General features: G+C 40.8%; 2 protein-coding genes and 1 long non-coding RNA gene across 5 annotated transcripts; 1 reads left to right on the forward strand and 2 right to left on the reverse strand.

Annotated features, from left to right (window-relative positions):
- Positions 1 to 2597: 2597 nt before the first annotated feature.
- Positions 2598 to 47834, reverse strand: GRHL1 (grainyhead like transcription factor 1). 2 transcript variants are annotated; one of them, XM_064508470.1, is made up of 16 exons: positions 47728 to 47834; positions 44229 to 44415; positions 40477 to 40547; positions 38586 to 38976; positions 37739 to 37815; positions 36772 to 36928; positions 36180 to 36291; positions 35081 to 35175; positions 21598 to 21756; positions 15054 to 15141; positions 12530 to 12669; positions 11064 to 11101; positions 10873 to 10961; positions 9037 to 9122; positions 7246 to 7310; positions 2598 to 6041 (listed from the first exon to the last, which is right to left on the reverse strand). In XM_064508470.1, exons 1-16 carry the CDS (start codon positions 47745 to 47747, stop codon positions 5927 to 5929), a joined length of 1890 nt encoding a protein of 629 aa, XP_064364540.1. In that variant the 5' UTR covers positions 47748 to 47834; the 3' UTR covers positions 2598 to 5926. The 2 variants fall into 2 exon arrangements, with proteins under 2 accessions (XP_064364540.1, XP_025952997.2); XM_026097212.2 differs by lacking the exon at positions 47728 to 47834 and adding an exon at positions 47236 to 47327.
- A 7958-nt stretch (positions 47835 to 55792) lies between these two features.
- On the reverse strand, positions 55793 to 104924 carry TAF1B (TATA-box binding protein associated factor, RNA polymerase I subunit B). Its single transcript, XM_064508471.1, has 15 exons — positions 104804 to 104924; positions 103917 to 104015; positions 103302 to 103389; positions 101298 to 101395; positions 100909 to 101004; positions 100148 to 100280; positions 97416 to 97572; positions 91179 to 91278; positions 69675 to 69822; positions 66975 to 67152; positions 66611 to 66657; positions 63769 to 63859; positions 63255 to 63325; positions 60619 to 60844; positions 55793 to 56465 (listed from the first exon to the last, which is right to left on the reverse strand). The coding sequence occupies exons 1-15, from the start codon at positions 104816 to 104818 to the stop codon at positions 56273 to 56275; spliced, it is 1740 nt and encodes a 579-aa protein (XP_064364541.1). The 5' UTR covers positions 104819 to 104924; the 3' UTR covers positions 55793 to 56272.
- A 29696-nt stretch (positions 104925 to 134620) lies between these two features.
- Positions 134621 to 140521, forward strand: LOC135328006 (uncharacterized). 2 transcript variants are annotated; one of them, XR_010388724.1, is made up of 3 exons: positions 134621 to 135021; positions 136940 to 137093; positions 137613 to 140521. It is a non-coding gene; the product is annotated as an uncharacterized LOC135328006 (long non-coding RNA). The 2 variants fall into 2 exon arrangements; XR_010388725.1 differs by having other exon boundaries at positions 137616 to 140521.
- Positions 140522 to 144179: the final 3658 nt, after the last annotated feature.

The raw sequence follows: 144179 nt of genomic DNA on the forward strand, positions 1-144179 counted from the left end.
TGGCCGAGGTGAGCCGCGAGGCTGTCAGGCTCAGGAGCCAAACTCTCCTTCCACCCTTGGGGAGGGCCTCTGCCCTGCGCGGGCTTCTGACCAGCAAATAAAAGGCCGAGTTTGCCACTCTGCAGGCCAATGCCAGGCACGTCTATTTACTCGGGATGCTGTCCAAGATGACCACGATACAGCAGGAGCACTGCAGCTCGATGCAGTTGACACTGGTTACCAGCTTGTTTTCTCGGGTATGTTTGTGCATGTATCTGAAGCCTGCAGGATGGACACATTTGAGAGACTGCAAAATAAATAACACTTAATCCACCAGGCATGCCATCGATTCAGAGACTGTGTGGACAGGAGAGTGGGTCGATGGAATAATGGAATATAGCCCTGCGCAAACAAGAGACCACGAACTGTGAAAGCAGCCCCACCTGCCACAGCAGCTACTGACACCATCCAAAAAGGAAAAAGCCAAAAAGCCTTCCGCGGTATGACTAACTACGCAAAGCTATCCAACCAAGGAACGAGCAGCACTGGGGGTAGTAAGTAAGGCAGTCCAAGAACAAAAAGCTTTGTTTTTGGGGGAGACCTCACGCTTTATTACACCAATTCATTTAGCTGAAGAAAAAACAAACACAAACCACACAGAGGGGCACACAAGCTCTCAAAGTCTTGAGGCAAAGCTCCTGCAATTCATTTTAATAGACAAAAGATCCATGAAGAAACTGAAGATGGCTGCAGGATTCAGATTTCCCATATGAAAAGAGATGAAATCTTAAAAGCCTGCCTGACTGTTATATTAGAGCCTCAAATCATGCCTAAGCCATCCAAGATCTTCCTGTGAGGCTGACTGGTTTGGGAATTCAAAGTTGCATCTTTAGGAATTTACCTTTGATCCACTGTGATTCTCCTCTGCAGATAAGAGCTACTTCAAACATACATTTTCCTTCAATTTACTTGATGAATAAAAAAAGGAATGAGGGGGTGGCAGGGGGAGGAAGGCAAGATCGTGTAAGCGCACATGCATGCACGCCACGCAACGGCTTTGGAGGAGGACGCTCTCAAGTGCCAAGGGAAGAGGCGGTAGCGCTGGCTGCTATTTCACAGCTGACAAGAAAGCACCTGCAATGGGTCCACAGTCACGCTGAAGTTTTCTGCAAGGCATGACCCTGCTACAGCGATCTGCCTGTATGTAGGCTGAACACTGCTCAACCATGGTACCTGTCAGAGGAGGAGATGAGCCACACTGCATCACTCAGCACTTTAGCACATTGCCCTGCGCCTCACCCAGGGCATCCAGGATTCACCCCTCAGAGCAGGGGAGATGACTAGAAGAGCTTGCGCCTGGCTGACAACACATGTGGGGCTGGGTGAGGTCCTGCAGCATCTTGCTACACCTGGGAGACAAGCTCTGTGAGTGCAGCCCATCACATGAAGAACTAAAATAAAAAATACATGCATTTTTCTAGCCTCAAGACAATTCTGCCACCCATGCTGTTTCACACCAAGCCCTGGGCATGCCCACACAAGCCCAGCTATTTGGAGGATATCCGAGGAACAGAAGTTAGCCCAGTGGCAGTATCTTAAAATAGCTGAAAGAGTGACGGTACAGCTGGAGAATATATGGAGTTCAAAGGCTGTCACAGCTGCACTAAAACAAAAGGCTTGTTAAGACTTTTTCTGAACAGCAAACAGCAGAGAAGTCAAATGCCTCTTCAGACACTAGAGCAATGGTAGTAATAGGATTATTCTCAAGAACTAGTTTGGACCTCATTCAAGTGTTGTCACCACCGTAGAGTCAATGTCTGCAACTTCATAGGCAATGCCAAGCACTGCCCCAGCAGAAGAAGGGGTGTCATTTACCCACAGCTCCTCCCAGAAGGCACCAACCCTTCCTGCTGCATGAGCTGGTGATTATGGGAAATAGTATCAAACTGGTGGCAGGAGAAGGAGGCTGTAATCACTACAGGTGTCTCAAGGAGAGACCCATAAAGGCTGCTGGCATGTTACATGGCCTCTCAGTGCTGTCTGCTGCCCACATGCAGGCCACAACCGCAGGGACCCAGCACCGGCATCCAGCGATGCATCCCGTTTGGCATTGCTGCTCTCCCGGCCCATGCACAAGCTCTACCACCCGCAGCTCACCCTCCCCACGCAGCCGTCAGATACCTCATCCACTGCTGCACAAAACGGCAGCGCCCCTGATGCTTTTATTTAGCCTTTAACTCTGATGCTTTTATTTAGCCTTTAACTGTCTGGCACTACAAACTCACTATACATTTGAGCTTACTCATGGGTTTCTTCTTTGGCTGGTTTTCCTTTCTCCCCCCCCCCCCCCGCTTTCTTATTTCAACACCAAAGGGAAGAATCCTACTGAAACAAAACGCTACACAGCTTCCATACACACAGAAAAAAAAAAAAAGGAGATAGCTTGAAATCAAGCAGGGAACAAGAACAGTCTGGCAGTAACTGTTTCTTATAAGGGAACAGCAGCCAGCCTGATATTAGGGATGTTTCTGTACTTTGCATAAGAAAATTAGTGAGCAAGATCACTGTGTTTTTGTTTTATAGATCCCCTGTCAGTCAAAGGAAAAAAAACAAAAGGGTGAAGGGAAAAATGTGTTTACTGTATAAAAGACTCATCATTAGAAATGAACATATAAAATTTAATAGCTTGGTTTAAAATACATTTTCAATTAAAAAACAGCAGGCAAAACCAAAAAAAAATCAGTTTCATAAAACATACATGACATTGCTGCTACTGTTATAAGACCCGTGTCCCAGAATATCCTATAGTGGAAAACAATCGTCAAATTTAGTTCACATACTTCATTGAACAGTAAGAAGAAATAACATTTATGTCAATTCTACCTCTATGGAGACTCTAAATCTACTTCCCTGACCCTAGACTGAGTTTCTGTAATAAAACTCCCATTTTCAATAAAAATGTGTAAATATATATACGTATTTCTGTGTATCACGTTTAAAAAATTCCCTTGCCATAGTAACATTATTCCCTGTAATTCATGAATGGAAGCCCAAATGGCAGGTTCATATCAGCTTGGTATACATCCAATTGCTGCTCTGCAGACCATGGATTCCTACATGGGATTGCATCTGCCTGCACAGTCTCTCCAGTGCTGTGCTACAGGCTCACTTCTCTTCTTAGGTTTCAAACCTACAGGCTCCTTCCATGCGCTCGCAGTCCTCTCTGTAACCACACAGCATTTGCTCAATGCCAGCCCAGGGAGTTCATCACACAGCGAATAGAAGAACACATGGTGCCCAGAACATCAGCAAGCCTCGGAGCCAGCAATGAACGGAGGAGAGGGAAGGAGGGGGAATGAACTGGTGTATGAACTAGCTCAGGATTGGTCCGAACACAAATCCCAGAATACTATATTTCACAGAAAAATCATTTTTAAAAAACAGGGAGGGATTTCAAGTGGACATCTAGTCTCAGCACCAAGGCAGAATCAACTATAGCTGTGACAGTCCAGAGATAAGTTCATCCAGCCTGACACTAAGGACCTCCACTGTCAAATTCCACAGCCTCTCTAGATAACCTGTTCTTGTTGCTAGGAAAACAAAACAAAACAAAAAGAAACCTTTTCAATATATAACCTGAATTTCTGCAATTAAAGCCCACTACTTCTATTTGCAATGGACTTGGAGAACACTTTCACACATTTGAAGGCTTTGCTCTCCTCAACCTTCCCTTCTGAAGATGACCCCTCACCACACAATTCAGCCAATCCTTCCTCATGGGCCATGTTCTCTAGAGTATCAAGCAGTCTGGTGGCTCTCCTGGGATATCAGATAGGCCTGTACTCTGCTTGAAGGGCAGGGCTCAAAACTGGGTACAATACTCCAGCTGAGGAATGCCAAGCAGAGCGAAAGGCTGGTCTCATATTTCTTGCAGGCTATATTCCTGTTTATACAACTCAGCATGGCATGTGCCTCCCCCGCCCAAACAGCATCACACAGATGACTGACGTTTGGTTACAATCCATTAACCTCCAGATCCTTTCCTACAGAACTGCAACCAAGGCAGTTGGTTTTCAGCCTGTATTTGTGCTGACTGCTCCTTCCTGGAAGCAGAATTCCACACTTGCCCTTTTTGAATTGCATCCTACTTATCTGGACCATTTCTCCAGCCTATCCAGATCAACATTCACATCCTAGGCAATGTGCATGCAGCTCTTCCCAGCTCTACATTGTTTGAAAATTTTATAAACCTCTTTCACTACCCAGATCACTAATGAAAACATGAGTGATACCAGACCCAGCACTCATCCTTATCTGTGCACGTGATGGTCACATTCCACCCTGTGATCCAGGTTTTGCCTTAGAGATGAGTTGCCATTTACTTCTTTCTCTCTCCCTTGCTACTAATCAGAGGGTGCCTCTCCTTCATAAGCACAAACATATGATGAGTATACTGTACAATCTACTGCACAGTGGCAGTTTTTGAGGTTTTCAGCAATGCCTGCTGCCAACTGGAACTATGCTCAGGACTTCTGCTCCCAGCTGCCCTTTTTTGGTCTCTCCCCCTCAGCTTGATGCCTTGTGATATACACCAGGAACAGTGCACTTGTCTGCTTGCAGCCCCCATTTCCCTGCTACCGCTTGGCCTGCTGCACTGGGATGCAGCCTTCCTTTCTCAAAGTCTTGCCTGTGCATGTCAAGTTGTTGACATCCTAGGACCTTGCACATGGGAACAAACCCATGGGTTCACCTAGCTTGAGCTGCTGTGGCTGGCTGCATTCAGTGCCAGACTCCAGGGAAGGTATGCGGGAGCCTGAAATATGCTGCTACACAATAATTCACCCTCCAGGAAGTTTTCTTTATGACCCCCAGAGTCTGAACCCAAGTCAGACTAAGTTTTCAAGTAACCTTGAGTACTGCGATTTCAAGGAAACTGGACATGCTCTTCTTGGGACCAACCTCTCAGACACCCAGACCACCTCTAAGAGTAGCAGTAACACAACCATTTCAGAGCTCAAACTGGCAGTTCATCGCAGAAGCCAGAACTGCCACCACCTTGCTGTACAGAAGGGTTTAGAAGAAAATCCGTACCTTTCCTTCCACGTAGGAAAAGGCATGCTGAACAAGTAGGTCTCTGTGCGTTCTATGAACATACAAGCATGTGCTCACCTTTGGTGCACGTTAAGGGTTTGTCCGTTTTTAAATAACTACATTAAATATTGTTTTTCTCTGTATATGGCATCCTTTTAGATGGGCTTCATTGTATATATTCACGGTATATACATGAACACCGTATTTTATATATATTATATATCACTTGTATGTACACATTTACAAACCTTCAAAAATATATTGCACTTATATACAATATAGCTTCATCTGATGAGTTCACACAGTTACTAAGGTGAGTTCTTCATAAGCAAGGCAGTTTTACATTTCCCCCCCCCCAATTTAACCAAGTGATTTCAACAATCTGCCCTGTTCAAGAGTAAACATTATAAAGTCTTTCTCCAGCCTGCATGCAATTCCTACTAGTATCAATTAGTAGTTTTGCAGCTGTATCTAGCAGAAAATAGTCCAATACAATATTATTAGCTGACGACAGGCTCAAACACGGATACTGAACAGATAAATAAGATATCACCACTCTAAAAGGCCACCATCCAGGGGTTTTCCCCTCCTGTATTTACTAGTGTTTTATACATGCTCTATTTAATTCCTGATCTTTGCTCGCTCATTTCAAGTGCAAATAATGGTCATGAGCATTACAGTGTTCCTTGGAAAGAACAGAAACAAAAGTATTAAGCAAAAACACTGCTCTGATCCCCAGAAGAAGTCAACATCTGCCTTTCTTCTGGAAAAGGCGATTAGTGTTTTACTCAACATACTAAATTATGGTAAAATGTTCACTTGAGACCTTCGTTTAAAATCCAGAGGATCAATGATCTTAAATCTCAGTGAGAGTGAGCTTGTAAGATCCTCCAGCTTCTTCAATCTGCAACTGGAACGTATCTTCATTAGAATAGTGCTTCACAATGTTATCATCCATGTTGACCAGAATTCTAGAATATGAAATAAACCGGGAAAATATTAAAATTCCAAACGCAAAAGTTCACAGATCAAATCCCAGAGAACAGCAACTGTCCAGAGGTAACTCAGGATCCCTGCTCACCCATCTCTCTGACCCATCAGTTCCTAGCAGATCTAGATGATCTTATCTAAAGTAGCTATCAAGGCTTGCAGCTACTTTTATAATCTGAATCTAGCTCCTGGACCAGGAAGGAGACTGAGCTCAGAACTGGCAGAAATCCTTCTGAAGCTGGAGGCACTCAGACAACCCTTGGAGCTCTGAAGTAGTTTGTTATAAATAATCAGCACAAAACCCTACAGAGTTTGCAGTGAAGCTGCTGATGCCTGGTCACTGCTTTTGCCAGAACAGTCGACACTCGTGTGTTTGTGTGCATGTGCAACATTCACATGGGTTTGCACCCCGCACCATCCCAAGATAAGCTCTCCTTAGTGGTGGTTTAGTTACCACCAGTTCAAAGCCTTTGCAGCTATTTGGCCATTCTGGCTTGCTAATTCTTCTCTGAATGCACAGCTCTGCAAACGGTACTCAAAAGCTGATCAAAGGACTTATTCCTCTGGCCAGAGGAGCTTCAGGGAAAGGGCTAAAAACCTGAAGTGAGTTCAGAGAACCACCATGAAAATTAGTATGAGATTAAAAGAAAAAACAAGAACAGACATGTTCAGGAACTCGATCCATTTTTGTTACTACAGAAAAGGAAACCAGTGGAGGATGGCCTCTGTGGGGAACAGGTATTTCCTAAGTAGAGTTCTCTTCAATTTATCAGACAAAAAGATAACCAGATTAATAACTGTAGCCAAATGCAGACATAGTTAGTACAGTTAACCACTGGAAAAATTTAACAGGGGTTTTTAAACAGGGTCGAGGTAGGTGCCTGTAAACAAAGCTAACTCTTCCCCTCTCACAAGATCAACTCTGGTTCAAATAGCAATTAACTCAGAGAAGTCCTATGACCTGTATTTATACAGGAAGTCAGACTACTTATTTCTTTAGGACCCTTCCTGTCTTCTGCTCTATGAGTTACACTGGAACAGGATTAGCATATTTGCATATGTGTACACACACGCAATGGCATTTGCTCATGTGGAGCGTGCGGAGAGATCACAAAGCAGATTTGTCTAGAGGCTTGAAAGAGGGAGTTACACTCTCAGACAGTTGTTGTATAGGTACATACTCACCCTTTTTTACATTTTTTGAAGATTTTTCCTATTTTATCAAAAGGAACATCATACTTTTCAGATATCTAAAACAAAAGAAAGCATTTGTGAAACATGGAGACTGCTTGCACCGTCTTTCACTTTGTAAAGGAACAGTCAAAGGTCTGCAAATCAAAACAACTGCTCCACCCTAAGGGCAATACTAAACCCTGAACTACAACATGAGCAGAGATGATAACCCATCCTCTGTGGGGAGTTTACCAACTTCAAGGCCAAAAAAAGTGTTCTAAACCTGGCTACTCACTTTTCATATTGCAAAATGGTCCTAAAAGAAAAGAAAGCAAAAAATCCTACACTGGTTCTCATTTTCTGTTGGCTCCTCCACGCTCTCAGCTCACTGAAAACCATTTTTAAATTCAGTGTCAAAGGGATCAGGTGCAAGTCAGTCATTACACTGGCCACTGTAGGAAAAAAAAACCCAAAAAAACAGCAAAGGAAAAAACTCTGCTGGTAAACAGAAGAAGATCAGAAAGGCCTGCCTTGCCCAGCAGAGTCACCTCGGTGTGAAACCACAGCCACTACCCGTGGCCCTTGATTGTACAAACCTCCATAATGTTATAAGGTCAGTGTCCTAGGTCTGATTTGCTTTGGCAAACTGCTCTGTCACACTGGCAGCAAGCACCAAACCAACAGGCTGGTTCAGGATACAAAGGTGCAGGGGGTTTCTCCGAACTACATTTGTGAGCTCTTGATTGCCTGCTTTAAGAAGTCCAGGTAAAACAATAAGCTGCAGCTTCTCTTAAGGACCACAGGGAAAGGGAGGACTTCATGGCCTTCATTCCCTCCGCCCGGTAGCCCCCACTGCAAGCCTTCCCATATTGACAAAGCCTTGTGTCCCAGCACACTGACAGAAACAGCTCACAGCTGCTGGAACTGCTCTCAGCAATTACACATGAATAAATTCCTCTTCTGCCTCTTATTCCTCACCCAGGTTTTTAGGAGACAGCGAACTAAAAGCTTTATAATCCAAACTCCCACACCTACAGAGCCATCTCTGGGTCCTAAAGCTACCAACAATACCCAGCTGTACGGCCCTAAAGCCTCGGTCCTCCAAGCCAACAAGGCATTAGTCACAGAAAGAGACAGCCAGAAACATCACTTTTGAACTTGTGCCAAACATTACACCATTCCTCAGAGTTAAGCTCTGTATTTCCTTTGCAGTCTTGTAGCAGCAGGGGTAGTGGAAGGATATTTTCGAAGTCAAGTAGCAGAGAATACTTTCACGCATGTGTGCGCAGATACATAAAACCCTTCAAGTACACTGAGAAACTGGGACTTAGGAGCAGCTCTTCATAGAAGAGCTCTGCAAGTTAAGGGAGAGGGGTGGGTACCCAAACAAGGCCTGGAAAGACCAAAATAAACCCAAGTCACTGAAGCCATTCTGGAAATCATTCCATCTTCTAATAAAAATCTTATCTCTGACATGAGGGACATTCAAAGTAGGAGTCTGCCAACTGTTTTTGACATAAATAGGAAAAAAATCTAAGCTGCTTCTGTAATTTGGCCAAAACAAAACTTGCATGACAAGCGAGCCTAGAAGTCTATCTTTCCAGTATGGAAAGACATTCATTTTGGAGTAATTCAGATATCCAGTACTTAAGCTTGATCCAAGCCTGGATCTCCAGGAAGCCTGAGAAACACCTTCCTATAGCTCCTATGACTGCTTGGTGTATAACGACTGAATAACCAGGAATTACATAGTCATTGTTCCCAAACCAGAGTCAAAGAATATAAAACAACTTTATTACTTACAGCTTCCATTAAACCTTTCAGAGATGGTGTCTTCAACATAAGTGCATCAAAGACTTCCTCTGACTCTTTTCGGACATATAGCAACACTGAAAAACAGATCAGAGAGAGGAATTTACTGCATAATGGCTCCTCAAAGATCTGTATACAATAGTGGCTAAGTACAGAGTAATATCCATGAAAGATGTCACAGGGAAAATATGCATAGTTAAGCTAGCTCAAAACGTACGTTTTACACATAGAAATACTACATGTTCATGCACTGAACATCTTTATTTGCAAAACACTTTTGCATTTTTCTCTATTTTTTATTTTCTCTATTATTTCATAAAAGGCTGTATCTGAAACACAGAAAGGAAGAAAGCAAAACACAGTTCTTTGAGCCTCTGGGGTCCTCCATATGTTACAGGTCATCTGCCGTAAGACTTTGCACAATAAAACAATCTGACAGATGCTATCACAGCAAGCAAAGCCAACCTGGCCACCTTCTCATTTCTAATCCTTTATTGGTACGCTCCCCCACTCCTCTTATGCTGTCTCATCTCTCTTCTTCCCCTTGCCGTGTTTCAGTAATACTCATACCACCCCGCCCCAGTTGACACACAACGCAGATTTAGTTTCCTGCTAGGAAGGAAACAAAAGAATAAGAAACCCAATCAGGTAAGCATCCCTAGCATTCTCAAGGTAGGCAGAGAGTCACTGTATGTAACCATCCGCCTTACTAACAACTGCATTAAGACTAAGGAATAAGCCAGAAGAGCAAGGAATTTTGAACAGCTTTGCTGTCCTTAATCCATTTTCTAATGACTAGGTATTGCAACCTGGATTGTTTATGAGGGCTGATCAGCCACAGCTTTGACACACCTGTGACATGAAACAATTATTGGGGTATCTAAGTTGAACAAGGTGAACTCAGGACAGTACAGCAGCAAGATGCATCTCAGCTACTAGAGAAGGATTTAAGAGAGAGGACAGCACAAAGCCTCTCAGTTACAGCACAGGTATGATGATACAGCAGCCAAAAGAGGGATAATCCTATAGGTCTCATTTTATGGCTTGCTGCAGCAAGAGAAACCAAAAGGTCTCATTTCCTTCTACAAAAGCACACAAAAAACTCACCAATCCACAGCCCCTCTATCCTTCCTTATTGGTTTCTCTAGATGCAGCCCATTAAGACTGGGCTTGCTAGTTTTAATTTTAGTCACAGGCACAAGTTTAATTCTTGGTTTGGCATGGTCCTTCTGCGTGACTGTCGCCAGGCAGGTAATCCTCTATATAATCTCCAAAGGGACCTCATCTCCTTCCGTGTAACCATGGCAACATCCAGTTTCATATCAAATTGCAGATGTTGACAACACATTTGAAATAAACAAACAAACCATTCAGTTTGGCTCTCAACTGGGAACAGCTCCTTTTCCAGCACCATGATAGATCAATAGTTTTATACCTAGAACCAATTCTGGCATTAATCACTCTGAGTCTACAGACTGCTTCCAAAGTACTTTGTACTGGATTAGGTGATTAATTCCTTCCCCCAATCTGCCAAGGAGACGGTGTAAAGAAAGAGACACAGAACGGGTAAGCAGTTTACCAAAGTTTAGAGGCAATCAGTGTCCGAGCTGGAAGAGAAACCCAAGAATTCTCACAAGGCAAAAGATTTGTAGAATTTAACCACATCCCAATGTACATGATCACTATTATTACTTGAAGCCAGAACAAATATCAGGCTACATTATACTCCAAAATAAATGTAAGTGACCCTTTTAAATCTCACATCCGTATCTCCATCATGATGGACAAAACATTCCAACAATTCAGTCTTTGAAAGAAAAAAAATACCTCTTTTTGGTTCTTCTATTCTGGCCATCTTATTTGGAGTAGCAATAAAATCCTCTTCACCAATGTAAGCCCCTCTCTTCAGGTTGGAGCTGTCATTAATAGGGCAAAAAGTTAGCAGCAGTATAGTTACGCGGACTTAGTCCTCTGCCTGGAAGCAAGACTTCAGCAGTCTGAAGTAGCACAGCTCTTACCTTTCACCCTCCAGTTCTTCTGAAGCAACAGGAAGGACCTTTCAAAACAAAGGGGAAATTTTCTTGAAATAGGCAGGAAAATGAATGCTGATGACCTAGGCAGAACCTCACATGGTATTCAGTCCTCTAAAAACATTATAGAGGGCTCTAAATTCTACAGAACAAAGTCACATAAGGTGACCGGGGTAGTGCAGTCCTGTCAGCAATACTCTTCCATCCCTCTAGGCCCTACCTGTTAATGGCAGCTTAGCAACAGCTTTGTTTGCATTAAAGATTCACTGGCATAGAACAGCAGAGGTCTAACAGCATCATGCTGTTGTTAAGGGAGAGGGAACCGCTGAACCCATGGCAGGAGCTGCAAGGGACAGCTGGATGGCTCACCCACCTGACTAAACCATAAGCTCATTAATACTGAAGATGGTGGGGAAAAAGAAGCTGTGAGGTAGAGAGCCAGCCGGGACTATAATGCTAGAAGTTAAGATGTTTCTATCCAAACAATATCACCATCTTCATTTTAACAAGCAGATGATACTTTTACTTAGGATTGTGAAAATTTTATCCAGAGTTGGAATTCATTTCCTCTTACTGTCTTTCAGCCCTATATCAAATGCTGCTGGCTCAACCTTCCAAAAGCCAGTAAGCAGCATCGTTACCTCTTTCCAAGAACAGAATCTAAAGGGATCCAAAATGCCAAAGATAGAAAGCCAATTAGCTCCTGTATGTTCCTATACAGACTGGTACAGTGTCCTCTGACGGAGTCAGTAGTAAAGCCTCCATAGGCTCTACTATGGAACATACTGTGGATTTCCTCCACTATGAAACATGTGGAAAAGTTTGCCTTGAGGATACAAAGTTTATTCTCAATCCCCATTAGGGAATTAGGCAATGCCCTTAAAAAAAGTAAGATTTATATTATATTAGATCATGCCAGAACTCTAGACACAGGAAAGTTCAAGATTTTGAAATTTGTTTGCACTCTGATTTTTTTTTCCCCCCCTTTCAGTTTCCTGTCAGCTGGGACTTTCCAGGAACGCTGAGGCAGGGCGCTCTGGCAGCCGGTCACACAACTGACGCACTTGCCAGTTCCATAGTATGGCTTTTCACTGCAGCAGCAGGTTGGAGAGCCCGAGGTCTACAGCAGTTCACCAGAAACCTAACGGATTTTACAAGAGAAAACCAGCCTGCAGCTAATTTGACAAACTGAACTGGACTGGAGATGCTTTGGAAAATCATTTCAGGTTGAGGGAAATGGGATTTTATGGAAAAACAGTTTCTTCAGAAAATGTCCCCCAGCTAACACCAGCCAGTGCCTCTAGGATAAACGTCTGTTGCTCATTTGAGACTTAGCTTGTAACTGTTTAGAGCATCACTGCAGGCAGTCTGGCATTTCATATTTATACATGCACACAGCATCCTAAACTTCTCTCCCTAGCCCTCCTCATCCCCACACCCACAGGTTTACATACATGGGCACCACGCTGAAGATTTGCAAAGTGAACATCAGGAATGAAAAGCACTGGCTGAGTGTCTAGATCCATGAAGGGCTTGAAGACGGTGATGTCCGTACGCTTGTGTGAGGGAAGCACTGGCACTTTGACATCGGAAACTGGCGGGGGGAGACCAAAGATTGGAATACAGAATAGCAAAAACATTGACAGAGCTGGGGCTTTCCTATATAATTTAAAAAGTGCACGACACTGTTGAACAAGGATGCACCATGGTCCAGGCCAGAGAAAGAAGCCACTGTGGTAGAGGAGGAGTTTGAACCTGGGTCTTCCACCAGGTGAGGGCCTGGACCCTGAGGAAACAGCTTGTGTTGGAAATAAGCGGGAGTTTGCTCCCTCTCTCTAACTGGGCTGCTTGACTTATTTAAATATTAAATTCAGCTGGAGAATTTTCTGACCACTCACTCCAATACAGAATCCCAGGTCTTCCATGTACCAAATGAATTTTCCAGACAGAGGGTAAAAACAAATTCCCACCCCCCTTCTCCCCATCCACTCTCTCAAAAGGTCTCCAAATTTCAGAAACAAGGAATGCAGAAAGGCAACAAATAAGGAGAAAAACAGCATTCCGCCTAGTTCCAGTTGGGAGTCTCCCAAATGGATAGTATCACAAAAGCATCGTCACATTAAAGAAATGGTAACAAATACCACATTTCTTGTAAGATGCAGCACTTAGAGTTACATTTCAATTCCACCTTTTCAGGTTTTAGGTTTTCATTCATCTCATCATTCATCCAAGTCACCCTGAGCTGCTAGACCCCAGTTCATCCCCATGAGGATAAGCGCCAGCTCCCACAGAGCACCACGGCTCCCACAGTGTGCTGACTGAAGTGACAGGATGCACAAAGCTGATGGACTTCACCACAAATCCCCATCTGAGAGGGATGGAGGGAGGCAGGAGTGGCCAGATTACAGCTCCTACAGACCACTGTCACACTCCAAACATGCTCATGTCAAACTGACCCCAATTAAAGACTTTCATTCATTTCCACCAAGTGGAAACATTTAGATTTTGGGTTAAACCAACTGCAAACAAAGCACTTCACTTCTAACATCCCCAGTGCACCAACTTTTCCTTGCAAAATTCTGATTTCACGAAGACCGATCAATCCCCCTAAAAATAATTTTGACCCTCCCCACACACACATACACACACAAAAAAGCACACCAACTATTTTCACTACTCATCCATGTGCGCACAGTATTTTTGTTCCTGGAAGTGGGTTTAACAGCTTACAGCTTAAAACAATAAAAAATTCGCCATGCAAGAGATAAGCAGCAATGGACTGTACTTTCCAGGAAAACAAAGGTCACATCAAGCTAAGCCCAGGCCTAGGAAATTCACACTGGAAAGCAGCTTTTGTAAAACTGTAAGACTCTGTGTAATGCCTGAAAAGGGCAAACGGTTTCAATAGTGATTTCCAAAGTGCTGCATGCAATAATCTTTTGGGAGTCATTTGGGGCTACTACATTTGTGAAATGCTAACAGTGTGCCAAACCTACCTTTTATGATGTACTCGGGCGGGGGGGGGGGGGGGGCACGGCAGGAGAAACAAACCAAAAACCCAGCCCTTTCTGCAACTGCCTTTGAGCAAATCACTTCCCTTGTAGCATGATCCTCTTCTGAAGCTGCTCCAGCACCCGCTACCTGCTGTGTCAGGAAAATCCTGCCCAGCAAGCTGTGAGGTGAATGCTTGCTGAACCAGTTGGACTGTTAACAGCGCAGTGCTGACAAGCACTGAGCAGAGCATGGGAGAGCACGCACCTGCCCCATGCTGAGGAAGAACAGCGAGATACGTTTTCCTCTAAGCAACTCTGTTAACAAGTAACTAGTCATCAAAACACAGTATCTGTTGGAGTCAAAATACAAAAACCTCATCTGCAGCAGCTACAGGAAAGATGTTTGAAAGAAAGTAGCTCAACAGCCTTTCTGACCTAGGAGTGCTGCAGCCTCCACATCACCTTCACACATCTAGAAACTATTTCTATTGAAATTATTTAATAAGAACCATTTTTCTCTAGAAGATTGAGCATAGGGCTGGGAGACTAGGGGCTCAGTCCCAAGTCTGTTGCAATCTTGCTTCACAGCTGTAAGCACATTTTTAACAAAAGTTAAAACTAAAGTTTAGGATCAACCTGGAAGCATTTGGAACAGGTCTAGTTCTTGCTGCCACCCAGAGCTACAGGGGCTTCAGCAGTTCCCAAAAACTTTCACCATGCCACTTCAGCTGTTATAAAACATACCCTAATTAAATAGGCAGCAGGACCCTGTTTTGCGCAAGGAGAACTACGCAGAAGTGAAGTCCTAAGTGACCCAGTATGTTGCAAAACACAATTTATGGCTCCATAAATAATATCTTAAAGCAAAAACTATTCCACAGGGGATAAAAATTGACTTAATAATAGGAGAGAGCTACTGCATGGACTATTTATAACCAAAATGAGATATAATATTTAAAATACTCATAGAATAATTTCTACTTACAGGCATTCAGTTGAGAGCTGGGGTCACTGCACTTGCCTTTTCTTTTGCTTTGTTTTCGCTCTTCATCCCTGATCTTCCTCTCTGCTCCCTGCCAGATGAGATTAAGGGAAGGGAAGAGAGAGAAGGTCTTTTCAGTTTGTTTTTTTGGCTGCACAGACAGGAACAGTGATCCTTCCAGAGCCATGTTCATGAGGTCAGCTCCACAGCACCTGAGCTTCACATTAGTCAGAAAAGTGATTATTGAGATGTGCCCGGTCCTGTCATGTAACAAAATCCAGCAACTGTTCCCAAGATGCAACCGCTGCTTTTCTTTCAAGCCAGGCAGGGATATGATGACAAAAGATACCCACAGCTAAAACAACTGTCTACATTTGTGAAAAAAATATATCTGAAGTGTTTAAAACAATAAAAACCTGCAAGTTCTCCCTAATTAGAAAGTTCATTAAACAATCACTAAATCCTGATTAAAAAAAAAAAAAAAAAAAATGCAAGCCATACGTGGACCACCTCTCCTTGTAAAGCGGCAAGATACTTACCTGCATGTTGTCGCTGGAGCCAGCAGAAGCTGTACCAGCCTTCACAGATCTAAAGCTGTAGACATCCCTCAGTTTAAAGGAAGCATTACTTTTTCTCCTTTTAACAGTGCCAGGCTACCGTGGAATCCACAAATACCTAACTGAGTTCTTGCCTACGTAGTTCCCGACCCTCCAAACCAAACAGTGATGGGGAGAGAGACATATTTTCTGCAAGGCACAGGCAGGTAGCTACAATGCAGGGAAAGAGGGAAGAATGGTTTGTGTCTGAGGCGACGGATCGTAATTCCACATGCTGGAATCACGTTCGTTCCTCCAGTTCTGCATGGGACTCCTGTGCGACTATGGGTCACGTTGCCAGCTGCATGAGGTGATAGTAGATCCCTAATACTCAATTCTTGTGTTACTATCAGGTCACTGCCCAAACTGGAGCACACAAGCTGTCTGTCTCTGCATGCCCTCCTGTAAAGCAGGACAGTAGTTACCTGGCCACAGGGGAATTACAGGAAGCCATTATTTCTTGCTCCCATCCCTGCAAAGCTGCCAGTAACACATCCACATCCTTGCACAATGCTGGAGGAAGAACAGATTAGCCACGGCTGATGAGATGTCAAAAAACACATGGAAAGGGGGTGGGAAACAGTGCCTGATGCACAGTGTATTGGAGAGAAGAGTAATAGATTTACCTCACAGTAAATCAATACACTCTGGACAACAGGATGCTATTGCCTGCTGGGTAGCACAGGGGATGTGGCACTAGCAAATAAAAGGAGAATTAGCCTAAATGTTTGATGCACATTAACATATATCACCTTTCCCCCCAGCCCACAGCAGGGATACAAGGAGCTTCAGTCAGCTGCTGGAGGAAAAAAAGAATAATAATAAAAAGTAACTAGCGTAGACACAGTCATTGCTGGCTTAAGACTTGGCTTGGCCCCCTAAAGCCCAGGAATCCAAAGATGGAGGTTTAAAGTTGATCCAAGCTCCCGGGCTACTGAAGATGACTCACCCAGACTTCAGCATAGGTGGACCTGCACCCCTCTGCACCTCCCCTACCAGAAAGGTGGCAGAAAGGTCAGATTTATCTGCAGCCCTATGTTTTCTATTTATCACATGGAATCAAGAAAACTCTGCTACTCAAACGCCATGCTACAGAACACCATCTTGGTACTGGGGAATATGCAGAACATCAACACTTCACATTTTGGGAAAACCTCCTCGATCTTACCATGCCACAGTCAGAGTCTTGTTTTAAAGTCAACTTATTTCAGGTTACAGGGGCCTAGCGAAGAACATCTCAAATCCCACAGGAAAACAAAAGCTATGTTTTGATAACAGGCCTTTCTGCTACATCTAGCACAGTCAGCAGAGCCTAGCTTGTCACCGACAGAGCCAGAATCAGATACTTCACATTTACAGAAAAAATAGGCTAATAAGAAAGCTTTCCGACCTTCATCACCTAGGGGATGGCCTACAGCTGGAACGCAAGATTTCACATTCTTGTCAGTATGTCAAATGCCACAGGTGATTTTGTTGTTTTTCTCTCCCCCCCCCCCCCATCCCCCTTAAATCTCTGGTTCCGTAACAGATTCTTAGGCTGCAAAAGGGAAGCTACAATCTGGAGAGCACTGTCATTCCTCCCTCCCCCAGAGAAACCCAGCTTGATAAGCAGCAAGTACACATGGAGATGGTACAAAGCAGAGTCATGACAGCCAAAATGCACAGTCAAACCCACGGTCTTCAGGGCACCATGGGTTACCTGGCTTTGTTACACATGCTGCCTAAGACAGACTTGCTCCAAAGATGGGAGAGCTGGTCTCAGGCCCTGCTATATGTTCACTGTGGCTACAGCTCTGGCACACAGCCTGCAAACAACTGGGTGAACAGCTGTGGTAGTCCTCCAGGAGCCCTGACTTGGAGGGCTTTTCTCGGCAAGCAGCTCGCAACATACCTACAAAGTGCCTGCTCCTGCCCTAAGGCTCCAGAAGCTGAGCTGCCAGACAGACTGCCAGCAGGGCAGAATAGCAGGGCAGAAGCTTTTTTTCCTCCAGTGAAATAGCCGCACTGCCTGCCCTTGCATTTGATGTCTACATTGGAGAAAACAGCCAGAGCATTTAGCTGAAAGGGAACGTCACTGCAAGCAACTTCTACTCCTAATACTCTCCCATTCATGGAAACTAGGGCAAAGGGGCTTGAAGACGTGAGGGTGTCAGGGGACACCAAACCAAACAAGTCTAATTACAGCACGACACTCTTGGAAGCAGGCTGAGCTCACGGCCCACAGCGTGCAGGCTGCCCCAGCGCTGGTGGAGGCAGACGCTGGAAAAGCAATGCTTTTCACAGATCTGCAGGATTGCAGCCTTGAAGTCTTGTTTCTTCACTGTTGGGTTCACTAAGTAGGTCAGACAGGAAAAGGACTGCTGTAAGGGAAGCCGCTCTTTACAGAAGCTTTAGCAACTTCTAAGATGCATTTACTGGGCTGGGGAAAGTGGGAGAGGGGATTTCCCTCCTCTCTTCCCCTCATCCCACAAGGGCAGTGTAGCATGCCTTCTGCATCACGCAACAGAAGAGTCTCTACATTATTACACATCAATTGCTGTCTCCACTCACCTCACAAAACTTCTCCCCTCCCCATAACGCCTCACTCTCCTGTTCTGACCATTTCCGAATACTTCCCAACGGCACCGCCCATTGCCGTAAAAATAAAGGCAGGTCCTAGAGAAGAGGCACTAGCAGTGGCCCACGAAACCATGAAACTCGGTCCTCTCCTCCCTGCGTGGTACTTAGCTGAAACACCGTTTATAGCAGAGAGGAAGGTCTTTCCCCAGGACGGGTCAGCCCCTTCTCTGCATCGCCCGAGTACTGCCAGGCCAAACTTGAACCAAGCTTATGCTGCAACTTGCCAGACAACACCACTATTACACTCACATCTCTACTCATGCCTCAAAAACACCTGCGATTAGAGGAGAGAGGATCCTCCTGGGCTCCTGTAGACCCAAGTCTACACAGAGAGCGAGGGGAAGCAAGAAACACACAGACACTTCGGCTCAGGGGCAGCAGCCAACAACCAGAAACAAGCAGTAGCAGTTCCCCTTCCCCAACTTAACCCAAGCATGGGAGCACTCCTCCTTCACTCCATTCCTATGTAAAGATCACCACATAACATTAACCAAACTGTCTGACCTTCCGTTAGATACTTATTAATTTGTGCATAAAAGTATAGCCTGTAGATGATTGTCTTCCAGTGTCTGGGTTCAAAGGCAGTTCAAGCATGCAACGTAGACCCATCCTTAATAGACGAAAGACGAGAGCAGGTCTACACAGAGCTGTTGGGAGTCAGGTGGCCACAGTATGAGCATTTTGTGCTGTTTTTTTTTTTTTTTTTTTCCCAAAACATACCTCCATAACATATAGACTTGGCTCCCTGTTAATAAAACAGGGATAAGCAGTAGCTCTTCAGAGAAAAGCAACAACATGAGGACAAACACATTAAGAATTGCAATATGTGTGGATACCATAGTAACGATGGTCCTATGAACATTCAGACTAAGCTGATTGATTACTTCAGATTCAAAGCAGGGCTGTTGCTGGAAAATGTCTGCTCTTTCTGAAATACTAATACTCTTACATAAGTCTAGAGAGGAAAGCCACCATTAGGCTTTGTGGGTCAGTATCTGCAGCTGTAGGAACACAGCACTGCTCACTGGAGCACTCCCCCCGTGCCAGACTGGGCCTAGGGCATGTGCAAACAGAGCTTGATCCAATGTGGTGACAAACAGCATTCAGCTTGTCAGCCTCTGTCCCTGGCCCCCACTGTCTGGTCCAGGCCAGATCTGACAGGCCGCAAACTTCCACGCCACTGCTATAAAAACAATGGCGCAGAATCATCAGGCATCAACCTCACGTTGACAGCATGCTCACAGCATGCACAATAGGCAGATTAAATACACAAAAGTAATCTTCCCTTGCCTGCCCCCTCCAATTCAGGTCAAATCGGCAAAGTACCCAGAGGAATAAAGCAGGAAGAAAGGTAGAAATCTAAAAGGAAAATACAGGATACCATGGCATTACTGTTTCACTGGATTTGTTGAAACTTACCATATAGATTCAAATAGTTTCCTTTAAGCTAGGTACCAACTGCATATCTGCCCTTCTATTAACCAGCTTGCCTTATTAGAAGTGGCACAAGCATGTCAGTAATTTTAGCACCATGTCACTAATTGACTGGATAACTTATGACTAGAAGACCCCTCCTTCCCTGAAGCAGGTCCACACTCACTAGTATTCTAAAGAATAAAGTTTGATAATACGTGCAAGACTCCAAGATAATCAAAGAGCTTTAGATGACAAACTCCGATCTTCAGGCTCATTTTAAAAGGCGGGATGGGGGGGGGGGGGGGGGGGGGGGCAAGAGGCCTACAAGACTTGGACCTGAAGAACATCTGCGAGACCCAAGCCTTGTAAGCCTCTTTGTATTACAAAGAAAAAAAAAAAAAAAAAAAAAAAAAAACTTACCAAACAACAGAAAGACTGGCAAGTCTTTAAGACTGAGCCTATCTACATACAAAATGAGGGAGACACTGTGACAGAAGAGCAACAGAGAAAGGGCAGCAACTCTGGAGAGCAACATTCGTAACTCTCCAGTAAACTCTTGGTAGAATTCATCACAAGAACAGACTTCTCAGAAGACAAATGAAGGAAAATGACCAAGCAGCTTTATACTGAAGACTACAGGCAGCTTCTCCCAGCCATGAAGGAAAGCAAAGAGACCTCTTTAAAAACAAAGATGGGCAATAAAACTTGGCAGGATGGGTCAATGGGACACTAGAGCAGAGGCAGATTGGAGAGGGCTCCATTTTGGGATGTAAACAGGGGGCAGAGCAATGGCTTTGGGAGACTGACCTTTGCAGCAGTGTCCTGGGGGATGACAAGGCAAGACTGCATAGGAGGCAACCAGTGCAAAGCTAGCACAGGAATCGAGAGGGAAGGTGATAAGTCTGGCTGAGAGCTGTAGCTGCACAGAGGGGTTTTAGAGACCTCATTTGCAAGGAGTCCTTGTTAATGAAGGCCGAGTCTGGATGCAAAGACTGAGAAGCCCTAATCAAATATGATGCCAGCAAAACAGGAAGCCCATGTGGTTCCTGGAGATCAAAAGGACTGAGAAAGTTGGGGGCAGTGGTCACCCCAGCCTAGAAAGATATTGGTTGTTCTAGAAGTTTACAACACTGCACATTAATTACTCTGGGCCTTCAGAAGTCTATTCAGTTGGGAACAGGTTACAAAGGCTGGAAAAATAAGCATCCTTTCTTTGGAAACCTAGTTAGCCTTCTACAACTGCTTCCAGCTCAGCTCCTGCTGTGCTTCTTTCACAGCCTCAGGTGATCAGTAACTCTGGGAAAGGCATCTGTTCTCCGGGTGCTAAACAGAGCAGAATAGCCTAGGTGGGTGCTATAATTTGACTGTAAATGGGCTTCATTATACTACTACTGTGTCTCACAGGGGCACAATGAAAACAGTAATATATTCCTGTTTGCAAGATGTGCAAAGCATTTTTTTTTTTTATGTGACCACTGTAAGAACACACACAGAAATTTGAGAGGAGCCACACAATGAAGCTGGGGCAAAAATGAAAGCCTCCATTTGTTCAAATCAATTGCACTGATTTATCCTTCTGCTGGAGACCAACTCTGTAGGGCCTTCTGGTGGTTGGAGCACCAACGTTCAGTGTCTTCCTCCACTGACTGACCTTTTTCCAAAGTCAATGCTGACACAGTGCTCAGGAACGTTTTTCAGTGCTCCAACATTTTGAGAGAAGCAAATTTATCTGAGGTCATCTTAACATCTCTGAGCCAAACAGAAGGGGTTGAATTTTTTTCCTTGCAAAGGCTGAACGCACATGGAGTTTTCAATGAGCCAAAATAGTAAGCGGCAGAATAAGAAAGGGAGAAAAGTCCTTTAAACTGGGGAACAGCCTTTCCCAAAGTGTCATTGCAGACTGACCCCAACCTTACCTTGTCACAGAAGACTTTAATTTGGCAGTAGGCTCTGTGGACAGGTTTGTTACTCCTGTTATTGTAGCTGTAGGTGTCTATCTGAAGATTCAGGGGCAGGCCTTTAACTCCCTTCTGAGAGGAAAAATCTGTGCTGAGGCAGTTCACAGAAATGAAGACCTGCAGAAGAGGAAACAGGTACCCATCAGCAGTGAAACACAAACTCCTGGCAGGCCACTGAGCAACAGACTACTCAGCACTGGGATCTAAATGCTAGTTTGCATCACTACAAGTAGGACCTGAGGTATAAGATAAAATCCACAAAAAGCAGTATTACATGCTTAATTCTTTATATAAACCAGTCATTACAGGGAACAAAAAACACTTTGCCAGAGTGAATTTAAAAAACCATCACACTTCATGAAGACCTCCACCCACTTTCCCTAGATACTTCTGCCCAAGAGATCTCATTTGTCATGATCAAACATTTAGCAACAGAAGTCCTCTTACACCCAGTCTTCACTAGCCAGTGTTTTACTGCTGTCTTGCTACAAACACAACCACGCTTAGAACAATTTACATTAATTTGGACAGAGGAAAACAAACTTAGCTCTGTGAGTGCAGCTTAAGCTTGAAACTACTTGTTTGGTCTTTTAAAAATAATATTAACAACTATTATATAATATTAGACAAGTATTAACTTTAAACACAGGAACAAGTCCATTATGTCAGTGGAAGAGCTCCTGGGCTTTCAAGTTGATGTTCATGTTTTTAACTGTAATAACCCCCAGTAAGACCTACAATATCCTGTTGATGTTCAGAACAAAAGGGAGAGAGTAATATTTTCATTATTCTAATAAAAAAATGAATTATGGGAACAATGAATTAAGAGTGATTTTCAGCATGTATAATTTCATTTTCATAATTACCTAAAAACCCAGAAAATAAGTTCTGCACTGCTTAAGAGGGAAGAAATTTTCTGATGTGGGTATGAACAGCTAGACCAGAGTACTTTCTGTCCAGAACATGCACTTGCTTTGCGCCAAGCTTTCTCCAGACACAACGCACACTATAGGCATGTCTCAGAAGAAGCTGCAATAATTAGTTACCAGGAATTCATGAACTAAGCTCATCCCAAGACCCGCAATGGCTCCTCTCGTCTATGCCTCAAGAACTGAGGCTGGGAACGCATACCTCAAAAAAAGCGAAGCCTTGGAAGCAGATGCATCTTTGAGATTTTGCAGGAATACTGTCCCATCACCTAATTGCTCACTTATTTTGCATTAAGCACCAGTTTGACAATCACTGCAGTAAATTAGTGCCACCTTCTGGAACCCTTCTAGTATTACAAAGTCTCAAAGTAGATTTTGAAAGGCTTACAGGTTTCATTTCCATTTGTAGTTTTGCCAAGTGCTTATCATGGGCTTCTTTGCACAGTTTCTACAGTGTCCTTTGCACATTTTAACAAAAGGGGGGAAATGGAAATTTAATAACCTTCATCAGGTGAGTAATATAAGCTTTTCTTTTTTTTCTTTCCATACAATATTTTTAAAAAAGTGTTGTAAGGTGTTGTAGAGATAGGCACCTTCCCTCATAACTTTAGTCTGAATGTTCAACATTCACATGCAACTTGCAAACCCTGTGAGCACCATGTACACCAAGCTTGCATTCCCAGCGCAGCTACCCAAGCCAGGAGTTGGTATAGGCAAACAACTTCTCGCAGACCTGAAAACACCCCCACTGTCCCACTCGAATGAGGATAAATTGAAATGTGTGAAACAATATCTAAAAAATGTCAGTACATCGCACGGGCAGAAGCCTCCCCCCACCCGGCAACCATGACTATCTGCATTTCAAGTCCTATGGCCCAAGACGTGAAATTGCATGAAAAGCAACCGGTGCTGAAGCAGTACCTAAGGTGAGCGATCGCTCAACACCGATTCTGCCCACTCACCTTCTCGCTTGTGTGTCAACATCCTAAAAACCTTGTTGTTTTAAGGCAACGCCTCAACTTTTTTGAAACAAGTAAACACATCCCAGTCGCAGCCAGGAGAATTTTTTAAAATAAACTCAATCTTCAACAGACTAACCCAGATGAGTGCTTTGCCAACTTCTATCCACCCCCTCCCCTTTTTATTGCTTTCAATTTTAAAAGGGCATTTTGCTTGCAGTACTGGCACACCCTAGGGGAAAGCTTCAAGGAGCCTGGAGTTGCTTTCACCCTTTTCAGAACTATGTAATCGGATATATGCACAGCCTGAATAATAGTGTTTTTTGAGTAGGGGGTTGGGTTTTTTTAAGACAGCCTCAAAACTCTGGTGTTTGCATATTTTTACACTTTAAATTTTAATTTTAAATGTATTTACCCATAACAAATATTCACACATGGCCCTTATATCTGTATGAAGAAACCCTCTGTTTGTTAAAACCTGCATGAGCAGCCATTCCAAGAGGCTTAACACAGCCTCAGAGTTTCTGAAAAATCTCTTCACTGGAGTTTCACGCCACTGTACTCCAGCATACTCAAAACAACACAGCAGTTATCAGTTCCCTAGGACACAGCATCACTTCTCTTTTGGAGAACGGAGGTCTAAGTTTTCAGCCTTTTCTACGTCCCGGTGATAGCGAGGTTCCCTGCAGCCTAGGCGTACCAGCTACGCAAAGCGCGTAGAGCACTCTAGGCTAAAGGTAGGTGCTTTGGTCTCAACATGAGAGATGCATGCTATTACAGCAGAGCTGCATGGGTATCCCATGGGAATTTGGGATAGTCTGTCAGATGACAGAGATTATCCTCCTACTTGAAATTCTCCACATTTGATTAGTTCTGGCTTTAAACAGTTGACTTCATTTTAATTCTATTTTAAGTCTTCTGGACCCTAGGCAGGAGATAAGCACTAAAACCTGATCACCTCCTGGGTACCTCTCTGAAGCAACAGAGACCTAGCCCATCTTTACCTGTACATACAAAAGCATTTCAGTTCAACAGGATCATCTACTTCTCCCCATCCACCTTGTAACTCCCTGTCCTTTTCTTGAGTGTGAAGTTGCCTCCAATTCCACAAAAACAGAGTTTTAGAAAACAGCTTTTCCAGTTTGGGCTAAAACAGTTTCAGCCAAGAGCTTTTCTTCAGGAAGATCTGATTTTCATTCTTAAAGAAACATAAGCCTAAGTTACTAAGCCAGCCACATCCCCACCCCAAAATTGCCAGAAGAAAGAGAAACGTAACCGCAGAAGTTGTTCTGCGTCTTCAGCCTGCTGAGCAAGATTCCTTTTCATGTGTCTAACCTATTTTTCTAAGGGCAGTTCCGCATTCTCAGCTATATTAAGATTTGTTGTTATTAAAAAAAAAAAAAAATTTCATCTTGCCTCCCAAGATTCAACATAAAGACAGCATTTAAAAATAGTTTTATCAAGTCTAAGCACTTAAACATGAGTCAAACTCTCAAAAGTTAGGGAGATTTTCTTTAAAACAGAGATTTCTAAAAGGATTAGAAACCTATTCTTGAGTCATTCTGCTTGCTTGGCAGTTAAGCCTTTAGTCTGTATTTGAATCATATTTCCAGGCTTTTCTCTCTGACCAACAAAGCCAGGCTTTGGAATTTTTTTTTCTCTCTCTCTCTCTCTCTTTTTTTTTTTTTTTAAATATATATATATAAAATGAAAGCTGAGATTCTCATCAAGACAAATGGCTCCACAACAGTGGCATTTGAGTTAAAACACCAAACAACATAAAACCTAAGCTGGCAAGAACTTGGGCACCTTGCTAAAACTCCACAGCTAGCAACATTCACCCCAACATGCTATGGACGCTCCTCCACCTAATAGTCTCCCAACACTACGTTCTGTTTCCTGCAGCCTTTGGGGTAGATAAAGCAGCAACCCAGCTTTACACAAAAGGAAGAAGTAAAGCAGAAGAATTGCCGTAACTCTTCTGAGATCATCATGGAAGTCAGTGCGGGAAGAACCCGGACCTCACGACTTCCTGCTCCGAGTTTTAACTACACGACCACTCACACCCCTCTGCTCCTAACTCAAAAGGAAGGCACTGTGCCTACGTTCAAATCTACAATCTTCAATTTTAATAATGCTGAAAAAAATTAATCCGGCAGCTCTGCCGTATGCCCTCAAGGAAGGGCAGCAGAGACAGCCAAGTTCTTTCCACACAGCACCTTTTTCTAACAAGATGTGCCTTTCAAACCAACCAGGAAAAAAGAGGCATAATTAAAGGGCAATCAAAGTGCTGCAGGAACCTTGCTGTCAGCAAGATGAAAGATGCCTTTTTTAAATGAAGGCTTGCATACCCAGATCTCTCCTCCTCGTTTATCTTGGACGCCATGCTCTTTTGTCACGCAAAGACTGCCAGCGATTTTGATTTAGTCCAAAGGCTACGTATGCAGAAGCTTTAGATGAAATGTCACCTTGTACAGCCTCTTCTTTAACACTGAAAAGCAGTGTTAAAAAGGAACTATGTGTAGGGACACATCAGCAATATCTGCGGTTGCCACAGGAAATGGCAAGGAACTCGGATGGGTATTAGCACACCGTATTTCAAAGCTTTAGCCACTCCCTGTCAAACAGAGACGCAAGTAAGACCTGAAGTAAAGGCCACTTAATAGATTGCCCTGTTATGCAGTTCTTGAACATCCTTCTGCACCACTCCAATAAGTAAGACCCTACACAGATGGCCTTTGGGAGTATTTGAGTCCAACCGCCTTCTCCTCATGGCTTTATTTTCAACAGAATACAGATAAATTGAATTCACCTCCTTCCATATATGCTCCATTGTATTTTTATACTCAGAGGACAAAGACACTACTCCATAATCTAAGTACATTTCCTATTTAGATAAAATTTCAGCTCTTTCCTAGCACTCCCAAGTAGGCAAAAAGCCCCTCATTTTAATGTTATAGTTAGCTTAAAATTGTCAGGATGCTTTTGATTTTCAATTGTTGTATCTGGACAGAACACGACATTTGGAGTCCACAACACACCAGCCAGGAACAGATTAAACTGATGAGCTTCTTTTTAAGGAATGCAGTTGGATGCTGTTTTTCTTGACCTTGCCTAAGTAATTTCAACATTCTGCCCAAGACAAAATAGGCAAGGGGATTCTTGTGCATCCTGGGACCATTTCTGTAACACACGGACACAATCTCAGCCTGTGGACAGATTACCACATGCATATCCTATGCGGAGAATGCCTGGGACCTCATGTGGACCTCAGCGAGATCCATTGGATCTATGCTGCACCTCCTTTTGCTCTCTCTAGGAGCAGCAAGCTCATGTCTGTGGTCTCTGGCTGGGAAAGGCTGCAGTCCCTGTACAGCTGAATTTGTCTGTGTGTTATTCTCACTTTTTACAGGACATAATGCCACAGAGACCCTAAACCAAGCCGAACTAAAGCAGAGCCTTTAACGCTTATCCACCAGATTAAAAACCAAGGGAACGAATCAGGGAAAGAATCCAGACCTAAGTAAAAGAGTTTGGGTATGAACTAGAGGACTTGAACCAACTTCCCCTCTGCCTGCACCGATTCCCTTGGAGAATGGAGACGTGCACTGTCAAACACGACAGAGATGGAAGCTAGACAGCTATCACCACCACAGCACAACCGCCACCCATCATCACGCAACTGAGCTGCCAAGAGGAATTCTGGGAATGTTAATGTAAAGCCCGACAGTTGCTGGTCTCTTGCAGATGCATACAATTCAGGGGTATGCCACCATTTGGTTACAGCCCTACTTTCTGGCTAGGTGAAGGAGCAGCCCCAGGCCCAAATTCCACGCACAACTCATTTATCAGCCATGCACTAAAGAAAAATTACCCAGAAGCTCAAGGGTTGTTATTTGAATGCTGATGGCCCAAAGCACGTGGTTTGCTCTAAAGGCTTTGACAAATACAAACATGAAAGGGAAAAATAAAGGGTCCTCTCTAAAGATATGTCCACATTGATGTATACAAGATAGGCCTTAACATGCTTTGTCTGTGCTGCGAGCTGGCTGGATGCAAATCATCTCTCACCCAAAAGCCTTATAAAATTATATCAGTGCCACTCCAAGCCCTCCTGAGAGGCAGAGCTGTCAGCTTGGGCACTGCATTGCACTAACATCGCTACGTGGCTTCCAGGATCAGAGCTGGGTCACAGCCAGGCAGCTTGGAGTGCAGGCAGGGCCTGCACACATCCACAAATGCATGTCCTAAGAAAGCCGTGCTGGGAACACGGTTCTGTCTTGAAAAATCGCTTGGTACAGATCACCTGAGAGGTCGCTAATCTTACTGCTCTCACATTCATTTTTTCACCTCCCACATGCACCACAGGTTTTGCATCAGCAGGAGGCAAGTCTGGAAACAGAGATAAAAATTGGGCAACCTATGCACCTGTGGGCTCCCCAGCCACCTCCTGCCTTTGAGATCGGACACTCCAAATAAGGCTTGTCTGGCAGATCTGTGACAAGGCTGCATCCGTTCCAGCTCCACTCTGGGGGAGCCAAGCGCCATCCTGCTCAGAGTCTGTGGAATTAGTTTGCGTTTAAACCTCCAAAGCTCAATTCGGGTGACTGACACAAAACACATCACAGGTTCTACACCATGCCAAGGAACACGGAGTGGGAAATATTACCCATTCCCAGATAAAAGAACATCCTTGTAGCAAGTTCACTCCATCAATGAAACAAAAGTGAATGGTAATGAAAGGAAAATGCATATTCCTTCTCCAAAGAGCAATGCAGATTGTTATTCCAACATGTTCTGAGGCAAGGGAATACAAGCATGTCTCTGTTCACAACACATGGGAAACACAGGGACAGAGGTTCCCATTCCTAACAATGCTTTCTCCCACCCCACACTCTGATAAGATAAAGATGCAAGCCAGGTGTCAACTTCTGTTGGTTTGGTTTGAAAGACAGTAAAAGCAACAGGTTGGCAAAAAGCAGCAACATGAAAAAAGAGTATTGAAAGACTTCAGGCTACAAGGGCACAAGAAGTGTCTGAAATGGAAGTTTTGCCATCAGGCTTGAGAGGAATTGAGGGGAAAAAAAACCATCCAGTTTTCCCCATAGAAAAGATAACTTTAGGAAGTTACCTTTTCTGTTTCTGTTTTAAAAAATACGCTACAAGTTCTGCAGTTGGCTGGAAGACCAAAAGGATGGCAAAATTTGGGACACCAAGTTCCCTGCCCTCTCCCTCCCCCCCCAAAAAATTGTGTTAATTGAAAAAACTGCTTCTAATTTGCAACACTCAAAAGCAAGGACAACATATGCTTGTTCGTGGAAAACCCGAGAGAGACAATGAAATAGTCTGTATTAGAGGCAGGTAAACAATACTTGCTTTGACTTTCCTATGTCACTACTCCAAATGTTATATGTACTTGTGCCTCAAAGTACTTGTGGTCTGTAGCCTTGGCTTCAAACCAGTATCTTTCCCTTAAGTATGTTTGACTCATCACATTTCATAGTTTCATTTCCAACTAACCAAACCTGTACCTCCTTAATGCTGCTGAAGGTGGCAACACCTTATTTAATGAGACACATGACTGCTGTTTCATTACAATGGCATCCATATAAATACATGCAATATTCATCAATCAAAAGTTAAAATTTTTCCTACAGTGAACACCAAATACAGTTTATGCTAGAATGATCTCTTAAAATAAATCAGTGTTGTACAGCCCAGTTTCACTTCAAGTTATAGCAAGAGATACACCCTCTCTAAAAATTGAGCTCACCTGAATGACAAAATCCTGCCCAAGAACTGCAGTCAGTATGCATGAGAATCTGCCAAAAGACCACTCTCATTGGGCAATCTGCTATTTCAAAAGACCAACCCAAATTAACATCAAATTACCTTAATACAGGATTCTTCCACCTTTCTTGAACAAAAAGAGCAGTATTTAATTGCTCTTTCATTCAGGGTGTCAATTAGAGATGTCACAGCACATTCTCTTCAGTAGAAAGAGCAGAAAGTTCTACCACAAGGTTCTCCATCTCTACACCCTCACTACATGTACCTTTTGAGCAGAAAGGGTCTTTTCACACACAGCATCTGGCTTCCAACACCTTTTTTTTTTGGGGGGGGGGGGGGGAGGGAAGGAGTGGGAGGACAATAGAGCCCTTAATGTGCAGTGATATCACCTTTGGCTACAGTCCCACCAGCCAGCCTAAAGCAAGCAAGATAGACCTCGACCTCCACGAGGCACTCCTCTGGGAGCTGCAGGAGGCAACGTCATGTCTCAGAGGTGACCCAGGAGGAAGCATGGAAGCAGTGCTCCAGAACAATAGAGGGTCCTTGCATTCTCAAAATTGCAAAACCTGGAAAAGAGGCACCTGTGATTGCTGTAAAGATGTTTTTTTTTAAATTGTGTTCTGCCAAGTTATGCCTCTCCTAGATCTTCAGCTGAACAGATAAGGAGCAGAGCTGCTGCCTAATACCAGCAACCAACACCTTCCAGCCACCCCTAAGAAGGGGACACGAGCACTAGAAAAGTCATCCTGCATCTATCCAGCTTGATGTAGAACTGCTCCTAGGTGAACATATAAGCCTTCCTGCCCTCTCACCTGGCATAAAAACATGCTGACTTGCCTTGTTAAGATACGAGGCCCTAGCTGAATCAGGGTCCCACAAGGCAGGAGCTCGGACAGGATTTGAGCAAAGCTGGATCCAGCGAAGCCAGTTATTCCTGGGGAAACTGATCTGTCCAGATTGTTCAACTGTCACTGATCTGAGAACAGGTCATGTCCCCAGGCCAAAGTTAAGGAATAGAGAATTTGCTTTACAACCTAACCGGTAACACAACAGAGGTAACAGGACAATGGCCAATGTTATGAATAAAGTAGCACGCAACACTTAGGTGGAAATGCACGTTTACCATGCACATAGTGGTAATATTCATTAAATAACCTTTACGGGTACTAACTAAGAGCAGGAAAACCAGGCATGCTGTACAGAACCGGTAAAAGATGGTTCTCCATCTCAAAAACTCATGACCTGAACCTACAAATGCTTCCCCCAATTGACATACGGAGATCAAAGGCACAAACAGGGCCAGCAAGGAGAAGATTCCTGTTCCCTGACTTAGGCAACTGTCTTTAAAGATGGTCGAGCCTACTACAGTTGATGAGGAGAGGCAGGCACCTCCAGAGAGAGCTCTATCCCAGCTACAGACACCCCATCTCTAATGGAAGTAGTAGAAGCAGAATATGATGAGCTTGGGTTCAGACATCTAAAAGCTGTTAGCAGGAAAAGAATCCTACCTCAACTGTCTGCCCAACATGGCAGAAAGCCAGGACAGGGTGGGAAACTGTTTGAAGCCTCCACAAGCCTCAGGGTAACTGCAGCATTACCTGTTGCATGCAAGTGAGTGTATCAGCTACACATCTTTGTCAGGCTCATCAGATCATGCTTGCACCCAACCAGGACTCCTCCTAACTGAGTAGTTGCACTGGCTTTCCTAAATACCCAGCTCAACAATTCACCCACTCAACAATTCACCAATTCACCACCCACCCCCTCTTCCTCCTCACAAAGCGTAATTCTCTCCTATCCAATCCTTCGCCTTTACCTGGTCCCTCAGGTGGTGGAGTCAGACCTCACCTCTTAACACAGACCCCTATAAGCCCATAAGAATCATTACTCCCCCACTCCGCAGCATTTCCTTTCAACACTTCTACCCCATCCTCAGGGGCAACACTTAGGGGCAATGTTTCCCCTGCTGCCCCCCTCTCTAAGCCTGGCCTTCCTTCCCACTCTCAGCTCCCTTCGCTGTCCCAGAACAAGGCACATTTAGGCATTGAGAACTTTTCCAGCTTGAACATGCTCTTGCAGAGCTCAGAGAATACTTAATGCACCGCTCTTCCACAGCATAGCCACTTCTAACAACTCCTGTGTTGCCTCAGAGGAACAGAGGAGGGCAGAGAGGAGCTGCAGGAAAGTGCACACCTTTTGCTCTAAATCCCACAGACACTCTCTGATCCTAGACTGAGAAATGCCTGCATTACTCCCATTTTTACTCATATGCACTCACAAATAGTGCACAGACATAGCCAGCTGCATGACTCCATTCACTCAGAGTAAGACCTGCCAGCTGTGTCCTGCACACACAAAAAGCCACTCTGGAGTTGCACTCAGCTCTCCCAGCAGAACACAACTGGGACATGCTGGATGCTGAGGGGAGCTCAAACTTCCTCCTTTCCCTCCTCCAACTCTACAGCTGGGGAATAAAAAAATCTGTGAAGTTTCCCTTTTACGGAGTGCAATGCAGCAATATTAACACCTGAAAAGAGTACTTTTTCCCCCCACCAGAAACTGCATTTTATAAAATCTCCAAAGTGTCCCAACTGACTGGCAAAGCATTCCCTCAAGCAGCTGACATCCTTCAGAGCTGACAAAGCAGCAGAGGTACAATACTCCCATACACCCCCACAACAAGGGTTAGTGCAAGAAAGGCAGGCAAATGTTTATAATGCATTGGTACCAGAGCTGCTAGAGACAGCTTCTTGTGATAACATGCTATTTCTCCTTTAAGACATCTGACGCACACTTAGAGCCCTGGGTGCCTAAATGAATAACTACATCAGAAATTCAGACGCAGAGACTCATCACCTCCCATTTCACACCATTATACTACACTGCACAAGACTATATCATTACCACAGCAAACTGGAATCAAAAGCAAGAGGAAAAGAGGAGAACCAGCAACCTCAAAAGAGTCCTTCAGCTCTGGTCCTGTTAACACCAGGGCTGGGAAAGCAAGTTTCTGATAATCAAGACTTGCTGGATTGTTAAACATACAATCTATGCAACACTGCTGCTGTTATTAAACATAACACACTGCATTTATTACTGTGGAGAACTTTCTGTAGCATCAGAAACTCAGCTCTCTCTTTATTCCCTACTCTCTTAACAGAGGGAGAGAAAGAGAGAGAGAATGCAAAGTAAACGAACCATGTAATAAAAATTGTTGAAATTGGCTCAGACATCTCCTGATAAGATCATAGGCGTTGGGAAAGAATTACAGCTCTGCTGATGAGAAATCCAATCACTGACAAACACATCCACTCAGGGGAAAAAAAAAAAATAAAGAACTTATACACACAGAGAACTTGCTACAAATGAGAATTCTTCGAACACTGAAGTCTACAGAGTGTTTTTTTCTTAGTATGATAGTGACTTCAGGAGCCAAGTCTTGTACTTTGGTACCAAGAATGCCTCTTGGCAGTTTCATACAATCCAATACTTGAAGCACATGGATCTCTCGGAGTGAATCTGGAAGCAGTCTTGTCTATGGCCACAGAAGCAGTACAGGTCATGTTTTCCTGCACCACCTCATCCCATACAGCTCAGTCTTGACCCAAAGGTCCCTGGACATTTTCAGGCTGCTACTGGCAATTTTGCTATGGACCTGCAACCTCCAAGATCACTCATTCAGGTGATTGTAGAGCACCTAGGCAATAACCAGCTATACCAGCTTCATACAGATAAAGGCAGGTTGGTCAGCCATCTCCTGAAGAACCTTTTCAAATGGTTTGGCTCATCTTTTGGAAGCCCTAGATAAATACTGCTTGTTCCACTAAAACCATCCCCTCTGCCTTGACATGCTAAGGACGGTACAGAGGGGCTGTCAAAAAATTCAGTCCTCCAGCCCCAGAAGAGGTTCTCAACCTTTAGCATCCTTTGTCTGCTTTCTGCCCACTTACTTGTCATGAATGCCTTAAGAGAGAAAAATCAGGAAAGTGACGCTGGGCTCTGTCACCTGGTGGTTGGGTGGGGGGTAGCTTTCCTTGGGGCAGCCACTGGGTTCTTAACACCAGCTCTCAGCCCTGCTCCTTGTTTAGAGGCCTGTCCCCACTGCTGCAGGATGGCTGAGCCAGCAGAGAGGCAGCTGCTGAGCTGCCAGAGTTTCCAGCTCCTTAGGGACCTAAAATCATTGCTGTCTCTGCAAGATTCATCCCTGTGTTCAAGTCCAAAGACTTTCAGCACCTCACAAACACAAACCATCCAAGTTCCTTGGACAGAACAATCTCAGCCTGATTATAGCAGTTGGGTAACATGCTGGGAACACATGCTGCCTCCTCTTGACAGCCTCTCTGAAGCCTCATCTGTTTGTTCATACAACAAAGTGCTTCATGCCTCAAAAAACGTCAGCCTTTTAACGTGCTTCCGCAGGTAAAGCCATCCTGCCATCATTCTTTGCCTGACTTAAGCCAAGCCCAAGCACTGAGTCTGGTGAACGGGGAAGCCTGGCATCCAACACCAGCTTCAAAAGTGATATTGCACATACTGCAAGGCAGCACTTTCTCTAGTCAGCAGCACATGCAGCTCCTCACTGCTGTCTGTCATACACCCCAAACTTCTCCCACAGAGCTGAAATTCAGGGGACTACTGAACACCAATGTCCATGCAACCTCTCCCTGTCTCTTCTCCAATGCTCTTTTGCAGCACAGAGCAAAGTTCATGATGACAGTGGGCTCTGTGCAGGGACATCATCCCTTGTGCCTCCCGCAGATCACAGTGGTACACAGAGCTGCAGAGAAGCACCTTGGCACACACTGATGAGAGTTCTCCTGTGTCCTTCTCCCCCAGCTAGGGCTCTCCTTGGGCATGGCATTCTGCAGCCTCGTACCAGGATCACTTCTCCTCTTGAAGCTGGTACGATGTACTAGCAAGGGAGTAGCCAGTCTCCCAAAAGAGATAGTCCCCAGTTTTTAAAGAAAACCCAGTATCGCCAGCCCTAGGGTAATCCTCGTTGAATGGACCAGTAGAGCCAGCCCAGGCAGTATGGAAACCCTTCTAAGAGAGCTGCAGCACTTCAACTCCAGCAATAAACTGATGGGAAACACCTTTGGAGTTAGGGTGACTCCATTCTCTCTGACTTGCTATCCTGGTACCTGAAGATGCACAAGTCTTTTTCTAAAGTTGGAATGGCTTCAAACAGCTGCAGGGAACTACAGCTAGGAAAGCTGCCCATACTTCGGTACCTACTGTGGTGCCCAAAGTTCTGCAAAAGGATCAAATCAGAGTTCACCAGGAGGCTGCTCTGACTGAAATAGGTCACTGTGTGCTGGGATCTGTGGTTTCAGCAACACATTCTTTGGTAGCTCAACAACAGCAGCTACTCCCTCTTCTGCTTAATACAATCCCATTGCCACAGTCTCAACTCCTGAGAAACTGCCTCCCGCTGGGATAATCCAAGAGACTGTGCTAACTGCCAAGCCCAACCACACTCAATCACACCTTCAGCACCAGTTCATCACTGCTCTGGGAAATGTCTGCCTGACAGACAAGTACTGACAAAAGGAAGCGCCAAACAATTTCGCCAAGAATCTTAAAGTAGTTGCAAAGCTCTCCGCAGCTGTGCATACAAACCCTCTTAAGAAATAGCCAGAAGGTTTTGCCTAATACAAGAGTGTAAACAAACTTGTTACTTGCTAATCACCAGGTAGGCCAAACACCCTTCCCCTTCTCCCCCCATCTACTGAAAGGGCAGGAAATATGACTGTGGTCACATACCTTTGCTTCCTCATTGATGTCCCAAGTGAAGGATATGGCGTTGTATGCAATCTCTTCAATGTTACTGATAGTGTTGAAGCTCTCCTTGTAATCAGCTATCGGAAAGAAGAGATGAGGGAGAGGAAGAGACAATACCATCTGGACTTCCTAATCATACGAAGCAGCTAGCTAGCAACTGCGACTCCTCTTCAACCCCTTAGGGGCGAAGAAAGCTGAACCATTTTAGGAGTGGATCATTGAAAAGGCCGGAAATGGTTCTCTCTCACACACGCGCGCATACACACCACAAACAAAAAGAAAAAAACAAGAGGAGAGATGAAAACAAAGGACTCGGCAGAAAAGTCAACTAGAAACTGCAATGAGAAGGGCAGACATCCCAGGTATTGCACATCTCTGTGCCATACCCTGCTATGTGCGGAAATACTATCCTGTATGGCAAGGATATAAGCTCTGAATAAAACTCCTTCAAGAACAAACAAGGATTTGCATGCGCGTCTGCTTTAAGTGCCAAGTGATTAATCCCTGCTTTTATTCACAGAAGGAAGGGACTAGGAGTACAACCCAGCCTTCAGTCAGAGGAGTCTAGAAGCCAGCCAGCCACAGCCTTGTCTGGAGGCAATTGGAAATTTGCAGGGGGATTGTGTGTGTATGAGTGCGTGTGTATTTTTGAAGTGAACCAAAGACCAGTTGTGAGCAAAGCTGCGGGAAGGACGACGATTAGCGTCAAGGTATTTCCACGAGGATCTTGTCCTTTGAAGAAACACAATGCTTATGACAGCCACAGAGTTTAAGCTGCAATTTACCCACAACCATCAAGATATTCCAAAGCAACAGTGAATTGTAATTCCCAATGCAGGACCCTAAACCCAACCTGCTCACCAGGCAAACAAAACCCTCCAAAAATCAGTCCCTTTAAGGAGTTCTGAAAACTACATTAGCTCGGAGCAATCAAAAGCTCTCGCGAGGCTTATAGCAAAGCTATGGACAGCACAGAGCATGATCCAAAGGTTCCTTAAAATAACAAAGCATCAGCAGAAAGCCAAACCTGGCCAAGGAATTAGGTTTGGAGGTTGACATCAGCAACCAAAGCATCTCCTACCTATGTCAATGCATCTTTGTTTGGCGGTGTGCTGCCTTGAGTGCCAGTATTTCCAGTGCCTGAGCTGATCTTCTCTTGTTTTGTCTTCAGCAAACACTACCATGATGACACTCTAAAAGAAGAGGATGAGAAGGTAAGATTAAAAAGATATACAAACATGTGAAAGAGAAAAGGCCACAGACCACATTTGGAAGTTCTCCTTGGCATTGGAAAGCATTAGGCTTTTGAACTTAACAAACCCCAGGACACCTGGCACTCTGCTGCAGAACAGCAAAGCAGACAGCACTGCTTTCTGGGTCATAAGCAGAGATGAGCAGAACTGCCCTCCTAACTGGAGTTCAAAGACCTCATTCCAGGTGTTGCATCATCCTTACACAAGTGCTGACAACACATCTTAACAGACTGAGCCAGGATGGGTTGGTCTGAAAGTAGGTGGACAGCAAAGGAACGAACACTGACGTAACAGCATGGGTTAGCTGGCTTTAGTGCTGGTGCTATGGTTTAGGCTATTGCACTTCGGGGGATTTTAAGGCTACCAGTACACACACGCACACGCCCTCTTTCCCAAGAAACCACGAGAGCTGCCACTCACTCGGACTTTACTGATAGGGTGATGGATTCCTTCACTGCTGCTGACTTCTTTCAGTGTGATTGGGTAAAATTGACCCTTATTTAGGTAAGTCATCGTGCTGTCCCCAGGCTTCTGTCGGAGGGATTTGGAGGCTTCCAGAGTGTATTCAAAGTTATTCCTACGAAGTAAAGAGGGCAGTGATTGCTAAGGCATTTTCCTGGAAAGCTGATTAAATGTTCTACATTTAATTTGGAGAAATTCCAAAGTTGTTAGTTGACTCACTAAGCCTTCAACAGGTGAGGAAGTGGGAAAACAGGATGAGCCCCTTTTTCAACCATTCTCTTCATGAATGAACATTTAAGAGAAGTTCTTGGCAAGCTAAATCCCAAGACATATCAGCAGGCAAGACTGGAAGCTCCCTATTCAGACTCAGAGCAACACACTATTTTCTTTTAATAGAGAAGTATATTAGCAATTAAATTAAATACACAAGTTAATAAGCTATGGTCTTCTCTTCCCTCTTGTTGAACTGCTGCTAACCAAAAAGCTTATCCCCTCCCTTAGAGCTCATATAAGAGTTTTACGCATCCTATTTATGCTTCTATGCTGTAGATGCAGAGAAACAGCAAGGCTAGCAGGACAGGGAGTGCAAGACAGTTGGAAGTCAGCTCCAAGAGACTTCTGCAGAACTGAGAGACAGCATTACATCTTCCTAGAGGACATGGGGTTTAACCTTGTAGTGAGCTATAAGGATAGCAACTAAAGTGGGGTGCTGTTTCCAACCAGCTATTTTTCCTTAAAAACACAAGTAGAATTTTCAGCTATGAAGAACATCTATAAGCCAAATTCAAATGAGCAGACATGCTGTGCTTTGAGATCCACAGCCTCACAGAGATTCAGTGCAAAAGGAAGTTATACTGCTTACTCATGAACAAGCTAGCTATAAGAGAACAAGAGGATATGGGCAATCAGGGGCTTAAAGCATTACCCAGAAATGCTGTCAAAAACATAATCTTCCGAATTCATGTTGGCCATCCGGAGATTCAGCTCAGCAGGAAAGAAAACCTGGGATAGACACAAAACGACACAAGAACTAACATAGCAGCAACAAGAAGAGTCAAGATTAAACAGATACTTGTTACCACAGAACTTCTGGCAGGCAAACTGATCATCAGATAACAACTGATTTTGGTTCTGTACAAACAGGACACTTGAGCAGGGCTTTAATAAAAAACTGTTGGGTGTCAACTATGCACACCTTACAATTTTTATGAGCTAGCTTATGGCAACATTTTAAAGCTTTCCAAAACCTCAAAGAGGAGGCATAGTTACACAGCTCCCCGATACCTGGCTTAAAACTTGTTACTCTGTTATTTTCAGTTGATACAATAAAACAAAACCATGGATCTTCATCCAGCTTTAACTCTCATCTAAACCCCTAAAATAAAGTGATTTTTTTTCACCTGACACACAGCACACCTACAAACTGGCTGCAAGGAAGCTTACAAACCTAATCATTTAGGTGCCAGCAAAGACATACTGCTGAGTGCTGAACTCCTGCAAAACCTGGCTTGGTACAGTGGGAATCAAGATAATTATTTCCATACACTGTCAAGCCAAAAGCTCTGTCACTGGCAAGAATAGTCATTTACTTCTGATAATGATTTCATGTTGTATAGGTTTTATTTACTAAGTTATACTTCTGCACTTTTCTGAAAAAGGTCTTCTACTTCTAATTCATTAGATAGATTTCAGGTCTACATAACAGTTAAAGATGGAACCAGATCCCTCCATCCAGTCTAAAATATGCACACAGTGACGGCCTCTCTTGGTACCTCTTGCACTCCTTCCTTAAAAGTCTCTGAGAAGGTGGAGTCTGGCGTTCGCCTCTGTGAGTTCTGAGGCTGAGTGTTGGAATTGAACTGGTCAGGATTGAGATTCCTGTCGAACACCACCACCCGCTCAGGGGGCTCGGGGTGGTAGACGCTTGGAGGGATGCCCACCGCGAAGCCATGGGGCTGAGTCTCCGTTTTGATGGAATGGGTGGGCATTGTTGCAATTGAAACTGTGACGGTTGTGTCAGGGGTTGTCAGGTGACCTCTCTTGTCCATGCCCATCTGGGGTGTGTGTGGAAGGACAATATTGAAAGGCACATTTTTCAGAACCTGGACCCTGTTTTCTCCAGCGGAAATGAGTGATTGTTCTGTCACATTTGGGATGCTGTTCCTTTGAAGTGCAAGGAGAAAGACACATAAATTAAACAGTTTGTTTTTTCATTAAACGAGAACTAGAAATACTTCTCAGCCTTTTGGACAAAGTGAGCTAACACCAACTCCTCTGTTTGTGAGGACCAGCTCTATCCCAACCAAAAAAGTTAAGGTACTCATTCAAACAAATACTCATTGTTAAGGGCACCATATTGGAGATGAATCACCCTGGAGCAGAGCTAAGTGTTAACAGCCAACGATTCTGACTGCCTGGAAAACAGCAGTCTGATGCCCTTCTTGCCAAGCAGCAGCACAGGCAGACACACTAGGTGCTCTGTGAGTGCTTTTTTGTGGACAGAGTAGGCTCCAGAGCAAGGCTACTACCCTTCTGCACTAGGACTATGTGCCAGCTGGGAAGCACTAATGAGGAGATTACAGCCCTCTTGCACACACACATCCCCCCAAGAAAAGCCACACTGAGACACCTTGGAGTGGTTTGCATAACTTCACACTCTCCACCCCACCACACTCATTTCTGTCAGGATGACACTTACATCTGTAGCTGCACTGACCTAATAGCTAGTAGCCACTAAAAGACTCAGCCCTCCTTCCCTCCCAACAATGTGATCCTGCCCTCTCCTTTGCACCAATTCTGACACTCCCCTGACCCCTTGGCAAGCCGGTTCAGCTTGTTCAACTGGCAGGAAACTAATCACTTTTTTTTCCTGCTAGGTTATGGGTCAGTGGAAGACCAGAGTTGGTGCAAGCAGGAGCAGCAGGAACATATGGCTGAGAACCAGACTGATCCTCTCAACAAGTCATTCGATCAGCTCAGCCACACCACAAAACCTCGAGTCCTTAAGATGTTCCAATCTGTCCAGAGGAACAGGAAGAGGACGGTAGGAGTGGAAGCCTGACTTGGATGAACCTCGCATTTGTAGTATTTACTTAATCAGTATCCTTTTCTGCTTGGGGGCCCTGAAAGAGGCAGGGCAGGAGGGCAAAAAAAGGAAAGGAGTTCCCAGGCAAAAGTCCACACAAGATGCAAAAACAAAACTAAAGTCACAAGCACTTTGAAGTCTTTCCCTATCAGCCCATGCATGAGGGAGCAAATTGCTGGCATCTGAGAACAAGGAGAAGAGTGGTGAAAAACTGAGTCAACCACATGCAAAAATCAAAGGGTCACCAATCTCTTCCACATGTCTTGGGAAGGGCTGCCTGCGTTTCCAGACTGCACTGAAGGTGAGAGAGGGCAGCTTTGGCTAGGCCAACGATCTGACACGAGGAAACAGAAAGCACATGGATGGAGATGAGAAGCAATTTGCTTGCCTCAGTAATCCACATCACACCTCAATCCCTGTCCTGTTTCTGGGGCAGCACAGGAACATGGGACAAAGTAAAAGCAAACAGTTTCTTTCTTCCAGTGTAACGCTGCAATGCAGCAAAAGTTACTTCTCCTCAGCAGCTTTGGTGGTCTCGGAAGGGAAATAAGCAGACATGCAATAATAAAAACTAATACCTTTTGCTGTGATCTTGGTCAGCATGTTCTACCTCTGGTTTAGCTGTTGAAGATCTCCTCTCCCTTGGAACCTGCGAAATACAAGACATGCTACAACTGTATTCTCCCTCCTATACAAAAAGGAAAAGTTAGCTCCTTATAACACAGCCATTAAAGCTCTTTTAATTAAGAAAGCATCATTCTCTGATACCACATTATTAGTAATAGTTCTTCACTGATGCTAACGTTCCTATTGCTTTAGGATGCCAGGCCTGTCCTACACACCGCTCAGAAGATCCTACAGTAACCAACCCAGCCAGTTGCGCGAGGCTTGGACTCCTGTCAGCATTAGACAGTGCTAAAACTGGAGGGGCCAACAGGACTTCTTAAGCTGAAGCATCAGCACCCGAGTGAGCAGGATCAGATGATCTCCAGAGGTTCAAACTAGCAGCTCAGATTTTCCTTTCTGAAAGTGAACTGGGTTCAGTTTGCTGGATGAGCTCAGAGCTTGTGACAGGGAACAGCTCCACATCTCTGGAGAGTAAAGCCCCTTTCTCTTCAACAAGATTCTCTAGACCACTTTCTTAAAAACAGCTCAAGGCTTTCTCCACCCCCCTCCCTCTCGAGACCAGGGCATTTGGGAAGGAGCAGATTCTGACGTATTCCTGGAAGGTTGTGCTTCTAGCCTTGCCCTAAGGAGGAAGTTGTCCCCTTCCCCTATGAGGATCAGGGGAGAGGTTAGCATCCTCCTCCTCACGGGTCGGGAGCATTCCCAAATGGAAATCATACCCAGATCAATTCTTTCAAAGCTACACAGCAAATTCTGCACAAAGCTAAGATGATTTTTAGCAGCTACAACCCACCCACTCATATTTTCTGTTACAGTTTACAGGAGTTGAAAAGGGCCAAAAGTAAGACAGTGAGAAGCATATCAGGATGCTACAGCTAATTATCATATACGACCATTTACAGCACACTGGCCCATCAAACTACATTAATCCTTTTAAAAGCACAGGGCAACCATCTCTCACTGGATGGGTACTTTGGATTCACGGCACAAAGCAACTCAATATTGCTTCTGGCATTCTGCGCCATGGACAGGATTCTTCCTGCAAATGCTACACACCGTAATACCTGTCACATAAGCCACCCTGTCCCCCCTGCTGACAACTCCTTGCTGTTTAGTAGCTGAACTGGATTTCCCAGTTCCAGCCAGCAGGGACTCCACACGTATTTCAGGGCAGAAAGCAGAGGCTCTGTAACACCTTCACTTAGCAAACGGCCACGGTGGTTTACAATGCTCCTTATCCCACACCTACTTGCGACAGCCTGTCTGCCTGACTTTGGCTGTCCCACAACAGAATACACACTCACCATGGGTGTCCCAGGGCATGGCCTGGCTGCTTCTCCTAAACTGATGATGGAAGCAGGTTTGAGCTTCGCCTCAGACATGGCGCAGCTGAGACATGCACGCATGCGCACACACACACGTTTTCCTGGCTGCACTGCAGGGCCAAGCCCTGCGCAAGAGGACAAACTCCTCAAACCACAGCAGCCAGTTTCCCTGAACACGCAGCTAGCGCTCCAGCAACTCTGAATGGCTCCCACTATATCAGCAACACGAGCCCGTGGCGCTCACATCCCCACAACTGCACAGCAAGTCCACACAGGTTGCTCTGCAAACGCACACATGGCATGCAGGGCTTTTGCTACCCTCAACATGTCACCTGAATGATTAGAAGAAACATTTTTCTATACAACAAGGAATTAACTGCTAACACTTTCCACCGCTGATGCTGGCTCAACAAGCACATCCGTATGCTGCTTGCATTTGCCAGCTCAGGTGCAGTGCAAAGGGTACTGGAATCACCCCTTTACTGATAACAGTAACGATAAGGCTGATGACATAACTGCACAAAAAGCATACTTCCCTAAGTAGCTCATGATGAAAACCTAAATCCCACACCTTTTACACAATATCATGTCTCTAACAGCATCAGAATAATCGCTGGATTTTTTCAGTGACCAGCAAAATTCTGAGAGCCTCTAAAGAGCTGATACCTACTATTCACAAAAAAAAAAAAAAAAAAAAAAAAAAAAAAAAAAAAAAGAAGATTCTTCCAAACTGCATCTGGCTGAAAGTCCAACACTTACAAAACTCTAGATCTTGACCAAAAATGCACTTCCTGTAAAGCCTTAATTATGACAGTTGAACCATCAGTCAGATGAAAGAAAACTTGAGCAATTTTTCTGTTTTATACAAGACATTTGAAGGGGAACTCATCAGCTGGCTTTAACATTTGGGGGGAGGGGTGGAGAAAGCATGTTCCAAATGTCTATACATTGTCCCTAACAGCCTCCAATAAAGCTTTCAACCTCTAACCATTTTCCTTCACACAACTGTACCAAATACCGTTTTTTCCCCACTGATTTTTCTATACAACTACTGATAGGCAAACCAAAAGGAAACCCTGAATAAGACATTAATGTACAGCAAATCCCTTGTGCTTTGCCAAGCATGAAGGATCAGCATCAACATTTTCTTTGTAATCTGCAGTTTTAGAAATCAGAATCTATTTTGTGGATTAAAATCGTTCTTGTGAAACTATTTTTCCAAAAGCATAGCGAGTGCGGGCATAGACTAAAGCAGAAAGCCAATTTTCTCACAAAACTAGCTGAATAACATTCACATCAATGAGTCTGGGGCATTTTATCGTATGCGTAGGGTATTAATCTCTATATTAAGCATTACAAGAATATTTTGATACATAAGGCCATGTTCACCTCTTAAAAAGGCAGGCAAAGATTTCGAAGATAGAAGGCAACCCCTCCTAGACTTTGAAGGATATACTGAGGCTGATATTTGCACTCAGTATCGTTAAAAGGCACTGACCAACAAGTCAGCGATCTCAGTCAAGCCAGGCCCCCGGCCTCCCTGCACACTCAGCATAGAAAAACTGGCACTTCCACCAGGTGAGCCAGGCCACCGTAACACAAGCGTCTAACGTAAGTAGGATGCCTCCCTACCTGGAAATGACTACTGGTCTCCATTGACTTGGACTGGGAATGAAGACAACTACCTCGGCCTAGGCTTCCAATACTTAACATTGGAAAATTCAGTGAAAGGAATCCCACACATCCAGAAAGCTATCTGTTTGACTTTATTCAATATACCTCATTCAAACATCTCTGAGAATACCTTGAACGCTAGGGAAGACAACTGCTGTTGTCAAGGGGCTACTAGATTCTGGCAGCCAATGCTCACTAAAAGTCAGAGCGATGCAGACAACAGCTCTTTCAGGCTGACATTTTCCTCTCCACAACAAAAAATCTGTAGCATCTCAACTTACACTGAAGTAGCACATCAGAGTTCCAGTAAAAGCCCACAGTCCCACTAGAACAGGGATCACGTGAAGAAAAGAGAAGAACTTTCTTTCTCCTTATACATTTATATTCAGGCATGGAAATGCTTCAAAGTCTCATTCCTCATGACTATTAAAACATTGCCACCTGAAGAACCTAGAGTCAACAGGTAAACTGCAACTGAAGCCTTCAACCTATTACAGTAAGATCCAGATGATCTTACTTTACTGAGGTAAAATAGCCCAATTTTCAGAAGAAAAGACCAGCATTTTTTTAAATGTTAAAATTATATAGTTCAGAGTCCTTATGATCTATTCACGGTTTCTGCAAAATCCTCTAACAAATGATGTTTTATCCACAGGTGGAACAAGAGCTCCGCTGGCTGTCGAAGCATACCCGTGACAATCTACCTTGTAGTAATCATACAGCAGTCCGAGGGCAGCTGCACTGTCTTCATCACCATTGATACTCATCATAGCTTTGGTAGCTGCTGTAAGGGGATTTTCAAGAAAGGATTTCCAGGCCTCATCTTCACTGGTATAAGGACGTCTCTGGGAGTAGAGAGAATCATTCTGAAGAACCAACACGGGCCTTTTACTAGAGAGAGAGAGAGAAAGTCGTTAAAACATTCGAAAAACATTCTCAAAGTCTGCAGCACTTCAAGATTAGCTGCCCCACTTTCACTGGGCTCATATTCTGATTCAGTGCATTGCAAGGATTAGTCAAACACACAAAGCCCAGAAACCCAATTCTGATCTCACTCTCACTCAACGTAAATCAAGATTAATCTGACCAAGCTCAGTAGGATTACATCAGTATATATAAAAATCACAAAGCTATTCAAGAGCACAACTGACCTGCTAACAAACACTCTGAATCCAACTCAGCAAAAGTTCTATTCACTTAGCGGCTTACCACCTACAACACCTCAGCACATCCTAAGCAATACTACCGAGCTGTAACCTGCTCCCAATTCCTTGCATGCCTGCCTACGCTCTAGAGCCAACTGTGCTGCCTTCTCGTACAGAACTAGAAAGTGTGAATTAACAAAGCACCTTTCTTACAGAGTCTTGACAGAACATATGCTCCATCTCTAAAGCCAAATCAAACTGCTAGTGTTTAAATCTGGCTTTTAAACAACGTTCAACAGTTTTCTTTCCAGCGTGAGCATAGCATTAGCTTATAACGGGGGTGTGTGTGTGTGTGTGTGTGTGTGTGTGTGTGTGTGTGTGTGTGTGAATTGATGATAGCTACAGAAGAAAAAAAAAAAAAAAAGAGGGAAAGAAAGAAAAAATCCCTACCACCACCGTAACACCTCTATCCTGGAAGATAGGCATCCTTTTCATCTGCTATTTACCCAGATGCATTCAGGGATTGAAATATACTACAAATACAAAAAGTTGTGAAATACAAAGTTGTGAAATACTCTAATCACTGTAATCAGCTTAACAGTATCCTACATTTATCACCACCTTCTACCAAAAAGATTGCAAAGCACTTTGCAAATTATGTGTTCGATCCTTTATCAGTTACACAAGTAGTCCCATTGAGCTTCAATAGGACAACGTGCCGAGTTAAAGACACTTAAAGTGAGTGGGAGTTTCCAAGATTTACAGCCCCAAAGTGCTCTTATAAATCAGTACTATATAGTGGGGAAAAAAGCAAGCAAACAAACAAAAGAGATAAGCTTTTAGCCAAACCCTTTTTCAGGTCTTTCTACATATTTATGTATGCGCTGACACACAGATACTAAAATGCATAGTCCCTGATATCCAGGACATCACTTTCTATTAAAGACTGCACAGTAGAAAACAAAGCTGAATTTTCTGTATGGGGGATTGTAGAAGCCCCTATTCTCATGCAATGTGATAAGAAAATCCTTAAATGTCCATAGCAAATGGGCAAGTCCTCAGGTTAAAGTCACTTGTAAGAAAAAAGCAGCCAAAGTAACCTGCATGCAACTCTCTTTATCCAACTTTGCAAAGTTGAAGGGCTAAGTCAGCCTCACTTGGAGTTCAAACCACTAATGTGCTTCCCTCCAGCAACGCAGCATTCACATGGAAAAAGAGTAAAGGTAGAATCAAAAATACTCAGAACTGAAACAACCACTAACCTGAAATACAGCAAATGCAAAAACTACATATTTTTGTGCGATTTCTTTCTCATTGCAACACCCGAATAAATATTGCCCTAAAGGTAACCTACCTCCTCTAAAAGTAGTGTAAAAGAATTATCTTTAGAACTATCGAGAGAAGCGTACGGTTTGGCAGTAACTCAATCCCTTAACAGAACTGCAGGTTCTGTGAGGCAAACACGTATTTTTCTGACAAATCGACTTGTGACAAGTTTTAGGTTTCAAGATGACTGTTGGCACATGGATCTGCTCGTAAAGCAGTGGACATTACCTGCAAAGGCTGGAAATGCGTTTCCGACTGCGCATTTAGTTATTTCAGAAACTTACTTTCTGCTTGACCACGTTGGAAGCAGAAAGACATTACGAAAATAAATATTCTCTTTGTTTGTAAGGATTCCACAGTCTGCAGCGCTCCTCGTTCAGACAATAGAAACTATCCCTACCGAGCTAAAAACCCACCCTTACCAAAACACCGATCTGGCTCCATGCATTAACAGACCATCAACTGCAGCTGACTTTATATCTGCTTTTTACATACATTTAATCTGGTCTTTGCAAATATGTAATGCTGTCGCACCAAAGAGGATTTCTTTCTCCGACTTCCATAGGCGAGAAAAGTAAAAGGTATCTAATTAAGTTGCGACGGCCTCATCTATTAACTTTCACGGGAAGCAAAAATACACGTGAAAAATCCTAATCGCAGGGTGGATTTAGCGAGACTCCATTAGAGCCGAACTCGTAAAGAGTAGCGTATTTAAAAAAAAGAGCGCAGAAATTTCGAAAAAAAGAAAGTAAAATAAAGGAAAAGTGAAGTTTTCCTGGGAAGTGAAGGCATTTCATTTAAGTCACTGATCGCTCAAGCGACAGGAACGTTAGATTTTATAACCGGCCCCTCGGCCCTGCTGCCGCGAGCCACGCGCTGGGCCCGCTCCCCGCGCCCGTCACCGCAGCGTCCGGGCGGGCAGGGGAGAACCTGAACACAGATACACGGTCACTGAAGGAGGCGAGCCGGGCTGAGGAGCGCGCACCGGCACTCGTCGCCTTACAGGGAGGGAAAAAGCAGAACCGCTTCGCGCGTCGTTGTGGCTCTTTCAACGCCAAGTTTCCCGCGACACCAGGTATCTGCGCTTGTGCTTAGAGAGAAGGGAAAAAAAGAGGGGGAAAAAGAAAACCCGCTTATCGGCGATCCGGCTTCCCAAGGGCCGGGCAACGTCGCACCCGCGGCGCGGAGAGGCCGGAGCCCCCGGAGGAGCCGCCGCCGCCCCCGGGCCGCGCCGCGTTACCTGGCGAAGTCGCCCTTGCCGGCGGCGTGCGCCTCATAGAAATCCATCCGGGCGCCGCCGCCCCGCGGCCGCTCGCCGCCCGGCCCCGGCCCCGGCCCCGCAGCGCGGCCGCGGCGCTGCGCGCTCCTGCTGGCAGCGCGGCCCGCTCGCCGCCGCCCGCATTTAAGGCGCGGCGGGGGGCGGCCGGCGCGGCGCGGAGCGGCCCCACGCCTCGCCGCCGGTGTCGGGTTTCAAAGCGGGCCTGCCTCGCCGCCGCGGCACCGCCGCACACAGAGGCCGGGCCCGCGGGTCGCCCCGCGCCGGCCCCTCCCGCCGCCTCGCACCACCCCCGGGGGGGGAGGGCGGCGACCCCCCCCCCCCGGTGCCCGGCGCCCCCCGCGGCGGCCGCTAACGGCGGCGAGCGCCGGCCGCCCCCCGCCCGCGGCGCACGCAGGGGCAGCGCCACCGGTCGGACCGGCGCGGCGCGGCTGGCCCCCCGCGCGGCTCACGCACTTGTCGTAGTCTTGTGTCATGTCTGGCGAGGGCGGCGGAACTGGCCCGGCCGGTCGGGACGGCGAGAGGCGGCGGGGGCGAGCGACGAGCAGCGCGCAGCCCGCCGCACCGACGGGTTCTGTCGGCTTTTCTCGCCCGCTCAGGTGGCTCCCGCAGCCGCAGGTGGACGGGCGCCGCGCGCCGCCGCCCATTGGCTGCCGCGGTCCGCGGGGCGGGGCCGCCGCGCCCCGTTGGCCGGCCGCGCGGCGGGGCGGGGCGGAGCCGAGCCGAGCCGTTGCCGTTGCCGTTGTGGAGCTGCGCGGGGCGGCGATCGAGGCGGCTACGCGGGGTCCGTCACCGGTCCGCAGCCCGGGTGCTGCAGCGGGGGAAGGAGCAGGCCGGGCGCGAGTGAAACCCCAAGGGGAAAGTGCTCTGCGCGGGCCTCCGCCGGGCCCTGCGCACCGCGCGGGGCCGGCGGCCGCTCGGCTGAGGAGAAACCCCCTTTCCCGCTCTTTTCACTTCCCCGCGAGCTGCGCACATGGGCGCGGGCCGACGTGTGGTGCCGCAGCGGCTTCACGCGAGCACGGCCGGGCTGTCTCCAGCCGCTCTGCGCCTACCGGAGCTGCGCTTGACGTCCCGGCTGCCGGTCACCCCCACCCAGCGAGGCCCTGTCAGGTGCCGCTTCCAGGCCTCAGATGGCGAACCAGGCCCCACCGTGCTGCAAGCACGCGGGGCTCCTCTCACATTAAAAATGGGTTTCTGTTCTACCCCATCTAAACCCTCTTATTTCTACATTAAATCCCCTTTTGAGGAAGTCTAAAGAAGAAAAAAAACCAGTAATTTACACGGATGCTGCACCCACTGTCGAGTCTCGCTGCATCCTGCAGTCGCTGGGCACCTCGGAGCTGAATGCGCCGAGCAAAACCAGCCGCGGAGGGGGAGAGGGAGGTTTACAGTAGACTTACTGCTGGAAATAGCTCTAAATCCTCTGGGTTTACCACACCAGCAACATCACAAATACATTGATATATCCATCTTAGTGCATATAAATTTGAATCAGAAATAAAATATTTTAAGTTTCTCCTGGAGAAATAAGGTTGCTTGTTTAAGTAACGAATCAAACCCATATAGCAACAACACTGTCTATCTTATGCTGAAGATGCTTCAGATAGCTACTATCATTTAGAAATATGTACGCTAATAAGAGGTCTCCCTTCTAGGTCAAAATTCCTTCCCTAGCTCTAAATGACATACTCCAATGCAAAACTATAGAAAGACAATTCAAGCAGCCAACCAAAAGAAACATGAAACTAAAGGAAACAAGCTTTCACTAAGGTTCTAATCCTGGAAGTTGCTTAACATCCTCTGACTGGATTACAACTAGCATTCTAGAAATAAAATGCTTTGTTTGGATCTGCAAACATTGCCATTAGGATGGCAAAAGATAAAAATCAACCTTAAATTGCATCTTGCTCTAGAAAGTGAAATGAACTGATTTAAGTTGTTCTTTAAGACATGCAATAAAAGGTAATCTATAACACATTTTAAAATCTAGTTCTAGATTACATCAAAGAAAAAATGGTATCTGCTTGGAATTTTTCCAAAAGAGTATGAACCAATTGATTTCAAATATAAGTTACAAAACCAACTCAAAATAAGAAGTATGGGAAAGGATTGCTAACTTTCTCTAAAGTTATTTATTCTTAACACTTGTCACTTCTGTTCTTAGAATGCAGAGATGTGCACACACCATCACTGCTTTTTGGCACATGGGCATACTTTTCATTTACAATAAAATATAATACTACCCTGTAACTCTAAGTGACCCAGATGCAGTCTGTGTTGAAGGTGTTTACATTGCACCTGAATTGCTGAAATCTGAGTAATATGCCGTATTTTGTACTTCTGCTTAGCTAGAATTTACGAAGATTTTTTTTCCAGATAAATCAAAACTGTTTCCTCTGCTTTTCTTAACAGCCTGATTCACTGATGAAAACTCAGTTATCGACATGGCAATCACTTCCACATTCAGGAGACAATGATATAAACACCAGACTGTGACACCACTGACTAATCTGCTGGTCACAATCTAGACTCTGTAACACCACTTGTAAGTATATTTCTGTGATGTCACTAACTGGATTGCATCATCGCTGAATAAAATCAGGCAAGAAGCACAAAGGGATTTAAGAAAGCTTTGACTTGGGCATAAAGCCATCCCAAACTGATGTAGTAGCACTCTGGCAGGACTTTCCTTGCCCTGTGCTCACTGCTGTTCGCTCCAACTTCTTCCCTCTCTCAGCCCTGTTACCTCATTCTCACTGCTCTCCTCCACCTCTCATGCCCATCCCTTTACCTTTTCCTCTGGCTTTGTCCTATGTTCAGTGTTTCTTCCCTTTCTTTATGCATTCATCCCCTTTAAAGTGAATCCCACTCTACACAAGCAAGAAGCCTTAGAGAACTCTCATGTCATTTGTCACCACCTGGCTGAGCACCCTATCAATGTGCTACACCTTTTCCTCTCCTGTCCTTTGACATCTTTGTGTACAGGAACTGTGAGTTTTTCTAGACATGGATTATCTATTGTTACGATTTACCTAAAAAATAAGGCTTTAAAATCTCATAGATGATTATCATCACGAGCCACTCATAGCAGTCAAACAAACAAGCATCAAATCTGTGTTTTTGATACTTGGCAGCAGGGAGACAAGGCAAGGTACTTTCTATTTAATCTGGACCCCTAAAACTTTGGGGCCAAGTAGCAGGACTGGCTTTCAGGAGTACTGAATCTTCTATACTTTTCTTCAGTACACAGCACACCAGACAAGCTTTTCTTTTCTGCAGCAAGCCTGTAGTCAGTGACTATAGAGGTGGAAAAGTAAGCTCAAAGTTGAGCACTGCTCCCCCCCACCCCCCCACCAAATTGGCTTCAATGCATCAAAGGGCTGGGGCGGGGGAGAAAAGCCCAGGCTAGGTAATGAGGTAAAAATAGAAATGGTGGAAAGAAACAAAGACAAGCAACAATGGAAAAGGAAGCTTGAAATGCTCTATAGGAAAGGGAAGATGGAAAAAGCTGGGAAAAAAGAATTAAAAAATAAATGGAAGCACAATGTGTGAAATATGAAACAGGAAAATGAAAGAGAAGCAGTTTGCTTATCATGTCAGCATTATCCCTATACCTGATCTTGCAGGCATTCCTTAAGGATCTGATTTTCCCTTTTAACTCTGTATTTATTCCTGTTCATAAGGTAGAAACTGTTGAGACATTACAGACTATTGAGGGGGCAAGAGATACAGCTTTATCAGCCTTACTTAATACATTTAAAATGACTACAACATCAATGAATCTATTTTGCAGTAATCTACATTAAAAAAAATCAACTTCAAGTCTAGAATTTATCTACAATATCATCTTTGGCATGCTAACTAGTCTCCCTGAAGACTTTTCATCTCTGCTCAATAAAGCATTTCCTTTGGATTTGATTTTCTTGTACATACGTCCTACCACACAGGTTCATAGTGCAGTGGTTTTCACCATTCTGTCGGAAGCGTAGCTACAGATCAGTGTATGTAATTCATTTGTGGCACACTGTTCAGTGCTTAAGGTTTTGTGCCTAATCATCTTTGCCCTACAGCACAGAAACCACTCAGCTGCCCAGGTAAAGTTATAAACACCATGGATCTCAGTGACAAACTACCCTCCACTAAATGAAATGTTTTGTCACAGTCTTTTATCAGAATACCACAACTTACTATGCTGATAATCAGGCCAGATGAATTCAGTTTATAACATTCCGGAGTCAGACCAAGTTACCAAGCAACTAGGAGAGGGGCCATCATCAGGAGCCTTGCAGGTCCACCTTGCAGGACCACCATCAGAGCTGTGCTACAACCACCACCCCAAACCCAGACGTGAAGCCTGTCCACTTTTTGAGGAGCTGGATAGTTCACCAGGAGCTCACTAGCTCTGCGATCTAATATCCTGACCTTGATAGCTGCGGTCCTTGAACCCTCCTCTTCCTTGTACATGTAAGAAGGTGGTGTCTTGACCCCTCTCTCTTTTGCAGCGGTCTCTTGCTCCACACCGCTCAGGCAGCCCTGCCAGAGGCAGGACACATTTACCCAAACAGACACTGCTGGTATCCTCCATGAAAAGGCAGCACAGAAGCACCCTGGGACACAGACCAAGCTTGTTAGATCACAGCGTAGGCGCTAAACACGCTTGGTGAACTTCTCAGTAGGCAATGGCAGGGTCTGCAGCCAAAGAGCAAAGCCACTGCTAGGACAACAGGAAGCCTTGGAACAGGCACAGACACTGCTACCATCCAGAGCAGCCATATCAGCTTATCAGAAAAAACTATAGAAAGGAGGTATTTCAATGTGTGTGTATTTTCTTTTAAAACTACCTGATTTACTGATAGAGGCAGATTTTAGACGCTGAGGATGGGGGAGAGGGGAGGAGTGCTCTGGCTCCTTTGAAATGCTGCCATTAGCAATTGCAAACAGGCAGCTATAACCTCACGTGAGGACACAAGCATTCATCACCTCCTGTTCTGCCAGTCTTTACTCAGTCCCTTGTTCATTCTTCAAGCAGTTACCCAGCACAAGCAGCAGTGAGGAGCACTCTTTCATGTATACCTGTTTCTACATCTTGGCATCCCCTTTATGCTCTCTCTCATCTAATCTGGCCAGGAACAAAGGAGTTTCGCATCTGAGGAGACACAAGACCAATAAACACAGAAGAGAGACTGGAAATAAAGCATTTGGTATTTACCGCTAGGAAAAAAGCACTGAGAGACACTACTTTGGCCAGTCCACATACTAAGGTGCTCAGCCAGGAAACACATGACCCATACCTACTGGGAAGTACATTTCATTTTGGACTGAAATATGAAATTCATTAAACAAAATTGTCCTGACTCTTCAGTGCCTCTGAAACAGTGTAAAACATACTGAAGCTGATGTGAGAAGCAGATGGATGACCCAGAGAGCAGACAACTATTGAGACTTCACATTTTCAGACCTTAACTTTCCCCAAAGGCCTGCAGTCCCTACCCTTTTTGCTCTCAGCATTGCTAAAGCATCCTCTGACAACTTCCCATAAATACCCTGAAAGAACTTTTCGGGAGCATCAGCAAATTCTCTTTCTCATAAAGGCAAAGAAGTCAGTGTTAATCATTCAGAAGAGAGGATTTTTATGAGCTTTCCAGGAAGCTATGAGAGAGTGAGTTACTCTCTTGCATACCCTACGACATTACATGAAGCTTTCTCAAATCTTCCAAACACCATTGTTTCAGGGGACCTGTTAGAGCGTTAGGATGCAATTACAGGGGAGACCACAAAACATGGCCAATAAACTGGACTAGCACTGCATAGAGGCACAGGGCTTCCCTGCTTCTCAGCACTGTTGTTCAAACAGGTTAAGGCCCTCAGGCTGCGTTAAGAGGTCAAGGAGAAAGTCAAACATCTCCTGTTCACGTCTGGAAAATGGTATAAACTTTAAAAAAGGTATTTTAAGTTCTTCTGTATAACAAATGACCGAGTTTAAGTTGATATTGAGAATGTAAACACACCGAGGTAGTGAAAAACTAGTAAGGTAAAATTCCAATTCTGTTGAAAGCTGTAGCTTTCAAATGAGAAGGCTCTCATATTTCTCCACTAAAACAGTAGAGAGAAAGGTTGCAGTATTGAGGACAATTCATAAAATGTGGTTACACTGGTACTCTTAGAGATAGAAAAATTTGTATATTAAAGTATAATACACAAAGTACAGGAAAAGATTAAATTCGCTTTAGAAGGCATGTCCCAATCTCACTAACTGCTATGTAAGGTATCTGCCATTGCGTAAGTTAACAAAATCATTTAACTGTTCTAAATCTTCTCAATATATAATGTTCTGAAATTTTTATCTAAAAAAATACAGCTTTAATCTATATACTGTACAATTATCATTCAACTTTTAGAGTATAAAACAAAACAAATCAAGTTTCTACCTAAAATTTCCAGAAGAAGTACCAAAAAAAAAAAAAAAAGACAGTATCAGAAAATTGAACTTTCCTCATACATTTTCAGCAAACAGTTACAGAACAGAGTCATAACTTAAAAACAGATAGAAAAGGTAGTTGGAAGCGCTGGGTTGAGGTAGACACCCTACCCTTCGGCTATCTGCCAGTAGCTGACTGTGTAACCAGCTTGGCTCCACCTCAGGGTTACATTAACTGGACTCAAAGTAGTTGTCCCAAGAGAGCTCAACTACACTTCACTGAAGATAAGGCACTCTTGTGCTTCATCAGTTTCTTAAACATCACTACTCCAACATAAGTGGTGATTGATTAAACTGGATGGAACTAACATTAAGTATTTTAGAGGCACACCCTTTACTTTTAAATCTGACTCTTAACCTCTGTGTCCAGGAGGCACATGGCTCTTGATGATTAATTGCAAGCTTTATTCCAGTTTAATAAAGTACAACTTTAATTTATTCTAACATCTAAGGGAGCTTTGTTACATTTGTAACAATGTAATAATGAGCACAGTATTTTTAATTTATGAAACTCAGATTTTACTACTGAAGTAGTTTTAAAATAAAGGTATACCTATAATTAAGTAAGTCTTTCAAATAAAGACTTCTGAATTAAATTAATCCTTTACTTATAATAAAGTGTCTTTTTGATAGGCAACTCAAAACTTTCACAGATATAGTAAAAAGAATCAGATACTTTTAGTAGTATGAGCAAGGCTTAAAAACAGTGACAATGTATATTATATTTCTGTAGAATTTTAATTACTGATACAAATATTCACCTAGAACAAGAACAATGGATGTTTTTCCAAAAACCTAAAAACTCCAGGCCCTCACTCAAGTGAGGTCAAACATAATAGATAATAGGTAATTTTAAAATACAAAGAAAAGCACAAAACTCAAGCCGAGTACAGCTGAGTACAGGTAACACCTCAGTCTGCTCTCTCCTCTTCCTCCCACCAACACTGTTTTGTTCTGTGTTGTTAAAATTGTGCTTTCTTATTTGCATCTTAGACATGTTACAACCACTTTATGGGATCACTGCACTAAATCCCTGTTCTACAGTGATATTAAGAACTACTTGAAATGTCTGTAAAATTGAAAACTTCCACCCAAACCGTATCTTTCCTGTGACCATAAATCAGGACACCACTTTCAATTACTTCCTGCCCCTACTTCTGAGCCAGTGAAGCCTCCCGGTTTGCCAGTATTTCCAACTATTACAATTTACCTTTAATAGCCTACCCTCCCTCGCTTCCACACCTACCCGTCTGCTCTACCCATGCTTGAAATACTGCTTTTGCACTTTGTTCCAGACAGGTAAGGCAGTACACCTCCTCTCTCATCATTCACCTGTTACCAGTTTTTGAACAGCTTCATAGTTCAAATAGATTTAAACTCCTTCCATCATACCTAGAGTCTGCCACTTCACTACAGTCCAAGCTCTTTGCTCAAGAAGCAAGATATTCTTTTTAAAGTCTGCACACACAGTTTTTCTTGTCTGCAATAATGTTCAGAAACAGCTGTTGATTTTGTTGTTGATGAAATAAATTCAACACCTTCTGTATGCTTAATGAAGAATGGAGTTGCTGGATTTTATTTCATTCAACTGAAAGTAGTATTATTCATATGGATATCTACTCAACACCTCTGTTCAACATAGTATATGCTATGGTGTCTTTAATGTAGTGGTAGCACCCAACTCCACTTACAGGTTGTCTGGGACAGTTTAAAAAAAACACAGTGCATAAATAAGACTGAGCATGAGAAACTGGTGTAATGGCTGAGGCTCAGGCTGCTGAAGATGCCAAATTATAAAGTTCTCAGAAGAAATTAAGTGCAATTCAAAAGACAGTAGCCTTGCAAAAGAAAAATGACAGGAGGACCTGGCAGCTACTGTTGCACAAGAAGCAGGATGGGGAGTTCTAGGCGTTGAGAGCACCTGCAAAAGAACCGCAAAGCCGGGAATGGAACACGCTCAGAAAACAAAGAAATGCAGAAAACAGTGCCAGAGTTTCTCCAGAACAGACTGTTTAGAAACAATGACTTAACAAATCACCATAGTGAAAACATCAACCATCTGTTCCTTTTATTTAGTAATACACTATTTCAAAGAAAAGTAAATATTACTTTCTAGAAATGTATTTGCTGTCATACAACAGCAGGTAACAAAATAGAGAGCATTTTACTTGCAAGATCTTACAATGTAATTAGATGCTAATGTGCTGTCCAGTATACTCAAAGTATGTACAGTTATGCCAAAAATGCTAATTTCATAGCTTCCTGTTGGCTCTGATCTAAGATGAGGAAGTAAATTTTGGTAAACAGTTTCCTTAGGAAACTTTCCATTTGCAAACTGGTGACTTTAAATTATAGATAAATGGCACCACCACTAAAGTGCAGTAGTAAATCTCAGCACTATACTACATTATCAGATTTCTATGCAGGCAAAAAGATCAGGATAAGTTTAGATGCGATGTCATGGTTTGGGATGGAATCAACTCCTAATTTACACAGTCGGAATACTACTATTTTTAGGCCTTTCTACTTCCTTTGGCCTGGGCTGTATTTTGGCTTTTTATAGAGCTTTTTATTAAAAAGTTTGTGTTCTATCATACACACTTCTTCGTGGATATAAGAAGGCTGTATCCTCAGAAGAAAGGAGAATAACCTTAGTACAAAATGATAACTCTGGGGAAAGTCCAAGTCTCTGTAATGAGCCAGATGACCACACAACCTGAAATGAAAGAAAAAGCCCTAAATTAGAAGTGTACTTAGTTAGCATTTAGTTAGCATATATATGCTTAACTGTAATTGGAGGAAAACTCTAACATTTTATCTACACCATAAATCGCAATTCTGGCCTACAATGCCAATTTTGTAAAAGGATCCACTCCCACAAAACCTTAAAGGATTGGGCCAAGAAACGTTCAGAGATGGTACAGATATTGTACGGGAGAAAAATGTGTATAGCTTCTTGCACTGTGAATCAGGATCATACTGAACTAGACAGAGGATATGTTCCTTGTCTTTCAGAACCAAATTGAAAGTATTCTTTCTAGAGGCTTTTAACAAATATAGTAAAGTGTAAAAATGGCTATCTTAACCTACTTTTAAAACTATCAGGACTATCCAATGCAGCCACCCCAGGCTCCTTCCTCTTCTCTATGCTCCTTTGCACACTCTCCCTAGGCTCTGCTCTCTCCTTCCTACCACTATGCCACGTGATTGTAACCAGTCCATTTCTTGTCCGTTGCCTTTGTATGCTAAATATGAATCTGAAAACAAAAGAAAAAAGCTTAATTTGGGCCAGTGAAGTAACACAGGGAACAATGAGGCAAACGTTGGTCAGGTTGATAGAAAGAGGAGTGCTATAGCAACCTTCTGCTATTAGCTATCATGGCAAAGACTTTAAGAAGAACGAGCAGGTAATTTTACTGAGGAAGTATATAGTGAAAATAGCATACTGGTCTTACTGGTAACAAGCATCAAACTCAAACTGAACAAAAGATGACTCTGAGGACAGACTGGGTAGATAGCTCTGTAAATGATCAGTAACAGGGCACTGTTCAAGTGCAGGATTATTTCTTGATTCAGTGTTTGAAACTGAAAAAAAAAATCTGACCCAACATTTGCTTTTATTAAATGTGGTGAGTTTAAAATAACGTAAGATCCAGCTATTTCAATTAATAAAAGCTTTTACATTCATACAGGGACTTAAGTGCTATTCACTGTATAAGCCCCGTACATCTTCCAGCTTACTAGGACATTTGCCTTGGGACCTGGAGAACTAGAGTGTAAAACTCCCCTCCATCTGATTCAGAGCAGCGGTCTTATATATTCTCCAGAACAAGGACTGGAACCTGTCTGCCCCAGTTTACAGGAAGTGGGCTAATTGCTAGACTATAGAGTCATTTGCTCCCTCTCTCTGGCCCAACAAACATTTGCATTTTACCTCAAACTGGAGCGACAGACAGACCCATTCCAGAGTGTCCTGCAAGCCACACTTTGGGGAGCAAACTCTGTTTAAATCCTTCCCCTCAGACAGGCAGAGAGGGAATTTGAAAGCAGCTCTCTCGCATCCTAGCTCCATCCTCTGCCCTACAGATCTTTCCTCATGTTCCATGAAAGCTGCCAATGGCCTCTTACAAAAATTAAATTGTTCATTTCAGCAGTGTCAAAAGGATCCAGTTGACTCCACAGCCCAACCCGTACCTTTCCTTCACCTCAAAGCATGTGCTAAATTCAAGCTTCATTTCTAAAAGATTTTGATTGAACCAAATCTGCATTTTCTGGCCAATATGAATTAAAAACAAACAAACAAAACACCCATGTTGTCATGTCCTAGCCTTAATCTTGAGATTCAGCAATTATAGCTCTTATAGCAATTTAGGTGTCAAATTTCAGCTTTCAGTGGGGAGGGGTGGGAAGACAGGATACTTTATATTCTGAGGCAAATGCATTAAATCGACACTGTAAAGCACCTATCTGATTTAGTGGAGCTACCCTTTTCACAGGAGTACCTAAACACACACATACATGCATGTACTCTTTTCCCCATTTTGTGCTATTTTTTTAAGCTGTTTACTTTACAAGACTCTAAAAAGAGCTACTAAAATTGCCAGATGATTTTAAATTTAGATGTAACAAGGGGAAAAAAATCCATTTTTCTCAAAATTTCTGATACATGACAATATGTCATTATATATTATCTCAAAATAAAGACTTATATACCCAATGAATTTAGAATGGTTTAAAATTTAAAGCTTTAAAAGAAAATATAAGAAAATTACCAATGAATTTATGAACCTCAGCTTTGCCCACAACAAAATCACACACTAGCCATAGGATTAAAGTATTTCAGTAGTCCCAGTTAGACCACACTGATTTTTAGAGAATTTCTAAGTTTGTTTTTAGTTCTATTATACATATGCACACTTACATAGGATAAAACCTCATATCTGAGGGAGTAGATGTTATTTTCCATAGTTAAGTAAGTGTCAGATGTATAATTAACTACTTGCATTGCAAATGATATAATGGGAAATTTATCTGGTAAGAATTTAAATTCAAATCTTGTTTCATGAAGGCTATGACAGTTTGCCATTAACATTTTAATACATTACATATGAAAATATAGGCTTAAAAACAGACTTTGCATGAAAAGATTATTCACGCAAACACACTGAAATATCTGCTCATTCAGTGTGTATATAAGATTTACGCAAATTTGTGGTAAAAGGATTATTACTCCTCCTCCCCTTAGAAAAGCTTCTTGTTCGTACAAAAGAATGAATCCATACAACCAAAGCTCTTGTAATATAACACTGTGTTTACATTATTCCAACCCATTTCTGTCACGGTGGATATGTGAAAGGTAATGTGAAAAGGAAAATAAAGATAAGCAAATAAATCCAGTAAAAGACAGAAAAACCCAGTTATTTTCAAAGGGAATATACAATATTTAAAAAATCAGAAATGTATTACTAAGTTTTTGTAGGAGCTATTGGTCTCTTAAGCATGACATGCAGAAATATATATCTGATAATGATTTAAGATGTTATTTAACACATTAATGTGAAGTAAGACTTCAATAACATAGCCTGACCTCCTTCCTCAAAACATACTCAAATTGCACACACCAGAAATTCAGGAGAATTCAGTCTCTCTGCAAAGTCCATATTTTTCAGTGAAGTTCACTAATACATTCATCTTCTGGATTAGGATTTCATGATACAAACAATGGCAGAACCAAGAATTGGCATACAATCCAGTAGCCTTATCTACACCACCAAGGGAGTTTGTGAGAAACACTACTTTAGATGGTTCTTATTCCTTGGGGGAAATGCTGCTGAACTCGTACACTTCCTCACTGGGTCTTTTGTTCTCTGTCGCTAGACTGTATTGGCCACGGTTCTCTGCCAGGACCCACCGAGGGGAATACTCACCATTTTTTGCAGAATTTGACACAGAGGCAGAAGGTTTTAAAGGAGGAGGGACAAGCCTGACACAAACCAGGCAGCCAATGAACTATCCATATGAACTTGTACAAGGATGGGTTAGCTGAGCTATCATTCTCCTTTCTATTTAAGTCCCTTAGTTATTTATAGAAAACAATTATACAAAAAAATAGCATGACTGTTTTGAGATACGTTTATTTGAAAAATTAAAAGATCAAATTCTATTTTACTTGTGAAGTCAAGATTTGAGAACAGTTCTCTAGTAAAGACAGACATTAAGTGTTCTTCATAGCATAAAACATTTCTTCTTTTACTATTCCAGTCTGCTTGCAAAAGTTAAAACTGATATGTTTAGATGAAATAGCGATGGTGCCCTTTTCACTCCCAATCATTTTATTTTGAAATACATTTTGGAAGCATAAATTGCTGCTTAATTGAACTCCAATCGCTAATTTCAACATTAATTTTGATGAAGGTCAGCACAAAAGAAGCATACTGATTTAGAAAATGAATTCCTATGCTTTTTTTTAGAGGGGCTGGGAGGTGCGTGTGGGGTGAAATAGTTTTCCCATTCCCTGGAGAATGGTGGTGCAATAGCTTTGTCTAACATACTACGAAGAAGGAAGTGAATATTTCTACCTAGCTGCTACTCTTGCCGTGTGACTTCAGTTGTTGATTTTGTCTCATCTCTCTTCTCAAAAGCTCACTTTGATCACTCTTCATATTACAATTTGTCTACACCCAGCCCAGGACTAACCATTGCACATACACCCCTTTCTACAAATGATTTTAACTATATGTGAATATGTAACTGTGCACACACCCCTTATTTGTCATTTATAAAAAGAAATGGTACTTTATTTTCAGAACTTTCTCTCCATATATATATATATGTTTATATATATATTTAATAACAGTTTGAATACTTACTTCTCAGTACATAGTTTAACTGTACACAGCCAATAGTCAGGGTTCATGGCTGTAAGTAAGCCACATTTTTCTTGCAAAATTCCCTTCAGGCTATGCCCATGAAAACAACTCCCATCTGTGTTTTCTTCAGACCAGTTTAACTGAAAACTTGAAGGATGTGGCTTTTCAGCAGGTTGCACTGAACCAGACAGCTTGCCAAACTGATTTTGTAAGTTCACAACAATTTCTGTACAAATAGAAACAAAAAAAAATCCAAGACAAAGGTATTAGAATACTGTTTAGAGGTGATTTACAGAGGAAAAAAATTGAATACTGGTGCTTTTTTCTTCTCCCCCTCTGCCCCATATACTGAGAGAGCCTAAAGGTCTGTATGTTCTCTCCTCCTTTCTATTTAATATTCAAGTCTGTCATATACTTTACAGAAAAATTTTGAAAGACTAATCAAAATACCATGTCTTTCATACATAATGATATTAGCACTGGGGTACTCCCAAAACATGCCCAGTAAAGCCAGTAGAATCCATTCGACACTGCCAGTATTTTTTACTCTGATAGCACACATATGCCAGGATGCCTTTAACTATATTTAACTGGTCATATGCTATCACTCAGAGTGGACAATATTTACTGAGTAGTTTCCTGTGAAGCAGAATTAGGGATGTCTGCTTTTCTACACATGTGGATGTAAGGTTAAATTTTTCGCCACGCACATTCCCAATGGGAAGAAAAAAAAAAGAAAAGAAAAGCACACCACCTTTCCCCATAGCTAGTGAAATATGCAGAAACATTCTTTCTGTTGTCTAATATGGGTTAAAAACAAAAACAAAAAAAACACACAGTTTTCATCTTAGTGTGAGCGTTTTATAGGGTCTCTCTCTTCTTCCTGCCTTCCGTTTTCAGAACCCAATAGGAACAATATTATCTTTGAGACCTCTACCCTTCTGTCAAATGTGACAGATTATGGCCAAACTTTCATTAGTTATTGAGGCAGATGGAGAGAAGGTATGATGACAGACCAACGCACCCACATTACAATCCCATATGCCTTTTTTCCTTAGGATAAAAAGCAGGCTAAAAAACGCTGTTGGAGCTTCAATTTCTTTTTAGGAGCTGCACCAAGAAAGCTGTGATCTGAATAATCCCATTCATAAATTGGAAAAAAACAGTGAAGAAATCCTAAAGTGATGTAAGGAACGGGAAGCTTATCTTTCAAGATGACACTAAACTCCACCATTAAAAAAAAGTCAGGAAGGTTTCTGAAAACATTTATCAGACACTTTAGTGTATGGTAAACACCGAGAAGGGTAAAAAGTTATTTAAGTTTAGGAAAGTTCCAAGACAAGAAGCAAGCAAACTGTCCAGAAAAAACAATAAGCCAAAATTGAAAAATGTTTAAACATCAAAAGGAGTACAATTTTGGACTACTCTTTGCATAGGTGTTTTTTGTCTCTACTATCCTAAATTTGTTTTAAGATGAAACTTGACCAGGTGTAATGGCATTACGTAGTATTGCTTGCAATGGCCAGTGACAAAGTTCAGTGATCTAGGCTCTTTCTAGTTCTGAGAGAAGCAGAACCAGAAGGGGACTCTAGAGTAGAACAGAAATTATGCACAATGAATGATTATTCACTTTTTCTTATAAACACAAGACTAAAGGGCATGCAACTAAATGATCAGTTTGAAATAAAAAAAACATGTTTTTCTACAGAACAGGACTTAACTGCAGGATTACTCCTACATAATGTTGAGAAGAGTATAAATTGGTTGAGGGACTTCCAAACGAGCTATAACATCATATTTGGTTTGAAAAACTCTTCTTGGACTTCTCTTCCAAGAATGTAATTGGTTTTTGAACCTGTCACTGCCAGAAACTGGTAGAGGACATCATGGGAAAAATATCACTTGCCACACTTTTTACCATCTCTCTCTCAGTATCTCCCACTTACTAGATAAACAGAATGAAGAACTTCAGGTTTTATATTTGGCTTAATAAAATTCTGGTCTCCCATATTGCCACAGGTAATTTTTTTAACTGATATTAAAAAAAAAAAAAAAGAAAAAGAAAATCCAGTAATTTCTTATAGGTATTTCTAGAACTACTAAAATAGGACAGATGGACCTTCATTCTGATCTTATATAACTAGCTATTTAAGTAAAGTCACATTAAGACAAAACTTCCTCGCTTTCTGCAGGAGACTGCAAGAATGAGTGGGAGAGAAGAAGGATATACAGGATCTACCAAAGGACATACTAAAGCAGTGATAAGAGGAAGTAAAGGAGAAAAGGCATACAAAAACCATGGGAGAGCAATAACAATTCATGAAAAGCACAGTTATCTAAAGGCAGCTGACAAATCGGTGAAGATGAGGCCAGAATTCTCATTCTGAGATTAGGTTAAGTAGGTTATTTAGGGAGACTGGCAAAGGCAGTTTGAGTTAAACTTGAGGAAAATGTCTGACTGAAGAATTCCAGCCATGGGTTGTAAAATAATACATTAATTGAGCCCAGAAATAAAAGGGAGAAGGGAAAGTATTTTAGGATGTAAATGCTATCACGGTTAGGGCTTGCAGATTTTCTGTGATGGGAAAAGTTGGAGCACATTTTTGTACTGATTGAAAGAGGTAAAGTTTACTCACGCCTTCTCTTAAGAACTTTAGATTTCTTCTTGGCTGAGTAAAACAGTGGCTTTTCACATCTCCACAGATACCTATCAGTAAGAGAAATGAAAACTGTAAGGAAAAATACAGTTGAAGCAATCCTATAAAAGAACAGTAATTTTTTTACAAGTAGTGCTAGAGCTATTAAAATAATCTAATGGTTAGTGCCATTAATACCCCTCCACACACTATGTATACAGGAAGTCTTTTTTCAGAGTAGACAAACTGAGGCATGTAATCATAGATTTACTGTAATCAGTTAATTGTTTGATTGTATAAGCTACTTGTCACAGAAAGTGAGCATTTAATTATTATGCTGGATAAACATTATGAGTGTAAATAGAAGACTAAGATAGGGATTTAACTGTTTCATTCACCCAAGCTTACTGTATCAAACTATGTAGCAAATTCCTAAACTTTTCAACTTCTGTGAGGAGTCAGGATTTCACATAAGATGATCAAAAAAAACCCCATTTTTTTAAAAACCTCTTACTTGGCTCTTTCTTCGTCCAATTTCTTTTGCTCCACATCCAAGGAACCTTTTATAATCTTGCACCATTTTCTGAACTCAAAATACAGACCATCTGAAGAAAACATTCAACATTAAAATTTTAGATTTAAGAAGAAATGAAAGAAACATACAGTATTCAAAAGGTGGTCTACATGCAGTCAGACCTTTTTTCTTCAGTCTGTAAAAAAACCTAAATAGTTTATGCCCACAGAAAACATACTTGATCTAGCAATTCATCTACCAAAGAAATAAAAAGCAGAAATGCAGTAAGAGAGCAGGATGTCTTAAGAAGTGTGGAGGAGCTCTTCAGCTTTGAATAGTTTTCATAGATTTAGCACAATTGAAACCTTTCCTGCTTTCCAGAAGTCAAGCCTAAAAACTACCTCTTTGTCTCTACCAAATGAACTAGATCTCTACAACGTGGCCTTCATCTTTTTGAAAGGTGACTTCAACGTATTAATGAAACTTTACAGATCAAGTTTAAATATGAACAATTAGCTTCTAAAGAAGCTCAGACGTAAGATTTCAAACAGTTTGATCAATTCCACAGTTTTTCCTACTGCCTATGAAACGTTACAGGGCAGGAAGGACAAACCTGACAATTGCATGCACTTCGTATCAGCCTCCCACATTTTTGAGTACAGGAACTTCATTCACTGATACGTGAAGAAGTATTTACCAACTCATGCAAAAACATGAAGGCAAATGGCATTCTAGCAGCATGGTTATCATCGATGCTCCAAAGCGGCATAGGACAGAAGTGAATCAACAGGGTACAGCAGGTATAAGAATCCCAGACAGAACCATATATAAGTATTTTTAAAGTATAATGAACTCTTATTACCCGTGGGTGAATTATCTGCATTGTGAATTACCTAGGCGTTACCCACCACCCCAGCTGCACTGCATGTGATGCTTGCATCATGCTTAGCTTTGCCAGCTAGCTGTTTAAACTGTTTTGAAGGTGACTATACTGTTCTTATAAGCAAGCTTATATATGTTTTGTACTATCTACATTTTTGCTTTATTCAAGTTATCCTGCCACAGGATGTTTTAAATGATAATAATATAGATGGATTCAAAAAGTGGTAGACAAATGCAGGAAAGAAAAATCCATCACTTTTTTTAAGACTCAAAGGTGTGGATACAGCTTCTTTTATGAACTCCTCAAGCCACAAAGAAAAGTTTTATATTTATCTTAATTTTTACTCTTTCCTTCAATATCTCTCACAGGCACCATGCTAGGCTATATTAACCTTTTATCTGACCAGTGCTGCTAGTCTTATGCTGATATAGTTGAGTCAACTGGAAAACATATAACTGACACAGAATACTGTTTATGTTCAAATAAAATGTGATTGATATATATATGCATATATGTATGCAGTTCAAGAACACATATAGACACAAAAGTACTAGCTAAGTACATATATCTACTGTGCAGCTTTCAGTCTGTCTTGAAAAAAATGTAAGAGCTGAACTCCCCTTTCTCTCCTCTTAAAGAAAAAGAATACTAGAAGAAAAGAACTGTTCAACCAAAAATTAAGTTAACATAAACTGGATCTTTAAAACTCAGAATTAACCATTATTCATTTCAGTACATTAACTTTGCCAAAATGCCAGAGGCAGTTTGAGCTTTGGCACTAATCAGTACTCTAACAGAAATTCTTAAATCAGCTCTTCTGTATAGTTGCTCACTGTCACTGTAACATTTTAAGAATAGGGACAACATAACACAGCACACAGCATGGAGCATTTTGTACCAGAAGATTTCAAGGTAAAAAAGTGGGCAAAGAATGAGCTGGTAACTCCCAAAGGCAATGACACTTGTTACTAAGGGAAAAACCCTGTTAAGACATTAAGGGCTTTGTGCCTCAGCTTGTAAGGAATTATGCAGCTTCTTGTCACTATCGCTTATTTCAACTATTCAAAGCAAACTGAAAAGAAAAACAAGATTCAAAATGTGTTTATCTACTTGAAAATGAGCTACATGTTTGCTTGTTTTTTTTAAGTTAACAATGATGACTGTCTCTAGATACAGAATTGTGTTTACACATTGCTAACACTGATTTTGCTACTGACTTAAATTTTAAAAAAGTAATGCAAGGGTCAAAATGGACCCAAAACTGGAGAGAAAAATTAAAACATAAATCCCTATAACACACCTTTGGTCTTATCTTCAACTGTGATCTGGAAAAGACCAATGGAACATCTTCCTGAAGATTTCCAGTCTTTGATTCGGTCTTTTTGCCCTCAAAGAACCATGTTCACACCATTATCTTTCCTATCTTAATTGCTGCTAGCTTTTCCACACTCTCTCAGGATTATTTAGACTAAGAAAATAGATTACATCTGAAATATGTTACACACTAAGACATTTTATTTAACATGACTAAACAAGTTTGGATTTTATCATAAATGTGGTTTGATGCCCCTAAGAAGTATCTGCTATTTATGATCAAAGTGTGTTCCTCTTTACTGTGTAAGCATTCAGCTTTACCTAGTGTACATAAAAGGACAAAATTCTAAACAAAAGAGGTAAACATGCAATAGGAAAAGCAGAAAGGTATCTAGCAAAATATGTACATAATTCACCTATCAAGTACAACAAAAATTTTACACGTAAACTGAGACAATTTTATGCAGGTAAGATTTACTCTTTTCTTTAAATAAAGGTTCTAAAAGAATAACTAACAAAAAAGTATTAATGAACGCTAAACCCCACATTTTAATGATCAATAGCACTAAATCTTTCAAGCTTTATTATAAAGTTACTTAATTTACAAAATCATAACAGACTGCTTCCACTAGAATATTTATGTACCTTCTTTGTTGTTTTTATTTCTTTCTTCAGCAAAGTCTGACAGTAGCCTGAAAAAAAAAAATCAGACTGACTACTCTGCAGATCCAAACCCTGCACTTTTAAGACTTTAAACACGAATTTCAAATACAACTGAAAAAACACTGCACCCCAGTTTTCATTCCAAATTCCAGATTTAAACTGATGATTTCAAAAAATAAGTAACATTTAAGGACAAAAATACTTTCAAGTCTATATGTTTTCCGTTACTAAACTCAAGCAAAATTCTAATTATAAATGAAACATTAGTAAAGAAAAAAATAATTTATTCGGTCATTTTCAGTATTTGAATATTTGGGCTTCGATACAGGTTTGCCTGTACACTTACCATTCATAGTGATCATTTAGTAAAAACAGTAATTTGAGCACCACTACAATAACTGCTGCAGCAAGAACATCATATTTCACTTTCCTTGTTGACTTATTTCCAGGAGCAAAAGTCAGGAAATCTGCTTCTCCTATACGGATCTTTTTCACCACTCGACAAGTCCAATTGTGTAATTCATCTGATTATTGTAAATAAAAATACAAAATGGCTATGTTGAGACAAACTAAAAGTACTTTTGCAATGCAAATATGTTAGTGATTTGAGGAAAAAAATGCCTATAACTTTTGGGACCATCAGACAACAATTTTTTCCAGATGAAATGCATTTTTGGATATTTTTATAAATATTAAGTAATCTTCATTGTATTTATATAAAGAAACAGTTGCAACTTACTATATATGCACGGGGGAAAAAAAAGGCACACTTTTAATAGTGTGTTTTGATGTTATTCTAATAATGTTATTAGATCATCCTGAACACTGTTCTAGGAAATCATATCTTAAATCTACATGAATACATTTAAACTCTAACTTCAAAAAATATATATATAAAAATAAACCCAAAACTTTTCACAAACTTTTTCCTGCATGCAAGAAAACTAACCACACAGGCAAGAAGGAGCTAGACTGCAGCATAGCAAACAGACACATGGGCACTGGTAACTGCCTAGCATGGCAGCGCAGCATTCGGCAGTTATCCCGACAAAAAAGTAGTCTGAAGCACAGACATTCCCAGGTTAGATTAAAATTGGCATAATGCTGTAAAGGCTAACAACTTTGCTAGTGCGGTGTATATTAAAAAAAATAAATAATAAAAAAAGACACAACTACAGCTCCAAAAGAAGGAGTATGATATCTATACAGTCTCTCATTACTTTATGCTTATTTTTCACACATACAAATCCCCCAAATTTCTCACCTTTCCTGTTCAGCAAGAAATACAAGAGTTGATTACATCACCATCAGATTCCACAAAGGTTTGCAATGTATGACTAAGTACAACGCTAATCCATCTATACTTTGTATTCTCTTGCTGCTTACAGAGTTCAGTATGAACTATTTTTAAATCTCCTCATATATGTTAGTAAAAGTTAAACAAAAACTGAAAATCGTAAAAAGCACTTCCAATATATATAATATATATTTTTACAAATATTGTCAGTATACTCTTATTGTAGATACTTAAAACAGATTCTTTGTTATTATTTAACATCCTAAGAGGCAGTGGCAATTCACTGCTTAATTTACTTTTTTAGGAGTTGCTATATAACAACAGTAGTCCTTTTTCAAACAGTGAATAAAATGTTTCCACATGATAAAAATGTTTAGTTGCAAAGAAAAGGTAAAGCACAAAATAGTTTTCTTTTATAATATTTTCCAGAGTATTTAGCTTTGTATTTCTTTGTAATAAATCTGAATGTGCCAAATTTCTAGACTTTTTCAATTCGATTGATACTTCAAAATGTGAAAAATAATGTGATTCTACATAGGCTCTAAAAGAATAAAATCAGCATTTCTACTCTGGAATTTTAGCCCTAAATCTGAAGGCTCTTTCTTCTTTATTCAGTTGTGAGCATATATAAAAGCTATGTAATTTTATTCAATGTAACTCACTGCAAAACAAAACAATGAAAGCACAAATCTATTAACTGATCAAATGTACATGTTTTGAAGAAAAGAATAATTTACAGGCTATCTGTCTTTAGAAGTCACCTTAAGTGAAAGTGATATGTGATAGGAAGTTTGTTAGCCCAGCAGATAGAGTTCTCATACTAGGACTGATTTGTTTGTTAGATAATTAAATATTCAATACTTAATTTTAGAATAAACAACAAACATTTAAAACTCATACAATACATGATTTCAATGCTAAGTCAGAAATCAAGTGAGACAGAAGCTGATTTGCCACACTATCACTTGTTAATACTAAAATTAATGCTAATAATTCAAGTAACATGGTTACTTTTCACTTCCATTTATATATATGGATCTCATGATGAGCTGGATTTATTTTAATTCCTCAGACTAGCTTTTAATAGAAAGGGGGAAATCAACATTAAAAAAGATCACTGAAATTTACTGTCTGCGCAGAAAGTTAGGATTTACAAAGTAGTCCTTTAAAATACTGTCTTAGCAACTGTTTGCCAAAACATTTACGTTAAGTAATAAAAGAGTGAAGCAGTCAAAGCTGGAATGCAAACCGGTTTTTAAAAGGTGCAGATTAAGGAGAACTCTTTAAAATAGTGACATTCAAGAACACCTTTTCACTAAAGGTGAGTTTATAAAATGTGTATTCCAAACCCACTCAAAAATAGTACTATTTCATAAGACAATCCCACTTGCACTGAGGTCCTGACTTTGTGAATCATTTATCTTAAGTTAATAAATCACTTGATTTCAACTAGTACCTCCTATTTCACATGGATACTCAGAGATTTGAAATGAAGCATCTCCTCACTAGGTTTACAGAGTGAGCAGAGTACTCAAAATCCTGCATATTGGGGCCTACAATATGTACTTTAAATGTCTGATGAAAGCACTTTCTACAGAAATTATCTTTCAGGTTCAAGCTTAAATGTGTATAAATCAGAAGGAAAAGAGTAGGAAATTTTAAAGTAATTTAAAGTTATTCAAGTCTTTTTACTAGAGTTTAACACATCAAAGAAAAATTTTATCTGTTCAGGTTTAAGAAAATATTTACCAGGTAAGTTAGCTTCCATCAAGTACTTCATGCACAACATATCTGGATGAAGAAAGCAACTGTCTGTTATATCTGGAAAACGAGGCAGCTCTAAAAATGCAGCAAGTTGAAGCATTTTGTCATACACTTCTTCATATACAGGCCATGACTGAAAGACAGGGTTAGAGTGTTTTATACATTTGTTCTACTACTATATTAGTTACTGATTTAAAATATTGTGTTATTAAAGAAGAAACACTGCCTTCTTTAGCACTCTATATGAAGCAATCATACATAAAGTTGTTCGTCAGACCTGCAACCAATGCACCACCTTTTATGTAAAGTGATCAATATGTTTCCGGATGCTTCAAAATTGAAAACACATTTTAAAAAAAGTGCAATTGAGAGTGAAATTTCTAAAGTTTTAACAGAACACCAAATCACAGAATAGTTGAGGTTGGAGGGGACCTCTGGAGACCACCTAGTTCAAACCCCCTGCTCAAAAAGCAGGGTCACATGGGGCAGGTTGGTCAGGGCTGTGTCCACTTGGGTTTTGAGTATCTCCGAGAATGGAGACTCCACAACCATTCTGGGCAGCCTGTTCCAGTGTTTGGACACTGTCATTACAAAAAAAAAAAAAAAATCCTTACATTTAAATGCAATTTCTTGTATTTCAGTTTGTGCCCATTGCCTCCTGTCCATTCACTGGGCACCACTGAGAGGAGTCTGACTCATCATCTTTACATCCTCCGATCAGGTATTTACACACACGGGTAAGACCCTCTCTCAGTCTTCTTTTCTCTGGGCTAAACATTCCCAGCTCTCTCAGCCTCTCCTCGTATGTCAGATGTTCCAGTCCCATCATCATCTTTGCAGCCCTTCACTGGACTCATTCCAATACATTCATATCTCTCTTGTACTGGGGAGTCCAGCACTGGACACGGCACTCCAGACATGGCCTCACCAGTGCTGAGTAGAGGGGAAGGACCACCTCCCTCAGCCTACTGACAACACTCTGCCTAATGCGGCTCAGAAGGCTGTTGGCCTTCTTGGCCGCAAGGGCACATTACTTGCTCATGCAACTTGCTGTCCACCAGGACCCTCAGGTCCTTCTCTGCCAAGCTGCTTTCCAGCCAGTTGTCTCCCAGCCTGTACTGGTGCATGGGGTTATTCCTCCTCAAGTGCAGGACTTTTTATTTCCCTTTGTTGAACTTCATACGGTTTCTGTCCGTCCATTTCTCCAGCCTGCTGATGTCCCTCTGAATGAAAACAGGCTAATCTGGTCGATCAACCACTACTCCCAGTTTTCTATCATCTGCAAACGTGCTGAAGGTACACTCTGTCCTATCATCTATGTCATTAATGAAGATGTCAAACAGTATTGGCCGCAGTATTGACCCTGGGAGGACACCACTAGTGGCTGGCCTCCAGCTGGACTTCATGCCACAGGTCACAACCCTCTGAGCCTGGCAGTTCATCCAGCCTTCAGTTCACAAGACGGGCCACTTATCTAGTCTGTATTTCAATTTGTCAATGAAGATGTTATGGGAGACAGTTTCAAAAACCTTATTTAAGTCAAAATAAACAACATCTACTGCTCTCCTCTTATCCGCCAAGCCAATTACCTCATCGTAGAAGGCTATCAAAGTCGGTCAGACATGATTTCCCCTTCATGTATCCATGATGACTACTCCTAGTCACCTTCTTGCTCTTCTACGTTTGGAAATGACTTCCAGGATTGTTTGCTCCATCATATTTCCAGGGATCAATATGAGGTTGACAGACTCAAATTCTCCTTCTTGCCCTTTTTGAAGATAGGGTTGACATTTGCTCTCTTTCAGTCCTCTGGAACCTCTGCCGACAGCCATGACATTTCAAAGATTACCAAGAGTGGCCTTGCAACAACACTGGCCAGCTCGCACAGTATTCACGGGTGCATCCCACCAGGGCCCACAGACTGATGTACGTCCAGTGTGTTTAAATATTCCCTAACTTGATCCTGATCCTCCAAGGTAAGGCTACCTTGCTCTGGATTCCCCACTGGTTTCAGGGACCTGGTATTGCTGAAGGCCAGAATTACCAGTAAAGACTGACGCAAAGATGGTGTTCAGTACCTTGACCTCTCTGACGAGGTTGCCATTCTCATTCAGCAGTGAGCTCACATTTTACAGTGTCTTTCCAAAGAACTTTTAATAAAATCTCACACAAAAAGAAAAATCTAATTACAGATTTGCATAGTTATTCACAAAAATCAATCTGCAACTCTTTCTTTTCAAAATTATTGACTATACAAAGAAAGTTCTCCCTATTTCTACTGAAGCTTTTTTGCTAGAGAATGTAACTTTACAGACAGATTCTGACATGCTTATTCATAATGAACTCAACAGGATCTGGTAAAGCTTACTGAAGTAAAGTTTGGACTGCAGGGTTTGACCCTCATTTCTTAATACTTTAACTGTCTTATTAAATATTGTTCTATACTTATTTCTTTATACTTTAAATGATTACTTGATTTTACCTGTTAAAACGACAATTTTCAGTTGTTCAGGCTACTTTACTATTTTAAATGTATAACAACAGTGCATTTTCTGCTTTTTTATCGTTCCAATTCAGCACCTTATCAGGTATTCATATTTATCAAGTCAGTTATGTTCATAAGCTACTTTCCTTATTAGGAATTTAGCATGGGCTTACACTTAGTCCATGGATTTAAAACTTTGCTGAAAAAGAATGAATTCAGGCTTCTGTTTTTATAGGCCAGATTAAAAACACACAGTAATTACATTTGAAACAACAGTGAGACTGAAACAATGCCTTTTCATTCAGTTATTTGGTTTAATCTATTTTAATATAAGCTATGCAGCCAATGCTGAAATTGTATAGGTTTGAATGATTGCCAACGTTCCCATTTTTTTAAATCATCTCCCCCCAGACTGCAGTCAAGACTTGCTTAATTGCACGAATACATGCTTAAGCAAATAAGCAATTCTACAGTCACTTATTATTACACATGCATCTTTTTGTAACAGTTAGGAAGTTGTATCATGTTCATTATATTTTCTAAACGGTGTTAAAAAGTGGCTTGGACTTCTACAGGACTATCTTGAGAAACAAGAAAAACATGCATTACCAGACTTCTACAGAAGGCCAAGCTTACAGCACTTTCTATTCCTTTTAAAAAGTAGTTCTAAATTGAATGCCAACACAGTCTTGAAACAAAACCTGAATGATATGTAACCTCTCTTGAGTGTATTTAGAGAAAAATTAGTCACAGATAATTCAAATAAAAATGTCAAAAAAAATAATATTCCTAATTGGATATAATGAAAATATATTTTTTTATTTGATGAAAAGCAGCTGAATTACCAGTTTCTTAGTAACATATCAGAGGTGAAAATTAAATTTAAGACACTAGAAATTCAGTCATTAAAAGCATTCCCATTCTCAAACATTAAAGTATCACCAGTGAAGTTACTTGAACGTTCTCACTTAACAAAGAGGTCCTTTAAGGAACACAGCTCCTAATCTGAGGGCCTAGGGTAGGTGCCTTACGTCACTTTACAGATGAGCTTCTCTTACTGAATCAGGCTAAGGAGAGAGTTTTCCTGTCCTAGGTACTAGTGAACCTTCCCTTCCTCCTCATGCCCAACATCAACTTTTGTTTCAAAGTTTTCAGTATTCAATCCAGGCTTTGGCTTGCAATTTTGAGAAGTGAATTCAGATCTTTTAAAAAATGAAATAAATGCTCTTTTCTTCACAATGGCAACTGATGCCTTTCTTAATAGCAAACACAAATGATGTAAAAACTACAAATAAAAAATGAATACCGACAGCTATCCTTTGGCTTAATTTAAAAAGGGTGTTAACAGACAAAACTATTCTTAATTGATATGTGCTGATAAAGAGATGTAAACACAGTTGGGACATGCAGATCTAGCAAGGCCATACTAATCCATCATAACATATGACCAACCAAATCAATTGCTTTTCACCAGGGCTTAACTCCCTAAACTCAGAAACATTCATTGTAACGCTGGTCTTTCTGTAACAGAGTGCTGAATCAGCACAACACAAAATTAACTGAATATCGCATTTTTAGGGGTACACAGTAATCTCTTGAATTGTAAACTACAAGTGGAAGCTGAATCGAACGTAAGACCACATATCAGTATGACACACCATAGCGAATGGCTGAAAGCTTGAAGGGTGAGGGCTGAAGACTGTAGAGCGCTTCAGTAATCAAGCACTGAAAGTTCTCACCAGTCACTATGTATATTTGATACCCTGTTTAATTCAGAAAGAGACATAACTTCATACAGTAAATCTCCGATTCCATACTCATTGGAGGCCTAAAACCACAGAACACCCAACTTTCATGCAATGAACATACGAAATATGAAAAAAATGTAAAATACATTAAGAAAAAGCAAAAAACTGCAAATAGCCTCAAAAAAAAAGTCAACAAAATTTATCACCTTCCACCTAGCTACATCTCTCTCCCAGGCAAAGAAAAAATAAAAAGCACCAATAAAAAAAGTTGCACTGAAAGTCAACCAATGAATCAACCAGGAAAGCAAGCTCCAGAGCTATGGCCTCCGTCAGCTGAGAAAAGCCTGCCTCCAGCACCTTGTGATTAAACGCCAGAGGAGGAGTATTTGGGCAAGAGGGGACAGTGTTAGATCACATGCCACATGTTCTCCAAGTATAACTTTCTCTTATCCAATCACAAATTTAAAAGTTTTGCATTACATTTTTCAGTTGTGCTTCTGTGCAAAACATTAGGGACAACTGCCCCATCAGCGCAGTTACTGGGCTCTCACCTTCTGCTTCCAGAACTTGGGAACCACTCAATGTATAAACCTTCCCTACAAACCTTTAAGGGCACCTAATTCCAGGAAGACTGACAGAATGCCCTTCTAAAGCTGTATCATCTGACAGCCTTTTCAGGTGTTTCACAAGCTGGAATTTGTTCAAGACTGATCAACAATGACAGAGTCTATAATATGTCTAGATTTGGATACAGAGGTTATTGAGGACAAACTTAACAGTTGCACTTTTAAAGTCTCTGTATCTTGTTCCCACATATAAAGAAACTTCAGGTCCTCTCCAGAAAGTAGTAAAAAAGCTTAGTACTATTTGAGAATACTTTTTTTTGGCCTCCTATCCTAAGTTGAAGTCAAAATACACACTGCTCAGTTGGTAAAGAAGCATCTAGAATAAGATATTCATGATGATAAATATTTGTTACACTATTTAAATCCGTTGCCTTTGTCCTTCAAAGGTACAATGAAATTTTTCACCTGTATTAGAAAAGAACAACATGGTTTTCAGAAGACGAGGAGCCGAATTATTAATATGCTAATCAGATTACAGGAACAAGTAATTGTTTCAGGTGAGCCAAGATTGCAGCCTCTCCTACTTGTTTGGACAGTATCAGAACACTGCTGATCAACAAGCAGAAAACGGTAGACATCAGCTGGCTTTCTAGACTCATTTGCAGCCTCCATAGCTTTTTGTTTTAAATTTGCTCTGACTCTCTTCTTTCTTACATGACTGTATAGATCATTTTCTTCTTCTACATCACGATGACATCCCAGTAGTAATTATTTACATATTCACACTTTATTTTATTGTAATGATGTTTTATCCTTTTTGAAAAATTGATTATAGTTACTTGTTTTAAAACCTTTTATCATTTTTCTCTCCTGCATACACCTCTCCCATCCAGTATTTTTACTCAGCACAGTTCCCTTCCCCTTCATCCTTCTACCTGCGAACTTCCATTAGAGATTCCTTTCTTCCCATGCCTGCCTGTTTTTTAAGACTCTATATACTCCTGTGCTACTGCTGTTCAGCAGTGGCCATATTTTCTAAATGATTCTTTTAATGACCATTTAATACTGAAGTCTAATAAGAACTGATGCCACCTTCTTATTTTCAGCTTTTTATAGGTCTCAGGAAACCTCTTTGAAATTTAGAGTTTGGATATGCTTGGAATTCTCTGAAGACCTGCAAGACACAGTCATCTTTAAGACTACCAAGTCAACCTACACCAGTTTTGAAAAAGAATGCGCCAAACTTCTCAGGAAATGGACTAAAAAAAGTGATTATTTAAACATCGAGTTTTGGAAAACATCAAATTACAAGGTTTGGAGGTGGGTTTTCTGCGATACTATCCAGAAGTTGGTTCCATCTTTGTCAGGCTCTTAAAACAAGACATTTATTGTAAAAAAAACAGAAAAAACAAACAAACAAAAAACCCCCCCCCATACTCTTAATGTATGTTAACATCCCAGAACAAAGCCCGCATTGAAATATACGTTGCTGGGAACCCAAACCAGCTTTGAAACTATGTAAGATGTTTAGTTTATTGTGAGGTATCAATAATGAGCACAGCAGCAAAGTGCTCCATAGAGCCTGGTACACCCTGCTTTGCTTCCGCTACTCAACTGGTTCAACTCTGTCAGTGAGTCTACAGTCTGCAGCCTAAACATATCCTAGCAGACTGCTGTGGGATGAAGCCAGCAGCAGCACTTGCAGGTTACATAACGGAACTGACAGTAAAGACAGTAACTGCATCAGCTATGAAATTTATACCCAAATTGATATTCAAAACTGAATGAAATGACCTTGTGACCCAAACTTTATGTAGTAGATAGATATCCTTAATGAGGCTGGCAAAACAAAACTCCTATATTACAGACTTTATTTTTTTCCCCTTTTCTCTCCCCTCTCCATTTGTTCATGTTACTCTTCATCAATTCAGTATTCTCATGCTGTTCTACCAACTTGGTTACCTCCCATACAAGCATAAACTAAAGCATCTTGCCAATGTTTATTTTTTTAAATGTCATTTTTTCCCCTTGCCTAACCTTTATCCACCTCTCAGGGATCATCACCATCCCACCCAGAACAGCAGGAAATTAATGCAATAATTACCACACAAATTAGATGTGCTTAAACACTGTATATTATTACTTTTAATAGTCTTTATCAATAATAATAAGTACGCTAATATTTTTTTTCCCCCAGCTAAGTTAGACTGCAAGAATAACGTAGTCAGCTTTGTTACACAGTTAGATTCTATGTAGTCTCAAGTTAAGTTTTTAATGAGTGATTTTTTTACCATAGTATAGGGTATACAGCAAAGACATATGCAATGTAGAAGATGGGTATTGCAAGCACTGTTACCATTGGTATGTAGGAACGTACCAGACTGGGGAATTGCTGGAAAGTATGAAAATAGACTAGGGAAGAACCATTATACCCCGTTCATATATTCTTTCTTAAGTCACTATGAGAAACAGGAGACCAGATTCAACAGACTTTGCATCTGACTTGGTACCGTCATTTTTATGTGGATTGAGCGGATACATTTTTTTCAAACCCCGATATCCATGAATCACATCCAGATACTGATATGTAACAGCAAAAGGGTGTGCCTGGCATTACTGAAAGGGAACCAAATGACAGGAAGAACAAAGAAGGGTGAAACTCCTACGACTCCATTTAGATAACTGGTAAGAAAAGGTATAGCTCCTAAGAGCTCTTCCACTAGAAAAGATATGAAGAGACCAAGCATGTCTTCTAACTTGCTGCTCTAAAAGCCTCCCATCGGGCAGAAAGGATAACTGAAGTAGTTAACACAAGACAATAAAATCAAGTTGTCCGTCTTGGAGCCAGGCAAACACGTTGCCCATGCTATCTGCTTGGCAATAAATGGATGGGGGGGGGGGGGGGGGAAGAGCAGTCAAGATACCATTTGAAAATCATGTGAGAAATAACATTGGCAGTCTCCCTCCCTCCCTTGATAATTGCCCTTTAAAATCTCAGTTGAAACAGCTACTCAACTTAAAATCCCACAGTACTCATGAACATCGTTGCAAAATAAGCGAGAAGAATCTTTGTATAGAAAAAAAGAAAAAAAGGATTCATTTAGAAGATGACTCAAACAACGTTTATGCATTTTTTGAGAAAAAATATTCTAGGTGTGCTAGGATGTTTGACTGCATTGACTTGACACACACGGGTTTTACTGCGGCATTCAAGACGGCGGGTAAATGAGCCAGTGACCCACACACAGGAGAAAAGGCTAACTAAGCATTCACAGACAAACTCTTTTCCTAGACAAAGGTGAGAGACTTTATTTGGATGTATGGGTGACTTTTTAAGTATGCTACTTTCAGATGAAGACATTTTATTCATTAAATGATTCCTGGCCAAGGTGGTTTGAGAATAAATGAGTTTCAATATTATTAAACCAACAGAGACACGTGTTTGAGCGCTGCCCTACTCATACTCACAAGGTGAGTCTGAATGACAAATACCACTTTTCTACAAAATGTGAAGTCTTCCTACAAACAAAGACAGTAATCCAATAAGGAGCTCAAGTGACCTACCGCATTGAAATTTAGGAGTTTAGAAACAAATTTTATTGAATTTCATAAATATTTTGGTAGGCTTGTTTTCTTTCTTCATTAAGTAATGCTTTAAGACAGGTATGGACAAGCTAAAGTTTCTGTTACACAACAGCAAGCTCCCGTGATAAACTTGATTACAATAACCCTTTCAGCAGTGAACTTCCTCCTCACCTTTTTTTTTTTTTTTAAATAAAAGCCTCACCCTTATTTTCCTTCTACCTTATTTTCTAGCCTGAAAAAGTACTACATGCACCTGTTAAAATGCACAAAAGCACAAAGGTAGAAAGAAGAAGAAAGAAAAGAAAATACATATAGAGAGAATCCCCTCAACCAAATAAAGATTACAATGCAGCCCCAAACCCTTACAGACCAAAGCAGCAATTGCTGTTTGCTCTGGAAAGTAAAAGTAGCATAGTTGATTAGCAGAATTTGTATGGCTGGAATTTTGTATCTTTATGATTTTTTTTTTTTAATAAACAAGAATGACTGGCTTGTGTGTTAATCTGAAATTTTTTAAACAGTTACGATTAAAAAAAAATCACATGGCAGTCAAGCTTATTCAAATTTTAATCAGGAAAAGAATGTTCTTCGTGATCCTTACACATCAGACCTCGAATGGGATTTTAAAGGATCTCAGCAAATAGATGAGCTTGCCTAAAGGCAAGTCTTGGTGGATACACTTTCCAGGGAAGCAGAAAGACGTTGCCGTTCCAGTTTGAATTCCCTGGGAAAAAACAGAACAAGCATTTCGACAAGTATGAATGAGCTAACTAATAGATTTAGTCGTAGTTTGAATCAGAGAAAACTAAAATATAAACATACAATCCACCAAAGACCGGTCCATGAGACACTCCAAACTCCCACAGTTTCCTATAAGCTGTGGGATTATTGAATGGATACTGGCAGGGATCTTAGTCAGTATCAGACTATGTGATGATACAAAATCCTTTTGAAAAGCCAGTATAAAAAAAATAGGGGGGAAAACCTTACAGGATTTAGGAAATCTTCAGGTCTACTTATAGTACTACAAGCTCACCCTGTTGCCTCAGGCAAGTCTCTTTGTCCCAGTTTTCCACCTTGTACCAGTATACCACTTCTCACAGCCAGTCTTAAAGAAACAGTCCCCAAATAAGCGAGGGCACTACGATGGGGCGAGCACTAATGAGAAGCCTCAAAAGAAGAAAAAGAAGCAAATATTCTGTAGTTGTTCTGGCTTTACACGGCATGCACTAATGCAGGCTTGAACTCCCACATGAAATGAAGCAAAGGGGAAGATATGCTGAACAGCTCATCGCTCTCTCTATATTAAATTAAGATGCTATCTTGTTTTAGAAACAATATGAGATAAATGATTAATGACTGCACCTGAGCACACTCATACATCAGTCTCAACTAAAAGCAATATCATTCCAGTAATTCCTAAATGTTGTATACCTAACTTTAAAATCTTAATCACTATTCAAAGGCATCAAAAGAAGATAGCATTAGCTTATCTATTCACAAATCCAAAACCTGTGCTTACTTCTAGGCCAAAAAAAGAATTGCACAGAATGGAAGTCTGTTTAGAAATATTACAGATAAACAGGAAAAAAAAAAAAAGAGTAACCTGCTATTTGCTGGGTTTGCCATTCCAGGATAGCTCCCACATGACCTGTTACTTACTCACGCATGGTTCGTCATGCTTCTCCTCTTGCTACATTTCTAGGCCAGGATTCCTGTAAATGTTCCTTCTTGCTCCTGGAGCTGGGACTACCAAAACTATTCATCACTAGGAAGTTTTGTAATCAAAATAAAAAATTGTTAAGTTTTTAAATAAGCAATTCTTTTAGCTGCTCCACCAAAAATCCAAAAGGATCATTAGAAAATACAGCCATGCAAAATTTCTTTCCAAAAAGCAGATTTTGCTTAGGAAGACTTCATATTTTGTTACCTAAGATTCTTTGCCATAGGTTATAGGAGATATCCCTTTCAAGCAAGGATTTAGCATGCTTATCATTTAATCATCCTTCAACATTTCTTTTTTAAGTTGACCTGAATAAGAAACCACCCTAGATCTCAAAATGGAAAATTTAAAGGACATCATTAAGTTCACCCAACTTGAAGGCTGGAACTATGAATTAAAAAAAAAAAAAAGTTGTTGTTAGATAACCAGTTAATGAAAAATGAGGTTGTAAAAGCTTAAAAATCTCTCCAGAACACAAAACCCCAAACGGCAACCCTAACTGTAACCTTAGAGCATAAAGAGCAGCTGTGCAACATCAGGCCAAAAAGATCCATTTGGACTTGCATTCAGCAGCAAGCAACTGGGATGAGGAGGGAGGAATTCAGCAGCTGAGCAACCCATAATGACAGTTTCTTGAATATTTGTCCAGTTTCACAACATTTGTGCCTGAGTCAGCAGTGAGGTCTCCATATTTATTAGTCTAGATGCCTCTTCTTTCAAGGCTTTTGTCCAGCCGTTATCAGACTCTTAACACCCAAAACATACTACAGCAAGGAGTTTCACAAATCACCCACAAATTGTATAAAGCATTTCCTGCTGTTTGATTACGAACCTGCAGACTAACAAGCTTTATCTGATGCCTCTCAGTTATTGTATTTAAAGAGACATCGAACAGCTGTTCCCAAATACTTTCTACAAACCATCTCTGCCACATCTTCCGCTAAGTCACCTCTTCATTATGTTGAAATCTATTCAGCTGTTTCTTGTAGGAAAATTGTCCCAAACATTTGATCATCCTTATGATCATTCTATCTTTTTTAGTTGCTCTGTAACTTCTTGAGACGAGGGAGGGGAAGAAAAGGGGGGAAAAACAGAATTCCATACAGGATTTAAAACCTGGGGGTGGATTTATACATTAAATATATAAAATCCGTGATGGATTTATACATTACCTTAAAGCTGCTTTGTGCTCTACCCCTTTATTAGAAGTCAGGAATTTATATTGTTTAAATTTAAATTTATATTGTTCTCTGAAAGCTGGTGTTATCAATACTATTATGTTCTTGTACCAGTCAATTCAAAATTCTGCACGGTCTTAATTATACAGGTCTCTACAATCTCTTCATGATGCTGTTTTTGAACATGCAGCTGTTGTTAGCCCAGCTACAACATTAGAACTATTTCTAACACCAGCTTTCAGGGAACAAAAGAAATTTTGTACATAAACGACCCCCCCCACACACACACACACACGCTTCAAGCATTTTTTTCGGTCAAGAACTAAAAATCACTGCCTATTTAACAATGCACATATTTATCTGTTGTCAGGTACTTCTCAGAGGTACTGTGACACAAAGCAGACATTGGTGGGAAAAAGTATATCTCTGTGTTATAACGGCAGCTCACAGGTCAATGAACTATAATCTCTTTTAAAGAAAACTAAAAACTGAGTGCAATGCTTACCCACTGTAAGGAAGCCATACAAGAAACAAAACTTGCACTGTATCTGACTTGAGTTTAAGCTCTCCTCCTTCCCACTCATTTTTTCTTTTCCTACTACTTTTTTTCTCTAAATAGTCTCTTAAGATACTGTTTAGTCAGCTGTTGGCCAGAATCAAAATTTGAGAAAATTCAAATCGTATTTGCTTCATCTGTATCCTCACAACTGCGAAGCTTGGAAAATGAGGAGGTATTTCAGTATATGCAGAATGGGGCTGTTTTTTGCAAGAAATCTGGTTAAGAGGGCAGCATTTTTCAAGACTTCTTTCAAACTGCTTATAAAATAAACTTAAAGATTTTTTCAGGAAGGAAAAAATGAGAACAAAGGAACTCGTATGTACCACTTCCGTTTACACTGGGCTTTTTAATTTAAGATTAGGATTCTTCAAAAATGACTTCTGCAAGTGAAAGTAGTGTGTACTTGCATCAATGGCATGAATTTTACTTTTTCTACAGTGGTTTATTCATCAGAAACGGTCATTGGATGATTTTATTATAAAAAGTATCTTCAGACTATAAAATGGCTTAGCTTATTAGCAAGCTCATTTTACGAAGGATTTTGAAACAGTAATGTTTATTTAGAGATTACATCTTTGTCACCTATCAAATTAGCAATATCAAAGCAGTCACCAAATAGTATAAATCATTTCCATGATGAGAAATTCAGTAGAGTGACCTCATGTAATATTCAGAATACAAAAACATATATACATACACAGAGGAATTTCACTCCTCCTTAGAAGGTGGGACAAATAGAGTAAAGCCCTAAAACAGTGATTCACTTCACCTGCCCCTCCTAGAAGAGTACTATAATTAGGACACTAAATCCACACCCACAACTAAAGAAACACGGGCACTTAAGAAATACTGTCAAGTTTATAAACTTCTATTAACATGTCCAAACTCTGTAATGAAGCAAATGCTAATCTTTCTGCTTTTAAGTTGATGAAATTATACACCCATAAAGAGCATCTCTGATATAAAACGATTCCAAAGCATGAAATACCATTTGCTGTACAAAAGCACTCAGCCACACTGCATCCAATTTAGGGTACGAACCAAAGAATGATAGAAGCAGTCAAACCTGAAAGAGAAATCAGCCAGAAGAGCAGGACAAATACCTGTATTTTTGTGACACCAACAACAGCTTATGTCACATATGCGTAAGCCACCACTACAGAGTTTACCCAGAATACCTAGCCCCTGGCTCTAAGTACCAAGAAAGGCAGGTAGGAGTAGCCTTGCTAAAGCCATTCCTAAATAACAACATCCTCACGGATACTGTGCTGTTCCCTATGCATGATTTGAGTATAGACATCATTTTTTTCTGTGCTACAATAGAGCTCACTGCTCTTCTATTTTATTATGTGAGAAAATACTCATTTTTCTGAATCCAAAAGAATCATGAAAAGGTACTTATCCTTTGTTTTTGGAGCAAAGTGGGAGAATCACCAACTTCAGTGAAAACAGCATCCAGAGTATACTAAGCTTGCCCAACCCTCAGGGAAAAGAACTGCATGTAGACAGGAAGAGAGAAGCATCAATACTCTAATAATGTCCATCTCCTAGACTCTCTCTATCCTTCTTGAGTATTAACTTATACCTGCATTTAATGTATCTAATGAAAATCCACTCCTAAAGTAAGTGGAAGAGGTAGCTACTTTTCAGAACCTCCAAAGGAAGATCCTATCTACCTAAACTTAGACACTTCAAATGCAGTAAAATATTTTATCAATTTGTGAAATGTGCCTAACTGCAGCAAACAAAATAGAAACAGTTCAAAGTATATAAAAAATAAAATTTAAGCAATTATTTCCATCATGAATAAGCCAGGTAACAGACTTGGATATAAAAATGATAAAACATCTTCCCTGTGTTATTCCATGCTGCAAATTCGAAAACTAGTTTTCAAGAAACCTGTAATATTGATATAATACTACTTCTGCTCAGAACATATCTCTACTGCTCAACTAATACTAACTGGATATACCACATGAACCTCAGACTTCAGAGCAACCTGGCAGAGATAATTAGAAATTAATGAGGACTGAATGTCAAGTTTCATCTAAAACTGAGCCATTAGCCTTCAAAGCTTAAGACTATAGTCCGGTATAGTCCCAGTTTGTCACATACAACAAATAATCATCAAAATATTGAGCCATCTTCTTTTCTTAATCCATGAGAAATCCTCCAATTTTATGTTTTCCCTCAGGCTGACGATTCTTCTGCCCCCAACATTCACAGGGGAACCAAAACTAGTAGGAGTCTTCAACTACATTAACTGACAACTTTAATTTACAAAACAAAAGTGGCTTTTACTATGCTAGAACAATGTTAAATTGGTTCAACTACATTTCTGTGGCACATCCCCATTTAATTCAAACCATTCAAACCAAACTGAGCACCCAAGTTATTAGATGGGCACAAGGCAGAAAATGCTTATGGGAGACAAGCATTAATAGCTGCATTTCAATTGCAACTTTGACTATAATCCAGAGCATCAGAAAGTGGGGCAAAATCCGAGGTCAGACATCTTTACCCTCCTGACACAGGGAAACTCAGCAACGTTTAACCTTACTGTAACATCCACGATTAATATTATACAACTGTTTTGAACACGGAAGAGAAGAGCTCCAACAGTTGGTAGTGCTGCACAAGGTAAGTCCCGAGTTTAAATCCTGCTCTCAAACAGGATAGTAAAAGATAAAAACCCACATGCGAAAGCATGCAGTTTAGACCTCTCCAAAGACAGTCTCAGCAGGTCACCGCCACTTCCAGAAAGCACTGCCATATCCCTCTTTTTATGTGGGATAACGTGATAAAGGGAATGGGGAAAAGCACAGGTGGAAGCAGAGGGGGCCTAGCTGCATCCTGCTTGGAGAGACAAGCTCCGAGATAAAAGAGGCAACAAACAGCACAACAGACCTTCTACAGTGAAGGTAAAGGCAACTAAGTTGTAAGCAGTGAGGAAACTGCCAGAAAAAAAACTTTAATTTCAATGCCACATGTAAACAGTTAAGTCATAAAACAAATATTAAAAAAAAAGCAAGTTTGTTCTGTAACTGGAAAAAGAATATAGATCCGTCTTGTAAAATGGTGTGCAAGGGCAAGAAAATTTATGTCTGCAAAAAATCAGAACGGTACCTGATAAAACTGAGTATTTCAAAAAGGACAGGCCCATGTAATTTCCACGCAAGAAGCTTCAAGGAAATAACTGAGCAACTCTCTGAAACACAAATGTTGGTTTTTAAATAATCTTAGTAAATTCTAAAGATCAAAGGATCTCAACATTAATATTTAAAAAAATGCAAAAAGGAAAGATTCAGGAACTATAGAATAATCAGCTTGGCATGGGTCCTGGGCAAAATAATACAACGGCAATGGGAAAAACGGAAGCTAAAAATATCCCGTCAGGCAGGCAACCTCCATAAGGCCCTAAGACGAGCACCTAAGCGAAGCTGCAGCGCCAAGAGGGACAAACGACAGCACAGTCTACAAACGCTGCTGCTCAGAAAAGCCTTCTCTTCTCCACAGACTAGCTACCGGACATAAGGGGCCAAAGCAAAGAAAAGTCACCAGGCAAACTCAGTGGAAGACAGTCACTCCTAACAATACGCGAGACTCAAAAATAGCTGCTCCACCGGGAAACAAAGCAGGCAAAACAAAGGTGCAAAACAGAACTACCCTGATACCAGAGAGAAGCTTGGCAAATTCCCCTCAGAAATCAGATCTCTAAAATCCTCAATAAAGGTGAGATTTGATTAAATCTGATATAGAAGGAAGGGTGGCGGAAGGATTAGTGAGAGAGAAATATGGACACAAAACTGCTGCTAGGAATAAAATTAAGCAAAAAAAAACCAAAAAAAACAAAAAAACAAAACAAGGTAAAGAAAGGAATGGAGGAAAAGAACAAAAAGAAAATAAATGCTATAGAAAACTGTAAAAGAAAAAAAAAGGAATTAGAGGGCTTCCAGACAGTGTAGAGAAGGGGGATCATCTATCAATGTTTAAAGCAAGCCTTTCACTCCTGAATAAAAGTGGAAAGAAATGTAATAACCAAAGCTAGAGAGAGTGTGTGTGTGTATGTGCGCGCCAGCTATATACTCCTCCTGCTTGGGGGGAAAAAAAAAAATCCCAAGGCATCATACTCACGATAAAAACACTGAACAAAAGAAAAAATTTCTGAAAAGAACTAAACTCTTTTCCAGTCTTTCTTTAGAAATACGTATGGTATCTATTTCAACATCTACCGAGGCTACTTTAAAGAAAAGGAAGACCCTGGATGAACTACGCCTTTTCTTATGGCAGCAAATACATGTGGGGATTGCTTTCCACACTTGCCCTTTTCCCCATCAAAGCCAACATCACAGCATAACGGAGTATGATGAATCAAAATTCTGCCCAGCATTACAGGCCAAATCTGACACAGACAATAACAGACAGCATTTTAATGTAGAACGATAAGCTATTAACCCTGGAAGAGAGAGAGATACCAGGGGGGCGAAAGCAAAGGCTAGAGGCCAGTGTCACAGGACTACAGATACTCTAAATAAATCCAGTGAGCCTGAAAATTAAGAAAGGAAAAATAGAAGAGAAAGCATCATACACATAAAGAAAAACAATGAGAAAAAAAAAGAAGAAAAGATGTACTGTAAGGAAAAAAATTCTAGTAAGGGTAGAGTAAGTTCAGCATAAGATAGCAAGCAATGGCAAAGGCAGAACAAAGGGGAGAAAATCCTGAAACATGCTGCTGAGTTTCAGGAGTCTTCTCCCTCCTCCTGTCCACAGTGCTAATTTCTGACAAACACAACATACTGCTGCAACTTTACCAGGCTGCACTCAAGAATTTTCCACAGCCGAAGGTAAGGAAGATGCTAACACTCCTCTTACTTGGAAGGTGAGAAGGAATTTCTATATCACGGAAACCTGAAGAATAACCTGAAGAATAACTGGAAGAGTCATTTAGAGACCAAGACAATTAAGGAACAAAGGTGGGTGAATTATACAGAGAAGAATTCAAACTGACCAGAACTTCTGTTAATAAAGGTAAGCTGGGGCTAGGATGAGTAAAAGGAAACAGAAAGAATAATAATGTATACTAAGACAACCAAAAAGTAACCTGGATATTAATTTTCTCATGTTGCAAGGAACTCAAGCTGTGTAAATCAACACACTTCTTGCTGTAGGCAACAATACTCAATAGATTATAAAAATAAGTAGAAGGCAGCAGAGAGGGATGAAATTAAATCCTGAAACAAAAAGTATGTTTTAAAGATATAGCTTCCTAGAGTGCAAAGGCATATCAGCATTTCTATAAACATTACAGAAATTAAGGTACTTGATGGCCCTCTCAGAAGACAGGAGGTTTTAAATAGACCTAGAATTCTGCAGTTACCCCATTCTCTGTTGAAAAATGAAAGAAACTTTTATGGTGAAGTCATCCCATGACTACACTCCAGCACAGCTGGCCAGAAGGGAAATAGCAGAGCAAATTCAGTAAATATGCATTCCTTTTGTCTTCTAGGGCAGGTTGGTGGACATTTCCTGAACAGAAATCTAGTAACAGCCACCTTTTAATGTTCACATCATGCTCAACTTTCTCCTAGTCCCCATAAGCTTAAAAAAAAAAAAACTTAGTAAATTTTAGGGAAAAAGGAGTTATTTAAATGTTGGAGGAGAGAATTAAAGAAGGGAATTTCACTGAAGTCACACATCTTGTTCCTTCACAAGTCCAGATACCTGTATCAAAAAGGAGACTCTTCCAGAAGCTTTTCAAAAAAACATGATCTGAAATATATTTATGAGGCTACCTCTATCTTGATACACACAGCACACATTCCAAAATGATGTGTTTGTTATCTTCAATACTTCGGTAAATCAAGTTGCCCAATACCCATGGGAGTGACCTGCTTACCTATACACATACGTATACACACACAAACACACACATATTATAGGTATTAAGAACATGAGAATCAAAACTAAACATTATTTATGGACATAAATGTTCTACAGTGCATTAAGGGTAAAAAACACCATAAAGAGTAATGAAAGTTAAAGGTAAACTTAAGACAGCAATACAGAACCAACTTTATGGCATAAACAAAATAATTACCTAAAAGATAACAGGGTATGCAGGTCTCCAATCAAAAATGTAAGGAAAAAAACAAATCTATGGCATCGAAAAGTTGCTGCTAGCTCAGGAGAAAATGGACACTTTTGAACAACTTTACACAAAGAGACACATAAACCTTTAAAAGCAAAAATAGAAGGTGCGTATCTTAGGGATGTATCCCTACTTCAAGCAGAAATGGAAGAGGGAATTTGTGTGTAGCTCCACTGCAAGACAGATACTACTAAAAAAAAAAAAAACAAAACCCAAAATTAAAACAAGTTAGCCACAGAACTTTATACACAGTACTACTCATTTACAAATTAGTTTTAACTCCTACACTAGTGGCATTTTAACGCAAAAGATATCCTCTGCATTAAGAAAGAAACAAAGATGACTTTCACCTAAAAGAGAAAAGATGACTGCTCAAAGATTCATTAACTACTGACATGCCTCTGCATCAGAAACAATTCACTGCTGTTAGACAAACTGCAAATAGCAAAGAGAAACCTTGCCCTCTTGCCTAAAACACATAAAACCCAAAACTCAAGTATCTTATTCTTTCTTGATGCATAAAACAAACCCTTTCATTGAATGGAATGAGAATATGTGAAATCTGCTTTAGAAAAATACATTTTTATGGAATAAGATGAAAACTTGCTTTTCTTCTATTATACTTCTATTATACGGGAACTTAAAGCTTATGAACTAAAAACTAAGCAGGAGCAACCTGCTACTGCTGCTGTTTACCCCATGAACCCTCTGACCATGCATTTAGACACAACCCTTTTATCAAAGGCTAATTTCAACACAATAGCTGTTACATTTGTTATTTAAAGCTACTTCAATTTGTGCAATTCCAGTATGTTTTGGGTATCTGGGAGATTGCTAGTGTTTTTTTTTTTTTTTTTTTTTAAGTCACCAAGAGTGGTTTTATGTAAGATGAGGCTTATCAAGTTAGGCTTTGTCTGTATTTTACCAATAAAAATGATGCCTGGTATAACTTTGAGTCCTCCAACCTGCTACCACATGACTTGATAAAAATCTGTGCTACAGGGAATTAGCACAGAATACAATTAAATGCACTAAATATTGGTTCAAAAATATGAAGAGACACATTGAATACGTATGCCCGTTATCTAGATTTTTGATAATGTCTGCAGCTTACATTCACCAAAGAAAGACTCAAACAATAACAAATAATAAAGCTAGAGCATTTAACTCACCTCGTTATAACGATCATAATCTGATTAAAGTGTTTGAACATAACTGACTACAGAATATTACATACAGGATATCGAGGAGAAGAGAACACAGACTGTATTTTCAGGATGAAGAATTACAGGGCCCAGCCTCCTGCTCCACCACAGTTACCAAGGCGCTCGAATTTTTCAAAACCCAGATGTCAAAACTGGTTACAGTAAGCTACTGGCACTCTCATCAGTGCTGCAATGAGCAGCGAGATCAGTTCCGCAACCTGATGTGTGGGGAACAGCTTGTAGTTATTGTCTGCACTTCTCAGCCTAACGATATAGTCAGAGGTGCTAAAATAAAATAAACCTGAGGATACATTACTGAAGGACCAATTAAAGTAGAGTAGGAAACAGACATTGCTCAAAAGAAAAAGCAACAATAATACTCCACTGACGGAAAAAACAAATTGTACAATGTTAGGCTTAATAGAACTAATCTATGTATCTTAACAAAGATGAAGGTAAGAGATGACTTGATTAGTATGTATATGCACTTACACATGGAGGGGAGGGGTTTCAGTATCAGACAAGTGATTTCATGTTGAAATCAAAAGTTTCATGCATTCAGCTTTTAAAACAGATGCAGTTGCCTATAACCTAAATAACAGACCATACTAGATAGAGATTCATCATAAGCAATGTTAAAATAAAAAATATCAGAGGAAATTATAGTTTTATTCCAGTTTGTGAAAAAAGAAAGTATGTATATGCTATGCATGTAACAGGGAGGGTGAAGTGGGTATACTCCCTCTTTTATATAAAAGGGGAAACTAAACTAAAGTAGTCAAGTCATGGCTTTCAAGCTGTGAAGTACAACTCCCAGGTCAGGACATTATACAGTCAATAGTGAAAATGTGCTTATGGAGGAGTAATTCGGTAATCTCAACCCACAATTTTAAGAGAAAGCAAGCTAAAAGGGACTGGTGAAATCAGCTTCATCAGGAGCTGCCATGAGATCATTCTGCACACAAAAAACAGCTCCATCTCATGAGAAAGCAGTAACATCCTGAAAGGACAATTGCTGCCTCCTCTCTTTCAACCAGATCTCCCATTTTCTGAGGTGTGTGGTACAAGTTTTATGGCTGTAATTCATATGAAAGTTTTGGTGTGTGTTTTGTAGGGTCAGGCATACTATTATTTGGTCAGCCCAAAATACAGGTTCTATGTAACCAATTTTGAGAGGCAAAAATATCTCCAAGAGATGGAAGCAGAGAAAGACAGAGAAACAGAGAATATATGTAAATGAAAAAAAAAACCAAATAAATAAAAAGGCCTAGGATAACTCGCTGGGAAGTTTGTGTCTGCATTTCAACTTGATGCACCTTTTCTATTAAGAAAAGGTCTAAGACAGAAAAAGAAATCAGTAAGCTTTATACTAATTATGTCTCCTGTTTTTTAAAAGTTGAGGTTAAAATTATTATTTACCCAGGCAAGACCAAAAAAAAAAAAAAAAAAAAAAACCAAGAAACACACAAAAAACTCCAAACCCAAAAAACTGAAGATTAGCTTTGGCACAGCTCACCACCTATTGAATAGAAGCTATGTATTGCAAAATGGCAACATTATTCACATTATCATCACTGAGGACTTGAGCACCTTATAGCAGACCAAAATCTAGCTTTTCATGTTAGCATAATTGCTGCTTTCTCCTCTTAAAAGCTAACATTTTATTTGCACACCTCAAAAATCCACAATTAACTTCTTTTTCTGGAGAACAAATACCAATGGCAAGCCATGACCAAACTACATAGCAACCCTAAGTAAATGAGAATTTACACTGTTCAACATCATTCAGTTTCTAGAAGATCCATAACCCTTTATGTACATTTTAGGTTTAATCTATTTCAACCAGTATAGTAAGAAACTGAAGGAGACAACAGTATCTAAAACACAGTTTACAAATAAGTAAGTATAAACAAATTCAAGAGATACTTTAAATAAGCACCAAAAAAGATAACATACTGCCTTGACAGAGATGAAGCCAAATCCTCTTTACCAATTTTCCAAGAGTCGGTTCCGAATATCTTTTTTTCACCACAAGTACTTACTGATTTTGCTTTAACTTAGGTAATCAGCCTAATAAATACCAGTCAAAGATTAAGGCTGACCGACTCACTGAGTGCCCTGGTTTCTGCACAGGCTCCAATAATGTGAAACACAAACTTTACAGCATAAAAACAGATTTAATCAATGTGTTAGTATGATGATGAAAAAACTAAAAATACCACAAGATAACTAGTTTCACAAGAAAACCAGTGTTTTTTTAACAAATCTTTCTCTTTAAGAAATGAAAATTACCTCTACACAAAAGATCTTCAGATCAAGTCCATATAATTTCATCTTCTCTGGAAAACACTGAAAAACATTCAAATATGGAATATGACCTTCAACAACAAACCTGCATAAAAAATGAAGATCAAATCAATATACTATTTAGCATGAGAAAAGCACATTTATTCTAAAATGACTTCATAAAACATCAATTTCAGATTTGATATAACATCAACATTAAACAGCCTAAGCAATTCTATCTAAAGTTACACCACCTTAAATGCTCCATTACAATGAAAACCAGCTCAATCATTTAGTAGGCCTTTAAAATCAAGCTCAGGTATAATTGACAAATGATACCATTATGGCACTAAGCTTACAATCAACACACTTACATACAGCTTGTTCTGCACATTCTTCATCAATTACATTTTTGAACCTGCTTAAAGACTCCTTAGAGTGGTATGGAATTTTTCTTTCAACATCCTAAAGCTTAAAGTCAAATTTTAAAAATTAAACACACACTTTCCACTGGAGGAGTCCAATAATGGGTTTGGGAGGAAAATCACAGAATTCTTACCATATATACAGAACTGCACCCCATTAATTACATTGTGATCAAAATGTGTTATTTGGGTGCAAACAGAAGCAACTTTGTATACTAATAAATACAAAATCATTTATTTTGTATTTGCACCCAAATAATGCATTTTTAGTTAAAATCTGCCTTTGCTAAGAGGTTGGTAGCAATGCTTCGGATTTTTCTTGACTTTTTCCTATCTCCATGATGGGATTTAACAGCTACCAAAAAAAAAAAAGAAAAGAAAAAGATCACACTAACACACAAAACGCCTGCTCTTATCTAAGATCTTGGCTAAGATTCACACCAGGCAAAGCAAGCACTAAGCAAGAAGGGGTCCTCACAAGGAACCAGACACTACTCTCATTCCAAACTGAAGCATATTAGTGGTCTCCCACAGGATTAAGGTAGAACTTCCTTCCTGTCTCCTCTTCTCCAAAGCAGTTTTATTAAAATACTAAATAAAACCAGAAAAAAATAACACTTCAACAGAGAAGTCCCTGCTCTTTAAATAATGTTACAGATTTGAAAACAACTTTCTCTCCTGCCAGCTGTGTCTTCTGCACAGTATCTCTCCCATCTTGCTACATAGGCTAGCAACTTCTAGGCCTGAAATCTCTGCAAGTCTCTCCTGGGTTCCTCCAGTGTTTGTAAAGCTTGGTTTTATATCTGCTCCCAAGGTGGGGTGGGACTAAACACTTATATCACTAGTCAGGTCCGATTCCATAGACAGAAGCACAGAGTTCATCATAAAGCACAGCAATCTGTCACTTTGATTCAAAACATGTCTGGAGAAAAAAGAACAAAAATAAAGTAGAATAACATCTTCACAGTTAAGAGTATCCAGTGTTGAAGAGGATGCATCTCCCTTCTGAGCCTAAAGCAGTTTACAACCCCACCTTCTGTTTCTCAGCACAGTGCCTTAACCACCCAATTGCTGCATATTATTTAGCATATATGTATGAAAGTTGACTAAAACTCTATTTAAAGGCCAATTACTGCAAGAGAAGGTTATGCTTACATCCTAAACTTGTTTGAAAATGTTTTTAACTGAATTTTCTGTTTAATAAAAAAAAAGAATCTGAAGCACCATTAAAATGAAAAGTACATTCTCACTCAAAACCATTTCTCAACTAGAATTAACCCAGCACTTACAATGGTTTCACCAATCTGAAAAGATCATCCAATACTTTTTATTTTGAAGCTCTGTGCATTTGTTTCTTAAATGAAGAGGTAAGAAAGGATCTTGTAGTATCATTTTATAACAAACTGTGAGATGATTTTTTGATAATGAAATGTTAGTAAGTTTTCTCAACTAGCATAAATAGCAATTCCCCATCCCAGCTGGAGATATATATATACTGGTTCACATATTTGGCGAGTTATCATCCAAAGCCAGCATCAGTTGCTTGTCTTTGCCATCCTGCCACACTTTCTAGCTGAGCAGCTTGTATGGCAGCTCCTTAGCTCCTTTTAGTCGAGGTCAGCTGTGACAAATTAAAAGAATTTTAACGGGAAGTATGTTTTCACAAAATGCATTAAACCAACCTAAAAGTCTGACATAACTAGGCTTACTTTCCTCCTACCCTTCTCCTGGTCTGGCTGTGTGCTCCTCTTTCTCACCATCCTCTTCTATAAATCAATTTAACTCGCAACAGCAGAAGACTACCCTACAGCAAGAAAAAGAGGGGGTTGTTTCCTGTCATTCCAACAAATCGAATGGGCTCACAGAAGGATCTAACAAGAGCTGGAGGTAGCAGAGGGAAAGGGACACATCACACAGCCAGGAGGACAGAAGACAGGGAAGCAAGACTTTCCCCTTTCAGCAGCAGTGAACCATTACCAGCGCAGCTGATTATGAGCTCTGACTGACACACGTTAAAGAGCAATCACACAAACGATTAGGTGTCAGATCTGAAGAGGTGGCACCAAGAAACTGAGAGTCACAATCTCCTGAGCCAGCACAGCAACAGCTGGAAGAGGACAAATAAGGAGGACCTCAGGGTGTGGTGGTGTTTGCAGCTAAGCCACCCTCCCAGCTAGCTGCTGCTGCGCCGGGAAAACCCAGCCTCCCTTCTGTCCGCTGCCACAAACTCTGGTCTCCTCCCTTGCTGACAAAAGCACTTGTATGACTGCTCAGCCAGAGGATTAGACTGAAAACTGGCCTTTTGTCTTCCAGGGTTTGTTTTCAACCAGATAAATTTCCAGACTCAGCTAACTGCAACCACGCTACTGCTAGCACAAGGTGGAAAGGCGGAGCAGCGAAGCAAATTAAACTGCAACATCAGTCTTTGCAGACACCAGTCTTTCGCAACATTAATTTTCTGCAGATTTACTTCTTTTGACTAATTCATGGCAGGCCAGATAAACGCTTGCCCAGGGCAAGAGAAAGGGCAGGAAGGCTTACGGAGGACCACAGCAAAACAAACTCAGCTCAGCTTGAACTGAGCGCAGAACCACATCCTTACACTGCAAGAGGCAAGCAGTGCCCATAAAACCTCTTTTAAAAAAAAGGAAGTTTTCACTAACTTGGCTGTACCAAGTCAAAGCATTCTACGTGTTCAAAAAAAAATTAAAAAAAAATCCCAGCAATAACATCCTTCCTAGCCTGAAATTACTGTCTCCATACAAACAAGTGTTCTCTGTCATGGTAGAGCATGTTCTAATATATGAAACATTATAAACGCTGTTATGAATAAAATGTGCTGATGATTCAGTTTAATATTTACTCCTCAAATCTCAGATTTGGAATAGCTTTTCAGAACAGTTTCTACTGTCAGCTGATTCTCCCAAACCCTCCACCGAACTGACCGATGATCAAAACACTTCTAAGACTATGTTGTATCACTGAAGCACTTGAAAACTTGAAAGGCAGATAAAGTACACAGTCCATATTCTTTTAATTATGGCAGCAGCGTACACTAGTCGGGTCCAAGTAAGAAAAAACCTTAGTCCTCTGCATACTACGAGGAAATGATGCATGTGTTAAAGCCACACAGTAGTGTCACAAACTGATTACAAGTTTAGTCTTGCCAGCATAGCTAGGTATCACCTCATTTGAAAGGTATTAGTTCACAGCCCCACAAAGTCTAGCATCTTGAAATTTTTTCCACAAAACAACAATTTTATTTATTATTTAGATAAATAATATACAACATACTAAATGTTGTGAGCTTAATCACAGTGGGAACGGATTTAATGCCTTATGTAGACTTGAGTAGCAGGTTGTTAAAAATGTTATTTTTAAAACAAAACATCCCTTTCAGATGAGCTAATTGTAGTGTTTTCTGCTAAGTGTGTCAAATAGCAAGGAGGAGTTTATTTTTGGTGTTGTAAATCCTTTAAAAGCTGGCAGATTGCCCTAGTGCGGTGCCTAAGCATGTATCACAAGGGAGGAGCAGTAGTCAGCTGACTTCAGGGTAGGGAGAAAACCAAACCAAGGCAAAAAACAAGGCAGAACTTTAAGCACTGCGGTAATTCAGGTGGTTTAAATAAAACAATTTGCCTATAAAGATTTTAAGAGGCAATGCTGAATATTTAATATTTTTTCTGCATAGTTTTCATCTCTGGTCTGTCGCTATTTTGATCTTAATGCATGCAAAAATGTTAACACTGATTTTTAAACTTAAATATTCAGATGTTAGCAAACAAGAGTTTTAGGGTAGTTCATGCAACTTACAATTCTTCCTCCTTCTTCATTAAACTTGTGAAAGGCATAGACCTCAAGGGTAGGGAGGGAAGCATGATAATGTAATGACAGTCTTATATAACTATCGTATCATTGTAAAACTTTGCAATACAAATGACATTCTTTTAAACATCACTTTCTGCATTTAATTCAGTTCATGTGCTCAGCGTATTTAAAGCCACTGGATCATTCTGATACCCCATTAAGTTTACCCACTTATACAAGTATTGAACCCATAAATTGTATCTGATCAGATGATATCTTTTAGAAAGTCACGATTCTAACAGAAGAAAAGGTGGGAAACACACCAATTCCCTTGGTAATTGGCTCTGGTATTTAAATTATTCTTAGGCTAAAAGAGATGCTCCTTGTTTCTCGTTCAATTTATCTTACTTCAATTTCCAGTTATTGGTTTCTGATTATGCCTTTCTCTGCTAGCTTTTTAGTACCTATTTTTTCTTTTCCTTTTTCATTTTTTTTGCTGTTTTTATGTTTCCTCTAAATCTAAGTAAATGTGCTGAGCTCTGAATATACCAGCATGAAGGAAGTTCTCCAGGTTTTAAATCATCTTGTTTTGCATTGCCCAATTCCAAAATGCTGAATGCAACAATATGCCATTAATATTCAATCAACACAATCCTTCTAATTACTGTCCTGTTCATATAACTATGAGCTTCGATAATATGGTGCTGTGGTTAAAAAAGAAAAAAAAAAAAAGGCTAAAACAGGCATTCTTGAAGATGTACTTGCCTAGTATGACCCCTAAATGCTTTCCAGAGACAGTTTAGTTTCCAAGATACAGTAATCCAAGAACAGGATATTAAATTATGCATTCTTCTCTCCAAACAGGAAGGGCTAAGCAAGAAGTCTTTATTACTGTGTACCATTTGCTCTGCCCCAATAATTGTGATTTACTACTTTGATTTTTGCCCTATACAAAATTATCAGATATGATTTATGTATTTTCTAATAATTGATAAAAATAAAGAGTAGGCTATGATAGTTCCGATTCCCGCATTCCTTAGGAACATATTAATCAACAATAAATCTTGTCACAGCAAACTACCTTTGAGTTCTAGTATTTCTTAATCTACTCAGTATCTACTTTTGTATTGCAGGGTGCTAGTTTGAACTTCAAATGCTGCGGCATTTTAAGCTGAACATTTTACACGTACCATTTATGCAACAACAGCATATCCAAAAATGCAATGCTGCAATTCTGACTGATGAATGTAATAGCAGTTCCCTGAAGTTAAATCAAAGGGTTAAACATGTTTTCTCATAGAAATAAGTTAGCTGGCATTAACTGCTGTACTTCAAGACATATAAACCTCCGCCTTCTTAAAAGTACTTGGAAAAGAAGCATCTTCAATACCCACCATTCTCAGAAAACTTGCACAAAGTTATAATTAGAGAAAAGGGGGAGGAGGAGAGAAGGGGGTTCCAGAGGCAGAGAGGCCATTAGAGAAGATCAGGCTTTGAGGTAAACTTACCTTATATTAGCCAAGCATTGAGCAGCAATACCAATTATATGCATCATGAGGTGGGGAAGGAGGCATGTACTTGTTACCTTGTTTGTTTTTCTTTACTTTGTTTTTAAAAAGAACTGAAATCTACCATATCAACTGAATCTTCAATCAGTGTTTCCTTTACTTTGTCTGAGTGTGACAATCAGACTGTAATCAACTTGCAGTTACTTAAGTCTTCCTGTTCCTTAAATTTTGAGGGGAAAAAACATTTTTCCCCATCTTTCAGAACTACCCACTATTTCAACATCTGTTAAAAAGCAGTATCAGTATACAGAAGGTATTTCAAGTTCTCAAAAAGCAGTTCCATAAATTCTTCTGTCACAGAAAAGATAAAGCAACTAACTATAGGGGTCATCTCACTATTACTGAGCATATTAGCAAGAAGGCAAAGATAAAGATCCAATTAAAAAAACCTCATGTTTATTCTTTATAAAAGCAACAAATATTTCACTAGGAACTATTCATACCTTAAGAGATCAGATAATGTCATTGGTTCTCTCAGCCAGAGTAATGCCATGTAACAAAATGAAAGGGTCATTGGCATTGACATCCTCAGTTTGTCCTTTTGGTTCTTCATTAAATGCAAGCTACCATCTACCGATCCAGAGCAGACAGAGGTGCTTTCTTTGGTTTATATTAAAAAGAAAAGAGAAAAGATATCTGATATGACACACATATGATTCATGGTATGCAGAAAATTAATATAAAGGAACATACATGGGAGCTTGTTTAGCCACTAGGAAAATTTTCAAATCACTACTTTGGGTTAGTGGGTTAAATAGCTTAACTTTTTAATTTATTCTTCTACCAAGATGTAAGATGACTAACTCATGAACTGCTACTTTGCTTGACTAGAATCCTGGATTATATGAAGAGGCAAAACTCACTCTGGAACTATCAAAACAGATCTTTCAGTGGGACCTGCACTTAAACCTGGAATTCTAGAAAGCTGTTAATCTCTATACAACACATAACCAATAGCAGTTATGAGCTGCAAATACTGTTTTCTATTTGAGAGATAAAGGAGCAGGGGGGAAACAAGGAGGAAAAAAGTGATATGTCTAAATTAACACCTCAGAGTTGAGGATTAAAACACAGAATTTAATAGTTCCCAAGTATTGAGTTTTAAACTTCAGCACAGTCAGAACTATAAAGAGAACATGATTTACACTGTAGAAATTTTACTGAAATATGGATAGTGTATAGCCATCTGCCATATATTCTCTAACCATGAAAAAGTATGAATTATTTTTAAAAAGTCTAAATTCAAAGACAAAGAAACACCTTCAAAATACAAATGCAGCAAATGGTAAAGTGGGTGAAAAGAAAAAGAACCAGCCTATTTCCTTACTGCGATGAATCAGTAAAAACTGAGAGAAGCAGAAACAAGAAGTTTAATACAGAGGAGTGATTTAAGAGTTAGAAACCTTTTCAGCAGCAAAACCTGGGAGGTCAGGGAAGGAAGGAGAGAACTAGTCAAGTCTCTCTTCCCTACATCATAAACCAGGACAAATGAAAACGTTTTGTACACCAGTGCCAAATGTCAGCATTGATTCCGTAGAGGCTTTCTCACTCTCTTCAACGAGAGGCTGTTCACCTGTTAAAACCAGGAGCACAGAGGGCCAAATTCCCAGCTGGGAGCTGCAGCCCACAAAAGAAGCTGCAGCTCAGAGAGCCTGGCGAGTCCATGGTTGTGCTGGGAGCTGTTGACTCAGGGGCTACAGGTCCGGCACCCACTGGCACCCAGTATGATGACACAGCTACAAATATTAATTTCCTGAGCCACAACTGATCTTTGATGCCACCTACTGGCTTCAGAAATGCTGCTGAGTAGGGATACTGCAAGAGATTAAAGGAACCAACTCAATCATACACCTGGTATAAACTAAAAGAGGTCTACATGGGAGCATCCCAGAATGGCTACTGCCTATAGGGGCGTCGGAGTATTAAAGCACTTAATCCTTTCCATCAACAGTTTCACCTTTTATAGGTATATATGTGCTTAAAGGCAGCTTTGTGACCGAAGCTTCATTATTATAATTTCACATTCAACCCAGTTTAAAATAATCTTCATTATATTTGTGGCCTTAATGATGGCACGCAATTTCCATTACTTCTTCCAGCTTATTCAAGGCATGACAACACACAATTACACACATCTAACAATTTAAATTGTTTCATAGGCTTCTCTAGCAATATCTCCATGCTATACTCAGTGGAATTCATTATCATCCCTACCCAAAAATAACAAAAAATGATTGCACATTAGACAAGCCTCTTAGTGGGGGGGAAAAAAAAAGTGTTAAGGTTTCCTGTGTGTAGCAATAACAACTCAATAAAAATGGCACAGAAAAGGAGATCTGTGAATCTTCACAATAATTTACGGTTGACTAAAACATCAATCTAGTATTACTTGTGTCGAATTTCACTATACAACACAATTGCTATGTTTGTCTAATTTCTTCAAAATGCACTTTTAGTGTCACTGAGTTCTCATCCATTTCAAGGGCTTTTAGTGAAATAGGTATGACTACTTAAGCCGAATTTAATCTCTGAAACAAGAGACTAAGAAAAACATGTCAAATTACTTCCTAACTTAAGACTACCTATCTACTCTAAAACTCTTAGAAACTTAACTATAAAATGGAAACAAGTACCAAGGAAGAAAGGAGTTGCTATAGATTTCAAAAAGGTAAAAAAATTCAGTGGAATATTTTCACTAGAATTTTTTTCACTAAATTCCTTTTCCTTGATATAATATATGTTTGTGTAAAACCCATGTACTGATAGGTATATAAACATACAGCAGTCTTTCACCTGCAAATCTCATCATTTTAGTATAACAATAAAAGGATGAAAAGTGTTTGCATCATATTCACAGAAATTTGTGTCTCCATTTTTGTACCTTTTTCCCCACTCCAAATAGAAGGCATGGAGCAATCTTATAAAACAGAACTTCCTCCTGCATTTCCCATTGTATTTCTAGACCCTGTTCAACATTCATCTCCTTGGAGGAGGGGGGGAAAAAAAAGTGTCTTCTGGCAGTATAGAAAGTACTCTAGTGGCAAGTAGGACTAAAAACTCCACACTTTCCAACAACAGGTCAACAAGATCTTCCAATTCATACTACGTGAATACATTTAAAATATATATAACTACACAAAAAAGGTTTCTAGATATTTCAGTTCATTGTTCCTACCTGAGACTTTGCCAATCGATGAGCCAAAGCTGCAATCAGTCAGTAGATCCCCATCACTTTCAGAGAAAGATAACAAGTGCAGAAGGCTGGGTCTCTCTGGTTCACTATCCACATCTGTACTGCTATCACATCCCTGTTTTGTGTAAATAAGTCAGTATTATCTAGCGTTCTTTGCTGTTTTAATCTGAAGAAACCAAGTAAAGTCTGATAGGTCTGAGATCAACAGTCCATGAAGTTTAAACCAGAACTGCTCACATTTTTACTTGTTCTATCAATCACCAGTAGTTTAAAAAAATCCTGCAAAATATATTCTTATTTTTAAGGATTTCTCAAGATGAGAAAGATCCCTAGTGTTCATGCTGCATTCCAGTCTGCTATAGTAACCAGAAAGCAGACAATATATAGAATCAAACTTCGATGAAAACTTGAGGAGTAACTTGAGGAGAGTGGGGGGGTAAATGACAAGAGATGATGACACAGTTTGTATTATAATTTCTGCTCTATCTGCTCATAGAACAGTATGGTCTACCTATGCCAGAACAAAGCAGCATTTTTAACTAAGCAGTTTTCTATACTCAGAGAAGTATCTTTTTTCTTAAAAATAGGAAAAAACAAAATAGATATTTGGAATCCAGTTTAGAAGACATTCTTCACGCTGAAGCGACATTAGTGCAAGTTAGATATATAGCTTGAACGAAAACCTCTGTTGTTGAGGTTTAAAAAATAGGCAACTGCTCACGGGATTTGAGCTTTTCACTTACTGATAGTACTTTGATAGCTTCCCCAGCTGGTCTGTTACAGTATGCTTGTTGGCTCTTCTGAAGGTAACGCCTCCAAAAATTGCACAGAATTTCATCCTGATAAATATAAATAGACAACGATTAGTCCAAAAGTATACAAGTTCATTAATTTCTGAGAGAACAGACTGTAATTTACAATTCTGGAATCTGAAAAATGTTCTGGCTCCAATTTTATTAACTGGGATTTATAAACTATGTTTAAAGTTACCAGGGAAACTAAGTTTGTTTTCACATGCTCAATGCTTTTTAAAAAAAAGTTATCTGACCCACTTTAAAAATCATAATCTTTTTAAATAACCCTCACCGTTACTCACTTACAGTGTGTCCACCTGACCTTGAAGTCTACATACCTTCATTTGCGGACATATTCCTAACGCTTCCAAAGCTTCTGCTTGTTTCTTGAGTACAAACTGAAAGCCTTCACAAACATACCATTCCCAGCCTTCATCTACGTAACAGAAGACAAAGTTTGTTTATTTGGTTTTTTAACTTTTTGCACACTTATTTGCACATAATATTCTGTTGTCTTGGTACCAGGACTAAGATGTAGCTCTGTATTTAATAATTTCAGGTCCTGGAGCAAAGACCAGCTCCAGTAGGCCAAATATCCCAGCAACTCATTTATTTGTAGTCTTAAATAAGAATAAAACTATTGAACAAGAGCTGTTCTCCACACATTTTCCAAGAATAATATATTTCACTATAATTTCTAATGTGACACTTGTAATCCAGTGGAGAGTGAAGTTTTAAAATCACTAAAAACCTGTCATAAAAAAAAAGTATTATCATTTCTCTCCCATCCCCAGCACAGAAAACTGGAACACATTAAAGTGGTGAGTCAGGCAAAAAAACAAAACAAAACAAAAAAACAAGCAATATCACTGTGTTCTTCAACGTTCTTTCCCACTGAACCATACAAATTTAAATGAAAGAAATCTTCTCAGACATTCAGAGCTTCTAGCAAAGCTCAGCACAATATGAATCCCATATAGAACAGGCCTGCTCCAGTCTACTTGTTATCACCTCAGACTGTTACACATACTCTTCACCTTTAGCTCTCCATATATACAGCTCCTTTCTATAGGCTTTTTGGTCTTATGAATTTTCTCTGCATTTCTCAACTTCCTTTTCATTCCCACCATACCTATACTTCCTTATGTTTCCTTCCAATCTACTATTAGGTAATAAAATATCCTCCTTCCTTATCACGTATTTCAAATGTCTGCTTTAGTAACTCCCCTTGAACCTCACCATCTTAAAACTTATCTGCCCAAAGTTTCTGTCATGCTTTAATGATGTTGGCTTTAACTGTTTACTGTAGATCTCGCTTACTCCTATACACATGGGGTAAACAAGCTGTAAGAGTATACTGTAACTGCACTCACAGAAGGAACTGACGGCATGAAGCTAAGGATTTCTTTTGAAGGAAGCTGGGGGGATGGCTAATGAGACCTCTCACAGGAGAAGTAAAAAGCAAGAAATGGTACAAGGCTCAGACTTTAGGAGCAAGACAGGATAAAGACAGGTGGAGCTGTTAACGTTGCTCCCTTTTCACACCTCCCTTCACCTTCCCACAATAGTTCTTTTCAAAGAACGCAGTAATCTGCTGTCATCACAGTACAGTGAAGAGACGTTAGCATATCACAAAGACAGATACCCCACGCTTTATTTAGCACTGTAATTTATTTTTGCTTTTTCAAGGGAAGTGACTACAACACTAAAACATCTATCCAAACATCTCAGTATACATAGTTTCAGCAGCAGCCTTACCATGACATCCTTATAGCATATTATCATATGTAATGACTACTATTCTTTTGAATCATGAAATAAAAAGCATAGAAGTAACTCAGGATGAAAGATGTAACATTTAACTACCATAACTGTATGAAAACTCTTACATGTAGGTTTGTGTGTAGATTACAGGGCCAAGCACCTGTAACACAATAGATTCTAAGAGCGGGACCACTGTTATACCTCACCTATGAGCACAGACAACTTTCCTGTTTACAGTCATCACAAGGAAGAAATAAAACGATCACCACAACTGAATGAATGCCACAGGTACCTTCAATGAGCATGGGCTCACACAAATACAACTGACAAAAGGTAACATATAATTATATTCAGTGGAAAAAACAAAGTTCTCAGAGGTCACTTGCCACTCAGGAAGTCACTGCAGTTGGACTGCTGAAGGTGCTGACAGTGTTTGTGGGGTGTACTATGTTCCTGTTCTTACAGTCTTCCCTAGCTATCTACTTTTGGCTAAGACATAATTTACTATGTGAACTTTTGATCTGACCCACTACAGTCATTCTTATTTATGCAAAACAGGGAGAGAAGGATATACATACCAGTTTTTTCCTGCTTTCTTAAACCTCTGGAGATCGTCTGGACTCTTGTGTTAGAAATAACATCAGTATTTACAACTTCTCTAGTTCTCTGCAAAACAGTAACATATGTCAGTAAGGAAAAGGCCAGGTCTAACTTGCACAGATTGCTCCATCATAAAACAATGGAGGAACTTGATCAAATCTCAAAATCGAAACCCAGAATAATTCACAAAACATTCTGAACCTTCTATTCAGGAAAAGCAAAAATAGAGAACTACCATCCTGGAAAGACAGGTGACATACATCAGGGTTTGTCTACATGGGCACTGCCATGAAGTGCAGCAACACCCACGCAACACTTCTTGTGCACCTACACTGCATACCGGCGCTCTAGCTACAGTAAAATGCTGTCTTAACCTAGTGCATTTTAAAACTTGTGAGTTTTCTGAAACTGGCGCTCTACATTTTGATTTGAAGTAATAGTAGTTTCAAACAGCATTAAGTAAAGCATGAAAATGGGAGATTGGCAATACTGCCTTCAACTTCTAATGCCAAGGAGCAAAATCGAACATTTTCTTAAAAACAAGAAACAACCAGAGAAATGCCCTTCCCAAAGACAGCAGCTTGGCTTTTTACCTCTATAACATTGTGGCAAGTTCTGCAATAAAATCTGCCTCCATCAGTGAGACCCCAGTTTACTTCTGAACACTGTACACAGCGTTCATGATAATCTTCCTAAAAGAAAAAAAGATTAGTTTCATATGTGTTCAAGTAGAACAAATAACACTATTACGGGCCTACTGCACAGCTTTTCAGATTACTTACAGAACAGAATATTTCTGCCCTTTATGTTAGCTGTAACTAAATAACGAGTAATCATAGCATTCACTGTCAGCTACAGATAAGAGAACAAATAACTTCTTCAGCTGACAGGCATCAAATTTTGTGTATGTGAGCACAAGGGAGTAATAATCTACACCTAGAACACATGACGTAAAAATAAAAATCAGAACTAGAAGAAGAGATGAAAAGTAGGCGGTGGGAGATGAAAGTAATGCCCTTCTGAACAGTGAAGAAATACGTGCCACGGCAGGAAGCCTGCACAGGTAAGTGGAGAGACATACCGCGGAAAAGGGAGATTACTCAGGGAAGTTATGGTGTCCCGCGGGCAGGCAGGAGAAAAGAGGGAAACCAACAGGGAAAACGTTTGCTGGAAGCACCCTAGGCAGGCGGGTTGGGGAAGGCAGCTGATTTCGGGGTCGGGCGGCGAAATTCAGAGCAGGGAGAGCAGCCGCCGCTGCCGCCGCGGGCTCCGGCGCCGGCACCGCCGCCGCCGAGGGCGGCCCCGGCCGGGCCCCGCCGCGGGCGGCTGCGGGCAGGGCACGGCCACGGCGCCGCCGCTGCTCCCCTGCGCCGGGCCGGGCCGGGCCGCCGCCGCGCTCCGCCAGCCTCCCCCACCGCAGCGAAACCAGCCGCCCCCTCGCCCCGGCCCCCCACCCGGACGCCGCCCGCCCGCCCCGCACCGCGGCCTCCTCCATGCCAGCACCGCCGCCCCGCGGCCTCCACCATGGCAACGCCGCCGGGCGCCGCGCCGCGGGCCGCCCCCGGAAACAGCAGCTCTCGCACTCGCGTTCCGGCCCCGCCGCGGCCCCAGGCCGCGTGTCTCGGGAGCCGCGCCGCGGATGCGCCCCCCTCCCGCTCCGCACCGTGCCCGGCGCCGTGGCCCTGCCCAGCGCTGCGCCCCGGGTGGCCTTGTCCGGGGGGCTCCCTCCCTTCTTCCCCCAGGTCCCCTCGCCCGGGAGCCGCCAGCCGGGCTGGCGTGGGGCCGAGAGGCCCCTGGGGAGACGTGGGGCGCTCCAGCACCAAGGGGCACGCGGCACTTTGCTGCTGAAGGGACGTGGGGCACTCAGACGCCGAGGGAACGTGAGGAGCTCCCCACGAGGGCGCTTCTCCAGGAGGGGACATGAGGCACCCATACCCTGAGGGGACATGGCGTCCTCAAACACTGAGGGGACATGAGGCACTCAGCCCCTGAGGGGACGTGTACTCAAGCACTGAGGGGACATGGGGCACCCAGGCCCTGAGGGGACATGGGGCCCTCAAGCACTGAGGGGACATGGGGCACCCAGACCCTGAGGGGACACGTACTCAAGCACCAAGGGAACATGGGGCACTTGAACACTGAAGGGACTGGGGCGCTCAGACACTGCAGGGACGTGGGGCACTTCCCTGCTGAGGGGAGGGGGACTGGAGAGGACAGAGGCCCCTCCACCCCCAAACTGCCTTGTCCCTCCCCACGGAGCTCCTGTGGCACCCTGGACTCGCACTGGGCGGACACGCGTGTGTTGTTACTGCTGCAGCTGTGCTGAGCTGCTGACAGGGGCACTATTATTCCTCCTGCAAAAGGAGACCATGACAATTCATTTAGCTGTGTAAAGTGCTTGGAGATTCTTGAATGAGGGAAACTATGATTTCAAGTCCACTTTCAATTAAAAAAACCCCAAACCTCCAAATCTTAATGTAGGTCTCTAATTTCTTGTATGCTAATAATAATGTTTAAAGATGTCTAAATACTGAGATTTGTTATTGCAAGGAATTTGCCCACAAAACTGGAGAACAGGTTTAGGTCCCTTAAAAAAAAAAAAGTCCACTAAGTGAAAGCATGGGAAAAAATTAAAGCTAAAATATACATAGAGAGAGGTGAGGCTCCCTTGACAGCTGTGGTTGCATTGATGTTGGAGCATACGTACAGAGCTAGAGGGGAACTCTTTATGTTCAAGAAAAAAGTTATTACTCATACCAACTGTGATCTTTTTTCAGTGTAGGATGAACATTTGTAACACCCATTAAAGAGAATTATGCATATAATTCCTGACATGCTAAAAAGGTGATTGTCAACCTCACAGAAACGTAGCTAATACTTTGATGAAACAGATCCTACTTGTGATTTTGATTTCCATATTTTTTGTTTGTGAAAATACTGTTCTGGGAAAGCAGGACCATTTCATTTGATGGAAGGAGTTTGATCTTTTTCTAATGAATTTTTAAGATGAAATACTATCTTGAAAAAAATCAGAGTAACTATATCTATGATAAAACAGGAAGACTTGTGTTGTAGTTTGGAAGATAAGGTATTGATCCTACCAACAGCTGTTTTCATGTTTCACTTGGCACTGCGCATAGTCAATGGGCCTACTCAGCGGATTTATCGAGACGGAATAACTTACTTAAATTAAGCAAGGCAATAACTGCTTTGATGAGGCAGGACCTTGGAGTTAGGACTGTTTTTTTTCTCATTACAGCCAATCAACACTATTGCAAAGAAAGCTTAATCATACAACTTTGCCAGTTTGTCAAAACTAGACGCCTTCATTTTCAGGGACAGCAACTGAAGATAAACCAGAAAAGAAGAAAAGTATGACCAACTGTGTGGGGAGCTATACCAGTATAATTAAGGGCTGATGTAACATGCCAGTAAAGTTTTGAACGGGCAAGCACTTTCTCAGGTTTTGGACCATCCACTTAACTTTTCTGAGCTACGTTTTCCACAGAAGTGAACTAGAGATATAAAAAGCCACTAGACTTTGGAAGGTAATTTGAGATCCATAAAGAAAAGTTATACAAAGACTGATATGGATACTACCAGTTATGTATTAGTATTTGCGGCTCCATATAACCGCAAAGGTTGTATAAGTATTTCTTAAGTCCATCAAGTAATTAGTGCAGACTAGTAATCTAAGAGCAAAAATTCGAAGCGCAGTGGGGGTAGCAAGTCATGTATCTATTTCTTAAATATTTTTTGAAGTGACATGTATAAAACCGGTTTTTCAGCATGTAAAATTATGTGTAACCTTTGTCCCTAATTACAAGTTACCCAAGCATACTGATAGATAGGGGTATGATAATTTCAAAGCTAGGAGACAGACTGTCTTCCTACTTCAGCTCAACTTTTCTAATGAAGATCATTATGCATAGTAGTCAGATTGATTCAAGGCTTAGATAAATAATACGTCCTGTTGTTTCCATTGGTTTGAATTTGTAATGAACTGGGTTCCTTTGCTGGTATCACATTTCTGGTTCTTGACTGCAGATTTTTTACATGTGAACAAGCAAAAACTGCACATTGAACTGAGTGACATGTCCCTTAGCCTGTCCCTCCGGATACAGCGCATGAAACTGTTGGTTCCAGGACGTGAACTTCTTTAACAGAGATTCTCCCAAGAGTCCAACATACACTTTGTTCCTTGTCAGACACCTACTGTAAGGGGGTCAGAGCAGAAAAGCAACCTCAGCTGCTCTAAAGATTGTGAAGATTTAACACTGGGCAGATCTACCAGAAGCTAGTTTATAGAAAAATGTGCATAGTTATTAGCACCTATAGTTTGATTTCTGTACCTTCAGAAAAGGGAAGTCTCTCCATGGAACAACTCGTATTTAAAGAAAACAAAGGAAAATTAGGAAAACAAGAAATAGGTGCTTTTAGCCAAACCAGATGATGTCACTCTAAGCAATCTTTAGGAGAGACTGCAATATGGAAAGGGTCAAGGGGAAAAGCTGTTCCAAGCAGAAGTGCAGAGGAGAGAAAGCCACAGAGAGACAGTTGTGCAGGAGGCTAACACGAGAGCAGACGAAGGTGGGAACAGCAGCGGAGAGCAGGGGTTGCAGCAAGCCCAGCAGGGGCGGATAACCAGGGAGGGGCTGAGCTGAACAGAGCTTTGAAGGAAGCGACAAGAAGCTTGAATTTAATGTTACAGCTTAGGCACACCCAGCATTGCCTTGTGATGTTTAGTGTTTATTTTACAGCTTCAGCTCTCAAACTTTATTTTTTAAGTACATTTCTAGCCCTGCTGTGGAAAAACTGAAAATATGCCCCCGGCCAGCTCAAGCGACAGAAAGCAGGTAACATTTTCTCCAAAGATTACTCAGGTTTTCTTAAGCCATTTGTAAGATTTGAGCAGCATGAAGCTGGATTTTTGATAGCTGAAGGTGGCAGTACTGCACACAGGAGGCAGGGCAGACTTATCTGGTCAGATGCACTGAGTATGGGATTCACACCATCAGCTTCTGCTTTGCTCGTGTGCTGCAGTCCAGCCCATCTCACACAGGAACACGGCATGTGCCACAGTCCTCCAGTTTCACATGTGACTTGACACACCACGGGGAGCTGGGGTTCTGTGATCGTCTAACTAGCTGTGTTTGGAGACAGACTACAGAGAAGGATCTCACATTCAGATGAGCTGCTCTAGAAGGTAAAAGTCTCTAAGTGTAGCCTTGCATGACCTGAAACCACGCTAGCTTGTGGTCAGCAATGAAGTCATCTGCCTGAGGATGCTGAAGGCCTGGCTGGAGGGGTGAGGCAAGTGATGACCTCGTTCTGAGCCTTGGCCACCTTCTCAGAAGCAATAGTGGGATGTGCTTCATGAGGAGCAGGCTGCTTTCTCTCTGTCCATATTAGCAGAAATTGCACCTGCCAGCGCTTGGTGACTATGCTAATGTGGTCCTTCAGATATACAGAGCCGGGGTAGGACATGTCTAGAAAAGCAAGTGGTCTTAGCAGCTGCAGCTGAAATGAACAGAGCAGGGAGTGGGTGTGTGAATGTCCCATTTCACATCCCAGGCATGCATAATGCCCTTATTTTCTCCTTTTTCGTATTTTATTAAACAGCTAACATGAAGCATTCCTTCAAGTTATAATACTTTAATTGTATCAGATTTTGTCTAGTTTCTGGCTTTACTGTAAGCAAACTGCAAAGCCTGCTAGAGGGGATCTGGAGCTCCACTGTAGCACTGCGCCTCTGTAGAGCCCCGAAGATGATGCTCAGAAGTGTTTAACAGACAAAAACAGCGGCATTTTTCAAGGAATAGAGAGCCACCTTGTGGAGCCGGGCTTTATTAAGGAGTTCAAAATAATACTACTGGGAACAACTACTCACGGATAGAAATTCAAATCTAGGAATCCTTAAAAGGATTCTGTAGGTTGTTAATCTGCTGAACATGTACATGCTTGTGCATGTTCAATAAATGCACAGTGTGTCCCACAGCTCCTCTGCTGAGTAAAACTAGGCAGCAAAGAAAAATACACATGGGCCATGGAAAGCAGGAATGTAAGACTGAAGGCAAAACACAGAAAGTGGCAAAGCCAGGAAAGCATGGTAGTATATTAATTATATTTTACCAAGCCCTGGTAGTTTTTTGTTTTTTTTTTTTTTAAGTTCATGGGCCTAGAAACATTTTTTACTGTGTAACTAATTAATTCCTCAAAAGTTTTCAGGTTATTGCTGTAGATTTCTGTTACAGGCTTGCTTTCTCCTGCAGTCATTTGTTAACATCAACAGTTAGGACTGCCAAGGCCCGGATACTGCCCAGTGCTCTGTGACCTAAGCAATAGCAAAGATGGGCCTAATCCTTAGCTAAAAGTATTCCCTGGTCATTGTTCCTGCATAGAAGTAATGAGTAGTCCTGGGGCTATTAAACCCCCCCCTCCCTCCCCGAGTTTGCAATAGGCACTATAGAATGGCTCTTTTACCATTTCTCTCCCATCGTTTCTCATGATAAATCCTGCCCACTTGAGCTGCTGGTCAGCTCCAGTATGTGGATACCAGCCTGTAGCTTTACCAAAAAGGGGATCTTTTATTTTCTTCAATACCTTAATGCAGCAGTGACTTTATTTTCAGCACAGTGTATGTCTTAAGAATGTATTTTATATAAACACACATTTTAAAAATCTAAGTGGTAGTCCTTAAATATCCAAAGAAACACACACACACAAATGGAATTGTGATATTAGAGCCATTATCTAAGTGCTAGAGATGCTACTGTTGAGATAAATGGGCCTGCTCAGGTAATCAGACTGGTTATTAACTCATGACACAACAGAGTTCAGAACAGGACTGGAATACTGAGCAGTCTTGCATGCTTTTACCCATTTTCCAGTGAGCTAAGTTTCAGCTCCAGAAGCTTTTTTAATTAATTACATACTAGCAGAGCTCTAAGTTAAATTACATTTCAAAAAATATACCACATTCAAAGTCACTGTTAACCAAACAGTCATTAATATTCCAAACCATGCTACAATGTGTACACAGTGAAACCAGCATGAGAAAGCATTCTTTCTAGGCCAAATCTTAACAGACAAGCCCCAAATATCCTTTATGCTTAATGCAGTTCAGTTTTTCCTTTTGTTCAAATGTTGTTTTGGTAAATAGCAGATACCTATTGGTATCTTTAATGGTCACTTGAGATTGTTTTTTTTTTTCCCCGTAATTAAAATGCCATCATCTCTAAAGTGGCATATGATAGTAGTACAACATACATAGAACATATAGGTTATAGCAAGGAACTAACAACTTCTTTTCTGATTTCAGAAAATGTAAATCTCTTAAAAAAACCCACATTTTTTCCTATGATACTTCATTCCATCCTTCCATGGATCCTGCTAGGAGCAAGTTTTCCAAAATTTGTTCCAAAAAACATGATTGGGGATTCTACATTTGAATAGATAGAGATAAAGGAGAGTCAGGTAGGAGAACACTCCCAAGCTTTGGGCTCAAATCTGGCTTTTCCAAGTTGCCTCTGTCAAAGGAGAATCCAGTAGGAGTCAGGAGAATCTAGAAGAACCAGTAGGATCTCCTTACCCAGGATGCAGCGCTCTTCAAAAATGACATGTATGTTCAAGGTTACCAAGGACAATTGATAAATGTTAACTAAATTAGACATGATCTTGGAAAAGTAAATGTTCAGCAAAGGAAATTGAACTAAAAATAGTATTTAACATACCCTTAGACAGTAATAAAAATTAACACATCCTTTCTCAATTTCTATTCCTACCACAATAAACAACTTTTATTGTAGCTTTTGTCATTAATACTCATGCAGGACTGCAGGAGTTTAAAAAGGGAGTTTAAAAGTATATATTTGCTGTTCTAGCTACAACATTCAAACAAATTTTAAACACTTAATTAAAAATTGCTATTAAGTTTCCAGGAACCCATGCAGTGCATGGACTATTTTTCCAGAGGAGGGCTATAAAAAGTAGTTATGATTGCTATTATAATAATGGGCCCTGACTAAAACTGTATATGTAGCTGATGTAGCTGAGACTCTTTGATGAACTGTTTTTATATAGTGAATTGAATTGCAGCACTATACAGTTCTAGCAAACCTTTTGCTTAAGGTAATGCATTTACCAGCAACAAAGGGATTGAGTGTTATAAACAGGAGAAAAATACTGAAGCCCCCTTTTAATAGAGATTTTGTGCAATAAGGATGAAGAGAGGAAAACTAGGGATGAATCATGCTCTGTTTTTATTCAGTTTATTGATATATTTCATCTTCAGATCCCATCCAAAACCCATTAAAGACAGTGGAAAGATTTTCACTTGTTTCAGTGGATTTTGGATCATGCCCTCTAAACACTGACTTGGGCTACGTGTATGTATATATACTGTAGGACTTACCACAGATTAATATATTTAGCCTTAGCTTACCCTTGGGAAACAGAGAACTATCGTTGCCACCACTTGCAGCTGGATCTGTAGATCTGTACACCATAATTTCTCTTAGTCAGATCAGTGCATAATCCTGCAGTGCATTATTCTGCCTATTATTGCACCAAGGATTTTTTTTTTCATTTAATTGTCCCTGTTGTGTTTTTGTTACTTATTTATTTCTGCCTTCTTTTACAGTCCTGGCACATTAAATATGTATAAGTAATGAATTCTCTTACAGTCCCCATTTCTTGTGTTATCTTTTCAACATTTTTTGTTGGTGCTAGTGTTTTTAAAAAATAGTCATTCTATTTCCCTAGACATGCTACCTATCTAGAACGCCTCCTCAAATGAGATCTCCAAAAAGATTTTGAACCAGAAGTGGGATGCAAATCTATGACCCATGGAAAGCTCCAGGATCCCACCCTTGCCTGGAGGAAAAGCCAGCACATACCTGTGCAATAAAGTCACCTTCACTTAATGGGTGAGAGCCTAATCACACTCTGAAGGTAATGAGTGAAATCGTGCAGTCTCATGGACCGTGGATGTGGGGCTTGATTTCATGCAGAATTTTTTTTCAGTGATAACCAAATAAATGCTTTCTTTCTCACATGGAATGTAATGTGTGGTAAAAAAGTCACGTGCCCAAATTAATGATGCCTTCACAATCTTTATTCTGTTTCTTCATTTTGGCCACACAAGTAAGACACTACATGCTAATTCAAGAGTATATCCTAGGTAGGGAAGGGATACTTTAATTAATCCTACTGATTTCAAAATCCTAATGTATTCCAAGTATCCTTCACAATCATTAGAAAGGAAGACGGAGATCCTAAAGTCAGGGCAGGAATCTTATTTTCATTATGACAAGGGCAAGCAATCACAAACAAAGGCATAAACAGCATACACCCATCCCCAAAACTCCTCACACCATTTAGGTGATTTAGAACAGCAAACAAAGATAAATGATCTGCATAGAAGCAGCTTTAGGTGACCACAAATGGATACCGCTGTTTAATTCAACCCTCTCTCACCCTAAACAAGTTTGTTTTCTCAGCAGTGTTTGTTTGTACCAGGGAGCGCTAGGAAAAAAATTCCATCCTCCTCCAGATTATCTGCTTCAATGTTGTGAAAATTCAGTATTTTCCCAGCCTGGGAATATATTGCTCCTATAGACACTCTGTTTTGCAGTGTTTCCAACAGTTGTTTGTTGGCTGTTTTTTTTCCCCCTGTAACTCGCAGCATTTTGGCTGGGACTGGAGCTTGTCTCCCGCATGGGAGAAGCCCTGCAAAATTCAGTCCAGAAGGGAAGCCCCATCTGATCAGCATTTCCATCTCAAGAGGCAGGGAAATGGGGAAAGTAGAGATAAAGCAGAAATACATATGTGAAGGTTTGAATAAATAATTTGGGGGATGGTGGCAGGGGAGTGGTTCTCCTCTTTTTAAAATTTTTTTGAGACTGAAAAATGGAAATGTTGAGAAAAACATAAAAACTTTTGTGTGAAATGGTTTATTTAAAAACATACAATGAAATAATTTTTAGACTAAAAAGTTTAAAGAAGTGACACAGTTACCTGTGCTTCAGTCAATCAAAATGCTTTTCTATAATACACATTTCAACCTTTTTCACGGCCCTGTCAAAACACAGAGGATTACACTTCTGTTATTGTACACTTGGCCTGGATACTGCAGCCAAGCTTACTCTCTGTCCTCACTATTGCCAAACTTTCTTAACCTCTCAGGTACAGCAATTCAGAAGTAGGAAAAGCCCATCAGGTCAGGGTAGCTTTGTTTTCTCTCACTCCTCATTTCTTTCATGCAACGTTGAAGGCCTGGAAAGGTGTAAAAAAGCAGCCCACTGTATTTTCCCCTTTTTCTAAAGTCACGTGGACACACTGAGTAGCCAGAGCAGCGCACGGGGGCTCGATGGGTACGTAAAGGCGGTCTGATGTAAGGGCTGGGAATGGAAAAGGGAGACAGATGTAGGATGGGAGCTTCTGCATCAGAGACTAGATTCCAGCAATTTAGGAGATATCATAGTCTTCACAAACATACACACAAGGACAAGAAGGAGCTTGAAATATGAAGAGACAGATCAAAATGCGCAATTTCTTCTTTAAAGGAATAGAGGCTAGTTACCAGGTATTTGGGGCCTGACACATGATTTTTGAACTTTCAAGGTGACAGTCCTTGACATATTTCATGTTTTGGTAAGGTAGAGAGAAATCCTCTATACATGCCTCTATGCTACACCTCAGTAGCTTCTTTTGCCTGGCAAACATATGGTCTGCACATGCAGGGCAAGGACATGAAATTTTGCAGAATTAACAGCTGAAGCTATTTGTCAAAATCTGCCCACTTTCCATCCTTATTCATTCAAAAAACTATGAGAAAAAACAACACAGGTTATATTAGTTAACTTAGCAACTTTCAAACTTGCAGGAAGGTTCTTTTAACAAGATTATGTAATAAAGTATGTTAAAATAATCCATTCACAAAACAACTCTGAAATAACTTTGAATCATAGGTTGACAACAACAGAAAATACTCATATATGACCCTTTGCTTCAAAAGAGTTAAGAAGGTGCTGGCAAAAGCATAGAGATTTTCTCCACCCACACAGGAAAACATACAGAGCTGAGTAGCTCTGTAACAGCAAATAGGGAAACAAAACAGCCTGGCCCAGCATTACCCCTGCGAGGGAAGAGGCACACTCTTCTGGGTAACAGTGAGTTTCCATCCTGGCAAGCAGATCAGAGACCTGCAATCAGGCTGAGAAGTCTGAGTGCTCTGTCCTTGCAATTTCATCTCTTTCTGGATAGGATGTAACCACTGTGAGACAGCACTGCTGAAATGTGTACAGATATTATGGCTATTAAAAAAAAACAACAGCACAGTATGATCCAGGTTTTTACAGCCTTCTCTGATGTCAGTTGATTCTGCGTAGATGAACTGTCCCGGGGTAAGTGCCCCATGCAGAAACCTGCCAGATGTTGCACAACACAGACTGACATCTGTGTGAGATTGGTACTGGAGTGGTCCAGGTTGACAGAGCTAATATATAGCTGTTATCTGGGTTTGCTAGGCACTTTCCAAACAAATGCTGTTATGTGCTCCTTGCTCCAAAGACTTCATCATTTAAGAAGCTAAAGGAATACGTGAGGAGAATGGGGAGAAGCAAAATTAATTATTTATATATCTATGTGTATTTAATACATTGGAGCAATTCTCGCAGCTCTCCACTCAACTATCACTTTGCTGGCCTAACTCAGAGCATGTCCTAAAGAACCTTTTTCTGACTAGAATCAGAAAACACAGAACATTTTTCTAAGTTTTCGTCTGAGGCAAAAACATATAGCAAAATGCATGTTTGATAATTCTTTTGCAATTGCCAATTCATGAATCATGAAATTATTGTCAATGTCATCACTGAACCCCAGGAGTTGTTGCTGTTATTCTGCCCTGGATGTTTATCATCAGAAGAGGAGGAGAGAAATGATTTTGAGTGTAAAGTTCATGCCCAGGAGTTGTTGCTGTTATGCTGCCCTGGATGTTTATCATCAGAAGAGGAGGAGAGAAATGATTTTGAGTGTAAAGTTCATGAGCAATGTGGTCATAGTGGTCAGTACATATTGATCTGGGAGGAACCTGTCATCTGTGACACACGCACATCGCACCGGGTTGTTTCTTCTGTTCATCTTCACTTCTCTCTTCAGTGGAGGGTAGACACTCTTCCAGGTGTCTCCAGGTCACCTTTATCTTCTAATTCCAAAGACACAAAGTGAAGCACGTGAAGGAGACGCTTTCTTAAATCTCAGAAGTTTTACTACAAGACCCTTTGGGAACAGCTGATCACGCTTTGTGAAACTTCCTATTTACTCTATCACTTGCCTTCTTTTCCTGGGTATTGCTTCATGTGGACATGACTTAGGCATTTTAAACACCATCTAAAAACACATGTACTGCTAAAATATTGACAGGAATGTCTGAGCCATGTGCATACAACAACTTCTAGAGTTACTGATGCTTGTGGAGCTGCATCGTCCAGCCTGGATCCAGTCTGTAAGCAGTCTGACACAGGGTCAGGGAATCACAGAATAGTTAAGGTTGGCCAAGACCTCTGTAGATCATCTAGTCTAAACCCCCTACTCAAAGCTGCATCAGCTAGAGCAGTTTGCCCAGGACCCCATCCAGATGCCTTTTGAATATTTCCAAGGATAGAGACTCCACAACCTCTCTGGACTATCTGTTCCAGTGCTCAGTCACCCTCACAGTAGAAGTTTTTCTTATGTTTAAATGGAATTTCTTGTATTTCAGTTTGTGCCTGCTGCCTTTGTGTATTCACTGGGCACCACTAAGAAGAGTCTGGTTCTGTCTTCTTTACTCTACCCCCATCAGGTATTTATACACATTGATAAGATTCCCCTGAGCCTTCCCTTCTCCAGGCTGAACAATCCCAGGTGTCTCAGCCTCTCCTTGTTTGTGAGATGCCCTGTCGTCTTCATTGCCCTTCACTGGACTCACTCCCATATGTCCATGTCTCTCTTGTCCTGTGGAGCCAGCAGTGGACCCAGCACTCCAGTGCTGAGCAGAGGGGAAGGATCACCTCCCCTCAACCTGCAGGCTACGGTCTGCCTAATGCAGCCAAGGAGGCTGTTGGCCTGGGTTCTAGTCCCTTTTGTACTAGGGTGAGACAGTGAATTAAGCCACCAGCAGAGATTACTGTGTCTCATTAAGGCAAGATTCTAGCATCTCAGCTGATAAAGATTGGTTAGCGGGCAGAAATGCCATTTGCAGGAGGGCATAACATTTTCATCGGCAGTAGAGCTTCAGTTCTTCACAGCTTTCTTTGGTTGATTCAGATATTAAAGATGTCGAAAAAATCAGACTGCTGAGAATTGTGTAAAATTCCTTTCCAGCTCTTGCTGAAGTCATTTGCAGCACTGTAGCTAACTGGAATGGAAAAGATCGTGTTCTTCTGTTCAGAGAGTCACTTCCTCATAGATAGCTCAAGACAACGTCTTTTGGGGGTTTTTCTCGAAAGAGAATCATTCTTCTGGAGATAGAAGTGTCCTACAAGAGAGACAGCAGTTTGAGATAGTTGGTGTGAAATAGTACATGGTTGCTTTCTTGCCTGAAAATGAGGAATAGCTAAACGGCAAGGAAAAGCCATGAGCTGAGAGGTTTGTGGGATGGTGAAGAGAGATTGGCACTGTTTAATCACTGTGCGGATGCAGACTGGTGCTGTAACATTTTAGATACAACATATAAGTGATTGAAAGACATTCTGTTTTAGATCTCGCCTCGATACCAAGTCATTTTTAATACAAGAATGGCAGGGGTTTTGTTTATTGCTGGAAGTTGAATTAATGGAATGGTTGACTTATGGCAGATATGAGCCTCCTAATGAAGGCAAGCCTTAATTTCATATTGTCTGTAACATCCTCTTACAATACTGGAGCTTCAAAATTACCTTGCTTCTTCGTATAGTGGTCCAAAAGAAGGGTCTTCTGTTTATTTGCAGTTACTAGGATTAGCCATCCTATTAGTAAGCCACACTAAGATCCATTCATGACAGCCTGATGTGTACCTACTAAGGTCTCCTAACATGCTCCTCAGTATAAAATAATATTTTGTTACTTCCAAACAATACAAAGAAAGATGCTTATAACATATTTTTGACATATATTTTCACTACCTCAAGTTCTGCACCTAGAAGATCACAAAGTACTCTAGTGCATTCTTCAAATTTTTTACATAATCCTGTTTTATAATCTGAGCTGGTTAAACCAACTAATAAACACAATCTTGGACTTCCAATAAATTTATGTATCTGGATGCCTCCCAGTAAACCAGTAAAAATGCATGGAATCACATTAATATTATGCATTATGTTATACAGATTCATCTACCCTTGAATACACCATTTAATATATATTGGTTTTAAATGACATCATTCATAGCATACTGAAGTTCTGCTGATAAAGCATGTATACCAGAAACAGCTGCATAAATATTTATTAATTGAACCCTTAAGCGAATAGCTACAGTAATACATCATTCATTATCTGTCCAGATAATAAAATTCCTAACTGATGCAATGTCACAGTCTTCAAAACACCATGTTTAGCTCATTGTCCTTAGGTAATTCATTACGTGAACTTGACAAAGACAAGAGACTTTAAAATTCTCTTGAAGGTGTATGTACAGCTTTACATCCCAGTTTTGGAAAATCTTACAGTTTGGCCTTAATACAGCCATTTTTGTAGGAATAAAGGTTTCAAATTATGTGTTTCTAAGGGTTCACTTATTTCAGCTTTCTGGTGTATAAATAGCTCAGGGTGCTATTGGAGTGCAGGTAGATATCCCAATCATTGATCAATTTAATATGAATGGAGATGTAATCCTCTACTATTGTCTTCATCATTTTCTTTATTTGAATCCCAATATTGCTTTCACACCCCTGCCCCATTAAACTTATCATTGATTTATTTGTACTGCGGTACAGAGACTGACAGTAGATAATTTATCACACATTTTAAATAATGTGTTTTTATATCTTCTGCTTCAATGCACAGCCATAAGCATCCACTTCGCCAATATATTTTGCTTCTCAGAGTTTTCAACAGTCTGGGATGTCTACTGCTTCTAATATTGATTTACTTTAAAATTTTTGAAGTGTTATAATTTTTAATCATTTCAACATTATATGTAGTTCTCTTGCTGCAGTCATCAAGGGGTGGTCCTGGTAGTTCTCTTAGGGGAAAAAAAAACTTTTGCCAAAGTAGTTAACTTTTGCCAAAGTAGTTAATAGCCCAGGATCTGGAGGACTTATTTCCAGCCAAAGCTCAGAGAGAGAAACAAAGGGATTACTGTCAAGTCTGGCCAATATTACGAAATGTTGCTGTCTGAGCAGATTTAACAACCCCATTATCAGTCCAAAAGCTCAGTGTGATTTAGCCACCAGTGGGCACCAGGACAAAGTGTGTTGAGCATCCTGTCAGCTAATCCCGAGGAATCCCTGGAGGAGATTTAACCGGCACAGTCCTGGAAACAGCTCTTTTTTTGGCCTGCACTCATGTCCCATATATATTCAGCCTCTGTTGACAGCTGTAGCCAGACACAATCAAATTCCACACAGTAGGGGCCTGTGCTGGTTGTGAGTCAGATAGAGGAGTATGGGGTGTATAGCCTGCACAATTATCTCGTATTTCTGAATTTACTGCCTGTAAAACTGCAAGGAAGGAGCCCAGCCAGAGAATTCTGTTATAGCAGAGCCAATTTGGATTAATCCAGAACCAAGCAATAAAGCTAAGCTTCCAGAGGCTGGTCTTTTGTCTTTTGTATGTCTTCTGGTGATTTTTCCTTTCTTGTTGACTTTCCCTGAACCCATGAGGAGTAGAATTGCCTTGGGTGATTGACTGAAGGAACTGCCCCAGCGGATGTGCTTTATTTTTCACTAATGTCATTCTCAAGGCTTCTTCTTGAATTTAGATAGTTTATTTATTGGTTCAATGAATTGCTGCCTTTTCCAGCTACTTGTCATATTTCTCTTCCATTTGAAATATATGTAAACATTTTAGAGGAGGGTTTCATTTTATTTTTACTTTTGGCAGCTTGGTGGAGATTTTTATTCCAGTAGCAACATGGGGCTGTGCTTGATACGTTACAGCTACTTCTAAGCTTTAAGACCTTGAATGCAAAGACTTTTTTGGCTCAGTATACAGTATAACCACATATGGAAAACATAAATGGTCACAAAAGCTCCTTGATTTAAAAGATGGGATTTGTTTTCTTTTTGCTAAAATGCTCTGATTTCCTGAGTGTCATATATTTGGTGTGATGAACCTTGCTTGGCTTCTTATTGCAATGGAGAAATTCATGGCATGGGATTGAAATTCTTAGGTCAATAAAAGGGTTTTCATAGTGGGATTTGTCATAGCAAGTTGAATAGTGCAGCATCAAGGTAAAGAATCATTTATAGCTGTGCAAAATATATCCCTTCTCTTTTCTCTATGGCTTTATACTTAGAATGAGGAAAAATTTCCCATGCTTCAAACACTGTGCAATCCAGATAATAGTTCTGTGATTAATACTATTTTGGACAAATTTTATATACAGAAATAATGGTTTCATTTTATTTTCTTACTTAGCATGTTGACTCAATACAATGGCCAGGACTACCTTTCCCTACATCGATAACTCATGTGGTTTCTGTCTGTTTTTTCAACTCTGAAGCTTCTGAATTTCTTGCTGAGAATTTCAGTCTTCACCTAACAAAACTCATGTCAGGATTCAACAGCTTGTGTAACCTTCAAGATCAAGAGTCGTGAAGGCACAGTTCTATTAATGCCAGTTAGCAGACATACGTACTAGAACCTGTCGCTTCCCGGCTTTTGCAGTATGTGTCCAATCTGCCCTCATATTTGAGGAGTGGAAGTGGAAAGGAAGGGCTTCCAGTTTTGTCCGTCCCACCTGGGAGGTTCCACCTGAAACGCCATCTCCTGGGCTGCTGAGGGATTCTGACCTGGGAAACACAGAAAGGGAAAGGATTCTTGGCTTTTCTCAGTGTGACCATATCTAAAGAGATTTTCCAGGAGGCTAACAGAGACCTCATGTTAATTGCTGAACTCCCATTGCAGACTATGGAAAAGTGAGAAGCCTTCAAAAAAGGTCCTTTAATAATCTTTAAAAAGTAAAATATTAGGTAACCTAAATATATGCTAATACTCTCCTAATAACTACCACTCTTCTTGCAATACATAATATATTAGGTCTAGCTGATGTGAAAAGGAAAGGGCTGAGGTTTAACTAAGCCTCCAAAGATGTGAGGATTTTACTTGTTCTGAGAATAGAAGCATTCTAAATAATTTATGTAATCTTTTATAGTACCACAAATCATCTACTAATATTCAGTCTGATTTTTTACAAAATCCTTAATAAAAAATAAAAGTATTTACCATAAAATGCTGCACTTAAGCCAAGAACAATAGCCTAGAAAAGTTTTATGTGTCTGTGTAGGCATCAAGGTTAAGAATTACCATGCAAGGTGGCTGTTTGAGAAGCATGACTATAAAAATCTCCTCGAACCTATGGAGGACAATATGTTGAGTGCACGAAAATAAATACTCATGTAAAATTGATTGGGAAAAAAATTAAAATAGGATAATTATAGCTCTAAATCCACTGGAACTGTGGGATGTGAGCAGCACAGTTTGATTAGATGATTTGCAAGCTGATTAGTGATTCTTATCTTTTCCTCCAGCGTTTAATTGTCCCGGTTGGTCTTACTTGGCCTGATGAGTGATCGCAGCATAGCATTTTTCACCTAATCACACAACATGCATGCAGGTGCTCGGAGGGAAAACCGTATCGCCGCAATGAAAAGGCAGACTCTTCTCAAAGCTGTCTTTACAAGGCATTTTTACAGTGCCAGAGGGATTTTGACCAGCATGACTTTATTTCCCAAGACCCTATGTTATATGTCTAACAGTTTTTCCATCTTCGCAGTCTGTAACTGCAGCTGACTTCTAGCCCGCCGAGTCTATTGCTTTCCATTTGAGGGCCAGTCCTTTCATTTTAGCTGTTTGCTCCCAACACATTAACCTACTCCTGGTAAACTGCCTACGCTTCTCCAAAAGCCCTTTTACACCGTTACGACCTGTCCTGCTTGTGTGTGTTTGTGCATTTACGCACATGACTAGCAGACAGATGGACAGCTTCTGTTAATTCCTGCAGGCACAAGAAAATAGTCTGTTTTACTTAAGCTCTCTAACTAAACATGGGAAATGCAACCACACAATCAAATAGCTGGGTAATGTTACTAAACCACATCTGGTGTCCTAGCAACAGTTTAGGGGCTGGGCTAGAAATGCAGTGCTATAATGCGTAGAGTAGAAAAATAAAAGAAAACCAAGAACAGAAGGAGAGCCGTTTTGCTAGAATTTGCCATCAGCATTATACAACACGTCTGAGGGGAAAATTTGATCAACATCAACAAAATAGCAAATGCCAAATTAATGCTTAATCATTGATAATGTCCAGCAGGTACTGATAAGTTGTAGTCTTGCGTTGCATTTTTGCATTTTACCTGAGAAGCAGGGTGGTATCTCTGGAGTTGCCTGACTGAGACATATGTGACCACATCTGCGTTGCGTCCTGCCTGCCACCTCAGGCTTCCAGCTCAGTCCAGCCCCTTCAGTCCTTTCAATCAAGCTATCAGTAGTGGTCACTGATTACATAAAAGTACAACCCCAAACCTTTTGACTTCTTCTGGTGATGTAATTCTAAGTGTTTGCAGATTATTAGGCAGCTATTCACGTTATGAATCAGTCCAGTAACACTACTCTGGTAAGCAGTGTTGTAGGAAGGCCTCCACCCACAGCAACGCTTTTCTGGAGCTGGGGCCACCACGAACAACAGTTTTAAAAGGCACACTGAAAAAGCATTTCACAGACAGGCTTGCGACATTCTGTCCTTTCAAAAATAATTGAAACTTTAGGTGTCTGACTACTATAGTCGTGCTTTCTTTTCATGAACCGCTTCAAGCAAAAGTCAACAGCATCACGCAGAACAAAAAGTAGCATAAATCAGGGCTTTCATGCAAAAATGTATCTCAGGGAGGGCATTCATCTGACCTGACTTTGGACATCTAAAGCTTTATTGTTTAAGATAAGTGCCTTGCATAGGGACTCATGCCAAAATAGGAGATCAAGGTGTACTATTCCCATCCACCCACTATGAGAGAAACCTAAGGTTACAAACACCACGTTTGCCTGTTTCACTACTATAGTTGTCTGGCTTATAGTTACCAGTGAACTAGTCCTCTCAGCTCTTTTGCTTGTCTTCAGATTAATTCCAAGCTTATAACAAAACCAAAAATTTGTTTTTAATGCATGACCTTGTCCTTTAAAGCCTATCCTTTTCTTTTTCCTGTAGTCCTCAAAGCCCTTCAAGTTTTTGAACTGTATTCTGATTTTTCTGTCTTTGTCAGTGACAAATTTCATTAGCATTGGCATGCTTTTTATGTCAAGCTCACTAACAAAAATAGCAAGTTGGTTCCAAGATCAGTTTTTTCAGTAGCTCCTTAAATAAATAGCCTTCCTCTATCCCAGTAATTCGTTTAGTTACCATTTCCATTTTAGCTAATACTTTACGTGCCTTGCATATCTCCCTCATTTAGCTAACAGTTTCCAAAGTGACATCATATGAAATGCTTTACTGAAAACAAGATGAAATAAATTTAGGGCATTTTCCCCCTCTAAGAATCAGTTAAGCTTTTCAGAGAAAACATCAGGTTAGTGTAGTGCGACCTATCTTTGATTAAACCATGCTAAACTGTACTCTGTTTTGCCTACCTCTATTGACTGTCAAAATCAAACTCATGGTTGGTGTTTAGCTAGATCATAATTTTAAAAATTTCTAAAATATAGAAACTACTCTTGTTATTCTCCTATCATTAATTTCTGAGTTAACATATCTATTTACTAGTTTTTGAGGGTTCGTGTGTTGGTTCTGTCAGGGCTTTGGATAGAGATGAGGCAATCTTCTTTGTCAGAAAATATTAAGCCCTTTGATTTTTGTTTCTGCTTCACTTGTTCCCATAAGTGATGCTCTCTTTGCCCCACATCAACATGCTTACCAGAAACTGAATCAAAGTTTTCATTTAGTTTTTGGCCCATGTGTAGCTTATCTTTAATCCCTACCCAATCTTTACTGCATAGCAGCCCCAAATTCCTCTTTTTTTGCTATTTATTTATATGACTAAAGAACATTTTACAATGTGTTTTTAATTTCCTTTGCAAGGTCTAACACAGCTCAGCTTTTGGCAGTTCTCACTTTCTCCCTATACTTTCTGACCTGCAAGATATAATTTTCCATGCTAAATAATCCACTTTTGTTCCATTCCTTGCAGGCTCTGTGTTTACTCCCAATATCCTATTCAAGGTGGATTGTCATCAGCTAGGTCTGGAGTTCTTCTCTGTGAGTTTTTCCTCCTTCCTGGAATGCAAACTCAAAATAGATTTTGCACTTTTGACTTCAGGAATCTCCTTTGCGGTCAAGTCTCCCAGTTCCTCAGTTCAGTTGACTTCACTGCCTTGAAATTAAAAAAACTCAATAACATGAAAACCCAGAACAACACACAATGTGGGTTTGTTTATCTTTCCATTTAATTTAATGAAAATTCATTATGATCTGCTTAATCAAGGCTATTTTCTCCAGCCACCACTTCTGTAACATCCTTACTATGTCTAAAATAGCACTCCTTCCTGGGAGCTTAATAAATATCCTGTTAAAAAAAATTGTCAACAATCCAGATTCATGAGTATTTGAGCTCTACCATTATCAGTTGTATTATTGGTATCATTTTTTCTCTGATCTGTATCTAGGAACTTGAGGTCTCCCATAGGTCCTACATATTCAGTGTTCTATGATCAAATTTTATCTAGAGGACCTTTAGTGGACCCATACTACTGCTGTAATAATATTTCTTTTTACAGTTCTTTGCAAGAATGATTTGGACCTTGATTAAGTTTATGGTGTCCATGCTCCTCCTTCTTTGCACATTACCACATCAGTAGTGTACCATGCTGCTACTCCATCACATCCCTGTGGCTGTCTTTCCTGAAGGCTGTGATCCTTTCAATGTCTGTATTCCAGACCTAACGGACATCCCACCATGTTTCTGCAATGTTTCTGTTTTTGTAATGCCTGGGTCTATATCCTACACCAGTAGATTTGGCTCCTACGTTTTGCTGCACAGCTTATTATGCAGTGCACAAATTGTACACTGACCTCACTGAATTTCCTAGCCGGCAAAGTTGTTCCACTTCCTACCTTTTGCTTACCTGGCCACCTGTCTTGTGAATATAACTTTGTGTTTTCTTCTTGCTCTCCAGATTCCTCTCTTTGGCGTGCTTTTTTCATCATCACTTACTCCATTTTCCTTTCCCTATGAATTAACTTAGGTAACCTAAGGTGAGTCTCTTCCAGTCTTAACGCCAAAATTTTGGTACTCCATGTGGAAATGCAGTTCAGCCACTGAAAACAATTTTCCTTCCATGAAAGCTTTCCAATAGTTGAACCTGCTGAAATCATCCTTTATAGCACTGTCCTTGAGCTATTTGCTGCTTTTTGTTATCTTGACATGCTTCTGCCTTTTCTCGCTATGAACTCTGAGAATTTAACTGCAGATCACTTAAGCCTTTACTTCTTGAGTAGAGAGAAGGAGGTACATCATAAAAAACATTGCTGACTGATTTTTTTCCCTAGTCTTCTCTGGTACCACAAAGAGGTCTAAAATGTACGTACATAACATTTTCACAAGAGTAGCAAACAAATAAAAACAAGACTTAAAGAAAAGGTGCAAATTAAAACCAATTTTTAACTGTCATTCTTGTAAACAGCTTTTTCTGTATTTCTAAAGTTTTGTAGATGCAATCCTATGCCTTTTTGCTGTATGTTAGTGATAGCTTCTTGTCTGACATGCTACATCAAAGGAGCTGTTTCCTTGTACAGTCACTAATGCGACATATACTCCTAAAACATTAAAGAGATGAAACTTACACTTTCACTGTCTGCTTGAAATGACATGTGCTTCATTAAATATGTATTTGGAAATGAGGAGGTTGTTCTAAATTAGTGTATATTGTCATATATTTAGAATAGAATCGATACAGACAGTCTTCCTAAGCTTTATATTAAACAATAAAAAATGTTAAATGAACAGTTGGTAGTACAGTTTCCTACACAAGGCTTTCCAAGAGTCAGCATTTAGTGTCTTCTTTGATATATGAACATTAATTTAATATGTATGCTTTGCCTAAGAACATGAATAAGTCACTCCTTTTAATGTTTTCATTTGCGTGTTTGAGTATGGGAATCTGTGGAAAAAGCACTTAAATGCCTGGGCCAGATTATTCACTTTGTTTTGAAAATTGGTGCGTGCAGCATGGGCTAGAAAGAAATAATCCAGGTAGAAGCACAGCTGATGGGAAAGTAGGTTATAATTTACTCACACATTTGTGCATACAGTAGACAAGGAGACCAAATCCCCTAGGAAGTTAGAAGTTTTTAATGAATTAAAAATGAGATTTAAAAATACTATCAACATTACCAGAACCAGTTTCTGTAAAAATATAAGTTAATTAGCTAAATTTCCTAAGTTGTATAGTTCCTGGACCAGCCCTCATGCAAGTAAAGCACCCTTTGGCATAGGGGCTATCATACCTTCAGCTGCCATTGAAGTTGAGAGAAATCACAGCACTTGTGGAGGTAGAACTGAGGCTTTTGTGAACATTTGTGACTTTTTTTCCCATAATTCTCTGGAATTCCTTAGGATTTCTTCAAAGACAAACTGAAAAAGCCATAGAATTTTAATGGAAATTTCTGTAGAACATTTCTGTAGTTAGTTAACAAGCCTGTTATAACAGGCTATATTATAAGAAGATATTACTTCCCATAAATTATAAAACATGATCAGAAACCAAGAGGAAGAGCTATTTTTTTAATGATATAAAGGAAGGTTTGTGGGTGTGCGGATTATAGGAATAGGAAGGGAGAGGATGCTATTATTTCAGTGGCAACACCCCAGGGACTTTTTAATGCATTTTTCCTGTTAGAGCTTCATGGAGCTCTTACAAGTGATGTGATGCTGCCTTGCACAGATCCCCATCTCTCACTTGAAAGCCCCCTGCTAAAGGACGCAGTCCAGCAATGACAGGATCTGCATGCTGAGGGCTCCTGAGCATGCTACAATGTCACAAAGCCCAGCAAGGTGCCCCGTGACTTTGCTCTTCTCAGAGGGGATGTAGCTTATAGCTTGTAGCCTCCCTCTGAAAAAAGAGATCCCCAAGCTCCTGCTCCCCACTTGTTTTTTCTGCATGCTGCAAGTGCCATCCCACTCCTCCTTCTTCTGCCTGTGAGCTTGAGCTCTTCATGCTGGACCTGCCCCCTGTCCCTCTGAGCATGCCCCACTCACAACTGGTCCTCCTCACTCAGGGGCCTGGATATTTGCTTTTTCGGTCATTCCCTTACTCCTTCCTTGCCCAGGGGACCTGGGATTCCTCCTCAGTTCATACCAAGGCACTTCTGCCTCTCCTGTCCCCCTGCCCCAGCACGTGGGCCAAAACTCTTCTATCAACAACTAGATCTTTAGCAGCTCCCTGCACCATTCATTTTGCAGGAGGCTAGCCTCTTGTCCACAGTGAAATTATCAGTGAAATTTCACGTTCAGATTTTCAGCGGATTCCTCTTTTGCAGGCCCTGAACAAGGACTGCAGGCTTTGGCCCAGAGTTGCTCGCTCTGCCCTGGAAAGGCCCTTCAGAAGTTGAGCTACTTTGTTCACTGCTTTGAAGCATCTCATCAAGAGATGCTTCAGAGAGCTCCATTGCCAGAGCTGAATTTTGGGAAGCTTATTCTACAGCAACCAGGGGAAACCAACCCATGGACCTTGAAGTGACACCCTGTTGAAGCAAAAGAGGTGACGGAAAACAGGGAAGGGAAAAAGTTAGGAAAGACCAGAAGATTTTACAGTTACACAGTTGTAGTTCTAGATGGTTTGCTAATTTGTTTCATACTTGCTTGACAGTTATAAAGGATCCATACCTTGTAGACATTGCTGGAGAAATGAATGTTAAGCAGCGATTTAAATGCTATATCGGAAAAAGACTTCCTTTGGATCTTCTGCCTTTCTTGTTTAATCAATGAGTTCAGCAATGGATTGTAGCACAATTATGTACCATCAAATTTGTGGGTTTTTAGAATTTTAAGTATCTCGTCTTTATTATAACAAAATAGCCCCAAAGGCTTGTAGTTTCTCTATTACCTTAAGTAGCATACTACAATTTACATGCTGCTTCAGGGAAATCTGCAAACGCCTGTTTCTTTGTTCTGTTGGACAAATGATCCTGATAATTCAAAGGCAAAGCATGCTTTACTGCGTAACACTGCACTTCCTACTCTTTTGGAAGTGAATGCTCCTGCCTACACTGGTTAAAGCTAATTTGCTGAAAAGAGAACTACAGCATTCCAGTTTGCCTTTCTGCTACTTTTTAAATAACAGTTCAAGCTACAGAAGAACTCAGGCTGAATCTGTCTTCCTTTTATTCCTTGTCTTCCATAATAAATATGCATAAATAAAGAAAAAAGTATTATTTTTACTGAAAGACCATACTTTAAAATAATGCATAACAAATAGTGTTTGGCTATAATAAAAAAAGGCCTGGAAGTGCAATTCCATCTAAAGTGAGAAGCTGGAGGTTATATTTTATGGTATTGGAAAGGTGAACATCATTATAAGATTAATAGAGGGTCCCTGCTAAGAGGACTTAAGTGACCTCCATATTTAGATAAATGCCTCTTTTGCAGAGGCATTGTTTTTACATATTGCAGAATTGCTCAGCCACTTCTATTGGTAACCTCCCAGATTTCTGGCTGTCTGCTGCCCGCTTGGATGTGGTAGCTGGTCGTCACCTTGAAATTCAAAGAAGTGGTATAGAGAACTCCACATCCCCTGGGTAGGCAACCCTTTGCATCTTGGACCAGCAAATATTCGCAAGTGTTTGTTTGGTCCATCAGCTACAACCAAACACAATGCTGACTTGAATTCATGCTCTGCTTCAGCACTTGGTTACTGCTCAAAACCTGACTAATGTGTTACACGGAAACAAGTGAGCTGCTCTAGTAAGCAGGGACTGCAGCTCTTGACACTTGCCCTTTGCCGCTCCTTAAGTCTCCTTTCTGGATGCTTTACCTTGTGACAGCATGCAAGAGAGACTTTTCGCTCAAAAATCTACACGCTTTTGTGTGCAAAAGCCAATCAAAGTAGCGGCACTTATAAGCCAGGGTGGGATTCATTTCACTTGTTTTTAACCACCTAAAATTTAAGCAAGAAAGGAGAGTCATGCCATTTGCTTTAGATGGCTGATTTAGGCTAGGGGGAATGCTCCCTGTGGAGGTGCTTCTCTCTCCAGTAAGTATAAAAGCACCCTAGACAACTAGCTAAGGCAAGTAGACTGTGCTGCTTGAAGAAGTACCCCAAATTCTCTAAGTGGGAAGAACAGCAAGGAGAGGAGGGGGCAGGCTGGGATTTACTAGGATTTACCTCTTCTTGCTTTGCCACTGGGCAGCAGCCTGGGTAAGAGCTCTGGACATCGGGCACCAATAAAAATGTCACAGATGCTGCTGTTCTATGTGCTCCCGAGGAGGACAAGCGTGGCAGGGCTGGAGCCCCACTCGGCTCTTGCAAGACGTGGCATTTTATGTGATGCTAAGAGGAGCTGACCTCGAGTGGCCGCCAGAGAAGGGGACACCACTCTGCAAACTGCTTTCAGCCCTGGCTGCAGGCCTGTTCTAACTTGGTTTCCTTCTCACAGTTTTTTAAACCAACCGACTGATTTCAGTCACAAAATAATAAAGAGGCAGAGGTCTCAGAGCCAAGAAGTCCCTACAAGTTTTAAGAAAATCAGTCTCTGGGTGAGCAAAAGAGACATAAATCAGTGCCCTCACTGAATGAAAGGTTACAGTGGGGGCTCAGCACTTTCTGCTCCACTCCGGCAACCAGCGCAGGCATCGCAGCCCGCAGACGGGGGCATCCGCGGCTCCCAACCGCTGCTGAGCGTGTTGTCTCATGCAAAGCCTCTAGCTGGGAGCCCTGAGAAGAAGCCGAGGCGCTGCGGGAGACTTTTGCAGGTTGTGTGGGAGAATCCTGAAAGTATTGTGGGAGGAGGGATAGGAGGAAGCACATGGGACGTGGGAGGCAGCCACGATTGGTACAATGGGGCCACCGAGATTAAAGACGCAAAGCTGTACGAACCTGAGCTTCCCATGTGCTGCTGCTCGCAGAACACTTTTTTTTTTTTCCCCAAAAGACGCCAACCTGTATGTGCTTCAGTTGGAGTGAGTACATATGTATACGATCTGTCTGACAGCAGTAGTGCTGGAGAGAACAAATCCCAGCACATTTCTAAGTATTTTGGCAGTAATTAATTTGGCAACCCATCCTGCTGCATGCATGCACAAAAATGCACTCCCAGGTGTACGTAAAATCAAACTTGTTTATTCTTCTGTCAACAGAGGTGAAGAACTTCACTGAAAAGCCAAGCCAAATTTGGTCCAAATCCAGTTGAGGCGCCATGGATATAGAGCGCAATGTTAATGACCCCAGTGTCATGTACAGTGTAATGATAAAGGACAGAGAGATCGTAAGCACATCGGGAGTGTTTGTGTCTGTACTGGCATGGCCAGGCACTTCATAACCAAGAAAGTGTATGTTGTGCAGAGCAGATTTGAAAGAGAAACTTATGCTAACAAACCCAATATTTAAAGACAGAGAGAAATAAATAAGATGAAAGTGTGTTTCTACCCGCTACAGCTCTGATGTGGTTTACAAAATTAGCCTAAAGCATTTTCCAAATGATTTTCAACACTCCAGAACATCATGCGCTTTGTTTGGTTTGGGTTGCTTAGGTTATTTCGTTTATAGAAAAAATACATTCTTTCTTGCCTCTTTTCTTGAAAAAAATAGCTATGATGCATCTTTCTGGGCATACTGAATGACATTGTAAACTAAATTCTCCCTCTTCCTAAAATACTGCCTATTCTTTCATTCCTCAGGGATGATGGAGACCATTTGCCCATACAGTTTTGCTATTCAGATCATCCAAAGATGCTGTGGTAGTAATCTAACTCAGTAGGGAAGTAAAATCAGGGGTATTTCCAATGTAAAGAGAAATTCTCTTCCTATAGATAAGAAAGGTAAAACTTGTGTGAAATTACCTTTGGTTTGCTGTAAATCACTGCAGTGTTTGGGATTACACAGAAAAGACAGTGCATTATTTTTGGGTGCTTTTTTGTCAGGAAGTTGTCCACTTTCTAATTATTGTGACTGAATTTTCCCTTATCCATGCTCTTTTTTTGTTCGGTGTACAGCTCTCACCCGCCAATGGCCTGTCATCCACAGGGCCTTATTACTGCTCTGTCTGACAGACATAGAGGGACAAAACCGTAGGCTTAATTTATAATTAAACATGAAAAACGTTACATCTGTAAACGAGTTCGTAGTAAATATTCTGGTGACCTTTCAGTCCTACTAACCCTTCACCAGCCCAATTCAGATGGCGAGCGTATTTGATTATTTAGGCAATATTTCCATATTGACGCATTTTTGAAAATCGAAAAGGCCTGGATTAAAGACGCATCAAAGCGGCCAGCGGTGCCAGCAGTAATCAGCAACCTGAAAGTCTCTGCTGCCCCGCAGCCGGGCAGCCTCGCTTCGTGGGTTCGGGGCTCCACTCTCCCTCGCCCGGAGTTAACTCCATCGCCTTCCCTTCTTCTTTTTTTTTTTTTTTTTGTTATTCCCAACGTAAGGATATTTGTCAGTAGATAAGTTTGTCTTTTTATAGTCAGGGCTGGAGTTTCCATGGTGAAATTAGCCAACATGAATTTCCTCTGTAAAGCAGAGCATATCCTTTACTGGCAAAAACATGTTACTATGTTGGTTGGGAGGAAGTGTCATTGTCCGAGACCTATTATGTTTTTTAAAGGTTCTGTATCCTCAAAGACATATTTTTAACCTGAAAGGAGTATTTATACTGTCCAGTGAGAATATTTCACTGGGCTATTTTTAGTTTTGCTTGTGTGTTTGGTTTATCTATGCATTATTTTTTCCCTATTTATCTTTTTTTACAAAGGTTTTATAGAAAATGAAACCAAAGGTAACAGATTATACTAATTCCTGGAATTAATCCCCTGACTGGGCCAAAGTAACATTGGGAATTAATCTGAGCTGCCATTGTCGATATGTATCCCAAGACAGCAATGTTATCGATACAATATTTTCTGAAAATGTGGGAAGCCTGTTTGCATTCCCACAGCCCTGTATGGCTGGAAGGGGGAGCCATAGGGTGCTCTGAACCTCTGCTATTAGTGCAAGCCATTAAACACGAAAAAACATATTGTCACCAGATACTACATGTGCAGGGCTAGAACATGGAAAGTTTTCCTATTTTAAACTAGGCTCCTTCGAGCAGGCATTAATAAAAAACTGATTAAAACACCTTATGCATAAGCACCATTTTTGGAATACAGTTCAGTTAATGGCCTAATCCTGATCTCACACAAAGTGAATGAGGGTTAACTCTATTAAAATCCGCAGAGTTATAATATGAACCTGGTGTGAGATCACAGTCAGAACCAAAAGGCATCAGAGGATTATATATGTAATAAGTTTGAGAAGTTTGTTTATTTTTTCCCTTAGGCCTGGTTATCTTAATAAATTGGCATTTTGCTGATGCTAGGTATATAAGGCCCATGCTTTTTTTTTGACACATGAGCAGACTTGCTGAAGTCAGCATAACTGAAATGCTTAAGATCAGACAGGTATATCTGTGTTTTGCAGAATGGGGGCCTTATAGTGCTTATCTGTTTTAACTTCTTGTCTTTCTTTCCTTGATGCTTCCCTGAGGGAATGAAGTGGCTGTGATTGATGTATTTTATGTTGTTAACAGTAGATTATAACTGCCTTCTACCCCCTGACTGAACAGCTCTGATTCTGCAACAGAATAATGAGAATTAATGACTCAGCCACTAATTATGCTTTTGTTGTATGCATTTCTGCTTATTTTCTGCAGGAGCTGAGCACCCTCGATTCTTATTGATGGCAAGGCATGAAGCACCCTTGAAATCAGAATACCGGGTGATGTATGGGCACAGACATGAAAACTTGCTAGAGCCATGGCACATTGGTCTGTTTTGCATTGCTGAGGTAGCCAGTTCAGATGTGCTTTTTGCAGAGGAAGTCATGCTCTTGGCAGTTCTGAAATGTCCCTCCAAACTATGTTCTGGATAATGCAAAATGTTAATACAAACAATCCTTTCTCAGCATTTTTTTAAGCATAAATATGAAGGAAAAGTTTAGATAAAATCATTCAAATGGGAAAATTCCAGACATTCTGTTCAAAACATACTGATACTGAATCTTTCCTCTTTTCCTTTCAAAACAAATGGTTCAGCAAAGCCAAAATAAATGTGGTATAGAATATGATATTGAATTTGAACATCTGCATTAACCCAAAAGTTTTCACCAAAAAGCAGCAAACACAGACTTCGCATCAAACACAATTGATATATGCTGATGCATACAGAAAGAGAGACGGTGCAGCGCTCCCCCTTGCCAAGCTTTTGAAACAGGCTCAGACCTCGTCTAATAATGAGCTCAAACCAGAACACCAAGCCCACACCAGGACTTGAGATTTTGGGTTTGGTTTGAACTTTGCGGCGTAATGTCATGATTCATGTGTGCAGTATGAGTGATTGATAGTGTGGAGCAGTGGGATGGTTTTATTGACGTAACTTTAGGGTAATCACGGACAAAGCTATGAGTGATGGCAGGTAGTTCAAAGTAAGTGTCAACATAAGTTAATGATACTGTATATTTTGTTTAACGTTTTGTTGGTTTTACATATATTTGTGTGTCTGTGGTGTGTGAGAGCACAAAAATGAGAGGCATGTGACTGGGAGATGCCAGCTCCAGAGCTCTCAGCCCTCCGCTGTCACTAGCTGTCTGTGTGGCCAGCAGTAGCTCGTTTAACCTTTCTGTTTCAGCTTCGTCAGAGTAATTATGCTTAGCCCACAGGGGTGTTGAAACAGATTAATTAGCTAAGGTTTGTAGACAGCTTTGAAGATGTAAGGCACTGTAAGTGCTGATTATTATTAATGCATATTATTGCACACCGTATGCAGTATGGGATTATGTAGTAGTTGATATTGTGCAATTGGAGATGAAAAAGGAAAGAGGAACATCCCTAGCAAACCTGGCTGGTGTGTGTTTCTACGCAGTTCTTTCCCCATCTAAATGTTATATTCCATTTAAATACCTTTCTCAAGACCCTAATGATTTGCTGTGAAGTTATCAGATATCCCTATGCAGACATTTAAGAAAAGGCATAATTTATAATTTAGTATTTCCATTAGTTCCTTGGCTGTATAACTAAAACAGCCACAACTGCCAAGACCACGGTAACTTTTAGCCACAATCACCCAGCTTTTAGTTGAATCAGCTTCCTAATCCAGCTGTCCATGTGGCCACACAAGTGCTAGTACCTGAACAAAAATAGATATATCCTCCCAGCTGGGCTCACAGGGAGCACATACCACCTCTTCCTGTAGCAAGTTGCACTTAACACTGCAATGTCGGGGTCTTTCTAATTTCAATATATTTATCCTCACAACATCCTTGGGATAAAAGAAAGTGTTATTATCATTAACAAAACGAGTGGGTCTGCTTACAGAATAATCTCACACTATAGATAAACATGATAGAAATTGGCTTCACTGACTTCAATTTGTTTGAAAGTCACCTGACTCCTTCAGTAGTGATAGTAGGATTCAATTTCCTTTCTCTATAATTATCATTATTTGGAAGTCCCTACAACCCTCCTTCTCTTCCCTCTGGTCTTTAAGCAAATCCTGCTCAAGCTTTGCAGTCTCTCTGAAGGGAGGGATTACCTTCCCGCTGAACAATTGCACTTCTCACACTTTTTCTACCAGTTTGCAGAGAAGCAGAACGGACCGGAGTGTTCCAGTAAAAAACATAAAACTGTTTTCTGTAGAATCGTCCAGCATTCTCTCACTAGTGGGAAAACTGCAACAAAGATTAAATAGCTCACTTTCTGAAATACTATTTATAGTATTTGTGAATTATTGTTTATAATTATGTACCATAAATATTATAAGATTACAAAATATTTATTATTTAGGATTTATTTATGACTGTTATAAACAGAGTATATGCAAATTGTCTCCTTTCAGGGTATCATAAACCTGGTAGATACCTCATAACATTGTAACAGAGGCAAAACTTGAAGATTTTATATCGCCCAAATTATGATCTCTCTGACCTTGGTTAGACAGTGTCCACCATCTTATTTAAACCATAACGAGACCCTCCACATCACCCTACACTCCCACTAAAGACCAGGGGCAATAAGGCCCAGGTTTTTTACAGAGCCATGTAGCTTCTCTGCCTTCCCTCAGACCTTACTAAGAGATTCATTTTTTCTGTGATCTTCATATGTATCTGTTGTATAAATTACACTTTCTAGTTTGCCATTATTCTTTCTGCAGGAATTTCTCAATGTTCCATATCTTCTCTGTTTTCTCTCCTTAGCTTGCAGGAGGACTGAATTTGCATCTTCTGCTGCACCAGGAATACTTTTAGCACTTCAAATCTAAGCCTGAGATGATTGATTTGGTGGTACGGTGGCTGATTTTTTTTCTCTGGGCAGTCTTACACTTGTCAGAAGATAGTTTCAGAATGGGAAGTTCCCTCAGAAAACATTTCTTTTCCCATGTGTCACTTCACATCCCTGATCCTTAAGAATTAAGGAGTCTGATGGGAGCACTTCTTTCAACAAAATTACTGGTTAGATGCTGGGGAAACCTGGGAAAGAGTTGTACACGAGTGAGACTTTTTTTAGTCTGGGATACGACAAGTAGGATGGTCAGTCGGAGGGCACCAAAGCAAGGGTGGCCAACCAGGAGGCGAACCCAGCCTGCAGGACCCTTCCTTCTGGTCCAACAACTTCTCTGCTGAGGCTTTCTGCCGTGACCGGGGGTAAACGGGAGCGGATGGCAATGGCAGCAGGTGAAGCTGGGTCTCTGTCGAAAGCTTTTCCAAGAGGCATTGGTTGGCCAAGGTGCTGCTACCCAGGGGTGAAAGACACCGGACAGTGGCCGCCAGGAGCATGGCTGAGCTGGCGTCCAAGAGTGGCCCTGGCAGCGACGGCCCGTCCCATTGTAGGCTATCTTGGCACAGGGCTTTGGAAGACATTCAAATTGTGGTCGAAGGTGTATTTCTGCCAAACGGGAGAGTCCCCAGCTCTCCCCTGCAGCACCTCCAGCGTCGGTGGGGGCCGAGCAGCCCTCAACGGGCTCTTCGCTTGGCAGAGGCAGGGCCTGGCGGACTGCGGGGGAGACCTGCTTTGTTAGACAAGTTGAAACACAGTGACTACGAGCTAATTAGAAACACGGATATGAAAGTTCACACACTATTGAAGAGGGAGAGAATGTTCTGCCTGAATGAAGATGATTTTGTGTGCCAAAACTCTGCATATTCATAAGCTTTTCATGTCCATTCAGCTTTTCTCTTCTCCTTATACTTCTGCACCAGGTGGTGCGCAAACTTGAGAAGGTTGGATCATTCAGACACGCTGAATTTCCAACAAGGAAATTGCTATTCACAGTAAAACCAGTTAACAAATCTGAAATATTCCAATTTACTGGCACATTACAAGCCACAAATACCACACAAGAAGATGTCTGTGATCTACAGCCTATAGGCCATATCCTGTGAGAAGGGGGAGACACACAAGAGCACATTGTTCTTCAAGATACGACTCACTAAAACCTAAGTTTATTCTTACTGCTTCTCTTCAGAGCATTTGCAGTTTAACTCCCTAGGGGGCAGAGAGGAAAATATACATGAGTGTTGCTGAATGTAATTTTACTTATCCCAGCTACAAATTATTTACAAAGCACAAAAAATAATTTCTCTTCCTTCTTTGCGGTTCTCAGTCTCTAAGAGAGCCATTTTGTTGAGACTAATTCTTTCTGTTTATATCAAGTGGGAATACACAAATAAATAAGCCACTATGAAACGCACAGACATAATAGAAATTAGAGATGAAAAGACTGATTACATCATACTGTCTTTCTCCCTTCCAGTGCTGGATTCTTTTCCAGATGATATTTTAGTACTACCATATCCAGTTTTAAATGTCCCAAGTGATAACTTTTCCTTTTGAAATATTTTTATATGAAAGAAGTCTCATTTCCCAAATAGGGATTTAATCCAACTCACTGTTAAAATCTATCTGGCTTTAATATTTCTGCAGGAACATAAGGTATAGGACCAGAAAAGTCCTCCTGGCTCCTTAAGTGCATTCTGTTGAAAGCAACCATTCATTCATACATTTTTAAAGCTTCATCTTGAAAGTAGCAATCTTGTTTCTCCCACTGAAGGATTCTGATGAAAATGTCTAGTTGCTAGAATAATGCAGCTGGATTTTTATCTTAAATGGTTGGCGAGAAGAATTTTAAAGTATTTTACTCTTAAATCTCTAGTCTGGGTCAAAGTTTATATTAACTGATGCTGATTTAAATGTATTATTCAGGACTTACACCAAAGGTATATTTTGATCAGACAGCTTCTGGTATATAAAGAAAACCTGCAGTAAAGAAATATCACCCCCACCTTTTTCCTATGGGACGCTCTGTGCAATCGTGACAGTACCTGATGAAATGGAAAGTTCTCTTCACACATTTCAGGTAAGTGAAAAAAACTGTTCATCCTGCCTCCTCTCCACCTTCTTCAAGTCCATAACAATGAAAAGGAGAGGAGAAAATAAGTGAGAGCAAGCTAAAGGAAAGAACAGGTTTTAGATGGAAAAGTAGTTGAAGTTCTCATGAACTCTCTCCTCTCTTTGCTGCTACCCTGTTGGCAGAAGATTTACCAGCTTTTTACCTGATCTCACCCAAAGATTTCAGCCTCTGGATGTCCTCTGAATTAAATCACAGTTACTGATATGGCCAATGTCTGTCAATCATTGTGTTTCTTGAAGCTACAGAAAAGGAGAAATAGCATTTTGTGTATTCAAATACATGATTTATAAAGTTAGATATTGCCTACTACATGCACTTCATGTGCATTTTCACTGAAAGAAAAAAACAGGCTTCCAGTATTCTACCCCTTTTTCAGTACTCCCTACAACTTTGTTTAGCATTCACTTACCCTTCTAAATTATCAAGGAGAATGTAGCTGATCATCTGTTTTCGTGTACTTTCTAGCAGTGAAGATCACAAAGTCACAAATCCCTTCAAAATTACAAGATGTGCTGCAATGACTTGAAACCTGTGGGAAAGCAATTAATAACCAACCAGTAGATTCGATGAAGGCAACTTGTACCTGATGAGGTGATGAATGACCACAGCTGAATTATCTTTGTGGAGGGGCTGCGCTTCCTCTGGAAAGGTGGAAGTAGTTCAAACACCAATGGGCAGACCTCCATCCTAGAGAAACCTTAGAAGGACAACAGAGTCAAACTCTTCCCAGCAGTGGCAGCTGATATAACAAGGGACAGAGACTGCAGCTTGGGAGGTTCAGACTGGACAGAAGAAAACCTCTTTCCCCAGGAGGATAGCACAGACTGGGATGGGTACCCAGAGAGGGATGAGATCTCTGTTTGTGGGAGGTTTCCAGCCACGGATAGAAGCTGGCCATGGCTGGCCTACGCTAGCACTGTTCTGCTTTGGGTAGCAGGCTGGACTAGAGACCCTCAACGAACCCACCTTCCTGTCATACTGTGATTCTGCAAAAGTTTTGGGGAAGGCTGCAGCAAATTCCAGTTCAGTTCAAACCAAGGTTTTCTCAAAGCAACTCCAGAAGCTAAAGTTTGAGGCCTGTAGCACAAAACCTCTAGATGGGATCACAGGAGTGGACGACAGTATCTGTTTGATTTCTGGCCAGCACATCTGGCCCCAGAGAAGGAGACAAGACAAGCAGATGCTACAAAGGATTTGACAGCACAAACTGCCAAATGGGTCTTTGTCCAGAGACCTTGCTCTAGTAACCCCTCCCCTAGGAAGAGATGAGAGGGTAGGCAATGCTGGAGACCACCTCTGCAGGGTACCTTGGCTGTAATCCACAGCCCAACCTACTGTCCCGCATGCAGCATCGGAATGTTCTAACTAAATTTTCATATTGTCCGTTGTTTTCTAATCTTCAAACAGACAGCATTCCCTCAGGAGCAGGGCCTTAATTGTCTACGTCAAGAGCCAGGTAATGAAGGCTGTGCCTAGACCAAATGCTTATGGAAGGCATGAGGAGCATTAACTAAGGGCTTGTCCATGTGGAAAGGTTGCACCATTTTGTTTTCTTCACAGTCAAATCAAAACAAACCTAAAAGGCTTTGCAAGCATGTGATCAAATACAAAACCTGAAAGGAGGTTTTTGGTTGTGAAATCAGTATGTAAGTGTGAGAAGGGACAAACCATCTTGTTAATTCTCTTCAAGTTCTACTAAGACATTTTATTCTCTTTCTATTTTCTCTCTCTGTTGCACTTAAGCAGTATTTAACACCTTATTTTACACTCTGCGTACTGTTTAGGTATGTAAGCCCTCGCCTTCATACAAGGGCAAACTTTCCATTGAAATTATATCCATTATTTATATTAAGAAAAAACAGTTGAGCCTAGTCCTGAACGTTGCTGAACATCTTTCCAATGCTGTAAAACCTCAGCTTTCATTTACTTCAAGATAAGTGGCTGACACACTACATACTATAGGATGTTTTCCTGCTGTGTCTATGCAAAGAAGAGCTTGGGTAATTTTTAAAATCTTAATTTCAACTGTCAGTAATAATTTCAGCTCTGCCTGTCAAAGAGAGTTGAAGTCACATGTCTGAGAGCAGGCTTTGGGTCCTGGATACCACAGTATTTAAAGTCATCTGTTACACAAAAACAATATTTTACAGTTCTGCTGCTTTAAAAACAGCCTTTCCTGACTATAAACATGGCATTTGGCCACTCATTCATTGTCTCACAGGCCTGGATTTAATTGCAACTTCAGCCTCTAGCCAAAATACGCATCTGAAAACAGTGCTATTCATCTCCATGGAGTTAGCGCTGGACCACGCGTAGGCGGACAGACACTTCTCTCCTGTTTGCAAAACCTCCAGTCTGTCATTCCACTATTCTCTTTTCCTTTATGTTCCTCTCTTTCCAAAATGTCACAGTGTATAGTTTTCCACCGAAGAACAAGAAGGGATCTATATATTTAATATGCAGAATATGCATGTAATATGCAGAAGCAAGTAATCCACAGCCATAGCCTTTTGGGGATAAAAGCTTTTTTATACCTATGGTCAACACAGTGTGCTAAATTACAGTTGAGACTCAATACTGAAAGCTCTCAGAACTGCAGATGAACTAATTATTTGAGCATGGCTGTGTAAGGCACTGATACGAAACAAAGAAGGCCTATTACTTTCTAGAAGAGAAGAATTACAGCAGTTTCCTCATATTCAATATCCGCCCCAAAAGCATATATCGAAAGATGTATTTTTAAACTTCACCTGATTTAAAACAATCTAAAAGAAAGAAGAAAGAGAAATGTCCAGACCTTCCTAAACTAGTTTATTTCATTTTGATCAGTCCTATCTGTTTTAAGTATAATATCTTAAATTTTGTAAGCACATAGAAGCTAACTGCTGCTTGCTACGAAGCCCCTGTTTTTTTTAGGAAAATAGTTCTGTTGTGCTAAGATCTAGAAAATGTTACACCCTCTCAATTAGTTGTTTCTAATGGTGAAGTTACATGGTTTATTTGTTTTTTTAACTAGGATCATTTCACGAATACTTGTGGTCCCACATTTACAGTGCAGCCCACAAATGGTGGGGAAACTAACTGTGATGAGGGGTTAGGAGTGGGCTGGACGAGGGACAGGGACTTTGTAAGCTGGCTTTGCCATTACCAAAATGTTTATGCAACTACATAAAAATATTAATGTGAAAACAGACTGAAAGAGGTATTTATATATACTTACAATTATGTTATATTGAAGCAAATATTAATATAAATGTATACTACCAGTTAAAGCTACACTACTTTGTTATGTTTGATTAGCATAAAAGACATGTTTTCTACTTCTGTTGTAGTAATGAACACAAGCAATAAAAGCACCATTTGTTATGAGGGAACTTTGGTTTTTTCTAATGTTCCCCTAGACTAGCCAGTAGTCTGCATAAACTAACAAAGAATCCTATACAACACTCTGCATAAAGCCTTCTTCAGTTTCACAGAAATATATCAATCTAGAATTCAACAGTGTATAACCTAATCTTTTATTATTATTTACATTTTTATAGCACATATATACAGATAATACACATTGAGGTATTTAAATTGAGTAATACACTTTAAAATCTTAGTGAAAAAAACACCACAAACCAGTATGGTTAGCAGATACTACCTAGGCATTCAAAGCTTAATTATATTCTTAGTCAATTCTGATTTACATTTAAATTACAAATTGCATTTTGCTAGTATTAATTTACAATGCTACTTAAAAAATACATATTCCATGGTACATGAATAATAATTCAAAGCAGTCAGATCTTGTTGGATTGCTATGATCTTTTGATAGTGGGTGCTGAATATTAATATTTCTAGAAAGTTTTCTCCGTATGAATATAACATTTCTTAATGCGTAAGCCTTGCACATTTTAATTCAGCCAGCCATCCCTGATGCAGCCAGTTGCCATAGAATTTGCAGAATGATCTGCCTGCACATGCATTTTTTAGAAGACTGCAGAACAGCAACATGGAAAAATGCTCTAAAACACATGCAGTCATTACTGGGCCAGAACAAGGAGCTTTCTATGAATCACTTCAGCCTGTGACCGTGTTAAATGTCAAGAACTGAGTAGGATCAATTTACGTCAGTATGTGGCTGGGAGTTTTTCGAGGAATATTAAAGAGGTTACCAGGAGAGTTCATCCAAGTCCCAGTTCAATATGATCTCTATTCTACTGCCTGATTTTAAGCTTTTGCTTCCATGGAGCTGTAAGGAATGTACACACTTTTCCACCCATAGTTCATGTTCTCCTGTTCACTGTAAGCATGTGTTTATGGGACGTTTTGCTTTGATGGGTTATCATTGCCATAAATCTTTGTGAAACTGAGTTTTTTAAATTGCCTTTGTTAATTCCATTGCGGCATGGTGATAGATATCTTCCTTTTCAGTAAGAAACAAAATTGGACATGTGCTTCTTATTGCGAATTCACTTGGAGGAGGCATGTTCTACTACAGCTGTGCGGCCCCAAGCAAAGGCCAGTTCTGCCGATTACATTGTGCATACCTAGGATTGTTATTATTTCACCTACAGATAATGTCCTTAAGCTCATGCTCATTTATGTGAGCTTCAGTGTAGCTTAAGTCTGTTGGAATTGGAGGTAGTCAGAATACTGTAGTATTAAATTTCACTTTACTGAAAACATCAGTCTTGAAGTTCAGAAACATTAAAGCGACATTCATAGTAAAAAAATCCATAAACTAAAAAATCGATACTCTTCTGTAAGAAAAAGTGGAAAGAGATTGTCTGTGAAAACAAAAGACAAAATAAAGCAGAAACATAGTCACTCACACTTACTCACAAACAGTGATAATGACAAATGACTAATAGGCATGACTATTCATAAAGCTGAATTTAGCTCTAATTTCCTCTCTCAAAAACTTTTCAGGAGAATGAGCAATATCCCTTATTTCAACTTTATTTTGCCAGAAAGCTCTTCTGATGGGAGAGGAGATGCCTTGTGAATGTAACAAATTCCCTTGGATTATATCACATTCTTTTTTCATCTCCCTGAGACACAATTTGTTGTAGAAAGGACTCATTTGCATTGTGTGTTTTTTGATGGCTTTGAAAACCTTAATGAAAATGTTCAAAACAGGGGGCCTAGGCACTTTTAAAATCCTTTTCCACCCAGTATAAGTGGGGGAGAAAAATAAGTGTTAGCAGCTTTACAAAGATAAATTAATGAACTTACACATCTCTGAGGCAGGTAGGAAAGAAACTGAATCCAAAATGAAATGAATGTAGCTGAAATGATGGAAAAGAAGGCAAGGCAGGATAAAAACCTCAAGCAGCCCGCTACGTGGCTCTAAGCGCCCTGTTCCTGTTCTTCCTTCTTGCTTGGTCTCTGCCACCATGATAGGGGCTAAATACCCAGCACTGAGGCGCTGTCTCCTGTCAGTGACACCACACGCTCCATTCCGCAAAATGCAATCAGGATTGTACTCTAACCGGAAGATCTTGGCTACAAAACATGATAGCAAACTATTTTTGAAGTGAGTATCTTGTCTGAGTTATCTTTGGTTTGAAAGGTTTCATTTATTGTTAGTCTTCATGCCAGTGACCTGCCAAAATGCTACAACACATTAAAGCCTGTGTCCCTCATCGGAAGGGAAGCGCTCCATGGGTAGGGGCAAGCACAGTCTTGCTTTTGCACAGTTGGCATAGCCCTTCCAATAAAAACAATATCAGTCAGCAAAAGGGTATCATTCAGGGAAAAAAAAAAAGAGTATAACTTTGTATATACAAGGTATTGTACAGTGGATTTACCACAGTGCCTAAATTGATTAAGTCAGAAATCTACCTAAATCTTCGTTTTTCTATTAAGCAACCATTTTTCTAGTAGAAAATTAACAAATCTCACTGCAGAATAAGTCATATTGACTTTCTAAGGATATGAATGGCATTCCCACAAACAAAATGAACTTTGTATTTGTATGTGTAGTTCTCATTATGGAAGGCCTTTTTCTGCCTTTTAAAGTGGTGTTACTAATTGGCTAATGCATATGATCACCACTCCATGTTCTAGGATGGATGAAGGAGGAGCTGTCTCCTTTTGGTCCCTTTATGGTAGCTAGTAATCCTTTAGCTTCAGTCTTACTGGTCAGTCCTGTGATTCAGGAGGATCTAAGGTTGCTTATCTATCACTAAGGCAATGGTCTTTATGGTCATAGCATGCAACATGATACTAATGTGGAGTCAGAGGAAGCTACAGATCAGTTTCAGTGGTGTCACTGCTGATTGGTGTAGGCACTTTATTGCCTGGGAGTGTGAAACGAATCTCTCACTCCCCTTGGGGCCCTCCCTTTGGGGCACACCCCTGACATGCATTGGGGGGAGCTTGGGATCCGGCTTTGTGACTCTGCTTTGGCGGCTGTCTGTCAGGTGGCTGGAGGCCGGCTGCCTCTGTGCGTAAGTGACCCTACCCACCTACGCAGGAAGCACTTGTGGCTCCATCTCGCACCTTAGCCCCTGCGGTGAGCCCCAGCATGCACAGCGAGCCTGCTTAGCCCAGGAATGGGGCAGTCCAGCAGCAAGAACGGTGGTGAGGCTCTCCTCCTTCCTCACGTCTGCTTGCAGTGACTCCTGCTGATGTCAGTGCTGTGGTGTCCCTGACTGCAAACTTTGAAGGTTAACACCCAGTGCAAGTGCTGCTTCCACAACATTTGAAGCTGTCACAAGGGTCATGTTGATACCTATCAGAGGACCCATAAATGTGAACCTCTGCATATTGTAGGAGTTCAGCTGGATCTCATGGGTCTGGACCTGGCAAAGTCCTCCACTTCTTTGGCCACAACCTAAGCAGGGACACACAAAGCAGGATCTCTTGAGATCTGGACAGATTGGGAAGCACTCATCCATAGCTTCATTTTCCAAATAGAGCATCCACTGGTAGAGAGATGGTTCCATCAGGTCCCCAGACATCAACCATACATAGGCTGTCAGCCAAACGGGGCACCGGCTTTACGAATGGTGTCATCACATTCACCTTTCATGATTTTCA

Source organism: Dromaius novaehollandiae, chromosome 3 (assembly GCF_036370855.1).
Source record: "Dromaius novaehollandiae isolate bDroNov1 chromosome 3, bDroNov1.hap1, whole genome shotgun sequence".
Classification (NCBI taxonomy): Eukaryota; Metazoa; Chordata; class Aves; order Casuariiformes; family Dromaiidae; genus Dromaius; species Dromaius novaehollandiae.

Bases quoted from the DNA above. Each gene is read 5' to 3' on its own strand.
- GRHL1 (XM_026097212.2), bottom strand. From the start codon at position 47,282: ATGGATTTCTATGAGGCGCACGCCGCCGGCAAGGGCGACTTCGCCAG. The intron at 36,292-36,771 runs GTGAGTGGCAGC...CTCTTCTTTTAG, and splicing joins ACCCTATCAGTAAAGTCCGA to AGTGTCATCATGGTAGTGTT. The intron at 6,042-7,245 runs GTGAGTATGTAC...TTCATATTCTAG, and splicing joins TTCAAAAAATGTAAAAAAGG to AATTCTGGTCAACATGGATG.
- TAF1B (XM_064508471.1), bottom strand. The intron at 67,153-69,674 runs GTAAATATTTTC...TACAATAATCAG, and splicing joins GATGGAAGCTAACTTACCTG to ATGAATTACACAATTGGACT. The intron at 63,326-63,768 runs GTAAGAGGTTTT...TCTTACTGATAG, and splicing joins TTGGACGAAGAAAGAGCCAA to GTATCTGTGGAGATGTGAAA.